Source organism: Caretta caretta, chromosome 1 (genome assembly GCF_965140235.1).
Source record: "Caretta caretta isolate rCarCar2 chromosome 1, rCarCar1.hap1, whole genome shotgun sequence".
In the NCBI taxonomy this organism is placed as follows: Eukaryota; Metazoa; Chordata; order Testudines; family Cheloniidae; genus Caretta; species Caretta caretta.
Genome location: NC_134206.1, coordinates 231,495,147 through 231,596,288, shown reverse-complemented (window position 1 = coordinate 231,596,288; position 101,142 = coordinate 231,495,147). Strand labels below are relative to the sequence as shown.

At 41.8% G+C, this 101,142-nt stretch overlaps 1 protein-coding gene across 2 annotated transcripts; it reads right to left on the bottom strand.

Annotated features, from left to right (window-relative positions):
- Positions 1 to 20,702: 20,702 nt before the first annotated feature.
- ARFGAP3 (ARF GTPase activating protein 3) lies at positions 20,703 to 100,861 on the bottom strand. 2 transcript variants are annotated; one of them, XM_048825673.2, is made up of 17 exons: positions 100,659 to 100,861; positions 91,505 to 91,623; positions 90,761 to 90,833; positions 81,933 to 82,064; positions 79,356 to 79,439; positions 74,191 to 74,272; positions 72,760 to 72,819; positions 72,480 to 72,524; positions 69,721 to 69,767; positions 68,495 to 68,640; positions 46,177 to 46,302; positions 43,802 to 43,921; positions 38,163 to 38,300; positions 36,657 to 36,780; positions 36,325 to 36,415; positions 22,552 to 22,673; positions 20,703 to 21,839 (listed from the first exon to the last, which is right to left on the bottom strand). In XM_048825673.2, exons 1-17 carry the CDS (start codon positions 100,725 to 100,727, stop codon positions 21,822 to 21,824), a joined length of 1,596 nt encoding a protein of 531 aa, XP_048681630.1. In that variant the 5' UTR covers positions 100,728 to 100,861; the 3' UTR covers positions 20,703 to 21,821. The 2 variants fall into 2 exon arrangements, with proteins under 2 accessions (XP_048681630.1, XP_048681640.1); XM_048825683.2 differs by lacking the exon at positions 72,480 to 72,524 and having other exon boundaries at positions 100,659 to 100,860.
- Between the last annotated feature and the right edge of the window lie 281 nt (positions 100,862 to 101,142).

Genomic DNA, 101,142 nt, shown 5'->3' with positions numbered 1-101,142 from the left:
CCTGTTCCTGGCAAAAGCATCACACAGACAGACAGAACCCTTTGTTTCCCCTCCCCCGCCCCTCCAGATTTGAAAGTATCTTGTCCCCTCATTGGTCATTTTGGGTCAGGTGCCAACGAGGTTACCTTAGCTTCTTAACCCTTTACAGGTGAAAGGGTTTTGCCTCTGGCCAGGAGGGATTTTATAGCACTATATACAGAAAGGTGGTTACCCTTCCCTTTATATTTATGACACCCCTCCCTTTGTTTCTTCACCTCAGCTTCACTCCACACCCATCCTTCAAACCTTCTCACTCTCCAACATAATCTCTCTCTCCTTCAAAATGCCCTTCGGCTAAACTGTGAGAGAGAAGGGTAGACAGACCCCTCCCAACGATACACCTACAAAACACATTTTTTTAAAAAAAGAGGAAGAAAATAAAAATATTGTAGCCCTGACATGACATTTGCCACCAACACATTGTTCACTCCCTGTTCCCCCACCTTGTGTCTGTCTTGTCTATTTAGTTTGTGAACTCTTTGGGGTAGGGACTGTCTACTAGTCTATCTTTGTACAGTGCCTGATCTCAGTTGGTCCCTCGGTACTACCATAGAAAACAACATCAATAATCATGGGACAAATCTGGTCCTTGTCAATGGAGTTACACGAGGGATTAATGTCTGGAGGCTCTGAGCCCTGTTTTTCAGTGCTTAATTTGTGCCTCTTTCATTACAAATTAAGCACGGCCTCTTTGACCATGTGTTCAGCAAGAGCATGTGCTGTTGCATTTGTGTTATTATTGGAAAGGTTTGAACTTCCCAACTAGACATTTGGGTAAAGTTCTGGCCCCACTGAAGTAAATGACAAAACTCCCATTAATTTCAACAGGGCCAGATTTCACTCTGTCACTTCAGTCTTCCAAATGGCTACCTAGCATCTGAGTCATGAGTTCTTACACACTTTCCGATTTACTTCCAACAAGCATGTTGCCTCACTAAGCACTTTTTTTTTTAAACCTTCCCTTATAACCAAGTTCCTTTCTCTCTTCTTCCCTTGTCATCATTAAGGAGCCTAGTTTGCACATTAAAGAACATTCTCTAAACTGCCTTCATAAAAGATCCCGTATTAAAAGTTTAATTGCCAATGAGATGAATAAAGCACAGGGGAGTTCACCCCTCTTTGCTATTGTTTCAGGGTATGTCTACACTTGTACAATTTCCAGCTTGAGTAGCGATAGCCACACTAGCGCTGATAGAGCTAGCGCAAAATAATAGTGTAGACACAGCAGCAAGAAGGGATAGCCACCCAAGTACATACCCATGGTCTTGGATGGGATTGTACTCAGGGCAGCTAATCCTCATGCTGCCATGGCTACACTTCCATTTTTACCATGCTAGCTTGATCAGAACTAGCACAGCTATGTCTATTTGAGGTGGAAATTGTACCTTCCAGCCCCAGTGTAGGCGTACGTTCAGGTTCTCTGCAGCCTCAAGCAGACATCACCGCATTGGTTACACGCAGTTCATGGTTGGAAAGTCTCTGCAGCCATGAGTGACAGAAATATATTTATTTTTTAAAATGAAAGCTTAGATTATGGAGAAATGGAATAGGTCTTGCAGGCCACCTAAATACTTGATGGAGTTGGAGTTGGGCCATAGACCATGTTTACACTCTTGCACTGTAACTTCTACCTTTTCCTTTAACTGGGGTGAAATCCTCCAGCATGAATTCTGTGACTTATATTAATGGTACTTTCAAATCATAACCATTCCTGTTTTCTTTATTCTCAATTTACGATCTTGAAATCTCCTTTTTATCACTTTGGAGTTACCCAACCACAAGTCTGAATTTATATGTAATTAGAGATTAATCCAGATAAACTTTAAGCCTTGAAATACAGCAGCCACAGCCGTTGAGCTGGGCCATAACATGTTGAAAAACACCCGTGGTCTAGCTATACCATTGGATAACTGACTGTACTGGAGTGATCATTTGGTTTTATTTAATGACAAGATACTTTTGAGATTTACTCTGCAGTGTTACCTGTTGTTGAACCTAACTGTCAAACTGAGGTTTGACACATCTTTCAGCCTGTTAATGCTGAAAACAAACCAGAATTTTAGGACCTGGATATTGATATACGTCTAAGTAAGGCTAGTCATTACTTTGTAAGCGCCACAGATTCATACTTCTCCATATACAAGAACGTGTGCATGCACACACACAGAGTGGATGTGGCTTGTTCATGCTGAACCACAAGGAAACCCAGACCTTCATTATTAGCCCCTTTAAGAGCTAATTTGTAGCCTCTCAGTGTGTAAAGCACTGGTCTCGCTTTCCCAGAACTTCAGATTGGCTCTCAGGAGCCATTGGCTCAGTTCCATAAACAAAGCCATTCCTGATTTCAACAGAGGCGTGTTCAGCATAAAATTCCTCTAGCTGCTCACAATTTGGTTCTCTCTTAACTACGGCCACATCTACATTAGAAAAGATTGGCCAGGATTGCCAACCCAACATAGCTGTAGCAACAAAGCCTCCTAGTGTATGTAGATGTAACTTATACTGGCCAATAAAAGGGGAGAGGGATTTTGCTGGTATTGTTTATATTGATTTGGCAAGCTAAATAAGTTGTTTGGGGGAAAAGCACTTTTTGTGCCATTATAACTGCATCTACACTTGGGATTTTGCCAGTACAAAAGTGTCACCAAAATAATCCCACCCCTACATTGATATTAGTACACCAGCAAAAGTTTCTAGTGTACATCTGGCATAAGTCAATTTTGCTTTTAAATCTTATTTGTACTAAAAACTGTAGGATCCAATTTGCCTCTTCACAACAGCATTAAATTTACCAGCTGGTCCTGACACTTCCCTTATAGTGGCATTCACTCCTGAATCCTCCATCTGTCTAATAATTTCTGCAGAACCACATCATTCTGTTCTTTACTTTTGTTCTCCTTTTCCTGGGGTTGTTGCTTTGCTTCAATCTCTCTTCAAATTACTAAAATGTATGTGGGGATCAGATAGCTGAGTTGTTTGAATCACAGGAACTGGACTCCAACGTAAATACATTTTCTGGGCTCTGTGTATTGCTAATGCATTTAATCTGTCTTTTATCTCTGGAATGTCTTTTAAACTTATTTTCTAATTACATTAAGGATTTGTTTGGATAAGGGGATGGGAATTTCTTTTTAGTCTGTAAGACAAATTTTGATCCAAAAAGATGGGAAGTGATTTTTGCAATCCGGGGTGGTGGTGTGTGTGTGTGTGTGTTTTGTTTTTTTTTACTGACCGCACTGCTCCTCCATTAGAAGTTACTTGGCATTGCTTTGATTCATTAGCGAAAGAGCTGTGTTCTTCTTTCATCTTTTCCATGTTAGATTAATTTTTTCCCTCTGTTTCGGTAGGATTGTCACATACTAACTTTGCATAGATACATCATTGGCTCTGCCACAGAATCCTTGTTTGACGCTGGGCCTCATCCAAAGCCCACTGAAGTCAACGAGAGTCTTTCCATTGGCTTCGGATCAGGCCCTTAATCTCAGTTCTACAAAATGGGAATAATGTTTCCTTTCTCCCACCATTAGTCCTGTCTATATAGATTGTAAGTAGTTTGGGGCAGGGACTGTTAGTTATCTGTGTATGTACTGAATAGCTCAATGGTGTCCCAATCCCAGTTGGGGCTTGTTATCCCTAACTATATCATATTTATTAGAATTTAACATTAATATTTTGATAGCACGCAGAGGCTAACCAGGGCAGGACTTCATCATGATAGGTGCTGCACAAGCATTTGGTTCAGCTGTACGCTGCTCTTAGACACAAGCTACCAGCAGTCATTTAATTATATTTAGTGCTATCTGCTGCATTTAATAGTAAAAATGGACATACAGATCCACATAAGTGTACTTCAAAAATTAGACTCAAATCTGCAATCACACCCAAGTCTGTAGACCTTTATGCCTGCACTGAGCCCCTTTGAAGCCATCAGGTCCTTTATACACAACATGCCCCTGGTGAAACCTGGCATACCAGCTCAGGTGAAAAAGTGGCAGTCACCAGTAGTAGCCTAGGTAGGAAAATTCAGAGAGCCACAAACCGTGCTGGGGAAGATGCGTGGCTGTGTGCTATCCACACATGCTAATTACACATTGTGGCATCCTGTGACAGGCGCTGCCATGTGAAGTATTTTGAGCCCTTTGCAGCAGGAGGTGAAAACCACACATCCCAGCTTTCACTGAAGGAGAATGGGAGGTGAGAGCACCCAGCAACTTGCAGAATTGAGCCTTATGTTTAGGAAACTAAAATAAGCCATAATGAGTTGGTCCTTTCTTTAAATAGCAAGCTACTGCAAGTAACTGACTATGGACTTGTCTGTAGTAACTCAGCAGAGGCATAGGAAATGACTGTGCAATTACATTTTATCAAATTACAGTTCTATATTAATTTTCCAGAATAGCACACATTGTACTGTAGGGTTTTTTTCTCCAACTCTAAAATATTCTCAGGCTACTCCCTCTTGTTTGGAGTTTGCAGATCCTCTGCAGGGCCATTTTGGAGCTTCATGTAGTTCTGCCATTATACCAAACAAGAACTTTTCTTGCATTTGGACTTTCCAGACAGGGTTTATATTAGTCTCCAGGGCTTGCCTTCACTTTCCAGTGAGCATATGACCTTTTCAATTCCAGGGAAACCCACTTGCTTCCTGTTTTCTCCTGTTCCCACAAGGCCTGGTGGCAGCCACATCCTATGACTCTTCACTGTCACTTTGCTGGACACTGTGTGTCTGTTTATTCACATTTGCATTTTGCAGGGAACCCACAGAACTCCCTAAAGCAGAGAGGTACAACTCATCCTGCCTTACTTTTTGCAGACTGACTGCTGCTGGGCCCAGATCACACATTTCCCCACTGAGCCTCGCAGCCTTTGAGCAGGACCAGGAAAAAAAGCCCTGAGCACTTAAAGTGATAGCTTACAATTTTAATACAGTTTTCAATACTCCACAGTAAGAGAAGTAGGTGCTAATTGCAGCCATGACAAAAAAATTATAATTTTCTGTCCCCCTAAACCTATGTATCTTTGCAAACCTGACCTAGTTCACTGGTTGGGCCTTTATAATCAATGCCTCTGAAAAGAAAAAGCAAATGTTCCAGCTTTTTAGAAGCAGATCAAAAAAGATCCTTAAAGGAACAAAATTAAAAACACGACATGTATGGAGAGTCTGGCCATCTCCACTGACTGCAAACAGGTACTGTGCCAAACCACAGAAGAAGAGTTGGGCAGACAGTGAAAACACTGATTTACAAATAGGCTTCTTAAATCCAACAAGTGATTTAAACCATCTGCAGTCAGAGCTCTTTTTATGTTGATTTTCCATGAACATTTGGGCGGCCATACTTTTTGAGCTTTTATTCACGTAAATATAGATGCCTACATTGGAAGTGTTGATGTGGCCACTCCTGTATGTACACTGGCTGACTGGCTGTGTGTGTGTGTGTGTGCAGGAGTGACCTGGTGTTAGAAGAAAAGACATGATCAGGAGAGTGAGAAAGCCAATGATTTTGACACAAACAAAACTAAGTGACCTGTTTTCTGTCATGATGCACCATGATGTGGAGAGCGCAGCAGGGTTCATGAGTGGAACCATCCAACACAGGACTTTTGTACCTAATTTTGTTCTGCTCCTGGTGTGATGTTTTATGGAAGTTATGTAACCAGATCATTTGAATATCTGCAAATAATTTGCATATGTCCATAAATTAAGCTTATTGTCAAGACACCCCTCCCCAGCAGGGGAAGCTGATGCAGATGAATGAATGTCTGAAGGGGTCTGTGGAGGAATTGAGTAGGAAGCTATGGGGTGGCTTCTGGACTGTTCGTATTGATGAGAGGTAGCACAGAACTCTGGGGTGAGGGAAGGAGGTGTTTGGGCAGCTGTGGGGGCTCCTATAGATTAGAGAGTGCTGAATCTTTTAAGAGAAGAATGTGCTGTGTCTCCTGAGGGACAGGCGGTTCCTGGGATGGATGTTTACTGGGGCGGCTTTATCTTCTGCTGCTGCACTAACAGCCTGCTCCCAGTCCTAGGGGCTTGCTTCTGGCTCTGATCCATTAGCGGAGGGAGCAAGAGGAGGATGTGCCACTGCGGCTCTACTGGTTAAAAGACAGAACTCTAGGCAAAGCCCACTGCCCTCCAACATCTCTGCTGGATGGATGAGACATGCAGGAATGTGAGACACTTGGCAGCCCCGAACTTTTAACAAGTATGGAGATTAACACACCCTCCTAAACGCCACTGATGTTAGTAATTCCTGGCTGTCCAAGGAATGCAGGGGAGGGGAAGTTAAGGTGGAGCCATCTTTCTGTCTCTAGAACGTAAGAACAGCCACAGTGGGTCAGACCAAAGGTCCATCTAGCCCAGTATCCTGTCTTCCAATGGTGGCCAATGCCAGGTGCTTCAGAGGGAAAGAACAGAACAGGTAACCATGAAGTGATCCATCCCTTGTCGCCCATTCCCAGCTTCCAATAATCATTCACAGTGTATAGGTAGCCTCCATGCAAACGTCCCTCATCAACTTGCTCAGCCCTGAAGGCCAGGGACCACCTTTCAGAGAGAGAGGGGAATTTTGTCTCCACTTCCATTCAGACCTCTCCACTGAGGCTGCCAACAAGTATGCAATCAATAGATGAAGCACTCAAGTACAATGGAAATGGGTGTGGTATAAAAAATCTAGGCTGATTATCCAGTTACTTTCATGTAAGCTAGTGCATAGTCTTCAAATAGGAAGAGCTTTCAGTCACCACCAACCCAGCTTGGATTCAAACCAGTGATATGGACGTTATTCCATTATTATTCTCATAAATTATCCAGTCCTTAACTGAAAGCCTGATGGTATCTCCACCTCCATATGCTTTCCTAAGAATTGTGCAGCTGTCCAATGAGTCATCTCGTGCGGCGGGGTGGTATTTGCACACTCCATTTAACACGGGACTTTTCCATCGCCACAGGTCTGAGAGAGCCTAACCTGTCTCATTTACTATAGATTTTCTGCCTCACATTATCACATAAAGACTTGATTGTAAAGTACATTGCGTACATTTCCCCTCTATTAATAGGCATCTTTCTTTCTTCCAGAATAACATTTCCTGTTTTCCTGAGATGTTTTTCTTTAATTGGAACTTCCTTTTCACATAATACGTTTATATTGCATTTCCCAGTTACATAAATATCTCTCAGAATAGACAGTCTGTTATGAGTGGATTCACCTGCTGAACGCCGTAAGCTTTTAACCCCCCCTGGATCCAGGTAGTGACTGCCCACTCTTCTAAAGCACACTCTCAGGTGCAGACTTTGTGTCCACCACCCTTCTTGGGTAGTGGAACAATACAGTCTGCCACCTAGACAGTGGAACCAGTGCCTTAGTGCGCCCAAGCCCCCAGTTGCTTAGACACATTCCAGCTAGGTTCCACCTGGTTGTTGGAGCTCTGGTTTCCTAGTTATGCTCTTCAGGGGAAATGTGGCAATATAGGCTTAGCCAAGAAATTTCTTATATACCACCACTTTACTCTTGAGAAGCATAAGAATTACAGATCCATGGATTAATTACAAACTCCCCTCAGTCTGATCACACCCCCTTTTGTAAGTCTCTGGGTTTGGTCCAAGTCCTTAAGGGAGGCAAAGTTCCTCCTACCTCCACTCCTCCTTTTGGGTTGTCTGTTTTTGGTGATTAAATAGCTTCCTTGACTTAGAGTATTTCTCTTTTTAAAATAGCTTCTGACATCTTTCCTTTTCCTGCTCTTCAGCTGGGCATGTTCCATGCTCCAACCCCTCACTGGCTTCTGGGCAGAGTCATTCAAAGTCAATAGCTCTGCCTGTAGCAACCCCACTGTACCACAAAGGAAGAGCTGTGCAATGCTGATGGCTCTGTCGCTGATCCCCAGATACAGTCTTTGCATGGTGCCAAGTTTCTGGTTTGGAATGAATGCTCGAAGCCACACTAAAGGTTATACTCAAAATAGAGGTTAAAATATAGCAGGTGTTCAGAAACAAAAATGGAGTTAATAAATTGATATAGACATGTCATAATAATGAATTATTTCTAACAAGCCACCTGCAGCCTGTCTGGATTATTTGTCATAGGTTTCACACAGACCCTACCACCAATTTTAAAGTGACACAGAAGAGACTATAGTTAATGGGCCAAATTTTTAACTCCATTCAATTGAGTCATACCAGGAATTCATTTGCCTCAATATATTTTAAAACATTTATTCTTACTTGTGTTAGTAACAGCATCTTAGATTAAACCAGACACAAGAGAAACATCTAACTTATTTAACACTTTTTATACCGTTTGTTTCCCTCTTTGCATTTCACTCAGTTTGACCATGAAATTAGGCTGGTTTCACATTCTGGCTCATGTATACTAACACACAGTCTCCAAATTTTTGAAAGTCAAGTACCACTTCAGGAAAATGAAAACAATCCCAGCCTCCTGAGGCTCCTTCATCCCCATCTGTGGAAGAGAGTGCAGGGGACTGAGAGTTTGAGGACCACTTGTGATTCTCTGAGACATTTCTGCTGAGGCAACCAACCTGGGTATTCTGAAGCCCTGGAAGATGGAGAGCTATGGTGGGATGTTATGGTGAATCCTCCAAATCCATAGGTGTATGGCTTTCTAATGTAGCAGGGAAGACCTGGCTCCTCCTATTGATTTAATGCATCATTGTGATGTTATCTGTAAGCACTTGCACTGTGAAGCCCCAAAGGAGAGGCAGAAATGCTTCCCATGCAAATTGCTCCAAGTTCTAGCATGTTGGTGTGGAGGGAGGTGTCAGGAGCCAGCCATTTTCCATGAATCTGAAGCTGATCTGGGTTGCTCTCCACCTTTGAGTGGAGGCACCCATAATTAGAGTCTTTAATGGAAGGGATGTTGGAGAATGGAAGTTCTCTGCATATTTGTTTTGGTTGTGTCAACCAATCTAACAATGACAGGACTTCTATGGGGAAAGATACTTTGTCGTCCATGGTGTGTGTGTTGGGCAGATACTCAGATTTCAGCCACCCTTGCTGTGTAAAAAGTTGAAGTCTGGCATGCTACATGACAGGTACGCACACCACCATGTGTCCCAGAAGACTGATGCAGGTTCTCACTTGCATCGTGGAACAGGCACAGAGCTGTCCTACGACATCTGTCATTGGCTGGGGTCCAGAATCTGGAATCTCTGAGGTAGGTATGCCTTTGGTAGCCTGGAATGTAACACTATCGTTATAAATTCAGTGCTTTGCATCAGCATTAGTGTGGATTTGTCTTTGTTGACTCTGAGGCCCAGAGAAGTGAAGAGCACTGGAGTCTTTTGTATAGAATCTCTGACTTGATGCAGGGGCAATCCCTGAATTACCCAGTTGTCCAGATAAGGGTAACCCTAAACCCCTAGTTTTCTTAGATGAACTGCCACGGCAACAAAACCCATGGTAAAATACGCTTGATGCTGTGGTAAAGCCAAAGAGCAGGATTGTATAGTGGTAGTGAGACTGGTCTGAGGCAATCACAACCCAAGCTTCTCTGAAATAAAACAGGCAGTTGCCAAACTGAATAGAAGGGAATGGATCCATAGGTAGTCCAGCCGGACTTTGGACATTCCCGTCAAAATTGTTTCCTGGTTGTCTGTCCCTGGTGCATGGCAGCCAAGGAAAAGGTCAAAGAACATCAGTGGCGAGACTGTTTCCTGCTCCTTGGTGGCCCTGAAGCGCACTGTTGAGGGTAGCATCTTGTATCTGTACAAGGACGGTTGTCGTCTCAGACCTGGAACATACAGATCCAGTGAGCAAAAGGAAAGGAGGACGTGTGGCACAGTAGAGACTAACAAATTTATTTGAGCATAAGTTTTTGTGAGCTACAGCTCACTTCATCATTTTCAATAACACCCCTTAATTAATCAAGCCTGACATTTACCATATCTATACTTGTGCTGCCATAATTAAAAAACCTTCTACTCCCTCATTGGCTATATTAAACATTGTCTTAATTAACGGCATAAATACCATTTCAATAACTATCAATATAGAAAGCATTCTTCCAAAACATACACATTTCATTTAGAACTCCTGTTAAAACCAGTTATGACCTGGGGTTATAGCCTAATATATCTCTAACTTGCCTCTTACTGTCTTACTTTATTTCACCCACAATTTAACAGCCCTCATTATTGTCAAAACTAAATTTAGGCCCAAAAACCTGTTCTCTACTTACATTTTAGCACATTTCCTATTTAACACAAAAAAACATCACTTTTATACGCTACCTGACACTGGTTTTCTCTATGTCAATGCCAATGGTAAGAAGTTATCCAGTGCAGAGGCAAAGAGCAGTCTGCCCCCTGAGAGTACTGGAGCAGTGCGGAGCGACCATCAGTGCCAATTTCACTTTAGATATACATGGAGCCCTGGAGGAGGACTTTGTCTCCTGACTGAGGGAGATCTGTGCATTCCCTGGCCTCTGGGGCAGTGTTCCTTATGGCTCACTTCCTGAGTTGAGGCCAGAGCAGCAAAGAAGGACTTCTGAGTGTTCCATGAGCTTGGGGTGACATAAAAGATTGCTGGGGCACCAGAGGAGTGTAAGTGACTGGGTGGAGTGGGTCAGTCAAGTTACTTGCCAGGATCTGAAGATAGCCCCTAGAAACATCTGTGTGGGTAAGTCTGCCTTTTCTCTAGCTTTCTGGGCGCACTTTGAGAAGATTTGTACATTGGGCAGCGTATATGTCCTTCTCTAGGCATAAGAGGCATATTGAATGTCTGACACTGATAGGCATTTCCAAGAAGAATCCTGTAGACTTGACTTTGGCCATTTAAGCCTGTGGACAGGGGGAAAGGGCAAGTAACCCTTTCAAAGTCCTGAACTTAAGTAAAAGATTTTTTTTTCTTCCTATCAAAGGGTATTAACTAAACTTATCTAAATAACAACAGCTCTAACTAACCTCTCTGCAGGCAAAGAGACATGGATATGGTGGGGTTCTGTCTTGCACCATGGGTAATAAGGAACAGAGAGGTGGTTGAGACTCCCACCCCTTCTGGGAGCCTAGTGTTCTCACCACTGATGTTCTTTGACCTCTTTCTTGGCTGCCATGCACCAGGGACAGACAACCAGGAAACAATTTTGATGGGAACAGGAGCGTAGATGTGGCCTCTGCAGACATTGCTATTCAAAATGAATTCAATCTTGCACGTGTGGGACACATAATGCACCAAGCCTGGAATCTGTGTGGGCAGGCACTCAAAGAACTTCTATTTTGGGCATAAGCTACCCTTCAGTGCCTTTTTAAACTCTTAACATTAACACATTTTAGGATTTTCCTCTATTAGGCATAAGATTCATTTATCAACTGCAACAAACAGCCACCTCAGCGTTGCTAAATATAATTACACTAAAAAGAATACGAGCTCTGGGTTCATTTTATCATTTCACATTATAAACCTTATTCTGCTCCCACTAAAGATAAAGGAAGTTTTGCCACTGCCTCGGCCCTGATCCCACTGAAGTCAACAGAAGCCTTTCAATTTTCAGTGGAAGTTGGATCAGGCCCTTAAATGGGGCCTACATGTGTTTTCCCTCTAACTTTCACATGACTAATGATGTCTGTTTTCTTCCAGCATGATTTTAGAGTGAGATTTCTAGCAATCCTTTCTGCATTCCAGTGGAACTCTTAATTCCAGAGAATCGGACTTTCAAATGTATTTATAAAAATGCGACAGTGACTTTCAGATTCTGTCAACTCCACTGGGCAAATGAGTATTATTATTGTTTGAGCACCAGAAGTGCAGTCAGCCCTACTGATACATGTATATAACCCTATGGATGTCCTAGATTAACATTTCTCAAAGTGTGTCCCTGATTCTGAACAGAGCTTTCAAATTGTTCTCTAGAACCTCTGCTTCCTTATATATATATTTATAAAGTTAGTCTATAACTGTTATGGTTGTGACAAAAATCTTTGAAAACATGACCAGCATGTATTTACTGCAACACCTTCCTGAGTTTGCAGAGAGCCCAAAAATATCTCTAGGGTGTCAACTCTCCCATTTATTTTGATAAGTTAAGTCAGATGTCACTGCTGATACTTTGTGTTAACACTGTTACTTATTCCACTGCTCATCAAAACATATATGAAAGGAGAGGAAGTATATTATGAAGATCTAAAATATAGACCTTTAACATCATCTGGAGAGAAATCCTGTCCCCAGTGAAATCAATCAGAGTTGTGCCATTGACTTCAGTGGACTCAGGATTTCACTCATCCAAAGTCGGAAAGGCGAGCGGGAAGAATTGATTTCATTTTCCTGATGAGGGGCTCACCTTCCAAAAGTTTGAGAAACTCAGATTATTTCCTATGTGAGTTGACGTTGCATTTACACTCTCTAAAAACTAAGGAATGGGTTAGTACACCTCTGTATGTAGGCAAGTGTTTAATGTGTTAAGCTCTGCAGCAGCAGTTTACTGATGCAGGATCAGATGCTGCAAATTAATACTCCCTTTGCAACCCTTTTAGAGTTGCAACTGCTTATAAAAAGGTCTGAATTTACCCTTTAGTTACTGGTTTCAGAGTAGCTGCCGTGTTAGTCTGTATTCGCAAAAAGAAAAGGAGGACTTGTGGCACCTTAGAGACTTTCTTAGTCTCGAAGGTGCCACAAGTCCTCCTTTTCCTTTAGTTACTGATTTCCATTGCTGCTTTGCATCGACAAGATAGCTTTGCTTTCATCCAATTCCCAGAGTTTTTTTGCACAAAAGACAGAATGGCATAGGGTACCATTAAACATTAGAAAAACCAGCGGCTGAAGATAAAAAGATAGCATATGCAGGTTACTATTAGAACGTAAATGGAGAATTCTGAATTAGCCACGGTCAGACACAAGATGCATTCTATTCACTTCCATCCGATCAAATTTCTGACCTGTATATCAGAAAGACCACAGATTTTACCAAGGGTTTTTGGACCTTCATGCACTGACATTTTTGTTTTTATTATTTCAAGAGTTATTACAAATTCAGGTAAATTTGATACGATCCAGAGGAAAAGACATGCAAGGCAAACAGTAAATGTTATAAATAGATTATGTATTACCAGAAAATGAAGCAGAAAGAGATCATCAACATAATGGAAAAAGAGAAGAAAAGCATGTTCATTTTCTTTTGGGAGCTAGTGTACACAGCAAATCAAATTATCAAACTACTATTACATGGGATTGCTGCACACAGTTAAAAATACTTACCACATACCAAACATATTGCCCAACTGATTGAGGGATGGCTTAATTTAGCAATCAATGAACCTCTAAAGATTGGATGCTTCCAGTTTATTCAAATTTATCAAATCTTTTGAGAGACCCCTGGTACCCTCCAACTCTCTCTGTCTCTTACCTTTAGTAACAGGCCCCAGATCCCTCCCTGAAATGGACCCCTCCTTGCTCCAGAGATCTGATAATGGCTGGGCTTCCCTGTGCTAGGCCTCATTAGTGTGGAATTAATGTGAGTGCATTCAAGTGCAGCCTTGATTATTTAATACATTTACATTAACTTAACTTCAAAGCCTGTTCTTAAAGACTTTCTCTCCTACCAGTCCTCAAATCAGTACTCGGTGCTTTCAGACTCATGCATTGCACTACAGTATTCCATCACAACAAATGGATTGCAAAAACATGTACCAGCATGCAAACCACACCAAAGTTACATGCATGTAAAGTCATGGGTAGGAGAGTCCCAAAGGATCACAGATCAGCTGGTTCCAAGAAGGATCCTAAGTAGAGCTGGTCAAATACTTTGCACACAGAGGTGTTGTTTTGAAAAATGGCCTTTTTTCAAAAACAAATTTTTTGAAAAAAGCAACTCATAGGTCCCACCTTTTGTAAAATTTTCTTTGACTTTATCAATATTGTTTTCATAATAAAAAAAATTGTTTAACAAAACTCCATTTTCAGTAAGAGAACTGGTAAATGAAAAATTTAACAATTTCAAAAACTAATGATAAAATTTCAATAAAAATATCATTAAAATGTGGAAAATTTCACAAAAAATAGAAATTCAGTCTATTTTGAATCCTATAAAATGGAAAAAATTTTGAACTTTTTTTTGCAAATTTTTTTTTGACCAGCTCTAATCCTACATTTAGATACTCATCTAAAGCCAAATATGCCCCATGGCATGGCCCCCCAACAACCACCATTCCCCCTTTTGCTTAATAGGACCATAACTTTCCTTATACCAGTTATATTCTTGGGCAGACCAAATGACCTCCTACCATCTCTAGTGCACCTTTGGTAGGTAGCTTTCAGGGGGGCCCCTGCTCTCTCATCTTACATATAAAGGGGGGCATATCTTCCTTCCAGTCTCTTCTGCCTTCTCCCAATTCCCATTGAGTATCCCCACACTTCTCTCCTTTTCACCACATTGTGGTGGCTCCCCCAATCTGGTTCTTTCCTCATTCCTTCCCTACCCTCTGTGGCAGTGCTTCTCCAAATCATCCCTCCTTTGTTCCCCTCCTCTAATGACTCCCTCTCCTTTGGAGATGACACCACCCTCAGACCTGACTTGACTGCCACCCCAGGAGTCTGTAAAATGCTACCAGCTCCTTCTGAGAGGAACTCTGTGGTCCCCAGCCTCGCCTGTTCTGCTCCTTATTGGCCCAAGAAGGCAAATAGGCTGATCTGTAGCATTATTCCCCCCACCCTTTACCTTCTAGTAAAGAGCAGGATGGAGCAACACTGGGGAGGGGCACAGGGAGCAGGCTGCAATACTGACAAACTCCTGAGGATGACTACACACAGCACATACTTGCTTTTGAAAAGCTTGCAAGCCCTCAGAATGGCCTCTAAAATGTTGGGGCTTTGGGTAGTTAGAAGTGCTATGCTGTTGCCACCAAAACCATGAAAGTGGAACTGCATTGATAAGAGGGAGTTAGAGAGTGTAGGCAAGATAGATAGTTCTTAAAGATAGATAGTTCTTAGTGTCACCTGTTGTGTTGAAAAGGGGATGTCTCAGGCCCAACATGGACTAAAATGTAACTAAAACCCTTGTTCACTATTACAACATTAAACAGTTAAGTATGGTCCAGAGCTTGATGTCAAGTTATTGCTGAAAATGGCTTACCCCCATTAAAAATCTTTTATTAAAGACAGAAAAAAAAACCCAACAAAAATGAAATGATTTGAAATGTTAAGTATTAAGTAAGGATTTATTTTAACAACACTTTTCCCCTTTAGCTGTACAGTCTTTTATAGAGAGAAACACTTGTTTGACAGTCTTTTAGATAGTATTAAAGATGGTATTTACTATCCTTCTTGGTGAAGAATGAAAAGGTTAGTTTAGGTAGTTGGGATTTGTCATTACTTAATTTAATCCTGCTTCCTTGAAGACAAACACATCAAAAGGTGAGAAAAAAGACCTGCAAAGAGAGAAAACAGAGCTTCTGTCTCTGGTGTTAACTTTCACTTGCAACCTTGCTGCTGGAGAAACAAGTCAGAACATGGTCTGATCACCCATTCCAAAACGCAGCAAACTTGAGCCAGCATCAGGCTGTTTTAGGCATTGTTTTTAGCTGCCTCTCTGAACAAAGGCTCATAGCAGTGTTGCAAAAGATGGAGCTATCTTGGCTAGCTAAGCCAGACTCTTTTACAGAAGACATACAGAAAGACATAAAACACATAAAAGAAAAAGAAATAAGGGGAATGGAGGGTGGAAATGACACCCAACGGAAGGGATTACAGCAGAAATGCAAATCTCTCATTCGAGCTGGAGGTGGCAAGGTTGTAGGTTCCCTCTCTCTGACCCGATCCAGTCAAGTTCCTAACTTAGGATCAGGATGATGAAGGCCCAATGAAGGCATAATGGATCTCATGGTCCCAGGAGATGGTGCGGGTGGCAGCCAGGATCGTAAAGCTGACTCCTTCCAGTCCATGCCCTGCCCACTAAGATAATATCCAAAGAAATAGGGTGGCAACCTTTTAAAATTAACAATGACCAATCAAAACACATTTCAGAGATTTTAGAACCTTTCATCTCTGTTATACATGGAGCCTTGAAGACCCCTGACTAAAGTTCTAGTAAGTTAAACATGCAGGTTTGCCTCAGTCTGTCTGTCTTCAACTCTTGCTGATTTATACAAAATAGTTTATGAAACAAGCTGTTGGACTCTTGTTACTTTGGACAATACATCAGTGGCTGGATTCCTATAATAGAAGGGCCTCCCCCTCAACCACTGAAATTAATTTTTGTGAAGTTTTTCCCCCAAAACAGTATAGAATTTGGGGTGGAGGGAGGCAGGCATGAGGAGAGGAAGGAATAGAGCTGAGGAGAAAAATCTCAGATATTTCAGCTTCTCTTATAGCCAGTTTATGGCTCAGCTCTGGGATAACAGAGGCAAGTGTGGTGCTGAAAAAGTCCTATAAATTTGTATATTGTATGGTTGTGAATTAATTAAGAATGCCACAGAGCGGAGGGAAATGAAAATGAGAATTTTTACAGTTAGGGAACCTCTGAAAGCCAGAACCCCAAGTATTCTATAATTCTCTTACTATGGAATTTGCTGTAGAATCTATCCTTTGTCACAGTGTTTGGCTCCTTATCTAAATTTCTGTTCATCCATAATTTTTTCTATCCTACAAGGTTGTAAAGAAAATCTTAAAAATGTGACCCCATTGTAAACTGATGCAATGCTGTCTAGTGAATCTGCACAGTATAGAACAATAGCTTAGAAACATTAACTGACTCATTTATTTCACTAAATGAACTCAAACCTAAAGATGACAATGTATGTCAGTACTCAAGGCCCTGATTCAGGAAAGCACTTATGCATATGCTGCCTCCAGGAAGGAAGACTGCTGGGGAGAGATGGGGTCCACCTGACCAATAAGAGGAAGACAACTTTGCACACCAACTCACCAGTTTAGTGAAGAGGGCTTTAATCTAGGTTCCAATGGGGAACAAGTGACAAAAGTCCACAGGGAAGTTTAAAAAAGGTGACTTTAACAGAAGGCTAAATATTGGCTGGGGAGGGAGGAGGGAAGGGAGAATTATAATAGGGTCAACAAGAGGAAAAACCCTGGAGGAATCTGCTCAACATCTCAGATGACTGTACACTGTATAAATGCAAGGAGAATGGGGAATAAAGAGGAAGAACTGGACATATTAGTAAATAAGTTAATTATGACTTAATTAGCATCACTGAGACTTTGTGGAATAAATTTCAAGACCGGAATATTGGTATAGAGGGGTATAGCTTGTTCAGGAAAGACAGGCATGGAAAAAGGAAAGGATATGTTGCGTTAGACATCAAGAATATGCATGATGCAGGTGCAACAAAGGCAATTGTCAATCTGAGGCATTAACAGGAGTAGTGTTGTATGCAAGAGAAGGGAAGTAATGGTTCTGCTCTACTCAGCACTGATGAGGCATCATTGGGAGTACTGTGCCCAGTTCTGGGTGCCACACTTTAGGAAAGATGTAGGCAAACTGGAAAGAGTCCACAGGACAGCAACAAAAATGATACAAGCTTTAGAAAAACTAACCTATGAGGAAAGGTTTAAAAAACTGGGCATGTTTAGTCTTGAGAAAAGGAAACAGAGGGGCCCTGATACCAATCTTCAGGTATACTAAGGGCTGTTATAAAGAGAAGGGAAATCCATTTTTCCTTATGTGCACTGAAGGTAGGACAAGTAGTAATGGGAGATTTACATTAGATATGAGGAAAAAACTTTCTACCTATAAGGGTAGTTAAGCACTGGAATAGATTTCTACTACACTGCGGGGGGAAGAATCGATCTAAGTTACACAACTTCAGCTACGTGAATAATGTAGCTGAAGTCGCTGTACTTAGATCTACTCACCGTGGTGTCTTCACTGCGGTGAGTCGACTGCTGCCGCTCCCCTGTTGACTCTGCCTGCGCCTCTCATTACGGTGGAGTACAGGAGTTGACGGGAGAGCTCTCAGGGGTCAATTTATCATGTCTAGACTAGACGCGATAAATCGACCCCCGCTGGATCCATCGCTGCCCGCCAATCCGGCGGGTAGTATAGACATACCCTGAGTTGGACAAAGATTCTCTAAAAATACTGAATCTCTATCAGCCCTTTAGACAAGGTTTTGGTAAAATTCCAGGCTTATATTCCAGGTACGGCCAAACTGCGGCTTTTTTACAGGTAAAGAGCGGCTCATGGAATCCCCTTTGTGTCCTCTGCCATTCTCTGCTTACCAGACTAGGGCGGGGGGAGCTTGGGGCTTCTGCCCTGTGGCAGGGTGGTGGGGCTAGGGACTTCTCCCCTATGAGGAGGAGAGTCTCAGGGCTTTAGCCCTACGCATGGTGCGTGTGTGATGGGGCTCAGAGCTTCAGCCCTGCATGGGGCAGCGGTACGCACCAGGGCTCAGGGCTTCTGCACCCTGGCACCTCAGTCTGTTAGGTGGAGAATGGGGGGGGGGGGGCATGGATGGGGGGCTCCGGGAAGTACTTCAAGAGAATTTAAGTCCTGGTGAACCCAACGGCATGAGAGTGAGACTGACAGAGAAGCTCACACATGCACATTATTTCAGGAACTTGCATCATTCTGTATTCAGATATTCTGCAGAATACAGGCTGTATTTACTGTTCAAAGGTCACATTTGTATAGTTTTAGCTTTAAATGTTAATCCTACATTAATTTCGTGGATGACAATGATATCTTCAAATTGTAAGAAATGCAAGGAGAAAACCAAAATATTAAGCCAGAATGGGAAGAAGATTTTGCATTCACGGTTAAAGATGGCAAACCCCTGTGCCTTATCTGCAATGCATCATTCACTAACCACAAAGCGAGCAACTTGAAACATCACTATGAAATGAAACACAATAACTTTTCATCTAAATACCCTCCTGAAACAGAATTAAGGAAAAACAAGCTATCCATATTAAAATTACGCCTAAAAACAGTCAGACATTACTTTCAGCATTCAGTAAGGAAGCTGACACAATGACCTAAGCTAGTTTTGTTATGTCATGGAATATCGCTCATGCTAAATGTCCATATTGTGAGGAAGAATTTGTTAAGAAGAATATTGCAGAAGTGGTTTCACTTTTAGATCTAAGTAACACAAAACTTCAATGACTAATAAAGCAAATTCCAATTTCACACCACCCTGTGGAGAGGTGTAGCTCCCCAGATCAGTGCTGATGTTGCAATCAAGATGCAAAATGATCTAAAGAATTCTTTACCATACAGCCTAGCTGTCGACAAATCCACAGATATAGAAGATAAACCACAACGAGCAAACAATATTTGTTCACTGTGTTTCTGTGGATGTAATTGTGAAAGAAAAAACGCTGGTCTTGGTGGCACTAAAAGAAACAACCTGCGGAGTTGACGTAAAGAATGCACTTGACAAAGCACTGACAAATGCTGACGTACTGCTGGATAAACTTGTCAGTGTTGCAACAGATGGAGCACCTGCAACAGTGGGGGAAAAAGGTAGGACTTACCAGACTCTTGAAAAGCGATCCCAAATATCCGGAGTTTCTCCCTGTTCATTGTATCATCCATCATGAACATCTCGCAGGCAGATACTTCAAGTATGAAAATGTTACAAAAATGATCCTAGAAATTGTCAGTTTCATCTGTTCAAATAGGAAGACTCATCGACAGTTCAAAAATTTAATCGAAGAGCTGGATCTAGACCCACAAGGCCTCTAACTTTAGCAGTAATTAGCCATGGTCTAGTAAGTAGGATGTTAATATTTTTAAAAATGCACGTGTAAAGGTTGTGTGTTTCTTGTGGCTCTCAAACTTCTGAAGATTATTGTATGCATCTCAGAGGGACAGTAAATTTGGCCACCCCTGTTATAATTCCCTCCACAACACTACTGTTTTTTGTTTTGCTTTTTTAACTATCAGGAAGAATGCAAATCAGTTTTCTTCTATGGTATGTTTGCTTTTAAGATAACTGAGGGGTTTTAGTCTAACAGACATTACCTGTAATTTGTTATGGTTACATTTATCCTTATTTATAATTTCTCAGTCTTTTCTACTTGTGATTTGCTCTTTCTACAGAGCACATGAGAGAAAAAAAAAAAACGTTCCTCACAATATACATACTAGTCTTCCCATAGAACCAAGACTGTGAATAATCACTTCATTCATGTAATGACACCTCATCAATACCAATATTTATGCATGGGTGCTTCAAATATGGCATTTCCTTATACAACATGAGGCGGAATTTAGAGAAGCAGTTCAAGTCTTCTGTATCTAGATATCAGGGCTGAAAAAACAACAACACTGTCTACTAAAGTAAAGCTATGTAGTTAATCAGGACAAAAGTCCAGCTGTGTTCAGCTCTTATAAAAAATAAAGGATTTTTGGATTAATAAATCAGGATGTATCAGACAGAACAGCAAGTAAAGATTAAATTTAAAGAAGAACTTGAATCAAATTCGGTTAGTTAGATAGGAAATGTAGTGTCCAGATGTGTCTAGATTAAAATCTTAATATACAAAGCTACTTGCACTGTAGGTTCCTTCCCCCACTCCAAATCAGTGGGTGTTCTTTATAAACATAGCAAACTGATATGAAATGGCCACTTCACTCTATTTTAATTAAAGACTAATTCCAAACAGCAAGCACAGCATTAGTATAGAAACCAAACATGCATGGTGGGTTAAGAAACTAAAGACTGGCCTCTTGCATACATGTATGTAAGAAAAATACAACTGATTTCAATGGTTTTTATTAGGCATTAGCAGTTTACAAATTTGAGAGTTGTTTAAGAAATAAAGCTATAGAACAGAATCAGTTGGAAACTCATTTTGGGGGTTTTTTAGATCCACAAAATTTGCAAAATACTTTGTCAGTGGCAAATTCCAGGCTGTCTAAAACACAGCCCCACTATATTTTCTTATTCACATATTTCGTAATTTATCAAAAAACTAAGATTGTTCTAAAAATACCTAACAAAACTAAATAGTCAATTAAACTACTCTATCTGTCCCTATAATTATGTATACTTGAATTTTGTTCATTTTGTACACGATACTGATTGTTTAAGAGCACTTAAGGAGACTATATTGCAATTTTTTAATAATTCTCAAAATTATGAATAAATAGATCCCATGACAAAATTAAGTTTGTTACCTTTTTACTTGAGTATTTATATATTTCATACCTTACCCTAAACAAAAGATTTTCTAGAGGAAATAATGCTCTCAAGGTAATATTCCCTTGTCATTTTAATGCTGAACAACATGAATTTCAAGAGTTTCTATTTCATGACAAGCAAAGGTCCAAATCAAGTCCTATATTTTGCTATAATACACTAAATACCATTTCAATGTATGATTTTTTTAACTTAAGATTTCGTTTCTACAAGACACAAAAATGTGAGCAGCCAAACTGTGTATACATGTGGCACCTGAGGTTTATGACTACAGGTGCAGAGATTCAGATCAGTAAGTCTCATCTTTCCATGTAAGCGCCCTTATATCCACCTTTTTCTTCCCAGCCCCACAGCCAACTGGGGGGGGGGGGAGGAGGAGAGAGAGAGAGAGAGGTATTGTATGTAACACGAAGGACACTGGAAGAAACAACACTATAAAGGAACAAAAGCGTAAGTGATGTAACAAGTTACTACAAGGTTTTTGCTACATAAAAATAAAGTGACAGTCCAAAAATTCCAAGAACCAGAAAGTAACATGGTAAACAAAAGTGGCAAAACAACTTGCAAAATATTCTACAGCCTTAAGGCAGCCTTCATTTCAATCAGCAATGCGATCACTGGCATATCTGGAGAGAAATTCTTCTTTAGTGTACTTAAATATGTTGATATGCAACTGGTTAAGAATTATATCGATCCTAGAAAAAAAGAACAAAACACTCATGGGCATGTTTTCCACAGCAAGATAAATTAAATATGGTAATATTCATTAAAAGTAAGTGAGGTTTAATTTTTAAAGTCACCACATTTAGAAAATTGGCCAAGATTTTCAAAAATAAGAGCTTAATATTGGGCTCTTGAATTTCAAAAATTTAATCTGAGCTCAATGGGAATTGATGGGCGTTTGGTACTTTTGAAAAATCAGGCCTCTTACTTAGGTCCCTAATTATGAATTTAGGATTTTAAGTTTCAGTGTCTATTTTTAAAAATATTGGTCCTTCCATCCAGGGACTCTGTGGTACATTTTTCTATCACGTCAATTACAGAGACAAAAGCCTAACAGTTAAATTACTACTAGTTACTCTAAAATGGGATATGAGCAACAAATACGCTTGATAGAATGCACGTTCAATTACTATAAGAAAAGGAACATTTTAGTCATTTTTAAGTCTCAACTGTACTCATGGAAACTTCTCTAAGAAAAGTGAATTAATTGGAAAGTCATAAAAAGCTTTAAATATTTTACCATCTGTTATGAAAATTCTCTGACATTTCAGCTACATTATATAAAAACAATCAACTTTTTCCCCCCTAAGGAGTTAACAGGAATCATGTGAATAAATCCTCATGACAAGACTTCAATATCTATCCCGTTATTTTTAATATTTCTTACTTTCCTAATTTACTAACCTGTATAGAAGTCATGACTCCATTAGCAAGAACAGAAAGTTTTCCAGCCACTGATTTCACTCCTTGTTTAAACTGAGCCATATCCGGTGCTGAAGGCAAGACATTTGCAATACTGTAACTTCCTATATAGGGAATAAAAAACATGCAATAGTGATACTGTATTAAAAATAGCATGTTTTGAGAGCTATTATCTACTACATTGAACACCAACCCCATGAATGTCTGAATGTCCATACTAACTAAAGTTCTAAAAATTAAAAGTAACCTTTAGATATAAAACAATTAATCAAATTACTCAGACTCATCTTGCTTTATATTTTCAAATGTCCATTTGAGAATTTGTACATATTCCTACCAAACCTGCTATTTTCTAAAAACATACACTCCACATTCCAAGTTGAGCAATTACACTATGCCAACATATAAGATTCCTCTGCAGTTTCAATTGGATACAAATACTATTAATTTCCTTTCCTAAACTGTTATTTAGCCTTGCTGTGTGTTGTTAAACAGCTCCTGTGTTTTGCTTCAAAGGTGGATGCACTGGTATAGGTGGAATTCCGACACTACCTTTGGGAGGAATTTAGGGTGATGCCGTAGCGATACCTTGTCCCTATGGAATATAGTGTAGGAGGGATCTGCTATCATGGCGGCTAGCTCACCTACCCACGTGGCTGAGGTTATGGCTACCAGGAATGTCACTTTCATTGAGAGGTGGGAGAGGGAGCACGTTGCCAACGGTTCAAAGAGGGGCTTCATGAGGGCGGAGAGGATGAGATTAAGGTCCCACAGAGCTGTAAGCTTCAGTGCTGTCAACAAGAAAGGCTCACAGCATCTAGCAGTCCGTGGTGCACCTCTGGAAATGTCAGAGGACCTAGGTGGTGTCAGTGGGGCCATACTATCCAGGAGGTGCAGAGGCACTGGCAGGAGGGGGCACACAAGGGTGAGTGTTCCAGACGCACGGGTACCATGGCAGTTATTGGTACCATCAGATCCCATTTGCACCTAGCCTTACTCTCCACATGTGGAAGCTTGGGCATTGGTCCAGTCGGATCCGCGCACAATATCTCACCCAACTTGGCCTGGCTTGGGGAAGAAATGCTGTGCGTTGGAGCAATCTATGATAGGGATCTGCTTTTATGCTCATGACAGTGTTTTTTACTCTAATGTCGGTACTTGGTTTTGTCTTCAGTACCAACAGACCAGGGGCATAAAGGGTGATCAGAGGGGCTCTCACTGCCAATGATGGTCGCTGTACCGGGGGCTCCATCGGTCCCGGATCAGAACATGCCCTCAGTCTAAAATGGCTTCCTCCATCAAGTACTTATGGAGGCGAAGCCACAATGTGTGTGTTGCCGAGGTAGCAAAGGCACCTCTGGAGTTTGTCACTCACAGATAATGAGTACAGGCAGGACACAATTTTTAAATCACGGAATCTGGGGCATAGTCCCCAGGTGGAGAATGTTCCCCAAACAGGGAAAGAACTACACTAACGTATAGATCACTAAAATGACAATATACAACTATCTGCAACTAGGTACACAGAACAAGGAGTGGTCACTCTCTTAGTAAAATTAAGAGTGTGAAGGAACAGGGGTTTCCGACTCAGGCCGTGCGGCGATTAGAGGGAACCAAAGAGGCGTCAACACACTGTACCTATTATACCCTCGGCTTGAAGCACAAGGGGATGCATCACGTACGTGTGTCAACGGACACTTCTTCCAGACTGAGGTGCATGGCATGCATGCACACCCACATGTGGAATACACATAGGTACCATGACTTGAAGAACTAAACAATTTGCATTTTAGCAGACAACCCCAGAGGGGAATGAGTAGTGGTGTCACCCGTCTTGCAATCTTGTGTGCCTTACAGTAGCTCCCATCTGGGCTGCTCGCAAACAGCCTTCCAGCATGCAAGCCACACCTGAGGTGTCTGTGTGTAACGGCAGCCTGGCAGGTACACCTGGGCTCTCACTAGCCTGGGTTATACTGCAGGGTGACCTCAACACACCCCAGTCCCAGATCGTCCCCCAGAAATGTATGTCCTGTACTGCCCAGCCCTGTCCTGGCCAGTACAAATATATTAAATCCATTATTCCTTTATAGAAATAATATGCCAGTTTATTATCTTAAATAGCTATCAGGCACTTCAATTTAAAAACACTGGATTAGATAAAACAGTAAAGCAAACTTAACAACTACAAAGAGAGAGATTTTAAGTGAGGATAAGTAATGAGGTATAAAGTTAGACACGGTTACAAGAAAAATAAAGAGAAAACTCTCACTAGTATCTACTTACAAAACTAACTTAGTTGCAAAGCAAACTTTCTCCAGGCTCCAGCAGATTACTGACCAAACTCGCAGGTCAGGACCCCTCCCCTAGAGTCCAATGGCTGTTTCCTTTTGTCTTCTCAGGTGCGGAGAATGAGGTGGGCAAGGGGGGGGGAGGGTGTCCCCTTGGGGCATTTGTCCCTCTTTTTTTTTTTTTAATAGTTTCAGTCCCCCACTTGAAAAAATATTTCCAGCTGAGACCCAAGAAGACAACAATATGTTTTTTTTCACCTGTTTGAACTTCCTTTGTTTTCCCTTCCTGCTTGATAACTCTGTTTACTGCTTCAAGGCAAATTAAGGCAAGCACACATTGCTTCCTTTGTTTAGGACAGACCTGACTTCTGCCTGGGCAGGGCTGTAGGGTTTGGAACATGTGTTAATAACATCATAGGGGGAATCTTATAACTTCTCAAACAATCTTTCCATCCATATTTTAACAGGACAATACGGAACAGCAAATAATGAGTTTTCAAATGATACCTTATAAGGCATACTTTGTACAAAAGATTATTACAATAGTGTGGTAGCATGTAAATACAGGAGTGTATTCTGTCACACTACTTCACAGTTGGAAATAGACTGAGCTGGAGGTATCCTTCAGAATACTCCATTTCAAAGATTCACTGGACTATAAAAGAGAAGGGGACCAAGAAAGAGAAGGTTACTCCCCTTGTGCAATAACTGAGGCTCTTCGAGATGGTTGTCCCTGTGGGTGCTCCATATTAGGTGTCTTGACGCCCTGCACTTGTAATAAGAGATTTGTAGTAGCAGTGCCCCGGTTGGCCGCGCATGCACGGAAGCCATCTCGCGCCGCTCTGAGTGACCACTTAGCGTGCGCAGCCAAGCATCCCTCAGTTCTTTCTCTACCCCAGAATCAATGTGAAACTCCGAATCAGAATACCTCAGAATCAATGTGAAACTCCGAAGCAGAGGGGAGAAGGGAGGGTAGTGGAGCACCCACAGGGACAACTATCTCAAAGAACCTCAGTTACTGCACAAGGTGAGTAACCTTCTCTTCCTCTTCGAGGAGTGTCCCTGTGGTTGCTCCACTTTAGGTGACTATGAAGCAGTACCCCTCGATGGAAGGAGGGGCTTCAGAGTATTTTTGTTAACAGTGAACAGCACTGAGAGTCCAAACTGAGTGTCGGCAGAGGAACGTATTTCCAAGGCATAGCGTTTGGTAAACGTGTGGGCCAAAGCCCAGGTAGCTGCCCTGCAAATGTCTACGATGGGTATGTTGTTGAGGAACACTACAGACATGGATAGCGCTCTGGTGGAGTACGAACGAATTGCAGTGGAGCAGGGGTGTTGCTCTGATGACAGAATAGGTGGATACAGCCAGAAATCCATGTAGATAATCTTTGTTTAGAGATGGCCTCACCCTTTGATTGCTCTGCGACCAAAAGAAAGATGGGACAATTTTCTAAATGTCTTTGTTCTTTCTAAGCAGAAGGCCAGAGCTCTAGGGACGTCGAGAGTGTGAAGGGATGCCTCCCCAGTGTTGGCGTGGGGTTTCGGAAAAAACACAGGTAAGTAAATGGGTTGGTTTAAATGAAATGAAGAGGCTACTTTAGGTATAAATTTAGGGTGGTGTCTTAGGATGACTTTGTCTTTATAGAATGTGGTATACGGCGGGTGTGCTATTAGGGCCTCTAGGTCCACTACTGTTCTTGCTGAAGTGATTGCAATAAGGAAGGAGACCTTCATTGATGGATGTAGCAGTGAGCAAGTCACAAGGAGTTCGAATGGCTTGCCCATGAGGATGTGTAGCATGAGGTTAAGGTCCCATATAGGAGGAGGGTGTTTTAGAGGAGAATAGATGTTGGTCATGCTGTTTAAGAATTGTTTAGTGGTTGGATAAGCAAAGATCGTGGTTCCATCTACCTTAACTTGTAGTGAGGCAATGGCTGCTAAGTGTACCTTTATGGCGCTATTGGAGAGGCCAGCCTTTTTAAGGCCTAATATATAGTCCAGGACTCTGGGTAGAGGGGCAGAATGAGGAGACTTATGATGAGCCTCGCACCAGGTGCAGAAACCTACCCACTTATGAGTGTAAGTCTTGCGTGTGCTCAGTTTGCGACTATTCAAGAGAATATCTTTAACCTCGTCAGAGTAATCCTGATCCAGCCCCATTAGCCATGGAGTAACCAGGCTTTGAGATGGAGAACTGCTAGGCTGGGGTGAATGATGCGGCCAGCCTCCTGTATTAGGAAGTTGTGGAAGGGTTTGAGGAGGTTTCACCGCCATCTGTGTTAGGTATGGGAACCACGTCTGTCTGGGCCATGTGGGCGCAATGAGTATGACCCTGGCCTTGTCCTGTCTGATTCTGTGTAACACCCGGCTTAGTTCCGGGCGGGAACGCGTACATTAGTGGTGCTTCCCATATTGTGAGGAGGGCATCGCCCAGTGAGTGGTGCCTCAGTCCCGCTCAGGAGAAATATTGAGGACATTTTGTATTGTGAGCTGTTGTGAATAAGTCTACAGTAGGGAACCTCCACTGGTTGAATACGGTCACAAGGGTTGGGTAGTCCATCTCCCACTCATGGATTTGTGAGAAGTGTCTGCTCAGATGGTCTTCCATGGTATTCTGAAGTCCTGGCAGGTAAGCTGCAGAAATGTCTATATTGTTGGATATGCACCATAGCCCTAGGTGGAGTGCCTCAATGCAAAAAGGGTATGATCGAGCTCTGCCCTGTTGGTTTATATAAAACATGCAGGCTGTGTTGTCCATGAGGACTTGGATGGTATTGTTGCGGATAAGCGGAAGGAAGTGTTTGCATACTTTTCTAGAATGTTTATATGTAGGTTGGTTTCTGCTGGGGACCAGCGTCCCTGGATGGGGTTGTTGTCCAGATGGGCTCCCCATCCCACTAGGGAGCCATCTGTGGTGATTGTTATAGTGGGAGCTTTTTGTTGGAATGTGACCCCTGAACAGATGTTTTGCAGTTGTATCCACCACTTGAGGGAATCCTTCTCTCTCCGGGGTATAGTGAGCCGTTTGTGAAGGGAATGCTTGTGTGGTATACAGCAGGCGTGGAGCCAGGCCTGTAGGCATCTCAAATGCAGTCGGGCATGTTTGACTACATAAGTTGTAGCAGCCATATGCTCAAGAAGTTGTAAGCAGGCCCTAGCGGACATTTGGGGGCTGTCTGATTGTTATCAGCCTGGTTAGGTTGTGGAATCGCTGTTGGGATAATCTTGCTTGTGCTGCAAGACAGTCGAGATAGGCCCCTATAAACTCTAGCTGTTGGACAGGGACCAAGGTGGACTTTTGAACCTTTATTTGAAACCCTAGGTTGGTGAAGAGGGTTAATGTGGTTTGTGTTTGTACTGCTATCTGTTGTGTTGGTGCTCTTATGATGTAGTCGTCCAAGTATGGGAAGATCATTACCCTTAGCCTGCGGAGGTAAGCTGTGGCGATGGCTAAGACTTTGGAGAATACCCATGGGGCTGTGGACAGGCTGAAGGGTAGTATTTTGTATTGGTAATGTTGATGGCCTAGTGTGAAGCGCAGAAATCGTCAGTGTGCTGGATGAATGGTGATGTGAAAGTAGGCATCCTGTAGGTCAAATCTCCTTTCTCTAATGCTGGAATTATGGTTGCTAGGGTAACCATTTTGAAGGGCTGCATCGTTACAAATTTATTGAGTTTGCGTAGGTCCAGAATGGGTCTCCAGCCCCCATTCTTTTTCTGTGTGAGAAAATAACGGGAATAAAACCCTGTTCCCCTGTGTTGGAGTAGTACTATTTCAACGGCTCCTAGTTACAGGAGATGGTTTATTTCCTGCTGCAACACAGTCTTGTGGGAGGGGTCCCTGAAGGAGGATAGGGAAGGTGGGTGGGTGGGGGAGTAGAAATAAATGGGATAGAGTAACCCTTCTGGCCGATTTCCAGCACCTATTTTTCTGAAGTGATGTTGTTCCAGACTGGGTAGTGTGGTAGCAGGTGGTCTCCAAAGAGAGTGGATGTTATCTGATAATCTGGCATGGGAGAAGACAGAGGTCTCGAGCCCTTGACCAATACTTCAAATGATTGATGGGATGTTGATGGTTGAGATGTGGCAGGTTGATCCTGGTTATGCCTGCGCCTTGCTTGTGTTTGCTTGCGGCGTTAGTCATATTGTCTCGGGTTGGGAGTACAGGGTGGGATGGAATCTTTGGGTATAAAAATCTGCCGTTTTTTCTTGTTTGGAGGGACGTAAATACCTATTGTCTTCAAGGTGATTCTCGAGTCCTTTAAAGTATGTAGGGATGGATCTGTGGTTTCTGCAAATAATTTTTGTCCCTCAAAGGGCAGGACCTCATCTGTGACTTGTACTTCCCTAGGAAGCCCAGAGAGGTGGAGCCATGAAGCTCGACGCATGACCATGGACGTGGTGATGGAACGAGCTGCCGTGTCAGCAGAATCAAGGAGACCTGCAGTGCTGTTTTGGCAATTAAGGAGCCCTCCGCAATGTTAGCTTTGTATTGCTCCTTTGACTCCTCTGGCATTTGTTCAATAAAAGACGTCAACAAGTTGTAGGTGTATTTCACTAACAGAGTAGTTTACTATGTGAAATTGCAGTGAGGCTGAGGAACAGGCTTTGTGTTCAAAGAGCTCAAGCCTTTTCCAGTCTTTGTCATAACGGGTGGTTTCTGACTGGTGCTGTTTTCCCCTTTGGTTTACTGCCTCTACGACCAGTGAATTTGGAGTTGGGTGAGTAAATAAGAACTCAGCCCCTTTCGCTGGTACATAATATTTTCTGTCCGAGCGTTTACAGGAGGGTGGGACAGTGGCCGGTGTCTGCCATGCTATCATTGCAGGATCCATTAGAGTAGTGTTAATGGGCAGAGCTATTTTTGTTGATGGGAATGCGTGCAAGATGTCAGTAAGTTTATGCTGAGTCTCTGGCAGCTCTGCTAAAGAGATGTCCAGGGATTCTGTAACTCTTTTGAATAAGTCCTGGAAGGACTTGAAATCAACTCCTGTGATGGAAAGTGATGGCATAACTGTTTCATCTGGGGACGAGGATGAAATATGGGTGGGGGTGGCAGTGTGACATCTTCAGAATCCTCTTCTGGCTCCTCTCCCTCTTCCTCCTGGGCCTCCAACGGTGGGGGGTTCATGAGTGAAAGGGACCGGGTGGCACTTGATGCTGGTAGGTTGGGGAGTTTAAGATTTTGGGCTCTGTAGATGTCCTACTATGGCCAACTGGGTGGCATAACAACAGGAGGTGGTATCCATGGTTGTGCCTGCCAGCTTTGTCCTTTCATAGTTTGTTGTTGGTGAGAGGGTCCTGGTTTCGGGGAGGAATTGCAAGGGGTATAAAGACCTGAATCATTCTCTTTATCCTCATCACTAGATAATGGAGGTGCAGATCTGCTCGGAGTGCCTATTCAGGTTGGTCCTGGTCTGACTGGGGTACCGTTGGTGCCGAAGAGGGATGTTCCCAGCATGGAGGAGATTGCCAGGTCCGCCTGTCCCATGAAGGGTTGCAGTACTGGGAAGCTTGGTGTTGTGGATAGCAGCATAGTATGTTCTGCTGGTGCCGAGGTCTTGTGAGGCTGTGCATATGCAGCAGGTGGCACCATTACGCTAGCTGGTGCTGAGGCGTTCTTCGGCACTGTTGGTGCCGAGCTAGGGAGCTTAGCTTTAGCTCATGCACCTGAGAGCCTGGCTGTATCAGTGCCTTGGCTCCTCAGGATGTCTCGGTACCAGACATTCTTGGTGCCTCTCATCTGAGGTTCTTGGTGACGTCGGTACCAGGGCAGACTTCTTGCCAGGAGATCGCTTCTTCTTAAGGGGATCTTTCTGAGGCGATGACTGTGACCAATGTTTGGTCGCCTTGTTAGATGCAGGGTCCTTAGACACTGTGTGGAGCTCTTGTCTGAGGCTGTTGCTGGAGACCGTTGGCCAGGAGGAGTCTTGGACTCTGGGTCGGAGGCTGGCCTGAGGGATTTCTCCATCATTAATAGTTTTCGTTGGAGGTCCCTGGCTTTCAGTGTCCTGGCATATAATTTCTTGCAGGGTGCACACTTCTGTGGTATATGGGTTTCCCTGAGACAGCATGACCATCCGATACAGTAATAGATAGCCTGCAGGTCAGGCAACGTTTAAAGCCGGGGGAACCAGGCATGCCTGAGGTGAAGGTTGCTGTTCAGTCACCATTTGTGGGGGGGGTGACAAAATAATATTTACCGATTAAAAAAAATTAAGGACAGGAAGACAAAAGAAAACCGTCAAAAGGGATAAACAGAGATGGGAATATAAGCAATTTTACGACCTAGACGGGCGCTCCTTGAAGAAGAACCCCATGTTATCTATCTTTCCCCTAAGACAACAAAGGTGCCAGCCCTTTGACTTTGGAGGACAGATCGTGACCCAGGAATTTGGTCAGCCATCTTGATGGAAACGTGACGAGAATTTTACCTTGTACCTAATCTAGCTTAAATTTTAGTTACTAGAAAGCATTTTATCTTGATTTCTCTTGTAATCATTTCTCACTTTAATTCTTATACTCACTTAAGATCTATCTCTGTAACCAAACTTGTTTTATTTTTAATGCCAACCAGTTCAGTGCTGTGTTTAAACTCAACTCTTTGTTAACTCCAGTTAAAGTAACAAACTGTTGAATACTGGCTCTTTAAAGGAGCAATGGACCTTAACATTCTTCTGGTTGTTCCAAGATAAGGTTGGACATTTCAGAACACACATTTTGGGGGAAAACTGGGGCTGGAGAGAATGTGGCGTTTCCTTACCAGTTGTTAACCAAGACTGGCAGAGACCAGTAGAAATCTGTGGTGTTGTAGGCAGGCTCCAGGATCCAAAGTGTTGGACCAGGGTTGTCCAATACATAGAGTGCATACTTGTTGCTGACTGTGAGCGTCCCAGGCAGAAAACCACAGTAGCAAGGCATTGTGAGGCTCTTGGAGTTACATGGTAAAATGTGACAATTCTTCATTGGTCTGGACTGCACCTCAGAATGTGACATCCATTCCAAGACTTTTCTAGTTGTTGGCAGCTCCACATGGTGCTCAATACAAAACAGCTGAACTCTGATTCTTCAAAAGGCATAGTTTTTCAACTGTTTCTTTTACAGGAAAAGTTAGAAGTGATAGGAACAAGACAATCAGGTAGCTCAATCAGAAATTAATGGGTTGATGCTGGTATAGACAACCCAGTGGTCTGGCCCAAAGTGTTACAAAAGGCCACACTGAGACTCGTAGTGATTAAACAAGGAGTGGCAGAAACATACTTCAGAAACACTGTGGGCGAACACTCATAAAACTTTTGAACAATCTGTAAATTCAGTGCATAACAATATCAAACTCAATTAGAGCTTTTAAAAATATTTTTATGGTACTTCAGTTATGGGCTTCACATTACACTAACATAGCTCAAAATACAAAACAAAGTTGCTTGCTACTGTGGCATGTAACTTATAAGGTAAATGCACATTAAATAAGTTATATGCCAAAGTGCAATTTCAAATTTCCTTATCTGTGGATCATGCCTCATCATCATTCCTTATCCTTTTCCTATGGCTGCAAAACACACTCTCTTCTCACTTTTTCACTACAGTGAAATGATACCTTATGGGCAGTAAGGAAAAAGATGCAGTCCTATAAGAGAAACTTTCAGACCATTACGAGTAATGTGGTCAGATATCATCCCTCCAATTTTTTTTATTCTTTCCTCAAGAGAAGAGCTTTTTCCCTACAATCACAATCAAAACAACTATTTTGACTGCTTGCAAAAATTCTTGCTCCTTTTATTCAGCATGAATTTGTCACTATTTTAGACTCTCAAAAGGCAAAAGATGCCAAACTTTCTATTAAAACTACACCCTCATTATCTCTAATGGCAAGTCTACACCATAGCTGTTTTAGTGACCAACCATAATCTGAATTGGTATCTTCCCACCCATAATTTCTAAGACACTAGTGATGCAGGTTGGTATTTAATATTAAAAATTGTTCAGGATAGCAGAACTTATTTGCAGTGAAAGATGCAAAGTCATTTTCAATAATCAGCTTTCTGCACTGCCGTTAAGGTCAGCACTGGCTGTTTCTACAGTGGTATCACCAGACCTGAATTCTGCAGATTCTTTATTCTAACCAACATTGTGATATGAATTCAAGTTTCACTTATACCTGTGAGACCCATCTGAAACAACAGTAGCAAAGACATAACCAAATTTCTGAACTGCCATTTTTACTTTCTTATGAACTTTGTCACTTCAGATATCCTTTGGTCTTCTAATTTTGAAAACCAAATGAATAAAAATGAAAATCCCAAAGAATATAAATAATCCAGATATAATGTAAATTAATATCTTAAGCAACTTAATTTTTCCCATGGCTTTCTGGGAAGCATCTTGCATTTTTGTCAGTAAAACTTCACCATTTAGTGCCATTGACAATCAATAACTTTGAAATTAATTACACTAGAGGCTGTTCTTGTAGCCTTTCCTAGCTCTTATTTTTGTTTTGTAAAAGATGTAGACATTTAACCTGAGATTTTTTTTTACAAGAACAAACACTTTGAAAGTGTTTTACGATAAACCCTAAGTGCTATTCATGAAAGTGAATGTTTGAGTTTAAAAAATGGTGCTTTATTCTGGCAAGGACTCCAGAATTTCTGTAGCTTTTTTTTGCCAATTTCTGAACTTCATACTACCTTCATTTTATAGAGAATCACTGTCTGCGTGCTTCTCAAAGTTAGGCAATTTTCAAAGGATAAGGACACTACCTCTCCACCATAGTTGAGGGATGCATGTGTAACAGTCTGACTATTGTGTGAATTAAAAATGGCAGTACAAATCACTACAGTATATCACAGGGCGATACTGGCCCTTTAAGAGGGTGCACTCTGCCTCATCTGCTGACCCAAATGAGCTTTAAGAGAGAGTATCTGGGACTAGAGAGAAGGAGAAACCCAGTGAAGGGGAGTCTGAGTGTGTCAGGCTAAATGCCAGCCAGGAAAGAGGCAGAGAGTACAGACACAGGGCTCTCACACTGCCTGCTCCATGGGAATAGGGACCCCTGGAGAGCTAGGACTGCCAGAGTCCCCTGGGAGGGGAGGAAGTGGGAACCTGGGAGGAACTGTTCTGAAAAGGGGCCTCCAGGTAGAAAAGCCTGGATGGCACTGTTCAGGGAAGCAGTAATCGGGCACAGCAAGACTGCCAGAGTCCCCTGGGAGGGAAGATAATGGGCACCTGAAAGGAAAAGGGGAAAATTCCCCAGGAACTGTAACCCAGGGTGGGTACCGGAACTGTTTTGTTGTTGTGTAAGTTTCTACAATAAAGCTGCCTCAGAGACTGTGGGCATGGCAAGGGATCCATTGTTGGCAGAGGCGAAGCTACTACCTTGTTCCAGTATCTTCCTCCTTTTATTATTTTCTTAGTGATACCAGCTGAAAAGAATCTGTAAAAGCCTATCATCTTTGGCAACAAAATTTCATCTTTATCTGATGCACTTCCTTGAGCGCCATAATCCATATGAATTTTTCAAGTGGTCAGTAATGAATGCACTCACAGCACATGTATGCTACAGCATCTTCATGAGATTTAATAGTTTGTACTGTACTCAAATATTGGTATCTACAAGACATTTTAAAACAAGATAGTATATTTAAAAGGATTGCTTCAACCTGAATTTGAATCTATTTTTAAAGTGTAAGTTAAAAGTAGTTTCAGACAGTACACCTGCCCCAATCCTTGTTTTACAATCGTATTTTTCTATTGTCTTCCCATCCCCTCCCTCCATTGCTGTATAAGACCCTCACATAAACCACACAGAGAACTGATTAGAGGGGGAAACATGAAATTGTCTCCACAAAAAGTGTGGTTAAATGCACAAAAACAAACTGAAAAAAATATTTCCCCTTCTAATTGCTATAGTAATTGTAGACAAACTAACACTAATACTGTAGGTTAAAAATTCAGGGGAAAAATGTTTTTTAAGCTAGTGTCCCTTTAATTTTTTTATGTATGTGTGTATATATATATATATATATATATATATATATATATATATATATATATATACACACACACACACACACATACAGATACACACATATATACATACATACAGATACACACACTATACTGAGGATATTAGTAAACTGCCATAGTTCTAAGTTAGTCACTATGGCTTCCTTCCTATCAAGAGTCTTCAAAGTTGCTTGAATTTAGATGCTTTTGACTAAAATTCAATTTGGGAATTTGTGCTAAGTGACACTGCTGCATTAGCCAGTAAATTAACAGTGCATACCTTACTCAGTGAGGCCATTGTAATATCAAATGTGTTTTCATTGGAGCCAAAATGAAGACAAATTGATTTTTTTTTAAATTTTCTACAATTTACTAAGATATTGAAACTGAATTGTGTGGCTGTTTTTTAAAGTAAAATTGGGATGTTGGGTATCATTCACTTTTCTAGACTATATTTATAATTACTTATAGATTTTTAACTATTCTTCAAACAATTTTTTTTAAAAATTACCTCCCTTTCCCCACTGGCTACAGAATTGAAACCCAACTAATTAGAGCACTAAAATGCTCTGATGGCTCATTGTCTTTTATAGCTTCATGCCATGCTACTGACTGGTCAAATACATAACTGGACTAGAATGACCATGTACTAAGGCTGCAACTATGTCTCAGCCTAAATTTCAGCCAATCCAATACCTTCCCTTTTAATCTCTCGCCTTCTCCCCCAACCCTACCTATGACTAACACCACCTGCTACTGCACCTTGCTAATGCAAGCAGGGCAGGGCTGAGATAATATGGACTGGGCTATTGCATAACTTTCTTCACAGAAGCCCAACTAAGCAAGTAATATTGCCTAGTAGTAAGTATCTTGTTAAACACACATATGCCCTAAGGCATTTAAGGAAGAACAATTTCAAATCTAGTAACTACTCTAAGTGTTCTGGGTCTTCCTGAGTCACTCATGATTGCTTTTACTCCCTCAATAATGATTTTATGTTTATGACTTTTATCAAATGTAGAGATTAAAATCTATTTAGTATGATTAAGGTGCCATATAAATCTACCTGATATCAGAAAATACTGGACCACTTGACTTCCTAATGTTATTTTGTACACATTATCATTTCCCATTGATAAAAGGATTTAATCTTTACAAGTCATAGCCTATTGTTTGCATAGACACATGGCATAAAATCAGCTTCAAATAATATTAAGTTACTTGCCTTCACGAAGGTTATAAAAATCTTAATTGTGAGTTTCTTTGTATTTTTATAATTAAACTTGCCCCTCTAGTTCTGTGAGTGAATTGTAATAAATGCTAAGCACAGAATGCAGTTTATATATACTTCATCTTGTAGGAAGCTGGGAGAGCTAGATTGCTGACACAGTGCAACTGGAAACTAATACTCTTAGTACATTTATACAATGGAGTTTTAGTTTTTCTCATTGCCTTCCTTTAATACCTGCTGGTTGCTTCTTTTGCTCTTCGAACAAGTCGGCTGAACTTATGGAGGAACTTGCAGAAAGTCTCTCTAGACGAGCCCTAGCTTCATACTAGAAAAGAATTAAAAATAAAACATCACTAACAGTATATTGACGTCTTGCTCGTTTACACAGATAAAAATCCATATGTCTCTGCAAACTCCCCAAAGACAAGCTACTCTCTGACCGTTAGCCAATCAGAGCTACCTACCCTCCCCATTATTAGTAACTGTAACACAATTTTCTAAAGTCATCACAGAATATTTGAGCATCCAAAAATATGTTTATTTTGCATAGAAATTTTTGTACTTACGTCAGTATGGTCTTGCTTTCCAAAATACATATCTGATGAAATAGCTTTGACATTGCCAAATTTTTTTTGTGCCTCATCTGTGCTTAAAGGTGGCTCATATTCAGGTTTACGACGAGATGTAGGCCTAAAAGTTAAAAAAAATGCATTAATGCCTATAAATTATATCTAGTATAACATGATTGAACAGAAAGCAAGATCTCTTTTTAACAAAAACAAAAAAAGTACTTAGTTTTTTATATTTTTTTTAAATGCAAGTCAATATGAAACAAGGACAACAAGAAATATAAAGAACTTTTCTTTAAAAAAATTGATATAGTGGCAGAACCATAATATTTCAGTGATAATTTTATAGGTAGATAGGTAAATACTACTTGACTATAAATTGAACTGAATGAGTTTTGTTGGCTTGAATTAGAAGAACTAATTCAAAAGAGATTTATTCAAAAGCAAGCAAAACTGGTGTCAAGAAGGATTAGATTAATTAATTCAAAAGTTACATTGTAACCCACATTTATGTTAAGCTCTGCCCAAAGCGAACATGTAAAAAAATAATGTTTAAAATGAGAGACTGTTTACAGCAGGTGTAGCCTAGTGGTAGTACAGACGTTCATAATCCTTTGAACCATCATTACCTTCCACATCTCACTGGCAACTAAATTTCTGAATTCTCTACAAAATATAACATTAAAAGAATGTCAAGGTTTCACAAACAAACACTCTAAAGTAAGGAAATGTCAATGTTAAGATTGCATTTTGCTACAGTCCTTAGTTATAGAATCACATTCTGTTATTTTCTAAGAATGGTTATTCATTTAGTATGCAGGTTAGATGGTGTCAATAAATGAAGACGTGCAAAATTAACTTTTAAATAAACTTAAAATCAAAAGTGAAAAAGAAGGCTGCAGACTACAGTTGTCGTTGACTATAAAACTGAAACTATTTCCCTGTGGAAAACCATAAACACTTATTTTAGACCAATTTAAAAAAAAACAAAAACAAATCTGTTACTTGTAAATATATTAAATAAATTTTAGTCCCAATTGTACAAGTGCATCACTAATTCATTCATTTAGTGTCCAACTTAAATAAAGAATGAGGCAGAAGGTCTACAGAAAAAAAAATGGGCAGGATCAGAAAATAGAAAAAACTAAAAAAATAGAAACAATGTAGGTTTACTTCGTCTTACATTGCAGCTTCTCTTCTGTGCATGTCTTTTGGATTATAAACTCTTTGGGGAATGACTGTCTTGTACACAATGCTGAACACTTAATAAATAGTCAACATGTAATAAGTAGTAATCAATGACAAAAAATTACACAGGGAAACAGAAGAAACTCATGCTACATATGTAAGGAAACCTCAATACTAACGATCAAAGTTTTGGCCAAATCCTGCTAGTCTTAGTCTCACAGGCAGTACCATTTAAGTCATCAGGACTAGTCTCATAAATTAAATGAGCACGTTTAGCTCTTTGTACTGAAGTTAGTACAAGTTATCTCTGTATACCTGTCTGCATAGTCTGTAATTTTTGAAGTTAGAAATGTGTCAGTGTCTCTGTTACTACTCTCTTTCTTCCAAAAGGCATCTGAATTGTCATCCCATTTAGAAAAAGTGCTGCTCCTCAACTCTGCAGAATCGAAGTACCTGAATGAAAAAAGAAAAGTATTGAATAAAATGTCCGATTTCAATTTTATTTCACTAACTCAAAGCACTCCAGCTATTCCATAATTACTAATGACTGCAAAAGCTAACAGATTAAACTAGGCAAAACTCCTACAAATGGTTACAAATGGTTTTGAAACTTAAGCTAAATATGTTTTGTAAGTGTTTCTCCTTATGGAAGAATACATCTTCATCTAAGAAGGTTTTGCAAAATTATTACTCATATGTGTGAAATGTATATATAAATACCGGTACGATATGAAAAGAACTATTACTTGCTCTACAGTAACTGTGGTTCTTTGAGATGTAATCTCTGTGGATCCCATCGTAGTTGCTCATGCTTAAGACCGGAGTGGGGTTTTTTTTTGAGGGGGAGGGGGATTGAGGGAGGAATGGAGTTTGAAGAGCAGTGTCCATCAGGTCTACATGTGTGCCCTGTGCCACCTTGTGCTCCCATGAAAGGACACAAAGGGTGGAGCAGCAGCAACCCTCCCTCAGTTGGCTTGAAATGCAAAGCTTTTGCTGTTGGGGACTCCAAAAAATCAGGGACAGAGAGTGAGTTGTGAGATCCACACCGACTACAACATGTCAAAGAATGACAACTACTGTAGGGCAAGTAACTGTTCTTTCTTCTTTCACTATGTGATCGGCGTGGATACCACTGAAGGTGACTGGCAAGCAGTGTCTTCCTTGGACAGTGGGATTGAGTAGTTTCAGCTGTATCAAACAGAGACTGAAGTACTGCTCTCCAATACTTGGCATCCAGATGTGGCTGTGGCATCAGAAGCATCAATTGCTGTCTGTATGGTCATCTTGGCCACTGAGGGTATGTCTAAAATGTAATTAGACACCTGCGGCTGGCCCATGCCAGATCTCCTGGGCTCAGGCAGTGGGGCTGTTTAATTGCAATGTAGACCTCTGGGCTTGGGCTGGAGCCCAGGCTCTAAGACCCTCCCACCCCGCAATTAGCCACATGCTGCTATACGCAAGCACAGGAGTACCAGAACATGCCTTGTAGCCCTTGTCCTTCGGGAATACTCTGCTTATACTACCAACATGATTAAAAAGAGTCCAGACTGGGAAGAGTATAGAAAAACTCAAACCCTGTGGGAGGTACCTCCTCTTAACTTGTTTCCCAGTGGGCTTTATCCTGAACAGTGTCTGCCACTTGGCCAGGTCCTTCATTATAGGGAAAGCAATTCTGGCTGAACAAGCTGACAATATGTTAAATAGCTTCTAGGATTTCTCAAATATGACTGACATCTCAATTTCTAGAATTTCAGCAATCCTCACAAAGAGCTCCTGGAATGCTTTAAAGTCATCCGGTGATAGTACCAATGCTAACAATACTGCCTTGTCATGTGATGAAGACAAAGGATCCTTTGGCAGTGATACAGAGTGTTGGTGCTGCTCCATCCTTGAATCTGGCTCTCCCTGGTATTCTAGCATAGGTAGTCTGGCCAGGGACGTTGATGGGAATGACCTCTTCCTCAAATCTGGTGGAGACCAATTTCTGGATGCCTGAAATTGTGGGCCCAAGTATCCCCAATAGGGCCTCGGTGGCATGCAACAGGAATATGGCTGGCTAGCTTGCTAGGTACTGGACAGTCTAATGCCCTTCTTGATGAGCTGGTGGATACTGAACTCTATAAAGTAAATTGAAACCTGTGACCTCAGGAGAAAGGGCTATCCCACTGGAAGACAAGGTGAATGCATGCCCTGAAGATGATGAAGTGGAGTAGAGCTCCTCCATGGGTGGCACTGAAGTATATCGTGTTTTCAGTAACAAAATCTGTACCAGTATGAGTCTCTGCATTAATGTCTGTCTTAGTTCTCGTCAAGGCGTATCCTCTCCAGCAAGTATTGATGTAGAGGGTTGCATCATCATAGCTGGAGGATTCTGTTGCACCATACGCTGCTCCTTCTCCCCAAGCCTCCTAACCGTCCATGACTTGGTGGATTTATCTTCAGAGGCTTTGAAATGCCTGTCCTTATGGGAAGACACTGAGGTCTACATGCAGTCTCTGCCTCTGTGTTCAGTGCAGGCCCCCTCAGCGCCAGGTCTTTACTCAGCGCAGTCTTCCCTGTGGTAGGCTTTGGGGTCACTTGTCTGCTTGACAGGGCACTGGATGAAACCGGCTTGACCTGCTAGCAGAACTTTGAAGCTTGTCTCCTCAGGGTCTGATGAGACCTGTATGGACTGTTCCAAACGATGGAGCTTTAGTCTCACACCTTGCTATTTACATGTTCGTGTAGGATGAACAGGGTTTAAAGCCTGAAGGTTTAAGAAGCCCTGTACAGGGAGTCTGTCTGCAGGGAGTGGCCTACAGGGAATTTGCCTGCAGAGTTCAGTTCGGATAGATGAAGAGTTCATGGCAGTTGATGTAGAAGACTGAAAGTAGTTCTGAAGGTTTTCTTGAAGATGTGCAGGAATTTAGCCTGAGCTAAGAGCTAGCAAGTCGGACAATCATCAGGTGCTAGCTTGCTGTCACACCAGGTAAGAGGGAACTGAGGTAGGATCACAATCACCCTACCATTTATACCCTTGTATAGGAGCACAAGGAGATACAGGGCACATGCATGGCCCCAACAGACACTGCTATTGGGGCGGGGGGCGGGACGGTCCAAAAAACACCCCACAACCCTCTCTTGTATGCACACACGTCTACAGTGGGATTCACACTGACATCTAATTCTAAAAAACTTAAAATAATGGATATTTTGCAGGGCAGAGATTAGAATACCAGTTAGGTGTTTTCAGAAATGTTAAAAACTAAACCAGAGAGCAGATTCTCTGCTGTATAGATTACCACCGCTAAACACAGATGAGAACTGTAAGAAGCCAACTCTTGCTGGTGACCCATTCTCACAAACCCATCTCTCTGCCCCTGCCTCCCGCAGCCCTTCAGCAAGAGCACATTCTGGGCAAGGTGGGCCTGCAGAGACCCAAGTTCTCTGTGTCCCAGCTGGGTGGGAGTGGGGAAGCTGCCCAGGGGAGCAGCCGCCTCCACTGACAAGAGTTGCCTCTGGCACCATGCACACCAGCCCCACATGTCTCCAGAGGTGTTTCCCAGAACCCTCAGGGAGGCTGCGTGGTACAGGGTGCTGATCCCTGCTTCAGCGCCAGCACAAACATCAAAGCAGTGCATCTCACTGCCCTTGGTAACAGCTATTCAGGAGCAACAGCTAGGCGCTGCAGGGAGGGGGTGCTGCTTTGCCCCCGTCCCCAATCTCCACCCATGCTTTGGAGGCTGTCATGAATGCAAAAAAAAATCCACAGGTGGCCGCATTTGAGAAATGTTGCACTAGCGTTTAGGATTTACAATGCAGTATCATATATAAAGTAAATTGCGGGAAGGCAGCAATCCTCAGCAGCACAACAGAGCCCAACGAGTAGCTTGACTCCCACGTCTCCTAATCTATGTCACTCCTACAAAACTCTAAGTTTCTACCCACCACCAGTTTAGAGTGACAGCAGAGCTCCAAGCTCCACGGGCTTAATATCAGTGTATCTTGCAGCCCTTCTGGTTTACCACATCAGCTTCTGAGTTATATGCATCCTACTGTCCTGCTCCCCCAGGATAGGGGGAAGCATATAACTGCAAGAACTGTAGTAGACAATAGTAGAGGCCACATCAAGTCCATCATTTCTTCTTCCCTACTGAGGCTATCAGCCAATTCTCTAGCTTTTAGAGGCTTGGTAGGGACAGGGTACAAGGAACAATGTGAAGCAGTGAGGGGCTGCAACAAAAAGATTAGGGAGAACAGAGAGAAGATGACTCAGAGACTGGCTTGGGAGCGAGGAGCCAAGGATGACAGAGTTCCTAAGTCCCATTTCCTTGCACCCTTAGTCTCCTGCCCTGTGGAGCTTCACAACTGTGCAAAGTATTCTGCTCCTCAACTCCCAATGAATGCCAAATATTTAATGAATAAAACAAAAAAAGACTAAGGGAATGCCCATGTTGTTTGGTACCTTAACTTAATTTCTAGACTTTCAACTGTTTAGATTTGTTTCTTTTTTGAAGACTACAATTTTTGAAAGGATTTTACCCTTATATTACAGATATGTATTGTCGGCCTGATCTCTAGCTAAATTATTTTGTCTTCTGATGTATATTAAGACAACATTAAAATAATCTTCCTCTTTTTCATAGCTATAGCTAAAAACGAAGGAGATTTACTGTGGTAGAAACCTCAAAGTCTAACTGACTGGCTATATTCTCTTTGAAGTGAGAGGGTTTGTACACCAATTTCAATTAAATTTTGCTATTACCATGACTAATACAGAAAACAAACAGCTAGGTCATGATTTATCTTCTAATTATTGAACAAAGATATAAAAACCTCTTCCATAATTCATAATTTGACTGCCAGGGAACTAATGAATAATTTGAGAGCAATTAGAGCTCTTTTCATGGGACAAACAGAAGCATTCAAATGAGTCATGTTTTATTTTACAGCATTGTTGCCAGTGTATTTGGCACCATGCCTGCATTTCTACCACTAGTGATTACATTACAAAGAAGTGACGTTAAAGTCTTTGTGTTTTAATTTGACAGTCTGCAGGTAACTAGGTACAATTTTTCAAAGCCTATTTTTTCCTGTTTCTTTGGCAGCAACCCAATATTTAAGATTTATAAAAGCACTATCTGCTCCTACCTCAATTTATGAACTGTTTCATAGCAATTAAGGCCTCTAGGACTTGCTCTTTTTTTCTCTCCAGTGACAGCAATATCTAGCACACTAAATACGTGCTTTGAACAAAAATGTAACAATACTTTACTTTTTTTTTTAAACGTACTTTTGAATGGTAAAATATTTTAAAATGTGTACAAATCGGAAAGCTTACCAATATATGAAAGCGATACATCTGAAATATTTGTAAGTTTTCCATGTTTGACAACACAGATATATAATTAGATTTATTCCAACCAATCTCAGCATTCTAGTGTCAGACTTTAATATGAAGCCTATTGTTAGGTTTGAGAGTTAGTTTACACATGCTAAGAGGACCAATAAGTGAAGAAAGAAAATAAGCGAACATGATGCAGAACCCACTGGACCCAAATGGTACCAAATCAGATTTTCCCATCCCCTACATATGTCAACTGGCTTTGCAAATAAACACACACAAATTAAAAAATAATGCAACATATAAAACAGACCCATTAGCAAGCCCAAGTTAAAATAGATGGGAAAAAAACCCAAAAAACCACAGCACCAATCAGCAGAAACAAATATCAACGGTTCCTACCTTCCCGCCCAAAACTCTTCACTTATTAAAATGGTAGAAAGGTTCAAAAATGAAAGTACTATTGATAAACATTTGTCACTGAGATATTAAAATCAACTGTTTTGCAAATTTTCCATTTAAATGAGTTCACTCTAAACCATAACAGATGCAGAGTTGTGTGCAACACTGCCTTGTCTTGATTTTATATCAATATTTTTACCACATCAAAACAAAAACTTTAATACATTACCTTGAACTAGGGGAAGAAAAATATGAATCATCTTCATCGTATTTTTTTCTTGGTTTTGTAGTTGTGGGTGTTTCTTGTTCTATCGTTTGCATGTCTGAGATTACTGAATGGGAAATGCCACTGTATCAATAAAAAAATAAACAAATAAAAAAAAGCATTAACTAAGTACAACTCTGAACAAGGTCAGCTCCCAGACTACTGCACTGGGCAGCACAGCATGGGGAGGAGGTGACCAACACTCTGTGGAGAAAGAAGTGATTCACGACTATTTAGAAAAGCTGGACGAGCAAAAGTCCATGCATGGGGCCGGATGCACTACACCCAAAGGTGCTAAAGGAGTTGGCGGATGTGATTGCAGAGCCATTGGCCATTATCTTTGAAAACTCATGGCGATCGGGGGGGGGTCCCGGCTGGCTGGAAAAAGGCTAACGTAGTGTCAATCTTTAAAAAAGGGAAGGAGGAGAATCCGGGGAACTACAGGCCAGTCAGCCTCACCGCAGTCCCTGGAAAAAATCATGGAGCAGGTCCTTAAAGAATCTATTTTGAAGCACTTAGAGGAGAGGAAAGCGATCAGGAACAGTCAGCATGGATTCACCAAGGGCAAGTCATGCCTGACTAATTTACTTGCCTTCTATGATGAGATAACTGGCTCTGTGGATGAGGGGAAAGCAATGGACGTGTTATTCCTTGACTTTGGCAGAGCTTTTGATATGGTCTCCCACAGTATTCTTGCCAGCAAGTTAAAGAAGTATGGGCTGGATGAATGGACAACAAGGTGGATAGAAAACTAGCTAGATCATTGGGCTCAATGGGTAGTGATCAATGGCTCCATGTCTAGTTGGCAGCCGGTATCAAGACAAATTAGAGGACTGGGCCAAAAGAAATCTGAAGAGGTTCAACAAGGACAAGTGCAGAGTCTTGCACTTAGGACGGAAAAATCCCATAGACTGCTACAGACTAGGGGCCGAGTGGCTAGGCAGCAGTTCTGCAGAAAAGGATCTAGGGGTTACAGTGGATGAGAAGCTGGATATGAGTCAACAGTGTGCCCTTGTTGCCAAGAAGGCTAACCGCATTTTGGGCTCTATAAGTCGGAGCAGCAGATTGCCAGCAGACCAAGGGACGTGATTATTCCCCTCTATTCGGCATTGGTGAGGCCTCATCTGGAGTACTGTGTCCAGTTTTGGGCCCCACGCTACAAGAAGGATGTGGAAAAATTGGAAAGAGAGTCCCGCGGAGGGCAACAAAAATGATTAGGGGGCTGGAGCTTATGAGGAGAAGCTGAGGGAACTGGGATTGTTTAGTCTGCAGAAGAGAAGAATGAGCGGGGATTTGATAGCTGCTTTCAACTACCTGAACAGGGGTTCCAAAGAGGATGGATCTAGACTGTTCTCAGTGGTAGCAGATGAGAGAACAAGGAGTAATGGTCTCAACTTGCAGTGGGGGAGGTTCAGGTTGGATATTAGGGAAGACGTTTTCACTAGGAGGGTGGTGAAGCACTGGAATGGGTTACCTAGGGAGGTGGTGGAATCTCCCTCCTTTGAAGTTTTTAATGTCAGGCTTGACAAAGCCTTGTCTGGGATGATTTAGTTGGGGATTGGTCCTGCTTTGAGCAGGGGGTTGGACTAGATCATCTCCTGAGGTCCCTTCCAACCCTGATATTCTATGATTCTAACTCAAGCAAATTGCAACCCTCATTTTTTGAAGATCTCAGGTAACATCCAAAAACCATACTTTTGAATTGTAAAATATTTTAAAATGTGTACGAATTAGAAAGCTTACCAATATAGGACATCCAAAATCTATGAATAATTAAGATTTGGGGACAGAGGGGGAAGCTTTGAAGTCTGCACTGTATATTTTCTAACACTGTCAGGCAAGCTTGTGAACATGCCGGCCATCTCTTCTGATTTTAAAGCTTGCTAAGCCTGCTTTTTTAATGACTCGGAGCTCTGAACAGGAGCTGTGTTCTAAGCTTACAGGATTTGGAGCTCAGTAAAAGCATACCAGCTAGCTCCCGGACAGTCAGCTAACTTGAGAAGAAATTTGGTGGAGAGGCACAATACAATAACCTTTGGGAACAAAGTCAAACTTCAGTTAGCTGACTGTTTTGGTTAATGTGAGATGCACTGTACATAATATAGGATTTACCATACCAGCAGGCCATAAAGTCCAGTATCCTGCTTTTAAGAATGGCAAATACCAGATTCTTCGGCAATAGATTTAAAAATAGCTCTGGTCAATTATGTATTTTCTATTTCCTTTCTGATCCCTGTGATATTAATTATATTATCCTCATCAAAACATGCATAAAGTCAAGAGTAAATTTATAGGGCTATATAAAAGCATTTTAATACAGTTTACAGAATTTCACATACCTTCTGTTGCTGCCAAATCCCATGCCAAGTCTTTCTACCTCAGTTTTCTTTTTACCAGCTATATTTAACTTTTCTTCTTTCATTTGAATTTCAAGATCCTTGTAGGCCAATCGTAAAGATGATACACTAAAACAAAAATACACAGATGTATAATAAATGTAAATTACTTCTTAACCCTTTGTTCCCCATCCAGTAACGTTAGTAGGAAAGCAACAGAAAACTCCATTTGATAATAAAGATAATATGGCCAAATTAACACTGCTGTAGGAACCTTTACTTTTGCATTTCCTGATTTATTTTAAGTGCTCAGTATTAATGCATTCAGTTTTTACAATCATTGCAAACATACTATTTTTGGGTAGATAAGGTGGCTAGAGGAGAAAGCCAGGGGACAGAAGGGTCAGCCTGAACAGCCAGTGCCCCAACCTGTGTTTAAACATAGATGTACAGGTCAGAAAGTAGGCAATTGTGGACTGTTTCGAATTGTACACCTTTAGACCAGTGGTTTTCAAACTGCGGGTCCCAACCCAGTACTGGGTCGCGGAATGTAAGGCACTGGTTTGCAGGGATTCTGGTCAGCACCACCAACTGGGCCATGAAAAGTCCCATTGGCGGTGCTGCCTGGCTCATGAAGGCTAGTCCTTACCTGTTCCAACAACGTGCTGTGCCCCGGAAGTGCCCAGCAGCAGGTCCAGCTCTTAGGCAGAGGGGCCACAGGACTCTGCGCGCTGCCCCGCCCCAAGCACTGGCACTGCACTTCCATTAGCCAGTTCCCAGCCAATGGGAGCTGGGGAGATGGTGCCTGCAGGCAAGAGCCACACAGAGCTGCTTGAGTGCCTCCGCCTAGGAGCCAGACCTGCTGCTGGCCACTTCTGGGGCGCAGCGCAGTCCGCAGTGCCAAGACAGGCAGGAAGCCTGCCTTACCACCTCCGTTGTGCCACTGACCAGGAGCCGCGTGAGGTAAGCCCGCACACCAACCCCCTGCCCCAGCCCTGAGCCCCCCACCAAACCTGGAGCCCCACGCTGCAGCCCTCACCCCTGCACCACAACCCTCTACCCCAGCCCTGAGTCCCTCACGTCCCCCAAAGCCCTCATCCCCAGTTCCGTTGGGTCGCAGGCATCAATTTTCTTCAACTGGGTTGCCAGAAATTTTTTTTAAAACCACTGCTTTAGACTGTTGTATTGTGAAAATTCGATCTACAGTTCTCCTCCGTTAAGTCTGCCCATATGTGTTCCCACCCCAAATTTTCTTTTTTTTTTACCATATGCTCTCATTAAGGAGTGTTTGTATGCCAAGTTTCAAGCATCCAAATATACCAGCATTTGAACATGTTTGAAAAAGTGTAGCCACAAGTATTCTTTACCCTCTGAAATAGACGGGTGAAAATTTTTTCCTCTACATAAAAAGGAAAAAAATTGCTCCTCCCACATCATAGTGGGTGTGGAGGATGGGTGGCCTTGGTTGAACCAGGAAGGGGGAGAGCTCACACCCAGACTTTAGCTTTGCCACTCCTTGCGCCTCAAACTGCATGTGGGAGTGTGCCTGGGGTAGGGGCTTCTCTGCCTCCCATTGGCCACCTGAAAGCAATTAAGGGGGCTAATTGGATCTCACGACTGCCCTCCCCCCATTTAAAGCTTTCCCAGGCAGCCAGGAGCCATCTTGCTGTGATTGCTGCCGCACCCTCACTCCCTTTGAGGTATATATCAAGTTGTATTTCCAGGATGCTATGTCCAAAGGATCACCTGTTTTTAGGATCAAGAAAAAAAAATTCCCCCAAGACGATAAATTGACAGAATCTGGAAAGTTTTTTGTCCCCCTCGCAGAATTGTGGGCATACAGTTTAGGTTAAAAGGAGTAAGAACAGAAATTTAAATATTAGGAGGTAATACAGAAGTGTTTAGTTCATCAAAACTTGCAGGCGATGTCCAGTATGGATAAAGGCTAAAATGAAAGAAGTAAATGAGAACTGGGATGTGTCTGATGGACCTTTTGCTGTAAGGAGATGGGGAGACATGAAGTCTTCTCAAACTGAGGTCCCTTTTGGTACCCTCTATCCCACATGGGAGGGATGGGGGGGTGGCAACAAGATTCAGAAGTGAGATGAGTCCTAGGGGTTAGGCAGAAGAGGATCTACCACAAGTTACTGGTTACATGGTGAGAGCCCTGTAACTCCACACTGGATCCAGTCAAATGCCTGGTATGAGAGAGAGGGTGGAAGTACAGTGCCCCTCCCCACTGTTAAGTTAATAAAGATATCTACCCCGTGTCTGTTTTTCATTCACCACTGTGTCCTGATCAACAAACTCAGTTTTAGGCAGACCAATTAGAGAAAGTTTCAGCCATAATGAAGGAATTTTTCAGGACGTTATAGGTAAAACAGAAAAAAAAAATTGGTTACAGATAATTTCCTTTCTGCTAGCAGCGTTTCCCACAATTCTTGACATCTTGGCTACTCTCCTCTCTCTGCAGCTCATGGAGGCAAATCAGTGTTGGAGCCATGGGGCCATGTCCCCCTGAGGCCGCTTTATAGAATTATTCCCAAACTGTAACACCTGCATAACATCATTAATAACAAATATTCCAGAGATAATTGCCTGATAATGATTCCACTTAATATTTGACTCGACTCATACGCCATCCAGAGTGGGTAGAACTGTGGGAGACAATGCTAGCAGAAAGGAAATTATCAGAAAGAAATTTTCCATTCTGCAGCTCAGTGTCTCCCACAATTCTTGAAGTCTAGAAAGTAGTGAGCAGCAAACAGATGTAGGGAGGGTTACAAAAAGGTCAGAAATAAGAAAATGGTATCCCTCCCCATCTATAATATTTGTTCAAAAAGCAAAATCATAATCCAGGCCATCGTGTGCAGAACCTTCCTGCCAGAAGTATGCCTCTGCAGAGGATACAAAGTCTACCTTGTAGCACTTCATAAATGTGACAGCATTTGACCAGGTGGCCGCCTTACAAATTTCCACTGTGGATGCCTTAGCTCTTTCTGCCCAGGAGGTTGCCAGGGATCATGTGGACTGTGCCTGACCCCTCACGGAACCAGAATCTCTGATGCCTTGTACGTTTCCACAACACCTAGCAATAGAGGACTTGGAGGCTCCGAGTCTCTGGCATTTCAGATGGAAGGATACAAATAGGGTACCTGATCTCCTTGTGGACTCTTTCCATTTGAGGTAAATTTTCATAGCCCTTCTGATACCTAAGGACGGTCACCTCTCCAATGTGGGATGCTGTGTCCTTGGACAGAATGAATGTAGAAGCACTCCTTGGGAAACTTGGAAAGAAAAGGTCACCTTTAGAATAAACGATACCGGAGTTCTGAGCACCGCTTTGTCCTCATGACACATGCAGTAAGGTTACTGCATAGAGAGAACTGCCAATTCTGACACTCATGTGGCAGACATGATGAATTTCAGAAGACAAGTTTTCAGAGACAAATAAAATGATGACATTGATGTAAGTGGTTTGAAGGGATGGTCTGTCACAGCTCTCAGTATAAGTCCCACTTGAGAAAAAGAGGTTCAGTTGCCAGTGTGGCTAACTGAACATCACACTGCTAAGAACAGACATTTCATGTGCAATGGTGCCGGGCTGGAGACCTTTGTCAAAACCTTCTTGCAGAAAATTCAAGATAGCTGGAATTCCAGGACTTCTAGGGTGTGCCTCATGTTCCTGGCACCAGCTGCAAAATTTGGCCTAGATAGAGGAGTGCTTTCAAGGTCGATACTCTTCTAGAAGAAAGAAGCATTCTGATGACTGGTGGACAGACTCAGCAATACTAGTGCTTCACTTTCAATAGCCAAGCTGTTAGATGCAGCCAGTTTGGGTCCGGATGAAGCAGAGGACCTTGTGAGAGGACATCTTGTCTCTCTCAGAGCTGTAATGGTGGTCCCAATTTCAGCTCTATCAGGTCCCAAAAACCAGGGTCTCCTAGGCCATTATGAGGTTTCCAGTATTACTGTTGTCTGTTCTTGTTGTTATTTTCTGGACCACCTTCCCTAATAATGGGAAGGGTGGAAACGCACTGAGGAGGTGCTGTAGCCATGTGTGTGATATGGCATCTGTCCCCATGGATCTTGGGTCCAACTTCTCTGGTGAACTACTTTGGATCTCTTGGCAGCCATGTACTTTGCAAAAAGGTCAGCTGAGGGCAGGCCAAACTATTGGACAATTAACTGTAAGACTTCATAATTCAGGCACCACTTCAAACTGTTCACCTTGCATCTGCTGAGCCAGTCTGCCTTCTGGTTTAGGTCTTCCTTTATGTGAACTGGCCTGAGGGAGAGAATGCTCTGCCCACGGCACGATTTTCATTACTTTGGTGTGTAGCCCTGGGCTTCTTGTTCCCTGTTGGTTGTTCACATATGAGACCATGGTTGCACTGTCCGACTTAATCAGAAAAAATGGTTACCTACTTTTCATAACTGTTGTTCTTCGAGATGTGTTGCTCATGTCCATTCCATTCTAGGTGTGTGTATGCCCACATGCACAGTTGTTGGAGATTTTTGCCCTAGCAGTATCTATAGGGTTGGCTGTGGCGCCCTTTGGAGTGCTGCACTCATGCATCGGTATATTAGGCACTGCTGACCCTACGCCCTCTCAGTTCCTTCTTGCCGGCAACTCTGACAGAGAGGTAGGAGGGCGGGTAATGGAATGGACATGAGCAACACATCTTGAAGAACAACCATTATAAAAGGTAGGTAACCGTTTTTTCTTCTTTGAGAGCTTGCTCATGTCGATTCCATTCTAGGTTACTCACAAGCAGTATCCCCGGAGGTGGGCTCCGAGTTCATAATCGTGTGGCTTGCAACATTGCTCTACCGAAGCCAGCATAGTCTTGGGCCTGCTGGGTAAGTGTGTAATGAGACGTAAACATGTGGAGAGAAGACCAGGTAAGCGGCCCTGCAGATATTTGGAACAGCACCTGGGCCAGGAAAGCCGCCGATGAGGCTTGCACCCTAGTCAAATGGGAGGTCACAATTGCTGGTAGAGGCCCTTTCGCCAGATCATAGCAGCAGCAGATACAGGCAGTGATCCAGGATGGAATTCTCTGAGTGGACACTGGACGACATTTCATCCTGTCTGCCACCGTGACAAGCAGCTACATTGACTTATGAAACGGCTTGGTCCTTTTGATGTAGAAGGCTAGCGCCCTCTTGATGTCTAGAGTGCAATCTGCACTCCTCCTCCCACCTATAAGGTTTTGGAAAGAAGACTGGTAAATTCATGTCCTGGCCCATATGAAACTGTGAAACTACCATGGGCAGGAAAGCCAGGTGCAGATGCAGCTGAATCTTGTCTTTGTAGAACACTAGATAGGGCAGCTCCAAGGTAAGCGCCCTAATCTCAGAGATCCTGAGGGCAGACATTATAGTGACCAGGAATGTAACCTTCCAGGAGAGGAGGAGAAGGGAGCAGGAAGCCAGAGGCTTGAAGGGGGGACCCATGAGTAAGGCTGAGAGTTTGTCACAGAGGTCATGGAAGTCACAGATTCTGTGACTTTCCATGACCTCCGTGACTTCTGCAGCAGCCAGTATGGTGGACCTTGGGGGCTGCCTGAGCAGCTCGGGTGACCCCCAGGGCCAGCCGCACCGACTGATGCTGGGGCAATCTCAGGCCACCGTGTCCCCCACCCTCCCCAGCAGCAGGAGGAATTTGGGTATGGGATGGAGCTCAGGGCTGGGGTGCGGGAGGGAGTTAGGGCTCTGGGTGGTGCTTACTTGGGGGAGAGGTGCTCCCCAGGAGCAGTGACATCGCTCTGCTCCTAGTTGGAGGCGGGGCCAGGCAGCTTTGCATGCTGCCTCCACTTGCAGCCCCCATTGGCTGCAGCTCCCGGGCAGAGGCAGCACACAGAGCTACCTGGGATACCTCCGCCAAGGAGCTGAGCGAGGGGGATGTTGCCATGGAGCCAGATAAGGAGCCTGCCAGCCCCGCCAACTACCCCCCCAACACCAGCTGGGGGTTCAGGGCCACCACCTGCCCCCCAGTACCCACAGCACCTCCCGGGCCACCCCTCTCCCAAGATTTAGTCAGGGATATATAGCACAAGTCACAGACAGGTCATGGGCCATGAATTTTTGTTTATCGCCCATGACCTGTCCATGACTTTTACTAAAAATACCCGTGACTAAAACGAAGCCTTACCCATGAGCCATGACAGCACAAGATTCAGGTCCCAAGGAAGGACAGGATCCCGGACGTGGGGGTAAAGTCACTCCAGACCCTTCAGAAACCTGACTGTCATGTACTGAGCAAAAACCGACCTGCCTTGGAGAGGAAGATGGAAGGCCAAAATTGCGGCCCAATGGACCTTAACAGATGAAAGAGACAGATCCTGGAGCTTGAGATACAGAAGGTAGTCCAGGTTCAACTGCAATGTGGCCTGCTCGGGACAAATACCTTGGTCCGAGGTCCAGCACGTAAACTGCTTTCATTTGACCATGTAGGTCACCCTGGTGGAGGGCTTTCTGCTGCCCAACAAGACTTGTTGGATACGGGCCAAGCATTCCTGTTCCTCCGCATTCAACAATGAAGCAGCCAAGTCATCAAGTGCAATGCTGCCAGGTTCGGGTGCAGAAGACTGCAGTGATTCTGGGACACCAGGTCCAGCCAGTGGCCTGCAAGAGCATGCCGAACCAGTGCTGGCACAGCCAAGCCAGCACTATGAGGATAACCTTCATGAGGACTCTGTGGATTAATGGCACTGGACGAAAAGCATATATGAGGGCCCCCGACCATGGGAGCAGAAAGGCATCTGACAGGGAGCCTCCGTCAATCCCCAGAATCAAGCAGAACACGTGGCACTTCCTGTTCTGCCTGGACGCGACAAGTCCACCCAGGGAGTCCCCCACCTCTGGAAGAGGATGCTGACAACATCCAGATGGAGAGGCAATTTGTGGCAAGACCAAAAGGTCCTTCTGAGGTGATCTGCCAGCATGTTCCTGGCCTTGGGGAGGTGCGCAGCTGCAAGATGAATAGCATGCTGAACACAGAAGTCCCATAGCCAGAGAGCTTCTTGGCAAAGGAATGACAAGTGGGCTCCACCTTGCTTGTTGATTTGGAACGTAGCAGTGGTTTTGTCTGTCAGAATCTGAACCACCCGGCCCCTCAGATGAGGCAGGAAATCCTGGCAGGCCAAGCGAGCCGCTCTGAGCTTTCTGACGTTTATGTGGAGGGGGTGATTGTGACTCAACCAACATCACTGCATACTGAGATCACCCAGGTGGGCCCCTCACCACAGGTCTGAGGCATCGGAGACCAAGGTCACCAATGGGTATAGGGCCGCAAACGGGACCCCCTCCAACACCAATACGGGATTCAACGACCATGCGAGGGACAACAGGATGTGGTGCAGTGATTACCATGATTACATGGTTTATATTGTGTCTGTTGGGGATATAGACCAATGCCAGCCACGCCTGTAGAGGCATGAGATGAAGCTGAGCATACCAGACCACATAAGTACAGGCTGCCATGTGGCCCCCCAACCTCAGGCATGCGTGAGCAGTGGTGAGAGGATGGGCTCAGACGTAAGAGATCAGGTCTGTCATGGCTTGGAATCAGACCTTGGGGAGGAAGGCTCTGGTCCAAGTGGGGTCGAGGACTGCCCCAATGAACTCTATGTGATGCACTGGAATTAAAGTATATTTTTCCTCGTTTATTAACGGACCTAGATTGTGACAGACAGACGAACCAGATCGAGGTGCTGTTGCACCTGATCCCGGGAACAGCCCTCACTGAGCCAATAGTCAAGGTACGGATAAATTCAGACAACCCGACGCCTCAGGTAAGTGACAACTGGCTCCATGCACTTCGTAAACTCTCTCGGGGCTGATGAGAGACCAAAGGGCAGTGCTGTGAATTGGAAATGGCACTAGCCCAGTGCAAAACGGAGTAACCATCTGTGTTCTTGGAAGATGGAGATATGGAAATATGGGTCCTTCAAGTCGAGGGCGGCATCCCAGTCTTAGGGTTCTACTCCCGATATTTCCTTTCCCCCTCATTTCCTGAGAGACCTTCTCTACTGCCCCCAGACGTAAGAGGTTCTCTACCTCTTGGGCAAGGAGTTGCTCATGAGAAGGGTCCCTGAAGAGGGATGGGGAAGGGGGATGGGAGGCAGCCGAGAACTGTAAGGTGTTGTTCAGTATCCTGATTACGTGGTCCGTATGGTTGCGAATAACCTCAGACCGTTGGGTACTCAACATAATATCTTTGGGCTACACCCTCAAAATGCCTGTCTCTGGTCCACCTGGTGTCTTGAAGGGCCAGGTTGAGCAGGCGAACGGGAAGTCAAGGGGCAGTGTCCCTTAAACCCCTTGTCTCTGTCCTTTTTCCTCTGCACCGTGCTCTGAACCCGGTGCCGGTGGTGGTGGTTTGTCGAAGGAGTGGTGGGAATACAGAACCAGCATCATCAGCACGTCCCAAAGGTTCCAACAAGGCCATTGAGCAGGCCATTGGCCCTGCTGCCACACCACTGCCATGGATGTTGTGCCAGTTTCTGGTGCCAATGGAGATCCATGCCTTCTTGGCAAGGGGCTGAACTCCAGCTCCGACTTGGACCCCTTCCAGTGACCAAGGTGGGGCTGTGGAAGCCTGTGTTCACCAGCTGACCATTGTCGGAGACCAATGCCTAGAGGGCAGAGATCAGTGTCTGTCCATTGAATGGTACCAGGGCAATGGGAGATCAGTGCCGTGACGACAAGCAGTCCTGCGCTGGTGGGGACCAATGCCTGGGAGATCATCCATGCGATAGGGACATGCACTGGGGCAGTCTCTGGCAAGAGGCTGGGTAGTACTGAGAGTACAGAGACCGGTGCCTCAATTCCAGCGTTCTATGCCTCATGGAAGGAGAGTGCGGTGATGGAGACCGAGGTTGCGGGGCCGGGGTTCTAGGTTGCAGGGACAGGGACATACGCCTATGATCCAGGGGCTGATGGCACTCCACTGCTCTTTGAGGGGAGTCTCATGGCAGGCCTGCCCTTGGATTGCAGGGCCTTAGCCATGTCCGGCACCTGGTGCAGCGTCTGTAGTACTCGCAGGTCCATAAGGTCTTCAGGCGTCAAAGGTCCCAGTAGCAGCCAGGGTCCCCTGCTGCTCCCAGGAGTTGGAAGTGGATCCCTGGTTGGGCTAGGGGGTCCAACCGTAGCAATATCCCCTTGCAGCTCTGGGGCAGGCACGTGGCCTGATCTAGGTCCTTTGCCCAGAGCCCCCTTCCCCTCCTTAGATGGGTGCCGGGGAGCCTCTTTTCTTTTGCCACTTTTTGGGCACTGGAGACGGGGAATGGTGCTGGGCGGAGCCTGGTGCCTGCGGGGATGCTCCACACTGATGCCGAGGTGCTGGGAGTGGCTCCGACACCGGACAAAGTGCAGCCTCCATGAGGAGGGCTTTCAAGTGGATATCCCGCTCCTTGCGAATCCTGCATTTGTCCTGTATATGGGATTCCCGCAAGCACTTCAAACAGCTGCTGTGGGGGTCACTAATAAGCATGCATGATGAATATGGTTTGAAGCCCAGAGAACAGGGCATGCCCCACTCTGGGGCAAAGTCCTAGCCGTGACTCTAATAACTAAACTAAGAACTAACACTTAACTAAATGGCTAAGTACCTAAGAACTATATACCAGGAAGATCAACAATGGGCTGTTAACAACCTCTAATGTTCTTGCAATGAAAGATGAGGCGCTCTGACCAACAGTCACGGGCGGTAAGAAGGAAAGGAGAGGGAGTAAGGCCGGCAGCACCTAATATACCAGAGAGTGCCGCTGCCGATCTTATGGATATTTCTAAGGCAAAAATCTCCAACACCACGTGGGTCCACACACACCTTGAATGGAATCTATATGAGCAAGCACTCGAAGATGAACATGGTAGCCCTCAAGGCTGGATGGGAACTTTCACAGCACCAGCTTGAATGCTCTTAGTTCTAGAAGGTTTATCTGGGGACCTTTCCTCCAAATTCCAGATGCCTTGCAACATTTGGAATGCCGGGTGTGCAGCCCATCCCTTTGCAATGGCATTGGTTGTGAGGATCATGGGATCTGGAAGGGATACAGGTGGACACTGGGCAGTCCACCATTTTAAGGAGTTGAGTACCTGTGTCAGAACCCTCAGTTGATCTTTCATGCACTCTGGGGAGTTGTCCCATATCTTTAAGATAAAGCCTTGAAGTCAAGTGATGTGTGAATGCACACATGGAGTGATCTCTGTGCACAATACTAGGAGGCCTAGTAGCTGAAGGCTCAGTGTAGTAGTGGGTCTCTTGCAGTTCCAAAACAACGTGAGATCTTGACTCTTCTGATACTTCTCGAGAGATGGCTATATCCTTGGCTACTAAGGTGTATGTCCATTCCCAAATGAGTTATACGGGTGGACCAAATCAAGCAGCTTTTCTTGGTGTTGATAATAAAGCCACAATTCTGCAGAATATAGCTGTGTGTGCTGTTGCTGAGGATCGAACTCTGATTAAAAATGTCATCCAGGAAGTGGTACAGGTGAATCTCCTGTGACTTGAGTCTGGCTATGATTACCACCAAGAGCTTTGTAAAGATACCTGGGGACCAACGACAAGAAAGTCTATTATTGAAAATGCTTCCTGCCATAGGCAAACCTTAGCAATGGCACAGTTTGATCAGGATGCAGAGGTATGCATTTGTCAAATCCACTTATGTCAGAAAATCCCCAGGGACAGGGATGACACCAAACAGGCTGAAACGCTGGTTTCTTCATCAACCTGTTGAACCCTTTGAGCTGTAGAATGGCTCAGATTCCCCCTGTATGCTTCTGAATTATAAAGAGCCTTGAGAATCTTTCTTCAGAGGGAACACGCTCTCTTTCTACCCAGGGGACAGAAATCTCATTTTGGATTAGACCATTCTTTGCAGGGTCATTCGATATGGCAGACTGGATGAAAAACACATGGAGTGGAGCCCGTGACTTGGGAGTATCCCTGACTCACTGTCTACGTGACCTACTGGTCCATGATTGAAGCAACCCATACCTCCAGGATACTGGAAGTCTTGCCTCCAATCTTCAGCTTCAGGCAGAGACCAATGTGGTCTTTGACATAAAGAGGCTTTGGGAGTGACCGGATTCCCTCAGGCCTTTCCTTCTGAGCCACGGTTCCACAGCTTTCCTCTGGAGAACCTGCTGTCTCTTCACGGCTATTTCTGAGAGGATGAAGGCCAGTCTGTCCTTTCTTTTAAAGGCATGGAAGGTACTCTTTAGATCTTTTAGCACTGCCTGCCACTACCTTGTCTAGCTTCTCTCAAAAAGTCAGGGCTCCCGTGAATTTGGTAGAGCACCACACCTGCTTCGCACAGCTATCTACCTTCCAGTGATGGAGCCATAGATGGAACCTGGTCACTGAGTTGGAGGCCATGGTTTTGGCAGAGAATCTCATTGCCTCCATTGAGGCGTCAGCAATGAATGCATTTATCAGGGAAAGTCAGGGTGACAGCTATCCTTGAGGGCTCTGAGATCTTCCAGACAGTAGAGAGATGTCCTTGCAAATCAAGCAGCTGCCAGTGATGCCCTGAAAGAAGCAGAGGAGGCCTCAAAGACTTTAAAGTAGCTGGTTATGCTATCTGTAATTAAGAATGTGATCAGTCTGTTATAAACTCTGGCCTTCATTTTTCTATCTGTGGGAATCATCAGGAGAGAACTCCCCTTCTGAGGGGATAAACATACCTTTAGCCAGGGATGCCAAGTCAGTGTCAACCTTTAGTATCTCAGTAATTGGGATTTTTGGTTTATGAATCCTATAGAAGCTGAGAGAATTTCTGTTAATCTCATTATCCCATTCATCCCTGACTATATCCTTGAAGGAGTGTAGGGAAATTGCAGCTTCAGGGGAGGATTTAGAGGAGAGAAATTTGCTCAGAGGCTTACTCTCCAGATTATTTCTAAGATTGAATCTGAATAATGGATACAACCTTGCTGCACCTGGCCTTGAATTTCTCAGGGGAAAAAAACAACCTTTACTGAGTCTTTCCCCAATTCTGATTGGAGTCACAGCCTGACAATTCACCATTCTCTGTGAAGGATGAAGTGGAAGAGGAGTCAACAGACTCAGAGTCCTAGATCTTTGACACTTTTTGTTCCCTGTTTTTGCTTTCTTTGATTTTTTAGCTTTTTTAGCTTCCTTAGAGAGCGTACACACTCCATTGCAGCTTCTGTGAGGCCTTTTGCAGCTAGCCTTGCTGAGAGCCCTAAATCCTCTCGGGAGATCTCTTTCCAAGTCCACCCCTGCTGGATCCCATTCCCCCAGGAGAGGAACAACTTCCAGACCCCTTCTGGACAAATTGGGAAGGATGGGGTGTTCCTACAACCCCTACTTCTTTTATCAGGGGACTCAGGACCCATTTTAGGACTTGTGAAGGACAGGATTTGTGACCCTGTAAGTCTGCCCTCTCTGTTCTCCAGAGGCCCCTTGGGACTTACCCCCTGAATCAGCTGACTGGGGTCCCCCTTGTCATCCTTGAAGCCTGTCCCCACTCTGCCCATAGTCTCCTAATCCATTTTTTCCCACATCAGAGTCGCAGTTGCTCCAAAGGGTATGGGATCCTACAAACCTGTGCCACCCATAGCCCCAGGACATAGACTTAGGGATATAACACTGGTGCAGTCTGAGCACAACTCACCATCTGCTGAGCCTGGAAGGGCAGTTTTACTGATGGAACACCACTTGGATGTCATTTAGTGCTTTTTAGGCTGCTCTAGCATACTTGGAAGGTCAAAAGGAGCCAGGAGGCAGGCACTGCAGCTGAGATGACGGGGGTTCCACTGCCCAGCTAAAAAAACTGGCCTGAAGGGAGAAGGGGTCATTGCTCACCACTGCCACAAGTTTTGACAAAGAGGTCCCCCCCCTCCCAGATGTGAAGGCAGGAGCTGTAAAAACTGCCATCTGCTTGCTGTGCTGCCACAGAGGCAGAGAAATGTACAGTAGGCAGGAACGGAGGGGGCATGGCCAGTCCATGCAGCTCCAAAACTCTGATTTGCTTCTGTGAGCAGCGGAGAGGAGAGCATCCCAGACATCAGGAATTGTGGGAGATGCTGGGCTGCAGAAAAGGGTGTTGTAGTGGGAACAATTGTGCTACCTTAACAACAGTATTTGCTACTGACTAACCCTTTAACCTAAGCAACATATGAAAGTTAGGGTTGCTGTGATAATTCTCCCACGAGTCCAAACTTTTTCATGTAAAATCTCAACGATAAGGTTATCTTAATGTACTTTTTGCATTTCCTGGGAGGAGGAATTATGTAAATGGGGAAGTGTGTGCATATTTCTACTTAAGCATGCAAAGTGAGATTCAAGCAAGTGCACATCCTAATATACACAAGATCACATTTATACAAACTTGTTTTAGTATACATGTAAATCAAGTAGAACTTTTAAAATTAAACCTTTATTTTTTCCAGAACAAAGGTATTTGAACTAAGAATAAAGTTTCAAAAATTTTTTCTGTATTTTTGTACCCACAAAATGATTTATAGGTGTCAATTAGGGTACCTGCCTCTCTAACAGATTCACAACCACAAATCAATTGCACATGTAAAACACCAGTGTAAACTTCACCCACAAAGACAGCCAGCCATCCTTTTGAAAATCTGGATATTATGTGGTGAAAAATATACATTTTTCATACTCAAAGTGACTGATGGAATTTTAGTCCAACTAAATTCAATTCAGGGCTCAGAATCAATACATCTTCTCAACTATCTAGTGTCACTTTTGTGATGATGTATTCTGATATGACTTCCTGGTAACTGGCATATACACAGAATTTTTAAAAGAGTACTGTCTCTCCAGTATGTGTTCAAAAGCCATCTTCAAAACGCTGATTCCTTTGCTTGGTTCTGCCTTCTGGCTCTCTTATTTCCACACATAATCATGCTGCCTCCATATTTTTGGATTATACAAACGAAGTAGCAGGATAGCAAGTACTGTTATACCATCAGCAGTTAAGAATGTGATCAGCCTCTGTTTCAAATCCCAGTGCTTAGAAGTTTATAATAAAAACCAACTAAGACAAACCCTCCACAGAAGATCTTAGAATGGAAATGAATTACAAAGTTTTAATCAGATATTTCAGCATGAGGGTTAGATACTGTACGTGCACATTAAGTGTTTTCAATTTCAAAGAGGTTTTTAATATAAATGCATACCAGCCAGTCAGATGCTAAAGAATGCTGACAAGCCATTACAATACTCCATGTTATGTATTCAATTTAACCCCTTACTGCTGATTTAAATAAACCATAATTAGTTGATTAGGACATTCCCTAAAGCAATACAGTGCTGTTAAAGAGTGCCAAAATGCAGAAGTGTGCAATATCTTGCCTCAGCCACGAAGGTAACATTTAAAATCTTGTAGCACAGGTACACTTAAAATAAATGCATATTCAAAAATACTTTTAAAACATATTAGTGGCCCCCTTAAAAATTATTAAGGTACATCAGGGAAATTGTATTCCTGTGGCAATGTGGTTAGCTACAGTAATAGTGTACTCCTTACTATGTACATTTTTAAGGCATAAATGTACATATCCCTGAATATACAGTTATACTGCATCACCTAAAAACACAAAGGGGCAAAGGTCTGATCTTTATACGACTTATAATCTTACACAGATGGATATATTTCTTCAAATAATAAAGAGTGAAAACGTCAAACTACATTTAAAATTATGATTGTGACAAGAAAATTACAGAATGAAATCTTTGAAGTATATTTTCTCAATGAATATATAAAACCTACTAGTTCTAACAGTGAGATATTTACATACATCTCTCAGAGAGAAAACAATCTTAAACATTTGATTACTGTCACCTTCTCTCCACAAGTACATTAGCTAAAACTAAAAAGTCAACCTTACCTTAACATTTTAACATTTAAATTTAACTCTTTTTAAAACTGTATATGGACATATATATCCCAGAAAAGTCAATATGCACAAAAGTAAATCTGAAAAAATGGCCAAAAATCACTAAGTTGAAGGTGATCTATAAAGGAAAGCAAGTTTCTTAAGCCTTCATGTACTCCTTTAAGTCTACAATTCACTGAATAAAGTGTTCCATAATGGAAGACATGAAAAAGGTGTATAAATAACAGTCAATAGAAATTAAAGCAGTTATGATAGTTAGGCAAATGGATATACAACAAAAGAAATAAAAAAACTGCATTAGAAGTAAACGTAACCGAAGGGAGCTTTTTCTTGGAATTATCCATTCTGAAGCCATGCATGTTTTTACATGCTGAGAAAACTTTCACTTTTAAAAACATGCATTTTGACTTTTGCAATTATAAATAAAAAAGACTTACTGTTACACCTCTGTGACAGCATTAATGAAACCAAGAAAATAAGAAAAATACGTGTCTTCAAACCAGGGCATATCTTTCAGGCAAGTATATTAAGTTCTTATTAATTCCCCCATTTACAGCAGGCTCTATTATAGAGCAACTGAAACTGGTTGTGCCAAGTTCAATTTGAAACTTCTACTAGACTTTAATTTTTAAAAGACCAACCAACCAAGATTTTAAGGACTGAGCTGAAGAGCACAGTTTATCAAGGATATTTTAGCAACGTCAAACCTTCAGATCTGCTTCTGGTTAAAATAAATAGCATGTTGATGGCTCTGAATAAGTCCACTTATCCACTCTATTGCAGAGGGCAATAAGAGCAGAAGGACAGAAAGGATTAAAACCCTAGAAATCTTGTACACAAGAGTTTTAAATTATGCACTACATTTAAAAAAGAGTACAGGTTTTTCCTCAAAACTTGTGTGAGTTGAAAGCAATGTTTACATTGTAGCTATTTTATGAAGTCCTATTGAATTTTTCCAAATTTTTAAATTAAACTCAGCAGAGATATTGTTTGGAGCCCCGTGTGAGTTAAAGTATATTCATGCTTCTCTAAATTTTGTATGCACTGCCACCTAGAGGTTACAAATCAAAGAGTAAGCATTTTAAGGAAAAAAAAACAGAAGACTTGCCTATAACTGGAGTGAGACAAGATTGCCTACAAAGATCCACATATTTGGGGCATGTGTGTGCACCCCACACTTTTTGCCACAAGTTTCTAGGGGGTTCTGGCCACGAGGGTCACATGTATGCTTCCTCACTGTTTCAAGCTCTTTGGGCCAAAGCCTCAGCCCTGTCCCTCCAATCCTTCCATTACCTAGACTCCACAGAAGTAGAAACTCAGCATGGGTCCTACAGATCTGTGAAGGCAATCATCTAAAGAACCTCATTAACAGATGTGTAGCCTGTTTTCCTTCATTAAGTACCGTCTTCACAGAGTCACACTTGGAGATTGGCAAGCAGTAATACTGGCCCTGAGGAAGAGATAACTAAATAAAAATATAATGAGTCTTCCAAATTCATTATCAAAACTAGAAGACATATACAGAGATTCATGCTTCTTAGTTATGGACAGAGCACCAGGTAGCAGCTCTATTATCTATCATAGGGATGTTTCTGAGACAAAATTCAGTAGTTGCCTTAAAGATAGTAGAATGTGCCCTAAAGCCCATGGGAGCGAAGATCCAGTGCAAGATGATGACAAGTTTGGAAACAAAGTGATAACACTGTGTGTCTGTCTTCACTAAAACGGTTAGCTCAAGTTATTACACTCAAGTTAACAAAGCTCAAGTCAGAGCTGCCACACTGTGGCATAATACTTGAGCGACACCGAGTGATTGGATTGGCATCTAACAAGTTGTGCTAACTCAAGCTTGTAGCCTGTAGCTGCATCCCCAATGCATTACTAGCTCAAGCATCAGCATTACATGAGCTTCACAACCAATACCCTCTGAAGGTATGTTTATATTGCAGCCAGTAGTAAGCCTCCCAGCCAGGGTCAGGATGGATAAAAATCAATGATTTAAAAAAAAAAAATTGGATATTTTTTATTTAAATCATATTTTTTTGACAAAATGCTTTTTGAGGAAAAAACCTATCTAAAGATAAAGATACATTATAGCTCAAAGATATCTCATTATGGAATAAGGGATTATAAATTCTAATTCCATAGTATGAGACAATATATTCATATAATGTTTAAGAAAAGTTTTGCAAATGAGTTCCAATAGTTCATGGATTAGGGACCCAATTTTATGGGATTTCAGGGGCTTCTGCACAGATTATTTAGGTTAATCTTTCTATCTACACAATTGGACTCAGTGCTCAGTCTAAAACAGGGGTGGGCAAACTACACCTTGAGGCCAGCTTTGGCCCCACGCCATTTCCAGAAGCAGCCAGCACCACGTCCCTGGAGGGAGTGAGGGGGGGAGCAGAGGGCTCCGCACGCCGTCCTCGCCTGCAGGCACTACCCCCCCTACAGCTCCCGTTGTTCAGGAATGGGGAACTGTAGCCAATGGGAGCTTCGAGGGAGATACCCGCAGGTGAGGGCAGTACAAGGAGCTCTCTGCCCCCACCTGGGGCCACAGGGACGTTGTGCCAGCTGCTTCCGGAAGCAGCACGGGGCCAGGGCAGGCAGGAAGCCTGCTTTAGCAACGCTGCGCATCACTGCCACCCGGGAGCCGCTCCAGGTAAGGGGCGCCAGGCTGGAGCCCACAGCCCAAACCCCTCCTGCACCCCGCACCCCAACCACCTGCCCTGAGCCCCCAACCTCCTGCCCTGAGCCCCCTCCTGCACTCCACACCCTTCCCTGCACCCCTGTCCTAAGTCCCCTCCAGCACTCCACACCCCTCTTCCACCCCAACCCCTTGCCCTACCCTGAGCCCCTTCCTGCACTCCAATCCCCTACCCCAGCCCTACATTCATGGTCCTGCATGCAATTTCCCCACCCAGATGTTAAGTTTGCCCACCCCGGTCTAGAAGATACTATCAGAGATGCTTAGTTTTGCAGTTCTCAAACTGTGGATTTGTGTCTCCAGAAACAACATGCTTGTTATAACAGCAAAAATGTGTGTGTGTGTTGATAGACAGACAGTATATAAAGGTAAGAAATAACAGACCTCAACGCTATTGTCCCTCTGCAAATTTGTGTACACAGAGTCAATCCCTTACCTCTCTCTAAAAGTGCAAAGTTTCAGAAAGTTCAATAATACAAGATTGTTGGGGGCGGAAAAGTTCTGGACAAGGAGAAGAAGTCTGGAGAGAAATGTGAGAAGGGAGGGACAGGCAGTAGAAACAAAAGTGAAACTGAGCAGAAAAAAACGGAGTACTTGTGGCACCTTAGAGACTAACAAATTTATTTGAGCATAAGCTTTCGTGAGCTACAGCTCACTTCATTGGATGCAGCTGTAGCTCAAGAAAGCTTATGCTCAAATAAATTTGTTAGTCTCTAAGGTGCCACAAGTATTCCTTTTCTTTTTGCAAATACAGACTAACACGGCTGCTACTCTGAAACCTGTTTGAGCAGAATATTCCAGAAGTCTTGAGGTCTTTCTGAGCGTAGCCTTCATTGATTTGAGATCTACCATACCATTCTGTTGCTAGAAGGGAAAACCTATAATGGCAGCAGGCCGTAAAAGAAACCCAGTTTGGCATTATTTTAATGAAGTTCCTCTACCTGTGGGTAAGACAGGCATGCACGTAAAATGAAAAGAGTGCAACAAAGAAATGCAAGGCCCGGTTGCCCAAAACAACCCATGAAACGTCATCATGAGAAGTGTTCCTTTTCAGGAGGAAGCTGCATTGAAGATGATGAAAGGAACATGTCTGAACATGCAAGATCTGCAGGTTGGTAAACTTTTTTATTTCATAATTCTTTCTTAAGGACTGCCTGTCTTCCTTCTGGACTATTCTTGAATTTTCATGTTTGACCAAAGAATATAGTGGTTATTCTATATACTATCACTTTAGATGCAGTTGTGATTAAAAATAAATAGCCGACACAGGCAGAACTTCCTTTTACAATTTCACCTTTAAAGTAGTACTGAGTGTCTGTGAATGCAATGAGTAATACTAAATGAGCAGTATGGTAATAATAATTAAATAACTGCATTGACTTATTTTGTTTAGGAGAATCCATCCTCAACACACGGGATTCTGAAGACTATCCACCTTCAAGATCACCATCATTTTCTATAGTTTCAGAGTTAGCTGCCAATGATAGTATTTCAATCACATCATGTATGTCACATAGCCACAGTATATCACCTTTAGCAAAAAGAAAAACAACTCCATCATCCAGAAACTGCCATAGATAAGTTTGTGATAAGAACCAGCAGATTACATAGAGAGGTAATTGATAAAAAATTGCCCGGTTTGTTTATGCAACAAACTCTCCTTTCCGTATGATTGAGAACCCACACTTAATTAACATGGTTCAGTCATTAAGACTAGGATACAGTCCATACAATAGAGCAGATGTCACAGGCAAACTGTATGGATAAAGTGTATGAAAGAGAAATTGAGCAGTGTGCAAAAGGTCTAGAGGGTGAAATTGTTAACCTGAGTCTTGATGGGTGGAGCAATGTCACAATGATCCTGTTGGATGTGCTTGTGACACAACAGAAAAAGGGAACGTTTCCCTTACAGAAATAATTGATACATCAGGAAATGCACACAGCAGAATACTTACAAGAAAAAAGTTATAACAAACTGTGAAAAAAAAATTCAAATGTCTAGTACGCAACTTGGTCACAGACAATGTTGCAAATGTAACCAAGATAAAAAGAAATTTAGAAGAGTCCCAAGCTAATAACATACGGTTGCAGTGCTCATTTGATGCACCTCCTAGCCAAAGACTTCAGTGTTCCAGAAATAAAGGCTAATGTTGTTGAAATTGCAAAATACTTCCATAACAACCACTTTGGAGCAGCTGCTCTGAAAAAAGTGGGAGGAATCAAGCTAACTCTCCCACAAGATGTGCCATGAAACTCAGTAGTGAACTGTTTTGAGCACTATATCAAGAACTGGACTAACCGCATGACAGTTTGTGAACAAAATCGTGAAAAAATAGATGGCACTTTCACAAAGTTCTCAACGCTGTGCTAAAGAGAAATGTTGAACACATGCCGAGTACCCTGAAGCCTATTTCTGTAGCCTTGAACAAAATGCAGAGAAATAGCTGTTTTATTGCTGACGCTGTTGAAATTTGGAAGGAACTGAGTGAGATCTTAAAATACAAGCATTAAAAAAAACGAATGGGACAAGCACTATCTCCAGCTCATTTTCTTGCAAATATTCTCAATACTCGGTACCAAGGTCAAACCTTAACTGCTCAAGAAGAGGAGTTGGCTAGGACATGGACATCCAGCAATCATCCCTCCACAATGCCAACTATAATAAACTTCAGAGCTAAGGGTGAACCATTCAAGAAATATGTTTGTTGATGATGTTTTAAAGAAAGTCACACCAATGAACTGGTGAAAGTCACTTAAGCACTTGGATTGAGAGACTGTTGAAGTGATAATCTCACTTTTAACAGCAGTAGCGTCTTTTGCCGGTATAGAAAGATATTTTCTTCCTTTGGACTAATTTATTCCAAACTGAGAAATCATTTGGGACCTGAAAAAGCAGGAAAGCTTTTTTTCTTTTCCAGATTATGAACAAACAGGAAAATGAAGGTGAAGATGACTGAGTTAACTGCAGAAGCCAATATTTTAAGTTTCTCATGTTCACCTGGCTGACACTGTCGATTTAATATTTTTTTTTAAATATATTTCATTTCACTATTTTACTTAAACAATTTTAACAAAAACAAACCTGATTTTAAAAAACTTGAATGTTTAACTAAATTCAAATGCTTGTTTTGTTAAAATATTCTATGTTTGCTGTTGAAAAAAAAATCCAGAATACATAACGTTGTTTTAGTTAAATAAAACAATTTAAATGTCTGTCTGGTGATGTTCTCCTCCTAGTACAGCATGACAAGAAAATCCTTCAAATATTAATGATTAACCTGTTGAATTGGAGATAGTTCACCTCCCAATGACTTCATAAATATCTGCTTCAATTACCTTTGGTAAATTAAATAACCAAAAAAAATCATTCATTTTCCTGATATAGCTGTAAAACTAATCTGAAAAGTTTTCAAAATAAATCACTTAAAAATGTATAGTGTGTACCTTCTAAAATTGAAACCTACATCGATATCTATCTCTGAGTTGTGAAGAATATGTATCAAGGTTATAACATCCAACAAGAATGCACTTTTATGAAGAAATCCATGATTAAATCAAGTCTTCCTGACTAGTGATTTAAATCAAATCCACCCCGGCCAGGGTAGATCTATGCTAGTGGTGTGAGCTGCACACTAAAAATAGCACTGTGGACATCACAGCTCCTGCAGCAACTTGGGCTAGCCTCTCGAGCTCAGACTCAGGGAGTCAAGTGGACTTGAGAGCCCAAGCCACAACAATTATACTGCTATTTTTAGTGTGCTAACTCAAGCTCCATAGATAGATAGTAGTTCCTGTCTATCTATCCACACTGGGAGGTTTGGTTCTAGCTGCACTGTAAACATACCCTGATGGGACAGCAAGCCTGAGTTTAAAGCACCACTAAACTTGAGCTAGAGATTTCTACGTGCAGATGGGAACTGGGTTAGGGATAACACTTGAGATATATCTTGGGCTACACTGCAGCAAAGACAAGCCCTATGTAAGTGGTAATTTGAATTCTGGATGACCCCCATGGGCTACAAACAACCTGGGGAACTCCCAATGGGTTTTTGAAGGAGGGCGCCCTTGGCTCCAGGAAAAGGAGGACTTCATTTTGCAACAGTACATGTTTACTGCTAAATATACAAGTCAACTGCTAAATATATTTAACTTTGTTGAGAATGACCATAAAACTAGAAATAATGAATGAAAAACATATAGCCATCTGAAATCTGCAGGAAGAAGCTACAGAGGTTTCAACTGGAAAGAACCAAGGGACAGGATGGGTACATAACTCCTTATATAGCTTTGGGTCTCAATGATCATTACCTATGGAATACACATGAGGCAACCCACAGGCAAAAGTATTTTAGAAGGTTCTGATAAAGATATAGGATGTGCCTGACACACTCGATCATGGATTTGTACAGGTAACAGTACTCAAACTATTCCTTGCTTTTAATAGAAGATGAAACAGGAAATGGTGTTTCATTGTATTTCTTCACTATTGCCAAAAAAAGTTTCTCATGTTGTTGGTATTATTTTTAAACACAGCTTTCTGCAAGTTACTTTTCAACTCATATAAGCTACATTATTTCAGTAAAATACAAACATCAACTGAAGCTTTATTTGCACCAAATAGTACTTGGTGTTATTCAAAATGTTAATAGATAAATCTAACAAAGTAACTGTTGTGTTTTATCTTGTATAAGTATGTCATAAGTAATTCATACTTACAATGGTTCTTCCCTCTCAGTTCTCTTACTGACATGTAGATCTTCCTGTTCCTTCATTTTATCTACAGCTTGTGCTTGCTTTTCAATCTCATTAAAACTCTTGCTGCTCACCTTCTGGGCTCCCAAGCCACCTTTTTTGGCACCAAGCTTTATTTTAAAAAGAAAAAAAAAAAGAAAGGCTTTATATCTATAGGTAACTATATTAACTGTCCTATGGTACTGTACCTGATTCCACAGAATCTGGTATCAGTAATAAAAATTCAGAGTGGAGAAGACCATACAATATGTTCCTAAAAGCTGCTCTCGGCCCCCCTTTGATTTTAAGGAACTTATTTAGTCTCCCAAACAGCAATTACAGCCTGGTGAACATCCTGCAGTTTGTCAGACCTTGTTACTATTGTGATAAATTCTATACTGAACACCATAAAATATAAAGGAGACTCAGTTGTTATTGGGATAGGAGCTTACATGCAATTTCCTAGCTCTCATATATTTAATTTCTCAACCTTAACATTTCATTGTTAGTTTTTGCATTAAATTTATCTGTATCCATTAAAAAAAAACCCTGAAGTACACAGGACAGAAGGCTTTTTTCTTTTTTTTTTTTTTTGGGGGGGGGGGGGAGAGAAGGTAAAGCTATTTTTAACATAAAAGTACTGTCATAAAAAGTCTTAGGCCCTGCTCATCTAATTCACTTAATGCAGATATACCTATGAGCCGAAGTACAGCTCTACTGGCTTCAATGGCGGTGCACTTGCAAATAGCGATTTGCAGGATTGGGGGCAAATGTTAAATGTAATTGAAACCATGAACATGATAAAATACATACACAAAGTAAATTCTGCTCTCGGGTATGTATACGAAATGTCTACTGAATTCAGTTAATTGCATATGTACATCCAGATTCAGTAAGTGCTCAGTATTATAGTATGAAATCAGAAAATGACTTATAGATGATAAAGTACTCCACCCTGTAATACTACTACTAGTAAACATTGAAACAAATGCATCTGAACAAGAGTTTAGAAGACCATTTTGTTTATAAGGTTGTTGGATATTTTGTCATAGTTCAGATTTTCTTATTTGTTTTAGTGATGCATATTGTTGCCGATACAAAACAGTCATTGCACAAACCACTTAGATAAAAAAATTCTGTATTGCTGCTTAAATACTTTTAAAATTCTAAAAAATGATATAGGCCAAAATATGTATTAATTACAAACTTACCCCCTTTTTCGCTTGATTTTGCTTCTTTTTTATAATGGAGGTGCCCTCTGCAAAAATTAACAACCATTACTTTGGCATATAACTTTACATTTATCCAATACTTGCAGATGCATATTTCCACAATTTAAGTCTTGAATGATAAGTTTTGCAGTTCATTCTGCTGGTTTAGAATACTGTAGTTTCTATATGAAGAAATTAGCTGTATCACTATACTTTAATGTTTGATGTATCTTGTTTTCCTGTTTGTAAGTGTTTACAATTTATGGTTAAATTTTCAAACCTGGGTGCCTAAAATCAGACTCCTAAATAGGAGCAAAGGATTTGTCAAACCAGATCAGACTCAAGGTTCACCTAGTTCAGTATCTTGTCTCTAACAGTGGCCATACATATATAACTCCTGTGGACATCACCGGGTTTTGTGGATGCTCAACCTTTCTGAAAATTAGGTGATTTATAATCTATATTTAAACACCTTTTTAAACTTACTTTTTTAGAGTGCTCATTTAACTGTTTTTATTTAAGTGCATAAATATCAATTTAGGAATCTAACTTTAGGCACCTAAGGTTTGAAAACTTCAACCACAGTGTTCATACTAAATTTTGAGGTGTGGAAATGAAGTGAAGTTACTTTGCATAACGTCCATCAAATCCCTAAAAAGTAGATTTTTGTTCATAAGACTTTAATAAAACAGAGTGAAGAAAATTTTGTACTCTTTCACAGTGACTGACACATTAAGCCAAAGCATATAACTTTCATAATAGGAAATTTCAGATTATTCTCACTATAATAACCTGAATTTCCAATGAATGTTTGTGTACACTGTGAAATTTGTTTAAGCTCTAAATTAATTGGAAGCCATCTTACATGACAGAGAATTATAGGCAACAGGTGGTCTTTCAGTGTTCAATATAAATGTAAAGGCATTTATTTTAATTCTGTGGCACATATTCCTTGAAATATGAAAAACATGTACCCTAGGCATACTACTCTTCCTTAAACTTAACTAAGTACTAACAAATAATTTCCAAGTACGAACTGAAACTCACTTTGACCAAAGACTTCAAATCTCAGTATAATAATAGTACCTTCATAATAACTTGCATTTACTATAAGGACATTGAAGCTGGAGGTGTAATTTACTGCTTGTGTAGATGTCTGAAACTCTAGGTATGCGCTCGGACCAGCTAGCCTGTCCTGCTGCTCATGCAGCCGTGGCTATGCTGCTATTTTTAGTGCACGAGTTCAATCAGAACAAGTGCAGGTATGATCTCTCTAGCTCCAGTTATACGTACCCAAAAGATTTAACTTTTGGAAGGTGTGCCATGTTTTATTACATAGTTGCTGTTTCAATGTTTTATTAGCTACAGACCTATCTCCAGCTCCAAATAATGCTGTGAAGATTTTTTTTAATGAAGTTATTTTTGCCTAGTATTTTTCTACGTATAAATCTGCAGCAGAATCTGCACCACTCAATAATGAGGACGCTCAGATATATTTGGATGGGAGGATGAATCTGCCTTTCCTATACTCTAGACTAATTTCCAATTCATAAACAAACCCAACTTTAAAGATACTAGCCTGGATCATCCCTTCCAGGGTTGGGGGAAGAGAATAGTGTTTCTGCTGGGGGGATAAGTCACAGGAACAACTCCTGTAAACGTGGCAGACTCAGTGATCCACAAGAGCCAATCCATCCACACAAAACCTAGTGCTTCCGCACTAGCTCAAGCCTCCAGCATCCTCTTCTCTCTCTCCCTGGTAGCATGGTCTATATTATCTTTTTTGCCTAAGCTACATGGGGCTGGACAATGTGTATGCCTCTGGTTGGGCCCCATTCTTCCCCAGCCCCAACCCTCTCAGCATACACTTTCTCCCCACATTCACCCCGGAAATACAGAGAGATTTTAATGGAGAGAGAGATGGGAATCGGGGGGGAGGGCGGAGAGAGACATGGGGGACGACGACACACAAAGACCTGTGTATGCAGAGTCCTCTCCATGGGTGAACCTAGGAGGAATGATTTGGGCTAGAATTTGTTTGAGTCACTTGCTCTTGTACTATAGCTTTCTACTGCAATACAAGTTTTCTGTAAATATATACTGAATGAAATTTTCCATTTCAAGACGGTCCATTTCAACTAGTAACTTTTCTGTTATTACTGACTTATTTAGCTTTTAAATTCCTTGGTACAAGGACTATGTCTTTATACTTGTGAAGTGCCATGTAAATATAGTATTAAAAATTTTATATAATAATAATTGCTCTACTCTTGACATCAGAATGCCATTTTCACTCAGTATGAAGGGACAGACACGTTCCCCTATGTGAATACCATCATTTTTATAATGACATACTAAAATCATCATAAAAACTATAATATATTTCTGAGAATATTTTCTTCCATTTCTGAAAAACTGAATTTCTTATGTTTACCTCAAGTAATTACCCTACAACTATTTCATTTATGCTGTAAGATACAGCTCTGCAATGTTGCTTAAATTATGAACTCTACTTGATAAAAATGTATATTACTTTTTCTGCAATAAATTAGAAAATTATTTTAAACTAAAAATTATTGCTGGAAAGAGAGCAAAAATTATGTTCAAGACAGACAGACAAACAAGCCTATTAGTGAAACATCTGTTTGCTTAATGTAAATAGCAGGCCATGAATCACAGTACAATGCTCTATTCCACCTGTGTGCTTAAGTGTGGAACCTGAAGCAGCCCAACAGGAGGTCTAAAACATTAATGATCACCTTTGTTAGGTGCGATGCCTGCAGCATTTAAATTCAGCAACTCGGCTAAAATGAGAAATAAAAACAAAAAGCACTGAGTAAAAATCACTTTTTAAGTGTCATACATTGTTTAACAGAAACAGCTGTATTAACATGTTATATTACAAGTTAATCTGTTTCAGTAGCCCATGTGCATAAATATTAAAATAAGACTTGCACATTTCTTCCCAACCCAACATTTTCTTTAACAACATGTACTGGAATAAAATATATTGTTCATCTATCTGTTTAGGGCCATTACCTAATGCAGCTTTTGGTGAGACACTAAGGCAATCAACACTTGGTCCGTGGTCTGGTTCACCTAAAAATGTAAAAAAAATTGAGAACAAGAGAAGTATGTTTATTAGGATGTTTTGAACAGCTCGTGTATTCAGAAAAGATTTTTTTTTAAGGTAACTTCCCTGCCCACATTCTTAAACCTGGTTCTCCCTTCATTTCCCTGCAATTTTCTGTATTTGCACAGAGCCATGATAGTGCTTGATGCGCAGTTAAATTTACATTTCTCCTGTAGTAACATTACCAGTGACTCACAAAACAGCAGGTAGAAGGGACATTTCAGTGATATTGAGATAATCTGTATGTGATTGTAACTGCTCAAAATTCCAGTGTCTGTCTTGGACTACAAAACCTGAAAACTAGAAGTCTGAAATATGTTTGGAAGATACAGAAGTAAAAATTAGCAAATTCCAGGGACCAGAGGTTGAAAATTTTGGCTCACGTGTGTTATCGCAAGGATGTAACCAAATATGGGAAAACCAGAATGATACAATCAGGAAAAATGCATTTGAACAGAATTGATTTTAAAAACCTATTTAAAACTGGTTCAAGTTAACATGTTTTTCTTGGGCAGCAGGACATGGCATAACAATCCCTTCCCTGTTTACAGCTCTTAGTAGGAAAACAGAAAATGTAATGGCTGGTTCACATAGACCAGACAAACTGAGTTAGCCTGAGCCACTCCTAAATCATATTTAAAGCCAGTTCTGCTAACAAGGTTTAGTTCTCAATATAAATAGTGCTTAAGTCTCTGGCTGAGTTTCAGGTCATTGTCTGCATTCTTAAAATACAGAATTCAGATTTGTAATGGTACAGAACAAAAATCAATATACTTTTTATTTACATAAGCAGAATAGTTTTGTGAATCCACATACAAAACTATACTGGAAAAAAAAATCTATCCATATATTTCACTTAACAAATGTGAAGTAAAATAAAATCTTAGACAATTAGGGTCTGCTACTTGATTTATGATAAAAAGCCCTCGAGTATCCTAGCAACATCAAATTTTAATCTACTAGTAGCCTATGAACTGCTAACTAATAATAAAATATCTTTAAATGTTTAAATACATTATTAAAATGACTTTCTGGTGTAAGACTTACATTATGATTTCAGTAATTCCCAACCTGACCAAGTCTAATGGATCAAAGAGTAAAATCTGGCCCAAGGAGTTTCAAATTAAATTTAAGTGCCTCTAACACTGTACAGTCCTGTACAGCACAGCATGACTCCTCTACACAGTGTTCCCTACCTACCCAAAGGCTTCTTAAATTATTTCCAGCAGAACACAATTACATGGTGAGTAGCTGTTACTGTTATAATAAGTAGCATTAGAAACTAAAATCAACACAGAGGTAAACTTAGTTTATTGTTAATGGAGGATGAACCATACCTTCATTAGATTCTGGAATGATTTCTGAAGAATCCTCCTTTTGAAAAACTGGCTCCGATGATGCCCATTCTGTGCTACTCACCTGCAAGAGGAAAAGGAAGTTACTAAATAAAAATGTACAGAAAATAAAATGCATTAAGTAAAATACAAATAGTATCTGCATTGACTAAGTAAGGCAGTGACTGATCTTAGCACTTTCAGTACGACACATTTTGGGGTAACTGTTGGATTTGATTTCTCATATCGTCGCTACAGTTTTTGTTTAAAAAATTGCCCTCAATTAGTAATTGTTTTTTTTTTTGTTAAATAGGTACAACCATAATATGCAAGCCACATAGGGGAGCAATTAAATTTACCAGAAACAGCTGCTTCTAATGAAGATAAACACTAATGGCCTGATTTTTCCGTAAGGTGCTGGGCATCTGCAATCTCCCATTTATTTCAAAGGGATGGGGGGGGGGAGGTGAGGGGGCTCAGCACTTAAAGATTAGGGTATAATTGTTTTATTATATTTTACAGTACGTCTGTCGTTATTCCACACTGGTTATTCCATTTTGACCAAGATTATATGCTACAGAAAAGCTGCACAGTTTATTTACTGCTCTACTCCCAAACTCTTCCCTTCTCTGTAGTCTTGCATCTCAAACTCTCTTAATGTTTCATTTTGGACATTGAGCTGCCATCTCATCTTTTCCTGGCAACACTCTCTTCTTCTTCGTGATAGAAAATTTCACTATCCTACCCACCAGCAAGGCTTGCAACTTTGGCATAATTTATTATGCTCTCTCCCCAAAATGCACCTGTCACCAACTCCTGCTTTTTCTTCCTTTACAATTCAAATTAATGCTTTCCTACAACCCTATTGTCAAATCGTTGTCAATGCCCTGATTATCTCTTGCAAGGACTACTGCCAACCTGCTCCTCTCTGGAGTCCCTCCTTTACAGGCCATCCAAAAACATTCTTTGAAAAGCATCTCTTTCTCCTGTTCAGACCATGTCACTTCTCTATTTAAATTATTTTACTGGCTTCCACGTCAAATTCCAGGTTCTGGTCCTAAGCTTCAAGGATCTCTACAACTCTACTTCATTTCTTGCTCTCTTCTTTGGTTCTGCCCAAGTATTCCTTAGCCCCTTTCTTCCACTCTTGTTTTCACATCATCTTCCATGATAACTTTTATGCTTAGAATTCTTCCACTTATTTTGCAGCCCCAGGAAGTCTTGTCACTAAGATACTGAATCAGAATTCAGGATAGCTAGGTTAAATTCTTGGCTTTGCCACAGAATTCCTGGGTGGTGTTGGGAAAGCAACTTAAACTCTGCCCTAGTTCTCCATCTATGAAATGAGGATATACTTCCCTACCTCTCAGAGATATTATAAAGGATAAATGTATTAATGTTTGTGAGACACTCAGGTACTAATGGTGATAAGAACCACAAAATCATGCAGCCAAATACATTTGAATCCCGTCTTAAAAAATTCACAATTTCTGCAAAGCCTTATAAATACAGTAAGAATTAATTTAAAAAATAATTTCAAGTGAAAACTGAGAAAAAATGTAAAAGAATTGCTTTTCATTGAAACTGCACTCTAAGAGCAGTACTGCCCCATTCCTAAGGTTACGATTTAGTCTCAGATATTTTTAGTAAAAGTCACGGTCATGTCATGGGCAATAAAACAAAAAATCATGGCCCATAACCTGTCCATGACTTATACTAAAAATACCTGTGATTAAATCTTGGGGGAGTGACTGGGAGGAAGGGGGGGCGGTGCTGCTGGGGTGGGATTGGCCAGGGCCAGCGGCAACAGCTTCTGGGGGCCGGAGCAGTGGCTGGTGTGGCTGTCCCTGGGGGGCCACCTGAGCAGCTGGCCCCGCAGTCAGCTGCTTGGGCAGCCCTGGGATCAGGCACACAGGCCCCTGCAGAAGTCACAGTGGTCGCGGAAAGTCACGGAATCAGCGACCTCCGTGATAGACACTGAGCCCTACCCATTACTAACTGCTGACATCTCCCTCTCCTTAAATTCCCCCCAAAATTATACCCAGTGTAGTCTTGTCATTTTCATTGTCATTTTTTAGCTAATGTAGCTAGTAAGCACCCGAGGGTAACTTTTTATTTGCCTGTAAAGCACTGTGCACGCTATTATACTATAACAACTTTAATACCAACGTTAGTAAACTGATAAGGAATGGGTATTTTGCATACCAAGGGCTAGCCTGTCAATACAGAATCACAGAAATATAGGACTGGAAGAACCCTTGGCAGGTCATCTAGTCCAGTCCCCTGCACTGATCTATTCCTAAAAACTTCCAGTGACGGAGATTTCACAACCTCACTAGGTAATTTGTGCCAGTGCCCTTACAGTTAGGAATTGTTTCCTAATGTCTAGCCTAAATCTCCTTTGCTGCAAGTGAAGCCCATTACTTCTTGTCCTGTCCTCAGTCGATAAGGAGAACTTATCACCCTCCTCTTAATAACCAACTTCTATGTATTTGAAGACTGCTACCACATCCCTACACTCAGTCTTTTCTTCTCCAGACAAACCAAACCAAATTGTTTTCAATCTTTCCTCGTATATCATGTTGTCTAGACCTTTAATCATTCTTGTTGCTCTCCTCTGGACTTTCCCCAAATTTGTCCACATCTTTCCCAAAGTGTTGTGCCCAGAGCTGGAGTAAAACTCCAGGTGAGGCCTTATCAGGGCTGAGCAGAGTGAAAGAATTACTTCTCGGGTCTTGCTTCCAACACTTCTGCTAATAGGTCCCAGAATGATGTTCGCTTTTCTTGCAACAGTATTACCTTGTTGACTCATACTTAGTTTGTGATCCACTATAACCTCCAGGTCATTTCTGCCTTTCCTAGCCAGTCATTTCCCATTTTGTATTTGTGCAATTAATTATTCCTTCCTAAGTATAGTACTTTGTATTTGTCCTTATTGAATTTAATCCTATTTATTTCAGATCATTTCTCCAGTTTGTCAAGATCATTTTGAATTCTAATCTTGTCCTCCAAAATGCTTGCAACCCCTCCCAGCTTGATATCCTCTGCAAACTTTATAAATGTACTCTCTATGCCATTATCCAAATCATTTTTGAAGATATTGAATAGAACTGAACCCAGGATAGATCCCTGCAGGACCCCACTCTACATGACCTTCCAGCTTGACTGTGAACCACTGATAACTGCTCTCTGAGTACCCTTATCCAACCACCTTATAGAAGGTTCATGTAGGCTATACTTCTCTAATTTGTTTATAAGAAGATCATGTAGGACAATATCAAAAACCTTACTAAAGTTGAGATATCACACCCATTGCTTCTTCTTATCCTACCCACAAGGTTTGTTACCCTGTCAAAGAATGATATTAGGCTGGTCTGACATGATTTGTTCTGACAAGTCCATGTTGACTGTTAATTATGACCTTATTTTCTTCTAGGTTTTTACAAACTCATTATTTGCTCCATTATCTTGCCATACAGAAGTCAAGCTGATGTCTATAATTTCCTGGTTTGTCCTTATCCTTTTTATAGCTAGGTACTATATTTGCCCCTTTCCAGTCCTCTGGAATCTCTCTGATCTTCTACAAGTTCTCTGATGGCTCAGAGTTCTCCTCAGCCAGTTCCTTAAGTATTCGAGGATGTATTTCATCAGGCCTTGCTGACTTGAGCACATCTAACTTGTTTAAATGATTCTTAAGTTGTTCTTTTCCTGTTTTAGCCTGAGATCCTACCCCACTTACACTGATATTTGCTATGGTAGTCATCCAGTCACTGCTAACTTTTCTGTGGAAAACTGAAACTGACCATTGCTGTGTTTCTCTTATCATCTTTCTCTCCCCATTGAGAAATATGCTTGAACCTTCTGAAAGGTTTTTTGTCTCTTTGGGCATTCTACTATGGCAATACTTGATGTCGTTTGTAATAATATCAAATTACTACAAATTTAAGATCATAGCTGCTAAAACTGCTTTCTAGTCCAGGCATCTGGATTTTTCTGTTACCATACTGCCCACGCTACTGAAGCTGTAACAACTGAACTGAATGTTGCCTCTATCACTTCTATGTGAAACTGTAGAAAGGTGCATCGGGCACAGAGGAAGTGAGGCAGACTAAGATTCAGCTGAAAACTGAACTAAAATTAAAAGAGAATAGTGACAGCATGAAGTACTCAGAGTAACAGCCGTGTTAGTCTGTATTCGCAAAAAGAAAAGGAGTACTTGTGGCACCTTAAAGACTAACCAATTTATTTGAGCACAAGCTTTCGTGAGCTACAGCTCACTTCATCGGATGCATACTGTGGAAAGTTTAGAAGATCTTATTATATACACACAAAGCATGAAAAAATACCTCCTCCCACCCCACTCTCCTGCTGGTAATAGCTTATCTAAAGTGATCACTCTCCTTACAATGTGTATGATAATCAAGGTGGGCCATTTCCAGCACAAATCCAGGTTTTCTCCCCGCCCACCCCCCCCACACAAACTCACTCTCCTGCTTTGTGTGTGGGGGGGGAGGGGGGGGGAGAAAACCTAGATTTGTGCTGGAAATGGCCCACCTTGATTATCATACACATTGTAAGGAGAGTGATCACTTTAGATAAGCTATTACCAGCAGGAGAGTGGGGTGGGAGGAGGTATTTTTTCATGCTTTGGTATGTATATAATAAGATCTTCTAAACTTTCCACAGTATGCATCCGATGAAGTGAGCTGTAGCTCACGAAAGCTTATGCTCAAATAAATTGGTTAGTCTTTAAGGTGCCACAAGTACTCCTTTTCTTTTAGTGTGAAGTACAATACTTTAGCTCTTATAAAGATCAAATAAGTATTCTGGAGATTCTATTTTTTCAGGAAAATTTCCACTTCTAAATATTTGCTAGGAGCTATTGCGCTCTTATTGATTTACCATAAATTTATGGGAAATTTAATCAGTTATAATGTTTTGATCTCATCTGACAAATTTACTGTGACTAAAAGTACAGCATCTATGGATCACAAAATAAATAGGAAAGTAGCTTCAACCCAAACTGTTGTCAGACTAGCATCCTTCCTATAAAAGAGTTGTATTTCACATATTAGTGTCTAACTATCACAAAGTATACATTTAACAACACTGAGACAATAAGCAATTGAAAAGACTAATGTAAGAATTATGTACAGCATATTCCATACCTTCAGAGAAGCATGTGATGCAAAAAAATCCTCCTCTTTGTGTTGGGGTGACACAGGCGGAATTCCACAGCCATCTATCCACAACTAGAAAAAAAAATTATATGATAAGAACTTCAGTTTCCATCTGACATTACACAAATATATTTAAAATTTCTTCCAAATATACAGGACAAAAATGAAACTTTTTTTTAAAACTGGGACTTAAATTGATCTTAGGCACACGGACAATGCGAGATTCATGACACAGCCTTTTATCCCAAAGGCAACATTTCATTTTCCACATTGTCTGCTGTCCCACTCCAATAACTGTCCAAGGCTGGTTCTCTTTTCCTACCCGTTACCTTATATCATAGAACACCAGGGTTGGAAGGGACGTCAGGAGGTCATCTAGTCCAATCCCCTGCTCAAAGCAGGACCTATCCTCAATTTTTGCCCCGGATCCCTAAATGGCCCCCTCAAGGATTGAACTCACTACCCTGGGTTTAGCAGGCCAATGCGCAAACCATTGAGCTATCCCTTCCCCAAAACTGTGCATATTCTCTTCAAATTGAGGAAGGAGCGGACAGGGTAATAAACTTACACTTTTGACTGGGGCAGGACGATACAGTCCTGGGACCCTAGGCTGGGGAGATGGATGGGACTGGCTGGAGCCACTCTATTGCTGGTGCATGAGTGGCTAATCATAGAATATCAGGGTTGGAAGGGACCTTAGGAGGTCATCTAGTCCAACCCCCTGCTCAAAGCAGGACCAATCCCCAATTTTTGCCCCAGATCCCTAAATGGCCCCCTCAAGGATTGAACTCACAACCCTGGGTTTAGCAGGCCAATGCTCAAACCACTGAGCTATCCCCTGAACCTTTTTAATAAAAACAAGAATTGAAAAAATGGTCTTTTAAGTGTTGATACAGTGCTTTCAAAACCTAATGTGCTAATTATAATGTAATGAAAGTGTAGCATTTGACTGAGATGAACAAACATACTTTGAACTAAATAATAAAAATAGGTTCTAGAGTTTCAACAATTTGTTCATATTCAACATACCTTACATCACATACCTATTATATATGCCATACACTTCTGCATAATTATATGTACAATTTTAAACTGAATTGTTCAAAGGTTCAGAGATACATTGTTTTCCTTAAAGAATTCAGAATCCCAAAAAATTATTTATCATTGTGCAGGTGTAGCTATGCTATATGCAATTTTAAAAAGCCACCAAGTACCTTAAGTAGCAATCTAAGATGATTACAGGAAAGCATAAGGTAATGTTTAAGAAATAACTTTCAGGCTGGATACCTACTGATTTTCCCAAATAAATACATGGGGAGGGAGGTGGTGGTTGTTGTCTTTTAAGCCCACTTGATTTTTAAATGAATCTTTCTTTTCCCACTGTGAAAAGCAGTTTCCCTCCAGACTGTTGAATTCCTCCTGGGGAAAATGCCTCTCTACGACCTTTGTGGGCAACAGTTCAAACAACATTTAAACAGCCCTGGAGCTTGATGCAATAAGATAAACTCACTATTTTTTTCCAAATCTCACACAGCTATCTACATTTCCCTCCCTAATATTCCTATTCTGAATCAGAGTATAACAATCAAAACACAAGACAACTGCAAAAAGCCTTCCAAACTTTCTCAATATGGCTTAGCCCTACTTTGAAGGAATCGTCCCACTCACTCCCAAGAACAAGAGGGTGCCAAAGTTTCCATCACATTTAAGGGCTCAATTGGCACGGTTCTGATATTTAACTCCCCACTGATTTTGAAAGAAGGCTGAAGGCTTTTGGCACATTGCAGGACCTTGCAAGTCAGGACTTTAAACCTTTGCCTGCACCCTGGGACAATTGATAAGAAAGTCATTTCTCATGGCAGTTTGAATTTTGTGGACTAGAAAACTAAAACTAGCAGTCTATTCCATAAAGGTCACAGAATAATAAGTTAATAACTTTACTCCTATACTAGCTTAGGCAGGATTTGAACAAGTGACCCAGAGAAAGAAAGTCCCCATATCATTACCAAAGCCAAAATGTATTTTTTTAAGTATGCATTCCATAACCCTTGTTGACCATCCCTTTTTGTACTATTTTCACCTGCTCTATTAACTGATAAGGGTTCAACTCCAGAAGAAGCAACAGACATACACTTTACAAAAAAAATACTGGCACTTTTCCCATTAAAGTTACATAAATTCATAAATGTGCTACTTCGTAACTACAATAATTGTAATTAAAAACAATAAAAATTACATCTTTTTAATGAAATCTGTAAGGTTTTTTCTAGCATTGATAACTATTAACACGGTAGTTAGTACTCATCTAATTAATCCAAAACTGTGGGACAATATTAGCTCACACTTGACTTTTTAGCATTTCCATCCCTCCCCAACTAACAAGATTAGTTTCAGTACTTCATCTCCTAGCCCCACAGATTCATTGCAATTTGTATTTACTTAGCTACAAAAACAAACACCACTTTTCACATTACATTTTGGCTACTGTTTAGAAATCTAAAATTACTTTGGAGCCAGAAAATCAATTATTTTATATTAAAATGAATGATCTAATGCATTACTTACATCAGTACCATGCCTCCTTGTTGCTTGTGTTGCAAGATATTTAATCTTTTCCCTGTAAAGTTGCGCACCACGACTATTGTACTTGGCATTGGTGTCATTTGTTATACACCCATGTTGTTGAAAAAATGCAGACTATAAAAATAAACAAAAACATGCATATTATGAGAAACAGAATTAAATATTTGTGGGACAGAACGAGGTAATTTTAAATGGTTAGATTCCAAATAATTTTATTTTAAAAATTATTGAAATTATTTATATCTTTTATTGGACCAGCTTCTGTTGGTAAGAGACAACAGAAGTTGGTCCAATAAAAGATATTACCTCACCCACTTTGATTCTCTAATATCTTGGGACCAACATGGCTACAACATCACTACATACAAAAATATTTAGTTCAAAGAAACAAGAAATTATAAGCCAGCTCTCATTACTTATTTCTTTTATTGCCAAATCATGGAAAACCAAAAATCAAAACATGGAATTATTGATAAAGGCTATTCATGAGATTAAAATGGAGTCACATCCCCATAGATAGACATAAGATTTGTAAAAGAACTCCTACAGAACACTAGGATTAAAAACCAAGCAACGTAATGGCAGTTATTAACCATGGCTATTTTATTATTAAAAAATAGAAAAGAAAATATTAAACAAAACAACCCAAATGATCAGAGATTTTAACCAAAGTAACCACTTTCTCTATGTCTCTCTGTGGAGAGCTTTTAGCAGAGATTACACCTTTGACAATACTATCTGTGGAGTATTCTTCATTTAGTTAATTAAGACCAAGGTATATTGTTTCCCAAAATTATTGTGAAACCAGACTTAGTATCTTAGATGCTTAAAAACTATTTGTATAAGGACATAATTGGTTTAAGGGAAGGTTGTCTAGGTTTTATTAATAGCCAGCAAGCTTATAGATGGGCAAAGCAAACAATCTCAATTAAATCCTATGAAACCAAAAGAAATATTGAAATTTGTTACTTTAAGCACCTGTCTTGAGACAGGTCAATTACAAATATTAAGAATCTCAAATCCAGTTAAATCCTACTATTTCTCTGTTTACCAGTGTTAGACTGGTCCTTCTCTCCAGGAACACATAAGAACGGTCATACTGGGTCAGACCAAAGGTCCATCCAGCCCAGTATCCTGTCTACCAACAATGGCCAATGCCAGGAGCCCCAGAGGGAGTGAATCTAACGGGTAATGATCAAGTGATCTCTCTCTTGCCATCCATCTCCACCCTCTGACAAACAGAGGTAGGGACATCATTCCTTACCCGTCCTGGCTAATACCCATTAATGGACTTAACTGGATAAATTCATGGAGGTTCTCTTTTCAACCCTGTTATAGTCCTAGCCTTCACAACCTCCTCAGGCAAGGAGTTCCACAGGCTGACTGTGCGCTGAGTTAGACATAGTCTAACCATTAGGTGATTAACAGGAGAAAATGTTAGTATCTTGAGTTACAATAGCATTTCCATAGCCCAATAAAATCATTACAAGAATTTCAAATATAATCCCTTTGCAGTGTTTTTTTATTAACTTCTCACCAATCCACATTGAAGTCTTGGGTAGGTTTTCCTTGGGTATGGTTTCTTCTTGAGTCTTTTCTGTTCTTAGCTGTCTGTAGTAGCTTGCTTGTAGAGACGGACAGGATGAGTTGTGGAATGCTTGCCGTTTAAGCAGGGTAGCAGTATGTGTGAGATGGAGGAGGTGCTCACTTCACAGTTTTATACCCTTTCCTTCCTATTTTCATGAAAATTATGGGAAAACATCTCTTTCATGCATGTTTAGATTCAGAGTTGGTTGCTGTCATTCTTTCACTGGCTCAGTACTTTCCTGAGCTGTCCTTAAGAGCCTCTTCATCTTATGAAGATGTAGTTTGTTAATGATATATGCATTACAATTATAATTCTTTCTTGACAGTTGTATCTCTTTTGTCTTTGGGGCAGGAGGGTCTCACAACATCTTTGAAGTTAGAATTTTAACTCTTCCTTTTTGTTCAATCCATTTTCTGGAGCTAGCACTTCAATTTTATTACAGTTCAACAGAAAATACAATGCTTTCAGAAAGCCCAAACTCTCCTGTTCTTTTATATAAATTTTTTTTGTTTCAAAATAGTTTTTTGAAATTAGTAATTATTTATGTAAAGTCTTTCTAAGAGAGTTATTTAAACAAGTTGTTGATTCTTTGTAACAATTTTTGAAGATTTATTCTTGTCTTCCTGAGTTGCATGAGGGAGTTGCTTGAGCATTACTACTAATTAATTAATTCCCTGTTAATATAAACATTCTATTCTTAAATGATTTCTTACATTAGTAATTAGTTTAGTAAAATCGTTAATTCTATGTTGATATTTAAAGCATGTTACCATTTATAGCAAGGATATTAAGAAATTACATTAGACACTGGCATATTTGCAAGTATTTTAACTAAACAAAACAATCTGCCACTGCAACATTTAAGAAATAAACATAGGCCTAATCTACACTACACAGTTAGATCAATGTAAGCTGCCTTATGTCAACCTAAAAATGCCTGTATCTACACGACCAGGTCTCTTCTGCCGACGTAACTCACCTGGTACGTCAACTTAATTATTCCATCTCCACAAGAGGCGTAGTGCTTAATTCAATATAGATCGACATGGTGGCAATATAGGCACTGCGTTGCTTACATTGACTTAACTGGCCTCCAGAAGATGTCCCACAATGCTCCGCTGTGACTGCTCTAGTCACCATTCTCAACTCTGCTGCCCAGTCAGCTACACAGGGAACAGCGCCTCCCCTGTTAAAGGACCGTGAACTTTTGAATTTCCATTTCCTGTTTGTTTGGCGCAGAGCGCCCGCCTGCCCAGCTGACCATGCTGGCTCCACGTTGGGAGTACACAGGAAGTGATGGATTTTCTGAGTCTGTGGGGAGAAGAGGCTGTACAGGTACAGCTCCGATTCCGCCATAGAAATGTAGACATATATGAGCAGATTGCTCAGGACAGGGGGAGAAGGGCTACACCAGGAACACGCAGCAGTGTCACATGAAAATCAAGGAATTGCAGCAGGCATATCAGAAGGCAAGGGAGGTGAACAGTCACTCTGGTGCAGCACTGCAGGCATGCTGTTTTTACACGGAGCTGCATGCTATTCTCAGTGGCAACCACACCACGACACCCAAGAGCTGCATCAAAACTTTGGAGGAGTCGGAGTCCAGGGCCACTGCAGGCAACACTGAGGAGGTGGTCTTGGATAAGGAAGAAGAGGAGGAGAATGGGAGAAAGGCAAGCAGAGGGATCCATTGTCCCAAAGAACTAGGAGCTGTTTTTAATCCCAGAGCAGTGCAGCCAGTCACAGCACAGCAGCAGGGACAAGCATGATGCCAGGGAAGGAACCTCTGGTGAGTATCCAATTCCAATTAATATTTTGGGGGTCACATGTTCTAATATGCTATTTTTTATTTTAAAAAAACTAGTTGAGGTAAAGTAGCTATCTGCTTTCCAGTGGCTGTACCAGCAAAGCAGAACTTTGAATTTTCCATATGTTTTGGCCTTAGTGAAGGGAAGAATCAGCTGTGCTCAAAGATTACACAAATGATAGCATGAAATGTTTTTGGTTATTTTCTATCCTAATATTCTAAGAAAATCAAAAGACAAAAATGCAGGTCTTTTTTAAAGAAATGGCAAATACCCAAAAGAATTAGGTTAGTTTTTACTTTTGCTTCCATGTGCTTTACTTTTGTTGGTTAAAGCTCAGTTTTTAAAGTTAAATGAATACAGATGTGGTAAAGGGAAAATATTAAAAATTATCTCTTCAAAATTTGTGTTTTGTCATCTAATACGCAATGCCAAGAATTCTTGTATGCAATTCAATTGGTACCAACAGGGCCCTTGTAAATTCATTATCTATGAGTTAATATGAGTTACTGTCTGAAATTTGCAATACCGTAGCTAATGAACTAAAATTTTTTCGGGTAACTTGGTTTCTGTAATAGCTGCACTCAAATTCTGTTAAATTGCATTGTCATATTTCATATGAAGTTTGTTTTGTTTTTTACCAACTCCTCTTTTGGACTATTATTAATTTTTGCTATTTCTTTACTGTAGTTGCAGTTTAATCTTGAAACTCAGCTACCACAGTGATTTGCTCCCTAGAAATATCTAGGGTAGTTAGAAAATCAGTATAGTCTTCTGAGGTTCTTCTTCCTGGAATAGCTTTTTCAAAACTGTGTGCCTAAAGTCATGCTTGTAACTGTGTATTTAGAGGCCTGAATAAATGGCCACGTTTTTCAAAGAGCTGAGCACCCAGAAATTTCCATTAAAGTCACTGGCAGCTGCTAAGTGATGAGTGATCAGCACTTTCAAAAATCAGGCAATTTATTTGGACATTTAAATATGTATTTAGGAGTCTAACTTTAGGGGCACAGTTTTGAAAGTCTTGGGCTTAGAGCCAATTACAGTTAAGACTGAAGCACAGTTGCCGGATTTGTTAGCCCATCTAGAAACTCTTACACTCTGTATCCAGCCTTCAGCTACAGTAGGTTGGCAAACATTTCTACCTGTTACTAATATTGCATTATTTATCATCCATAACTGTGCTCTGAAGTAAGTGTCAAAGCTTCAGATTCACCAAACCAAGATCTTTCAAGCAGTTTTGGAATGCACCACTATAATTTACGTAGGTTGATAGATTAGTTTTCATATTAGAAGAGCTCCACTGTCACCATTCATGAAGTCTGAACGAATAACGATTTTTTTCTTTCCTTTAAGCTTTTATTTTAGTAAGATATTCTGTAATCAGATTTGTTTGTTGAGATGGTGTTTGCATATTCCCACGTATGGAGATAAGTTGAACTGGGCTGGAGAGCATGAGGAAGAGCAGTGCCTATTGGATTATGAGTGTCCTGTATAGCCAAGAACATTCAGTCATGGTTGTAAGAGGCTGTCTGGTCCCCAGCTTTCTCAATTCCTTTCTTTCCATAGTTACTTGCAGGACTAGGGTTCTTTGCAACATGCGTGAAGAGATTTTTCGGAATATTTTTTTAAATTAAAATCTCCTGTTAGCACGTTTGCAGTTGTCATAGTGTTTCATAGATTTTGCACTGTTGCACAGCTAGTTTAGTGGACTAGTTCTATTTTTATTCTGGAGTAAGACCAGAAAAGAGACCAGATTTCAACAGGGATTGTCTTGCTGCAATCAGGGAACCTTTAATGTTAAAACTGTTTAAATTAATTAGTGTGTGTTGAACAGACCTCATTATTAATGCAAAACTGATATTAATATATTGTAACTTTTTAACTTATTAAAACTTGTTTGTATCTTTAGTGAGTATAAAGATATGGATACAAGTAGGTTGTAGCCAAAATGCTGGAAAATATAACACCTGTTTGTTTTAGTTATATGACAAAATGTTCAGGACGGTTAAAGGAATTCCAAGAGGTTTATGCTTTTTGTAACCATGGAGACAGAAACCAAAAGACTGTCTTATCTAGACCAAGAAACCTCCCTTTGTATAACATACCAGCTTGGTACAAATGTAATTCTTATCTCAAGAAAACCAACTATGTAAAAGATTCATGTTTTAGGAAAACACCTAAATTGTAAAGAAGAATGTAGGGTTGTATTAGCAGAGCAATAAATCTAAGTGTAAAGTGATCTTTTTCACCTCCCTTCCACCTGTCCAAAACAAACAAAGAAAACCAGAACAGCAGCAAAAATTTCTAAGTAAAGCTATGCAAAGAAATGAGAAAATATCCTTGTTGAAATTTTATAATTAGTCTAAAAACTTCTCTAGGAAAAATCATGTGTAGTTGAAAATGCTTTAAACCTACGGGCATGTCTACACTACAGACTTAAGTCGACATCCCATCACCGCAGTAATTAAGTCAGCTGTACATGTCCACACCACACTCTGTCAATGGAGTGCATCCTCACTAGCAGCACTTGCATCTATGTAGAGAGCAGTGCACCGTGAGTAGCTATCCCACAGTGCAACTTGCCACAGGGGAGTTTTGGGAAGGGTTTGCAGTGCCTTATGGGACCAAAACATTCTCGCGGGGTGACTGGAAACATAATTTCCAGGTCCCATAACACAGTTTTCTCCCTCCTCTGATTTCATCTGCAATCCATAATATTTCACGCCTTTTTTCAAAAGGATGGTCTAGCCGTGCATACGCCATATGCAGAGAAGCATGGACACCGCTCAGCTGTGCACTACTGTGGCGAGCGTTGCAAACACTACATGCCTTATCCTGTGGTTTTTCCAGAGCTGCGAGAACTTCCGCATAGAACATGGCAATGTCCTTCAAGTAGCCCTGAGGGTAGTCATGGAACTAAACAATTCCCAGTTGCTGTTGGCTGTCATGTAGCAGCTGAACACAGTGGAGTACAGGTTCTGGTCCCAGAAAACACGCACTGATTGATAGGATCCCATCATTATGAAGGTATGGGATGATGAGCAGTGGCTGCAGAACTTTCCTATACGCAAGGCCACTTTCCAGGAATTGTGTGCAGAGCTTTCCACAGCCCTGCAGTGCAGCAACACTACAATGAGACCTTCTCTGACAGTGGAGAAGTCAGTGACGATTGCTGTGTGGAAGCTTGCAACGCCAGACTGCTACCGGTCAGTGGTAAATCAATTTGGAGCTGGTAATTCTGTTGTGGGGGTTGCGGTGATCCAAGTATGTAGGGCCATTAATCACCTTCTGCTAAGAAAGGTAGTGACTCTGGGCAATGTGCAGGACATATTGGATGGTTTTGCCGCAGTGGGGTTCCATAACTGCTGTTGGGCGATAGATGGCATGCATATCCCTATCTGGGCACCAGATCACCTTACCAAAGAGTACATAAACAGAAAGAGATGTTTTTATGTGGTGTTGCATCCACTGGTGGATCACCGGGGGTTTGTTACTGACATCAACATGAGATGATCCAGGAAGGTGTATGACATGTGTGTCTTGAAGAACACAGGTCTCTTCAGAAAGCTGCAAGCAGGGATTTTCTTTCTGGGCCACAAAATCACCACTGGTAACATTGAAATGCCAATAGTGAACCTGGGAGACCCAGCCTACCCCTTACTCCCATGGCTCATGAAATCGGACAACTGGATATTCAACAATATGCTCAGCAAGTGCAGAATGGTGGTTGAATGTGCCTTTGGCTATTTGAAGGGCCGCTGGTGCAGTTTGCTCACTAGGTTAGACCTCAGTGAAAAATATATCCCCATGGTTATAGCTGCTTGCTCTGTGAAGCAACCGGAGAGAAGTTTCCACAGGGGTGGGGCCTGGAGGTGGACAGGCTGTCTGCTAATTTTGAGTAGCCAGATATCAGGGCTATAAGAAGAGCTCAGCGTGGAGCAATGTGTCTCAGGGAGGCTTTGAAAACTCATTTTAGTAATGACCCACAGTAACGTGTCCTGCTTTTCTGTATTGTGCCTCCCCATAGTCTGAACCCTGCTGTGACCGCTGTTTTTCTCTCTCATGCACATCTCCCAACCTGGTGCCTCAGTTTCCCTGTCCCTCCTCCTCTTCTCCCCTCCCCCCCACTTTGAATTAATAAAGATTATTTTGTTTTCAAGACATGGACTTTTATTGCACACATATATAGTATGATGTTCTCTGGTGGCATCTGGACCGGTGATCTGCTAGATCTCTTCAATCCTTGACTCTGGGAGCCAGCCTTCCCCTGCTCTGCTGTGAGAACCCCCACTCCTGGGCTGTTCACGCACAGCCTCTGGCATGTAAGCTGCTCCTTGGATTGTGTAACCAAATGACACTAGCTAATATCTCTGGTCTCAGGCAGAACCCTAGGAACCTCCATCTTGCAGTGTCTAGTTATGCCCGCTGCATGCTGCAAGCTTATATTAGTTTGTCAATTCAGTGAAGAAATTGATATGTACCAGGCTTGTTATCCCAAGGGGAAACTCTGAGCTGCTTCAAACCAAACGCACTGGTAGAACAAACAAACAGATTTATTAACTATCAAGATAAATTTTAAGTGATAAGTCAAAACGTAAGTCAGATTTGGTCAAATGAAATAAAAGCAAAATGCATTCTAAGCTTATCTTAACACTTTCAATGTCCTTACAAACTTAGATGCTTCTCACCACAGCCTGGCTGGTTGCTCTTCAGCCAGGCTCTCCTGTTTGATCAGCACTTGGTGTGATGTCTGTAGATGCAGGTAGGAGACAGAGAGAGAGAGAGAGCATGGCAAATGTCTCTCACTTTTATCATGTCCTTTCTTCCCTTTTTGCACCCCACTTCATAGTCAGGTGAGCATTACCTCATTGCAGTTCCAAACTGACCAAAGGAAGCTGGGTGACTCCCTCGAGAGTCTAACAGATTCTTTTGTTGCTGCCTAGGCCAGTGTCCTTTGTTCCTGTGAGGCTGGGCTGGGCTTGTCCCATACACACCCTGATGAGTTGTGAACTGCCTCTCTGCTCTTGGAGAGTTTTTGCCAGGGCTTATTTTAAGCATGAGGATATCTTTTCTGTGTTTTGCTAGAATTCTAAGAGAGACACATTTATTGATCTTATGCCTTTGAAGTCTGTGCAAATCTCTTGAAACAGCATACGTATCGTCATGACCCCATTTCCATATAAACTAGTTTTTTCCCAACACGATGTATAAAGTTTTAGGAGTGCAGCAGTTAATTCATTATTTTAAACTTGAAACACACAAAAAATATACAAATATTCTAGGGGGCTATGGAATTAACTCCTTCATCCCTGAATGCTTCACTAACACATAAAATGAGCAATGAAGCTAAGTGTTAAGCTGTTAAACATGAAAAGCAAATACTTGAAATAAGAAAAACATTTCTAAGATATACTTACGGCATTAGCATTTCCTCCTACTTGCATGCATCTCAACTGAAACCAAGACCAGTTAGAATCTAATTCCGTAGATCTAAGCAGAGGAAACATTTTACATGTTATTTTCAAAAACAATTTTAAACATCTTTTAAAAGTTGTTTTAAGAAAAAACTACCAGTTTGTAATAAATATTACAGTTCAAAACTTGGAGGGGTTTTGTGTACAATAATCCACTAACTCAAGGCAAGTCTACACTACAAACTTAAGTTAAGTTGACATACAGCCACTATAGCAATTACTGCGGTTTTTCATGCCCACACTACCCTCCTTCGGGTGGTCGGTGGTCACCAGGAGTACCAAGTACCAAGAATCAAAGTACCTCTTTGGCTGTCCATAAAACTCATGTTAGCCTTAGGTAAGGCAGGGTTAGCAAAGAATTTCTCCCAGGACTGTAATTAACTCTTCAGTGTCAAAGGTCTAGTCACAGCTGCACCTGCAAACTACCCTAGTGTAAGATGCAGTTTATACAGGCAAAAGAGTGCTCTTGCTAGCATAGCTTATACCAGTTGCCTGAACAAATACAAAGATAATTTGCAGCCAGTAGCATCATGAGATGGATGTGAACCAGTAATTTAGAATGAAAAGCTCATTCCCTCATTAATAAGTGTCCACAATAAAAGCCTCTGAAGAACCACAATGTCGTGACAGAAATACTAGAAACAAATCTTACCACTTATTTAGCATAGAATCATGCTAACTACTTACCGAATGAAACTCAAGTGAACACCAAGTGATCGATGGGTCCCTGAGCAATCGATACAAAGAAAAACACCGTATGTTATGCTTGCCCAGCTAGGATTTTTGGCTCCACAGTCAAAACACACCTAAAAAAGATAAACAAATAAATTAATCTATTCCCACTAAAAGATACTTTTTGACTAATTATCAATACCTATGTAGTGCTTAGCATTTTAAAACTAATTAATCCCCAGATCACAGGTTGACTAGTTTATTTTATATTATCCCTATTTTATAGATGGGGAAACAAACTGAGGTTAAGCAACTTGCCCAACTCTCACAACTAATCAAGAGCAAGCAGAATTAGAATTCTGAAATTCCTGGCTCCTAGTCTGTTCAATCCACTGTCTTCTAAGGAACCCCTAAATTCAATATATTTAATGATAAAGTAGTCACTTCCACTCATACGAACACTTACTCATTCCATCTATTTAGAATGTAAGCAGCTACATAGATTGTAAAATACTTGGGGATGAGAATTTGTCTTTATGCATACCTGCAGTGCATCTAGCACACTGCTGGCAACATACAAATACATATATTATAGAATCTTAAACATCATCATGTTCTATTTGTTAAAAATATTTGTGAAAAGTGTAACACACTTCCTTGCAATCAACTTATCCTATCAGCCATTTAGTTTTTATATTCTGAAGCTTTTGTGTTTAAAAGAGACAAGCGACATGCGTGTTTAAGAGAATCCATATCAAAATAGCCCAAGAATAAGTCTGTTACAACTCTTTCTATGTTACTAAAAACAAGTGTTTAAGGAATAGCATTTCAAGGACATTCTCTCTCTTCATGGTAATAAGTGATTCAGATAACGTGTTTAATACCAACTAGGTCTATTCTCTTCTCAATGAGTTTATATACCATCAGTTAATATTGCTGGTAACTATGTCCTGCATGCTTTCCTTTTCCCCTGTAGATGCAAAGGGTTCCTGACAGCAAAACCAGTATGGTTCTGCTGAACATAGGGAGCATTCTCCCCATGTATTGCATAACCCAGCTCACTGTGGCTCCTAATGTGTTTGTTTGGGAATAGAGCCAGAGGATCTGTTGTTGCACTTATCCTCTGGTTCCCCATAACATAGGAGTGAGCAGGCAGAAGTGCCATACAGCCACTCTCTTGCCTGAAGGGAGAATCCCTTGCTTCCGTCCAAGTTACGCAGGATTTGGGCCTGTGCATCTTTTCAGGATTTGCATGTAAAAATTAGTTCAGTTTCATATTTCAGCTTTCATGTTTTGTTTCAGTAATCCTGACTTTTATTTTTTGGTGGCTGAAGGAAGTGAACCCTCACACTCAACTTGATGGCATTTCTCTGTCTGTAACATAACTTTTGAACCTCAATTCTAAGATTACAGGGACTGTTCTAAGCACCAGTGGGCATAACTCTGTACAGATTTTAGTGAAAAACAGAAGAGGAATATGGGACACAAACAGAGCCCTTTGCATCTGGTTAGCAAATGCAGCAGCTCCTACCAGCTCAGGAGTATGTCTATAGATAAAGAACTGGTTAATGGCAGCCACAAACACATTCAGCATAATACCCCACACCTCAGCTTGGCCCATCCTTCCAACAGAGTTTACAGTAACACAACCTGAATGACTTGTCTCCGAGACAGAACGTTGTAAAATGGTGGAGGGGACAGGGGTGACAGGGGTGCACAAAAAGCTCATTACAAGGGAATAATAACTGGGGACTCTGGCATGGGGGGGAAAAGGGGTACGCAGAGCCCCTGGCATGGACAGGAGGAGGAAATGGGGCGGGGGGGGGAGGAACTTAGAGCCCTTATTATAATGAGAAGAATGGGGGACAATGGTATGGAGAGAGGAGACCCTGGGAAAACACAGAGCTCCTGCCATGGTGGGAAAGAAGGGAAATGTGGAGGCACAGAGAGTCCTTAGCATAGGGGAATGTGGAGTCACAAAAAACCCTTTGCATTATGGGGGGAGGGGATGGGAGACAATGGCAGGGGGAATGAGACATAGGGAAAACACAGAGCCCCTGGCATGGTGAGGAAGGAGATAATGAGGGGGCAGACACAGACCTGGCTTTAGGGGAGGAGGATTGCAGGGAGTCCCTGAAACAGAGGGAGATGGGAGAGTAGCACACAAAGAACTTGTGGGAGGACTAAATGGAGGAACACAAAAAGCCCTTGATGTGTGCAATGCTCTCAGCCTACAGAAGCGACTAAGTTTACAGATCTTTTTCCTTTAAAACATTTACTGCAAATAGACTAAGTCCTAATCTACACTTAAAAATCAGACCAACCTAAATACTTTGCTCGGGGCTATGAAAAATTTCGCACCCTGAGTGCCAAAGTTAGGTCAACCTAAGCCTTGCTGTAGAAGCAACTAACTAGACAGAGGAATTCTTCCCTCAACCTAGCTACAGTACTGCCTCTTGGAGAGATGGATTAACTACATCAGTGTAAAAATCCCTTTTGTTGATGTAGGAACTGTCTACTCTACAGCACTATAGCAGCACAGCTGCAGCACTGTAGCTGTTCTGCTATAGAGGCTGTAGTGCAGTCATGCCCTTAATTATGCCACATTATAAAAAAAATCTTGCTATCAACACAGACTTAATGTCCAAAACTCATCCCCTTTCTTTTTTTTTTAATAATTCAAAATTATCATAAAAATTTCAAATATTAGCCTGGACTTCCTTTTAAATTGGCTATTTCCAGACTTTTTCTTGTAAGATCTCCTGTTTCACCACCCCCAATTCCTTCTAACGGAAGGAAAGAAAAAGTTTATACTCTTGGGCTGAAGCTAATAAGACCAACCTGCTTATTTCTAAACATGAGACACCAGAATAGATTTACAGCTCTATTCTGGGTCCTAATCTCTAACAACCTACCCCAGTGAACATAGGAGAAAAATATCTGAATGTCAGTAAGCAGTTATGTTTAAACAAAGTGTTTTAAAAGTTCAACATAATACATAGTCCAAAATATTCCATTTTTCTATGTGATTTATAAACATTTGTTCTCTTATAGCTTTCTTGATTGCATCATCTTAAAACTGATTGCATCATCTTGTAAATTTGACTATTGCAGTGCATTGAAGTTCATTGTCTTTGCTGGTGCAGGGTCTAGCTCTAAATGAACAGGCCATTTTACTGTGTCCTCTGAGAAAATTCATGTATAATTTGTAAATAGTTGGGTATACAGAAACAATGTATAAAAGCCTCTGAAGGCTTTTTGTGAAGTCTACTATTTTGTAGACACTGCATCTTAGGTATTAGGCACTGTGCACACCACTGTTGTTGCAGAAGTAGAATCGTCCTCCTCATTAAAACAATATTCACATTCATTTTGCTCAGCATTCTGAACTCTTTTTTATTCTCAACTTGCATGGACTGCGACAGGAAATAAATATAAATTTTAATTAGAACTAGCATTTCTGAACTAGTTTATGAAATCACTTCCACCTAAAAATAGAGCAGAGTATTCCCTACATCGTTTTAGGGGCAGACATTTGTCAACTCCCGCAAGGAAAGCAGAACCCTGATCCTAGATTCTAGCAGGTAATTAAAGCATAACATCATTCTCAGTTACTTTATTTTAAGTTTTGCTTGTAATCCTGTTTCTACTGCACTGATTTTGGATGTTAAAATGTTTTTTAAAGGAAGCTTTTCTGTTCATCAGCTTAATAGTCATTTCTGAAAAAGCAAGCATCAGATAATCAGCATGTTTGCACCAGAGAACAGATAACTCAGATAAACTCTTTAGTGTCTTGCAACACACATTTATTAAACCAGTACTTACATAGTACCATCTCTGTATATATAATGATATATACCACTACCTGATATGGAAATACACTAAACGTAGCCCTAAGAGATTTTGGTGGGTGTGGCACTTAAGGAGTTGAGCAGATTAACTGAATTCGGCACTCATCCCTCCGAGTAATATCTTCCCTAGATATATTAATTTTAAAACAATACAATTAACTTATATATCAAACTACATATAGTGTTGATAAATCTATTTTGACTGTTACAAAACTTTTGCTCTCTTCAAATATAGGCAATTAATTATTCTGATCTTTTAGTGACGCATTGACAATGGGAACTGCATTATACACAAAAGTAAAGACAGACCATGCCCTGAAAAACTTACAGTTTAAAGAGATTAGTTATTCCCTAATTTGTAGCATTGAACATGGACACAAAAATTGACAACACAAACACCAGCTGCTTTGATGTTTTTATAATTTTTGAAAGGTCAGTAAATTAAATCAAATATTTAGCTGAAAGGATTACTTAATTATACAAAAATTTTAAGTAAATAAGACTTAGGGCTACACTAGAAAAATTACAGCGGCACAGCTGTGCCAATGCAGCTGCACCACTGTAAGATTTCTCATGTAGCTGCTCTATGCTGACAGGAGAGAGCTCTCCCATCGACATAAACACCCCCAAAGAGTGGCAGTAGCTATTACCACTATGCACACTATCACTTATGCCAGCAAAATTTAGGGGAGTGTTTTTTCACACCCCTGAGCGACATAAATGGTAGTGCAGACATGGTGCCATAGCTGTGCTGGTCAGGGGAATGATGAGATGTGATCTATGACCAACATAACCATCAGCAAAAGCCTCTAGTGTAGATGCAGTTTTCCCAGTACAGCTTATTTTGCTCAGGGTTGGGAGGGCTGTAATAAATTATGCCAACAATACCCAAGTTCTTCCCAAATTGCATATTTTAATATTTACAGCAGCAGTACAGCCAAAGGACATTAGTAAGAAATATGAAAATACACAGCTTTTCCAAGTCTTGCGCTTCCTCCTCATGTCAGCAAAAAATCAACATGAAAGAAAGTACGGAAAGCTTGGGGGGGGGTGGGGGGGAGGGAGAGAGAACAGATAAGGAAATGCCTAGAAAAAGAGGACACAGGACAAGTTGTAACAAAAAATAAAAGAATAAATGAACAAAATTATGTTACCTTTGAAGACTGAAACATTATGCACTTCAACACACACACACACACACACACACACACACACACAGGAAAGTTGTTGGGACAATGAATTGTCATTCTTCCTCCCCTCTCCCCCTTCTTCTCTCTGTCTTTGGAAGTGAATGAGATGCAACGTCACTTGAGTTAACAAAACTTGAGATACTCCTCTTGCGTTAGCCTAACTTGAGTAATTGAGGCCATACAAGAAAATAACATTTCAGCTGCTGCCCTCACTTTCGTGTAGCCCTAAGACTTCTTCTACAGGCATATTTCTAAAAGTTCTTTGCACCAAAGTAAGTTGAGCTGCTCTATAAATTATTTCCCAATGTATTGGGTTAGATTTTGTTTGTCCTTTCTGGGCACATGGGGGGAACTGAGGGTAGGTATTGGAGGACTAGCTGCATTTGAGTGGAGCTAGTCTGTGTCCCAAGACAGAATAGTTGTGTTAGCAGCTAACAAATTGTGCTAATTCAAGCTTTAGTCTATGCCTGACAGACCAGCCAACCTGAGTTAAAAGCACCACTATATACAAGTTGAGGAAGCGTTTGTGGATGGGACTCGAGTTGTAGGGCAAGGCCTCGAAGACAAGGCCTCACCCTCCTCAGCGCATACCAGTTAGGGTGACTATTAGGCCAAAATGTTGAATCATATAGGCCTCAACATATTACTACTGTTTTTCATATAGAATTAAAATGTTATTAGGCACTTTACAAACAGTAACAAGACAGAATCCATGCCTCAGACAGTTCCAGGATACATATGCATTTAATTTTACCTGTCTATTTCAGCGTTCTTCAAAGTTCAGGCCGCGACTCAAAAGGCACTGGGTCGCCTTGCTCAGCGACCCAGCAGCTCTGGTCAGCAATGCCAACCGGGATGTTAAAAGTCCCATCGGCGGTGCTGCCCAGCTAATGCAGGCTAGTGCCTAGCTGCTCCGACACTGCGCTGCACCCCGGAAGCGGCCAGCAGTGGGTCCAGCTTCTAGGCGGGGGGGCCACAGGGCTCCACATCCTGCCCCGAGCACGGTCTCTGCATGCTGGAGGAGGCGGGGGGTGCATGCGGGCGACAGCTGCGTGGACCTGCTGCTGGCCACTTCTGGCACCGCAGTCCATACTGTGCCCCAGGACAGGCAGGAGGCCTGCCTCTGCACCCTGGCTGCGCCACTGACTGGGAGCCGCCAGAGGTAAATCCGCACCTTGACCATGTGTCCCCCCCCAAACTGGAACCTCTTCCTGCACCCCAAACCCCTCATACCCAGCCCCACCCCAGACCTGAACCCCAGCTTCAGCCCTGAACCCCCCCCAACCTGGAATCCCTTCCTGCACCTCAAACCCTTCATCTCCAGCCCCACCCCACAGCCCTTACCCCTGCATCTCAACCCTCTGCCCTAGCCTTGAGCCCCTCCCACACTTCAAACCCCTCATCGCCAACTCTGTTGGGTCATGGGCATCAACAATTTTCTTCAACTGGGTCCACAGAAAAAAAAGTTTGAAAACCACTGGTCTATTTTGGTAGGGCCAAAGCATAAAACAATACTTGATGAGAAAACTGTGAAGAATATTCTGAGATTATACTACAAATCATACATCTTTCATATTTGGATTTTTCCTTTCATTAGGTGCAAATGAAGGCCAATGAAATTAGTTGTCATAGTTTTGAAGGGATTCTTAGTGAATAAAGTTTTCTTCATAGTTTATAAAAGCTAATTGAACATCTTAGTGCAAAGGCATCAACAAAATGAAACAATGCTTCAGAACACTAAGGAAACAAAGTGCCGATGGGACAATGGTCCAAGTAATTTGCAATAAGACAACAGCACAATTTATGGACTACAAAAAGAATGATGCCACTTTTATTAATTTCAAGTAGTTTCAGGAAAGAGACCAGATGTTAAATCCACTGCAGTCTAACCATAGCTTCTGTTTTGAAACTTTCTTTGCTTCCATTCCTCACCTGTAAAATAGGGATGATGCTACTTACCCACCTCACACAGGGATTGAGAGGTTTCATTTGTGATTGTCCTGAACATGGGAAGCTCTATCCATAAAGTAACAGCTGTTTGGAAGCAGGGGAAGATTGGGGTGCAAGAGGTTAGAGCACCCTGCTCCCCATACTCACCTCTCCCAGGCTGCATACTGGTTTCCCTCCCTAGGAGAGGCAACACTCCTTTGTGGTAAATTGGGTTGAAAACATAATGATGGAGCCTGTATTGCCTGCCCCTTCCCAGAAGGAGAGATGGGGGGAAAGGATGTGGGCTAGATCCTAAGTCTCCTCATACTGGGGGGCAGGAGGGTGGAGTAGGGGCAGTGAAGCAGGGGGAGGCTTTGACAAGAGCCCTGCTGGGGGTGAGTCACTCAGGGGAGGTTTGTGCATGGGGGAGAGGAGAGTGTCACAGACCTAGCAATAATAATAACAACAACAACAACAAAAACAACAATTTACAGGTGGAATGAGATGGGTGTCTTCTGGACATACGCTGAGCTCAGTCACACTATCAAGTCCTAGCTTTTAAGGCCAAAAGGGACCACCAGGTCATCTAGGCTGAACTCTTGTACATCACAGACCACCAATACCACCCAGTGTCTGGGTACTAAATACAACCAAAATTAGACCAAACTATTACAGCCCACAGTAGACTAGATTATTAGGTGCCACAGGGAAAGATTAGGAGGGACCTAGGTGCACCAGTGCTAGACAGCCCTGCAATAACAGGGAAATGATTGAGACATACCCAGAAAATCCTGGCAGGTGACCTGCACCATATGCTGCAGATGAAGGGGAAAAAAAAGAACTCCAAGGTCAACTGCCAAGCTAGGCTGGGGGAAAATTCCTTCCGGACCCCACATGTGGTAATCACTTAGACTTTAAGCATGTGAGTAAGAACCAGCCAGCCAAGAACCCGAGGCGGGAGAGAAAGAGATAGAGCATGTTCGGTGCCACCTCAGAGCTCTGATCCTCCCAGTCTAATGTCCCATCTGCAGCCGTGGCCATCCCTCATCCTTCAGAGGAAGGAGATTAAATATATATATATATATATTATATACACACACACACACAGTAGAACTTCAGAGTTATGAACCAGAGTTATGAACTGACCAGTCAGCCACACACCTCATTTGGAATTGGAAGTACACAATCAGGCAGCAGCACAGACCAAAAATAAAGCAAATACACAGTTTTAAACAAACTATTAAAAAAAAGTAAAGGGAACATTTAAAAAAATAAATTTGACGAGATAAGGAAACTGTTTCTGTGCTTGTTTAATTTAAATTAAGATGGTTAAAAGCAGCATTTTTCTTCTGCATAGTAAAGTTTCAAAGCTGTATTAAGTCAATATTCAGTTGTAAGCTTTTGAAAGAACAATCACAACCTTTTATTCAGAGTTACAAACATTTCAGAGTTAGGAACAACCTCAATTCCTGAGGTGTTGGTAACTCGGAGGTTCGACTGAACATACACACACATTAAATTGGGGGAGGCCAGCGACATCCCTTTTTGACACCAGCCAGAGGCTGACTGAAACCCTGAAGTATGAGCTTTAGGAACATAAGACATAAACCGGAAGTGAACCCTGCCCCCCACCACACAATCCAATTTATTAGTGCCCGGCTCCCCACTTAAAACTAATCAAATGGTTCCCCCTCCCCGCCTCCGCCTCCCCCACTACTCCCTTTGGGAGGCTGTTCCAGAACCTCACGCCCCCGGTGGTTAGAAACCTTTTTCTAACGTCCAACCTGAGTTTGTTCAGGGCGAGTTTACACTCATTTGTTCTTATGCCAACATCATCCTTTAGCTTATACAGCCCCTCGCCCTCCCTTGTGTTTCCCCTGTAGAGAGCAACCATCCCTCCGCCCCCGCCAGGCTAAACAAAAGGCTGTTCCTCCGTGATGACAGACCCCCGCCCCCCGAGCACGGGTCCTGCAAGGGCTGCCCACAGCAGGCAGGGGGAAGCAATGGTGGGTCGGTGCCAGAGGGGGGAGAGGGGCCCCCCCATGATCCCACTGGCCAGTCACAGCGGGGGGGGGGGAGAAGGTATCCGCTGGCACCGCCCCCTCCCGCTCCCGCTCCCAACAGTGCGACGTGTCACTAACAAAGTTCAGCTCCCCCCGCCCCTCAGCGCCGGCTCCCGCCCAACCGCGGCCCCGTTACCTTGTTGGTGGGGACGGCGCGGAGCCGCTTGAAGATGGCGACAATGTCCTGCTTGCGGGGCTCGCACATGGCCGGGCCGCGCGGCGGGCCGCTCTCGGCGGCGGCAGGGCAGGAGAGCGAAGGAGCCGGCCGCCCGCACCCACACCCCACGCACGCAGCACAGACGGATGGGGCGGGCGCTGAGCGGGCCGGCCCGCGAGGGGCGGGGCCTGAGCGCGCGAGAGCGAGGGGGCGGGGCGCTGCGCGGGAAAGCGCCGTCCACGTTCCGGGGGCCGGAGTTGCTCGCGCGCGCCTGGCCCCCGTCTCCAGGCCCGCTAACCGCCACTTTACCCTGCGGCCGAGCGAAGGCGGAGCCAGGGGACTTCGGGCTACACCACGAGACGATGGGGCAGAGGGAGATGGAAACCCCGCCCCCCCAAACCTTTCGGCGCTTCCCGGGGGAGGCTGAGAGGCCTCAGCCGGAGCCGCCGCGCCGCGTCCCGAC

Coding starts and splice junctions, on each gene's coding strand:
- ARFGAP3 (XM_048825673.2), bottom strand. CDS start 100,727: ATGTGCGAGCCCCGCAAGCAGGACATTGTCGCCATCTTCAAGCGGCTC. Junction 46,303..68,494: donor ACTGAGAGGGAAGAACCATT/GTAAGTATGAAT, acceptor TTTTTGTTTTAG/TGTATCATCTTTACGATTGG. Junction 36,781..38,162: donor ATTACAGACTATGCAGACAG/GTATACAGAGAT, acceptor TTTAACTTTTAG/GCCTACATCTCGTCGTAAAC.